Source organism: Pocillopora damicornis, chromosome 8 (assembly GCF_964200805.1).
Source record: "Pocillopora damicornis chromosome 8, jaPocDami1.2, whole genome shotgun sequence".
Lineage (NCBI taxonomy): Eukaryota > Metazoa > Cnidaria > Anthozoa > Scleractinia > Pocilloporidae > Pocillopora > Pocillopora damicornis.
The window spans coordinates 17415926-17536596 of NC_142677.1; the positions used below are offsets into that span (position 1 = coordinate 17415926).

General features: G+C 38.5%; 9 protein-coding genes and 1 long non-coding RNA gene across 19 annotated transcripts; 5 read left to right on the forward strand and 5 right to left on the reverse strand.

The window, feature by feature from the left end:
- Positions 1 to 974: 974 nt before the first annotated feature.
- On the forward strand, positions 975 to 26584 carry LOC113664329 (transient receptor potential cation channel subfamily M member-like 2). 4 transcript variants are annotated; one of them, XM_089213820.1, is made up of 34 exons: positions 975 to 1081; positions 1162 to 1282; positions 3462 to 3550; positions 3994 to 4156; positions 4452 to 4616; positions 5820 to 6020; positions 6443 to 6614; positions 7151 to 7328; positions 10790 to 10931; positions 11548 to 11617; positions 11998 to 12098; positions 12844 to 12978; positions 13476 to 13529; positions 14262 to 14363; positions 15096 to 15355; positions 15871 to 16099; positions 16196 to 16404; positions 16894 to 17038; positions 17335 to 17463; positions 18028 to 18276; positions 18440 to 18620; positions 19106 to 19238; positions 19404 to 19615; positions 19967 to 20099; positions 21176 to 21408; positions 21578 to 21670; positions 22111 to 22280; positions 23105 to 23190; positions 23493 to 23594; positions 24000 to 24086; positions 24312 to 24417; positions 24767 to 24913; positions 25794 to 25907; positions 26102 to 26584. In XM_089213820.1, exons 2-34 carry the CDS (start codon positions 1181 to 1183, stop codon positions 26207 to 26209), a joined length of 4800 nt encoding a protein of 1599 aa, XP_089069946.1. In that variant the 5' UTR covers positions 975 to 1081; positions 1162 to 1180; the 3' UTR covers positions 26210 to 26584. The 4 variants fall into 4 exon arrangements, with proteins under 4 accessions (XP_089069946.1, XP_089069945.1, XP_089069947.1 ...); XM_089213819.1 differs by having other exon boundaries at positions 994 to 1085; XM_089213821.1 differs by having other exon boundaries at positions 1012 to 1106; positions 1204 to 1282.
- Positions 26585 to 27988: 1404 nt separating this feature from the next.
- On the forward strand, positions 27989 to 37812 carry LOC113664330 (uncharacterized). The gene is made up of 9 exons (XM_089213822.1): positions 27989 to 28427; positions 29752 to 29854; positions 31086 to 31266; positions 32435 to 32681; positions 33323 to 33520; positions 33637 to 33864; positions 34789 to 34872; positions 35533 to 35592; positions 36519 to 37812. Exons 1-9 carry the CDS (start codon positions 28209 to 28211, stop codon positions 36645 to 36647), a joined length of 1449 nt encoding a protein of 482 aa, XP_089069948.1. The 5' UTR covers positions 27989 to 28208; the 3' UTR covers positions 36648 to 37812.
- Positions 37813 to 38637: 825 nt separating this feature from the next.
- LOC113664331 (ADP-ribosylation factor-like protein 6) lies at positions 38638 to 43126 on the reverse strand. Its single transcript, XM_089213823.1, has 8 exons — positions 42954 to 43126; positions 42805 to 42866; positions 42161 to 42229; positions 41485 to 41579; positions 41132 to 41205; positions 40363 to 40415; positions 39952 to 40007; positions 38638 to 39431 (listed from the first exon to the last, which is right to left on the reverse strand). The coding sequence occupies exons 1-8, from the start codon at positions 43074 to 43076 to the stop codon at positions 39376 to 39378; spliced, it is 588 nt and encodes a 195-aa protein (XP_089069949.1). The 5' UTR covers positions 43077 to 43126; the 3' UTR covers positions 38638 to 39375.
- A 43-nt stretch (positions 43127 to 43169) lies between these two features.
- On the forward strand, positions 43170 to 51699 carry LOC113664328 (AFG1-like ATPase). Its single transcript, XM_027179923.2, has 14 exons — positions 43170 to 43300; positions 43988 to 44178; positions 44434 to 44494; positions 45274 to 45375; positions 45739 to 45872; positions 46008 to 46107; positions 46314 to 46372; positions 46849 to 46900; positions 47534 to 47564; positions 47760 to 47830; positions 48518 to 48636; positions 49262 to 49402; positions 49487 to 49603; positions 50012 to 51699. Exons 1-14 carry the CDS (start codon positions 43210 to 43212, stop codon positions 50156 to 50158), a joined length of 1416 nt encoding a protein of 471 aa, XP_027035724.2. The 5' UTR covers positions 43170 to 43209; the 3' UTR covers positions 50159 to 51699.
- An 8827-nt stretch (positions 51700 to 60526) lies between these two features.
- LOC113664324 (pyruvate dehydrogenase E1 component subunit alpha, mitochondrial) lies at positions 60527 to 70738 on the reverse strand. The gene is made up of 11 exons (XM_027179920.2): positions 70574 to 70738; positions 70141 to 70209; positions 68997 to 69170; positions 67480 to 67606; positions 67020 to 67111; positions 66225 to 66323; positions 65498 to 65647; positions 65292 to 65363; positions 64859 to 64926; positions 61754 to 61862; positions 60527 to 61333 (listed from the first exon to the last, which is right to left on the reverse strand). The coding sequence occupies exons 1-11, from the start codon at positions 70625 to 70627 to the stop codon at positions 61166 to 61168; spliced, it is 1182 nt and encodes a 393-aa protein (XP_027035721.2). The 5' UTR covers positions 70628 to 70738; the 3' UTR covers positions 60527 to 61165.
- Positions 70739 to 71093: 355 nt separating this feature from the next.
- LOC113664323 (uncharacterized) lies at positions 71094 to 100618 on the forward strand. 2 transcript variants are annotated; one of them, XR_016188932.1, is made up of 18 exons: positions 71094 to 71485; positions 71653 to 71862; positions 74708 to 74841; positions 75354 to 75614; positions 76393 to 77007; positions 78210 to 78403; positions 78710 to 78894; positions 79589 to 79691; positions 80248 to 80424; positions 81043 to 81233; positions 94892 to 95580; positions 96215 to 96384; positions 96540 to 96611; positions 96937 to 97112; positions 97452 to 97548; positions 98011 to 98706; positions 98948 to 99129; positions 99773 to 100618. XR_016188932.1 is itself a non-coding variant. In XM_027179919.2 (18 exons), the coding sequence occupies exons 1-18, from the start codon at positions 71370 to 71372 to the stop codon at positions 100110 to 100112; spliced, it is 4086 nt and encodes a 1361-aa protein (XP_027035720.2). In that variant the 5' UTR covers positions 71094 to 71369; the 3' UTR covers positions 100113 to 100618. The 2 variants fall into 2 exon arrangements, 1 of the variants encoding a protein (XP_027035720.2); XM_027179919.2 differs by having other exon boundaries at positions 98011 to 98184.
- LOC149041661 (uncharacterized) lies at positions 88465 to 91292 on the reverse strand. Its single transcript, XR_016188933.1, has 3 exons — positions 91141 to 91292; positions 90547 to 90650; positions 88465 to 90212 (listed from the first exon to the last, which is right to left on the reverse strand). It is a non-coding gene; the product is annotated as an uncharacterized LOC149041661 (long non-coding RNA).
- Positions 100619 to 103315: 2697 nt separating the features above from the next.
- On the reverse strand, positions 103316 to 106091 carry LOC113664326 (transmembrane protein 121B). Of its 4 annotated transcripts, XM_089213824.1 has the most exons (4): positions 105699 to 106071; positions 105419 to 105618; positions 105007 to 105078; positions 103316 to 104895 (listed from the first exon to the last, which is right to left on the reverse strand). In XM_089213824.1, the coding sequence occupies exon 4, from the start codon at positions 104802 to 104804 to the stop codon at positions 103728 to 103730; it is 1077 nt and encodes a 358-aa protein (XP_089069950.1). In that variant the 5' UTR covers positions 104805 to 104895; positions 105007 to 105078; positions 105419 to 105618; positions 105699 to 106071; the 3' UTR covers positions 103316 to 103727. The 4 variants fall into 4 exon arrangements, with proteins under 4 accessions (XP_089069950.1, XP_027035723.2, XP_089069952.1 ...); XM_027179922.2 differs by having other exon boundaries at positions 103316 to 105078; positions 105730 to 106091; XM_089213826.1 differs by lacking the exon at positions 105007 to 105078.
- Positions 106092 to 108344: 2253 nt separating this feature from the next.
- Positions 108345 to 109805, forward strand: LOC113664321 (transmembrane protein 121B). The gene has a single exon (XM_027179917.2). It carries the CDS (start codon positions 108508 to 108510, stop codon positions 109516 to 109518), a length of 1011 nt encoding a protein of 336 aa, XP_027035718.2. The 5' UTR covers positions 108345 to 108507; the 3' UTR covers positions 109519 to 109805.
- Positions 109806 to 109809: 4 nt separating this feature from the next.
- LOC113664322 (uncharacterized) lies at positions 109810 to 120140 on the reverse strand. Of its 3 annotated transcripts, XM_089213828.1 has the most exons (14): positions 119302 to 120140; positions 118419 to 118457; positions 117297 to 117449; positions 116584 to 116790; positions 116227 to 116265; positions 116024 to 116145; positions 115778 to 115903; positions 114582 to 115106; positions 113344 to 113817; positions 112885 to 113104; positions 112292 to 112621; positions 111849 to 112101; positions 111150 to 111301; positions 109810 to 110375 (listed from the first exon to the last, which is right to left on the reverse strand). In XM_089213828.1, the coding sequence occupies exons 1-14, from the start codon at positions 119788 to 119790 to the stop codon at positions 110292 to 110294; spliced, it is 3213 nt and encodes a 1070-aa protein (XP_089069954.1). In that variant the 5' UTR covers positions 119791 to 120140; the 3' UTR covers positions 109810 to 110291. The 3 variants fall into 3 exon arrangements, with proteins under 3 accessions (XP_089069954.1, XP_027035719.2, XP_089069953.1); XM_027179918.2 differs by lacking the exon at positions 109810 to 110375 and having other exon boundaries at positions 110604 to 111301; XM_089213827.1 differs by lacking the exons at positions 109810 to 110375; positions 116584 to 116790 and having other exon boundaries at positions 110604 to 111301; positions 119302 to 120026.
- Between the last annotated feature and the right edge of the window lie 531 nt (positions 120141 to 120671).

Sequence of the window (120671 nt, forward strand, 5' to 3'; positions counted from 1 at the left end):
TGTTTTAAGCTTGCTTTACCATCACTGTTAACCATGTCAAAAGACGAAGTTCGTCTTTTGACATGGTTAACAGTGATGGTAAAGCAAGCTTAAAACAGCAGAAATCGCTAGAAACTACGACGGATACACAGGGCATGAGTAAGTTTTTATTGATTTTACGTGTAAAATATTCAGATTTCGAAATATTTATCGTTATAAATCGACCATATTTCGTTCCCCATACTATGCCTTATAACGTGTTCAAATTTTCAACGGTTCCTCCCGTAACTTAACACCGAGTCACACAACGCGTGACGCGTTCATGAATTCATCGTTGGCTTTTTCTCGAGACGTGAGCTTGGGCCGCCTGTGGCCTGAGTGGCAGTCTTTTGCGTCTCTTTTGATCCACGGGATGAGCGTAAGCGAGTGAAATCACGCAAGAACATACTATAAATAAATCGGTGGCAAAAATAATAATAAAGAGTCAGTCGAAGCGTACTTCTCTATTAATCATGAGCCTTTTCATTTCAACCATGGCCTCCGTTTTCAGCGACTAATATCATCTAGCACATGTCCAGCAGAACTACCTTTTTTTTTTTTTTTGCGTTTTGTAGGCGAACGGAGACTCGCGTTGCCTCGCGTATGCCTCAATTCGATTGAGGAACGCAAAAATAAAATTACCCCTGTTCTGCAGGCTGTCTCGCAAACGGACCAAAAGCCTGGTATCTAAGCTTCTATTGTGATCAGTCCGCAGTGATCCAGAACGTTAGACATCATTTTTGTTTCATAGCCCACATACATTTTGGCTACGGAGAGAAACGAACGAAAGATGAAATCAAAATAGGAAGTATACAAGGAAATGCAGTGAGATTCATCCTTCCTGAGATTTAATGGAGCCAATGCCATTAAGTTAATTAGAGCGACTGAAAGCTATTAGCTTTTGTTCTTAAATCTCCCCCGCTGAATAAAACATGATTTACTTAGCGTGACATCTTGACATGACTGGATTCTGGTCAGAATACAGAATAACGGACTGAAGCGAAAGACTTCCGTTCGTTCCACCAAGACGGACAACTTGTTAAACATTCCACAATTTAACGTCGTAGGTGCGATGTCGTCAATTCATGGTTGGTTAAGAGTTGTTTAGAATTAAGATATTCGATTATTCACGAATACTTTCAGTTGATTATTACCAAGTCAAATGACATCGCTTGGCATGGACAGGGACGCTGGGAGACTCAGGTGTTCAGAAGGTATCTCTGTACAGTATGGACCGAAAGATAAATCAAAACCATCAATGAAGGCAAGTATGACTCAGTTAAACAGGCATTTCATAATCTTACCTTGATTCATCAGCGCTGATTTATAAAATATAATGTGTATTTTCTCAAAGGCTAGTGTTTACATTTCTCTTGAAGCTACAAGTAGAATGAATTATGTGTGTTTGTTCAGCTTTTCGATCGGCCGATGAATTACTTACTTATTTGCAAGTTTAAGTAGCGAAACGGCAAACTTATTTTCAGTCAGCAACGAATCGCAAAATTATCCTATATATTGCGTGGTTAAGAGTTTGAGTTTTATCGTCTGAATATTGATCATTTTAAGGTAATTGCTGTTGTATCTGTTCATCAGTTGTGGTCGCTGAGGTCTCATTGTTAGTACTCAGTTGTTACGGGCCGGAAAATATTTACCCTCTAATGATTTGCCTGGGCAAAGCATAGAGCAAAGACGAAACTCTTTTCGTCCTTCTCCGAGGCTTGTTTTCTTGTAGAGCGCAGCCTTTTTGTAGTTTTAAGCCGATACAGAGCAATTAGCCGCTGAATTAGATTTCAGCTAATGATGCAATGTTCTGCTGCGATAGTGTCGATTGTTTTGCTTAGAAATAACATTATCATGTTACCTTCGACTCGATCTGTCGTTTTGTTTTTTTTTAAATCTGCCATTTCAAAGACGTTTTAATTGTGATTACTTTTCAATTGTCATCTCTACGAGGCACAGTTCACTGATTTCGCGCGAAACTTTGGCAAAGCTTGTGCTTAGTTTTTCGATGCGATGAATCTGCTTTACAGAAATTTTCGCATATGAAACGGAAGAAATGGCGGAAGAACCTGAAGATTTGTCAGCATTAAAATTCCTCCCCAAAACCAGGAAAAAATAAAATCGAATGGCCTCTGATCAATTTGTTGTCTTACATGTTTAGGAAGTTATAATTGTGAATCACTTAAAACGATTACAATATTACACAAAGGAAAAATTATGTCAACAAAATTATTCATTAACTTTCACGTGAGTTTTCATGCGATTGATGGAAAAAAAAACACATAACAACCTTAACAATCTACTCTCCCGATCGATGCCAATTTAATTGGAAAACTCGTATTAGATACGTATCAAGGCACAATTATCTTATGGAGAGCTTTCAGTATTGGAGAGACTTTTTGACTGAAAGGTTTCAAAAGGTTTGTAGGAGTGTTTTCCCAATTTTCATAGATTTGGTAATTTTTTTAAGTTCACTAGGTTATTTTGACCTAAAAATTACTTTCTTCATTTTTAATATCGTAAACACTGTGCTGTGTTGTGATCAATCGTTTTGGTGAGTTCATTTTCACATGAATTGCAATCGTCTGTCTCACGATGTAATCACTGTGGATGTAAATCATAACATTGCGTGATGCATGTTAGGGTCACGAAAATTATGCTATGAAATTTAAGCATTGTACAGGTGATCGTCACCCTGAAAACAAGGTATTATGCCGAAATTATACTCAAAACTTCTCTTGACGCTCAATTTGATAATTCAGACTAATAGCTTTTAAAAGCCCTTCAACCTTCCTCCTTCGTTTCTATCATCAAGGGAATTTTTAAGAAGTTTTAGTCATTATGCCTGCATTACGCTCGATGCTCTGGCTACAGCATTATGCACAAAATTATGCCGGCATAATTCATCTCATCCTCGTGCGAGTCTTTTTTATGCGATGTAAAGGTACGCGTCGCTTTAATCAACCTTTCTGCTCTAATGTTAATGGTTGGAATTCCACAACTGCAATTGGTGCATTTCCACGAGATGTTCCCTCCGCGGTACTCTTTCGCGCGGCCCTCCAGCTAGTGAGTCTTGGCGATCTTCGGCATCCATGCTTGTGTGATTTCTTGTCTACTGTCCCTGTTGATGTTGTTATGGCGAAGTCGAATATCTCTGTCATGCTCTTTAACCTGCACAGGTCTACCAGTCTCGCCGGTGTAAACTTTAATACTTTACATGGGAATCCTGTAAACCACGCCATCTTGTTTTGCCTTGTCAAATGACCTGCAGTTTATAAATTTGTTTTGTTTTCGGGCGTTTAAGTTTCATCTCAAAAGATGATCTCAGATGCATCTCACATTTTAGACACGTATCTTCTGCATCTTATTTCCAGTGGTAAATAGTTTCTTAAAACAATTCATAATGATTTAACTTTAACTCTCTTTTTTTCAACTTGTAACAGCCTCCACATAGAAAAGACTCCTGGATTTACAGAACATTTAAGAAAAGATCTTGCGTTCAATTTATTCCCTCGGGGAAGGAGACAAGACGGTAAGTAACACAACAGCATAATAGCGGAACTCGCAGAGCGTAGCCCCATAATTATACAAAATGGTAATAACCCATCAAGCCGAAAAAAAATTGGATGTACGACCGTACGACCGTACAAGGTGCTACTTTTAACATGCGTGGTCAACTGTACCGCGGGCACGCCAACGCCACGGCTTTGTTCAGTAGTCCAGTGGTCAGTGCACTGGGATCCGAGTCGGACGACCCGGGTTCTAGTCCTGGCCGGGGCAAGGCGTTGTGCGCGGGGAAAAAAATGCGAGCCTTTGGGCTTGGCTAAATCTATACATTACGTCAGTGCAGTATATACCGTAAGAAAGCCTTTGAGTGGTTGCAACATAGTTTCATAACAGTTTCTAAACCGATCCTTCAAAGGAGTTGTGCGCCATCAGCCGCGAGTATCGTTACATAAATTTTCGTCTCTATAGTTGCTGCTGCGGTCGTCTGGACAAAGATCATCAAGGTGGGGCTACCCACGGGATTCCAGGCGGTGATGTGAAGTGGAGTGTGACAAGCCATACAGAAGAACAACCAACGAACGCTTATGGTGAAGTGGAATTCACAGGAGCTGGGTTAGCAAGCAGAGCTAAGGTCAGTGTTTAATCAAGCAATAGAGCACAGGTTTTATGATGTGATAAGGCCACGCGGGATATTTGGAGAACTCAGAAAAAATTGGCATTCACGAACCGTTGTGTACTTAATAGCCAGATACAGCACAGGTTTGGAAAGCACATTGACCACTCAGCTGAAGCAAGCTCTGTACAACTATGTTATCAAGGAAGGTATTCCGTAAACCCCTAAGCTCACAAAGTGCGCTTTTCAACAGGATAAAATACAACCATCCGTAAAATATTTATCTTCAAATTTTCTTGATTTCTTTTGATAGTTTATTCGTATCGCTCATGACACTGATCCAGAGAAGATTCTTTGCCTCTTGAGAGAAGAATGGAGACTAGATTTGCCCAAACTACTCATCTCTGTCACCGGCGGAGCTAAGAACTTTGTTCTACATCCCAAGTTAAAGTACGTGTTACGGCAAGGATTGCTGAAGGTATTTTTTTGGGAGTAAAGTGTTATTCTTTGTTTCCAAATGTGACGAGCGTTCTGCCAACCCCTCGGATAAGCAATGTTAAAAGCAATCTTTGTGTGTCACATATGAACCAAGCATAGGGGCTCGGAACTTTTGCTTTTTCCTACCTTCGTGAGCTACTAACCAGCGAGGAGAGGGGGAGGGTGGGGATAGGGGCTCAGAACTGTTGCTTTTTCCTACCTTCGTGAGCTACTAACCAGCGAGGAGAGGGGGAGGGTGGGGCTAAGGACTCGGAACTTTTGCTTTTTCCTAACTTCGTGAGCCACCAATTCGCGAGGAGAGGGGAGGGGTGGGGCTAGGGACTCAGGACTTTTGCTTTTACCTACCTTCGTGAGCTTCCAATTCGCGAGGAGAGGGGAAGGGTGGGGCTAGGGCCTCAGAACTTTGCTTTCTCCTACGTTCGTGAGAGATGAATAAAGCCTTTCATTCTTCATAAAATTATTTTGACGAGGAGTTCAAACCTCATCATCTTAATTTAATTTATTTTACTTGTAATAATAAAGCGAGAAAAGTAGGATGACCGGGCCCTTGAGCATTAGAAAGCTTGGGAGAGGAGCAACGCCATGTTGTTGTTGTTGTTTTTTTTTTTGGGGGGGGGGAAGGTGGGAGAGAGCTCGATTTGAACGTTTTCTTTCTATTGTAATATCTTATTTTGATCAAAATGGCCTTTGGGGGGGAGGTGGGAGAGAGCTCCATTTGAACGTTTTCTTTCTATTGTAATATCTTATTTTGATGAAAATGGCCTGAGGGGGGGGAGGTGGGAGAGAGCTCGATTTGAGCGTTTTCTTTCTATTGTAATATCTTATTTTGATCAAAATGGCCTTTGGGGGGGAGGTGGGAGAGAGCTCCATTTGAACGTTTTCTTTCTATTGTAATATCTTATTTTGATCAAAATGGCCTGGGGGGGAGGTGGGAGAGAGCTCGATTTGAGCGTTTTCTTTCTATTATGATATCTTATTTTGATCAAAATGGCCTTTGTATACTGACGGTTTAGTCCTCTCATAGTCGACAAACTGAATTTTAATACCTGTTTCAAATCATTTTGCTACTTTTCTTTACATACTCTACTACTGAGTTTTCTGTCTTATTAGTTTTTTTCAGCAACTTTAGTGGTTGCTTATATTACGGACAAATCATTTGACAGTTGCTAATAATGTTCCACAGGCAGCCCAGACCACAGGTGCATGGATCATCACAGGTGGAACAAACACTGGCGTGATGCGTCACGTTGGGGAAGCAGTAAAAGGTCACACAGTCATGTCACGTGGGGCACTGCTGTCGAAAGACAAAGCATCTCAGCTTCATCTTATAGGTATCGCTACCTGGGGGATTGTGGATCACAGAGAGGATTTGATCAACAGCCAGGTAGGACTCTTCTTCTTGGCCTAAACCAAATAGCTCTCACTTTTTACTGAAACTCCTATCAGAGAAAGGAAGAGCAGCTTTGGAGTTTTTTCCAGTTTCTGTACAATACATCGTTTGTTTCTGCACTCCCTCCCCCCCCATCTCCCCCTCCTAAGTTTTGCTGATCTTTGTGACCAGGAGCCCATCTTCTGCTTGTAGTCATCGCTACTCAACGGTTGGCAGTGGCATAATGAAATTAAGTGTCTAAAGATTCTCGTCAAGGAACAATATTAAATGACCCGACCAGGTTTGGAGCCCATCCTGGGATATCGCAGGTTAACCACTGCTCAGTTTTCTCTCCTCAAAAGGTAAAAACTTAAAATCCACGAGAAGCTAATGCATGCGCACTGACCACAATAGAGCGGTGTTCTTTTTGCTCACAGGGAGTTGTCACGTATCACATGACTCCTAGCCTACTGTCAGAGGGAGCGTGTCTCGATAACAACCATTCGCACTTCATCCTGGTGGACGATGGGACGGTGGGAAAGTATGGAGGAGAAATCCCTTTCCGGGCAAGTCTTCAGAATTGTATAACAACAAAAAAAATTGCAAAAAGTGAGTTTGTTTTTGAAATGTTACCTAGCTGCCATTGTCCTGTATTAGTTTCTCACGTGACATAGTATATACAGGAGAGAGTCACTGATGTGTTATAATCGTATGCCCAAGTACTCCAAGGGAGAAAAAGAACTAGTCGCAGTTTACGTATCAGTAGTTCTCAATCCATGTTTAAAATCTTCTCCAGCCTTAACACCATCGTTTATCCCTGGTTTAATTTTGTTTGTTTCGTTTTTTCTATCGTACCAAACTGAGATTGTTTAGTTTCCATCAAATTCTTTGTAGTTTTGTAAGGCTCAAAAATTAACTCTAAATATCACGAAAGACGGATTAAATTCAGGTACAAATGATCTGTGGTAAAACTTCCAACCTTTGCACCGTAGGCCACTGGTTAAATTCTGCGAGGAACTCTTACTCATGTTTTTTCCTTCTCTCGCGCTCTTATGCTTTATCGAGGGAGCTAGAAATGTGTCATATTCTGGCATTAGTTTTGTCTGGGACATGGCTAATACCACTGCTTTTTTTAATGTTTTCAGGTAAATCTCACGGAATCTCGGTGGTTCTTCTCGTTCTCGAGGGAGGACCAAACACAATCCAAACAGTGTTGGAATCTGTCACGAGCAACCCAGCCGTGCCCGTCGTCATTGCCGAGGGCAGCGGACGAGCTGCTGACATCTTAGCGCATGCTCATGGGATTGTCACTTCGAATGACGGGTGCGTGTTAGAGTTCGATTAGTTTACTTTCGTATAGGAAATGTATAGAGTTAAAGTGGTTTGAGAGAAGCAGGTAATTTAGTGTTAACAACTGGGTTGAAAACGTAAATTAGCCACCGTAAAGAGTAAAAAAGCTGACGTTTCGAGCGTTAGCCCTTCGTCAGAGCGATTAGAGGAATTGTGGGTTGTGTGTGGATTTATATGTAGAAGGTGGAGCTACGCCATTGGTGGGAATATTGTGACGAGAAAACAGGAATAGATTAGTTGAATGAAAAGCGCTCGTTGATTCCGTGGGGATTAAGGGTGCCGATTTGAAATATAAATTTTTGTTCTAGTGTTTTACGGCTTTCCGAACTGCCTAGATGTAAGGAAAGGCCGCAAACTGCCATATGCTGTTTAGAATGATAAGGAAGATTCAGGATGCCAATTCTAAACTTTTTAAACATTTGCACCAAATTAAGGCCCAAAAACTCGACCAACTTATCGGCCCTCAAGTCACTAACGACTCATCGCCTGAAAACCTCAAAACTGTAGTTACCATTCCAGAAAATTTACTACTTTCCGATTCAGAAAAATCAGTTCTCAGCAAAGGCTTAAATTTTGTTCCCATATCACAAAAAACCGACGAATTTTCAGTTAAGCAAGACGTTGAAAAATTCCTTCGCCGCGTTCAGTTGAAAGCCTTTTTTCATGACAAAGAGGATGATTCTAACACCTCTAACAAAGATACTTTCGAAACACTCCAGATTCGAAAGTCTAAATGGACTCCCCCAGAGGGCCAGTTCTCATCTTTAGATTTTTTCCTCAAAAAATGTCGCCACGATATCAACAAACTTAAATTCAATCGTCACACCAAATTTTCCAATCTTTCTTCGGAAGAGTGGTCGGCACTAAAAGGTCTAAAAAAACGCAAAGACATTGTCATTAAGGCGGCCGACAAAGGCGGTGCAGTTGTTGTTTGGCGGGCCGACCTCTATCAAAAAGAAGCTTTGCGGCAACTTTCTGACACCTCCTTTTATGCTAAAGTCGACAAAGATCTCACTTTAATTAACCAAAACATTGTCAAAAATACGATTAACGATCTCATAGCTAAACAAGAATTGCCGGCCACTGTTAAAAATCTCATCATTACTACTCCTAGAACTTCGTGTATTTACTTTTTACCTAAAATCCACAAATCTAACAACCCAGGTCGACCCATCGTTTCTGCCTGCAGTTGTCCCACTGAACTTATTTCCAGCTATTTAGACAAAATTATGGCACCTATCGTCAAAACTCTACCGTCTTACATTAAGGACAGCCTACACGCACTTGAAATTTTTCGTGACTTTAGTTTCCTCGACCAAAACAAACTTATTTTCACCATGGATATAACATCTCTTTACACTGTCATTCCCAATGACGAAGGTCTCCGGGCCCTCAAACATTTTTTCGATCAACGCATTGTTAAGGAACCTAGCTCTGAAACACTACTCCGTCTGGCCGAACTAGTGCTCACACTCAATTGCTTTTCATTCGGTGGTAACTACTACAAACAAACTAATGGCGTGGCCATGGGTACTATAATGGGACCCAGCTACGCCAATCTTTTTGTTGGTTTTATCGAACATCAATTTTTTAGCCAATACCACGGCCCAAAACCTCAACTCTACGGCCGCTACATTGACGATTGCATCGGCGCTACCTCCTCTACTAAAGAGGAGCTCACTCAATTTATAACCGCCGTCAATTCCTTTCATCCGGCTCTTAAATATACCTGGGAAATTTCCGACAATTCTTTGGCTTTCCTAGACATCAAAATTTCAATTGAAGGCAACGGCTTATGTACTAGTGTTTACTACAAACCTACAGATTCACATAGTTACTTGTTGTATCCATCCTCACATCCATCACACGTCAAGAACTCCATACCTTTTTCACAGTTTCTCAGACTTCGTCGTTTATGTAGTGACGACTCTGATTTTTCCGAAAAATCAGAGGCAATGTGCCAGTTTTTCGATAAACGCGGCTATCCTGTTTCTGTCGTTCAAGCGGGCTACCACCGTGCCCAACAAATCGATCGACAGGCAGCACTACAAACGGCCGAGAAGGAGAACACGGATCGCATTCCATTTACTCTTACATTTTACCCTCACAACCACGCAGTTAAATCTATCATTCTTAAAAATTTTAAATTACTCCAAAACGATTCAGAGACTGGCACTATCTTTTCGCAACCCCCACTTATTTCATTCAAACGTGACAAAAACATAGGCAACTTTTTAGTCAGGAGTTCATTTCATACCAATGACCAATCTGGAACTTTTAAATGCGCTCGCTCACGATGCAAAACTTGTCCTTTCATTCATAACGTAGAGAAAATATCGGGACCCAAAAGATCCATTAAGATCATTGATCACTTTACGTGTACCTCCGCCAATGTTATTTACTGCATAACTTGCACTTATTGCAATAAGTTATACATCGGCGAGACAGGAAGACGACTGGGTGACCGATTCCGAGAACACCTTCGCGATGTGGAAATAAATGACAAGGACGCATCCAAGCCAGTCGCTGGACACTTTAATCTTCCTTATCATTCTAAACAGCATATGGCAGTTTGCGGCCTTTCCTTACATCTAGGCAGTTCGGAAAGCCGTAAAACACTAGAACAAAAATTTATATTTCAAATCGGCACCCTTAATCCCCACGGAATCAACGAGCGCTTTTCATTCAACTAATCTATTCCTGTTTTCTCGTCACAATATTCCCACCAATGGCGTAGCTCCACCTTCTACATATAAATCCACACACAACCCACAATTCCTCTAATCGCTCTGACGAAGGGCTAACGCTCGAAACGTCAGCTTTTTTACTCTTTACGGTGGCTAATTTACGTTTTCAACCCAGTTGTTAACACTAAATTACCTGCTTTACTCTCCCACCGACGCAGCACCACAGTTTCTTTAGAAACTTACCCCTTTATTCATTATGGTTTGAGAGAAGTTGCGGATGAGGAGTGTAGGTACGGGGGGTTTGGACCCCCCTATCAATCAGACCAAAATTTTGGACACCCCATCAAAATTTCCTAGATCCATCCTTGAAGTGGTGATACCAGCCAGAAATTTAGCAATATTTTTTAGTATTTTTTCAGACTACTGAAGCATTTTGTTGATTTGTTATATGAAACTACAGAAAACTCCATAATTATCTCGCTGAATCACGATCTTAACACATGTAATAGTTCTAAATGGAGTGTTGTTTGTCAGAGAGCACGACGACATATTTGAAGAGTTTTATAACGAGTCCTGCTTGTGGCTGAGGAGGGCCTGGTAGCTCGATCTGATATTCCCTTTCGAACAAAGCTAAAATTAACAAACCCAAAATATGAGAAAACACCCTTTATATCTTAAGGTGGACTCAAATGGTGAAATACCACCATTTCTGAGGAAAAAAAACTTATCATCCCTTATTCTCGACAGAACTGATATGGAGGACATGTCTGAAGTGGTTGAACATCAACAACTTCGTATGAAGATCCAGAAAGCCTTCCCAGAGTGCAACGAGGAGAAGTGCACTGCTCTTTATCATGACGTGCTCAAATGCGTGGGAAATAAGAGATATGTAAGTCATAAAGAGTGACAGAGACAAAGCCTTTCGATCTGGGCTTGGTCATTCAAAAGACAGTTTAGCTGCCCTAGGGTTAAAGCTAGTTTTCAATCGTAGTTTTGTAGCTTTGCAAACAGTTTTCAAAAAATATGTGTATTAGGTAAAAGACCCACAAAAATTTTCGCTGTAACTTTCGCGGCTATTGCTTTAAGAAAATGCATGACAATGTTGAGAAATGAATCCTGGATCCTAACTAGCGTGGCGCCTTTCAAACAACTAGAACCAGGAGTCATATGTACTAGCCGCAAGACTACCGCGTCGTCTAGGAAGAGTAGCGTAAAGGGGGTAAGTTTCTAAAGAAACTGTGGTGCTGCGCCGTTGGGAGAGTCTAATAAGATAATTTGGTATTATCAACCGAGCTGATAATATTAGCTTAACGTAAGGGCTGGAACGATTGAAATTTAACGGCAATCAAAGACACCTCAAATCCACATTTTATTGGTTCTGCAGATCTATAGGGGTTCCTTAACCTTAGGGATATCACAAGGGAATACAATATTTAGAATATGTGAATCTTTAAAAAATGCACGTGATCGAAACTCGGTATCTCTATTCCTTTCATTTGTTGCAGATTACAATATTTCGCATGGACGAGGATGGGATTGACATTGACATAGCCATACTTAAGGCTTTACTCAAAGGTTTGTTCAGAGGGAGACCAGGTATCTTAGTTATAAAAATGACATAGGAAGGATGGGAATTGGAGTGAGACCTTCTTGAAGAATCCATTCCCTTTACTTGTCATATTGAAATTTGTGAACAAGGTAAACTAACGTCACTGCGCATTTGCAGAGGCTGGTTCGGCTTTCGGTTGGTGCTTTCAAGCTGTTTGAAACACAAGCAACATTCTTGGTAAAACTTGAAATATAATGAAGTATAGATAATCATCTAAGCTTCGAAAACTCCACTCTAATTCCTTTTAGATATTGCTTTGACCGTTTCGAGTTTTTTTGTAAATTCTGCCTGACATGGCCCGTTTACTTGTGTACTTGAAGGCTATATTAACGTAGTGCATTTGCAGCTCAACATGCGTCTGCCGCTGACCAGTTGAGTTTGGCCTTAATATGGAACCGGGCCGATATCGCCAGTACTGAGATCTTCAAAGAAGACCAAAAATGGAAGGTATGACTGTTAATAAAGATAACAAAGATATCTTGAGCACTCGTTCTTATCGGTGTAAAATCTATTATTTATGATACCCTTAAACCTACAGAAAATTCAAACGCTTAGTGTGACTTCAAAAGAAGGGACATCGAGCCTACAGCGAGTGATTAACAAACTTCTTTCGTGTTCTCTCTGCAATTCCGTGGGTTAGGATACCGATAAATGTAAAAAAATTGCGGTGTACATCGCAGTAATTGGCAGAGGGGGATAGAGGGCAGTTTTCGTCTGATTCGCCTTACCAAAGAGTTTGATTTTCACTCTTTTCTTATCCCATTACAAATAAGCGAAAAAAAAGAAAAGCATAAGGTGCGAGATACCATTCAATAAAGTATTATGTGCGAAACGAGATTGAAAAATTGAATTGTTGACCGATAGAGTCTCGATCTAGTTCAATGATTCACTTATGCCGGACTATAAATGACAAAACAGACCATTTGTATCCTGCAAACAAATGAACTTCAGTCTATGAAGAAGAATTTTTTCGGCACTTAAATAGCACTAAACATTTTACATTTTGTAATGTCATACCTAGATAAGAGGTGGGACACCCCTCCATATTATCACACTGCGTTCCCGTGCAAAAAAGATGCTCTCTCATCCCCCGAATGGAGGGCATCCTTGACGAGGTTCTGCATCGTTATCCTCAACATTTTTTTTAAACTTTTCTTACACACTGCTAGAGCGAACTTTCCACTATTTCTAGATGAAATCTTTGGAGGATGCAATGATGGATGCCTTAGTCAACAACCGTGTCGAGTTTGTCAAACTTCTCTTGGAGAATGGCGTCAGTATGAGCAGATTCTTGACAACAACTCGGTTGGAGGAGTTATACAAGGCGGTAACTAGCAAACAAGTTTAACACAGAGGGCTTTGAGATGCGATTTGCTGGGGAAGGGGTGGGGGGACTGGGTGCCATTTAGCAATTCCCTTTGCCAAGAAAAACTGATAACCTATGATAAAAACAACTTGGCATACTGTGGAGAATCTCCTCCTCTCCTCACCGACGACCTTTCCAACTTTTTTTTCATCATGCTAGTTTCAGATCTTTCTGTCAACTGACTTCTGTGCTCAAGTCCTCTGATGAAAAGCCTTTTCAGAAATTTCTCTCTCTGATCGTCACTGATTACTAAGACCTGAACTGAGCCTAGGATTTTGTTTTGAACGTTTTTTATTGGCGACGCCTGCCACACTCGTGCTGGCTTAAAACCATCCAAGTACTGAGTGCGCACTCTATACCGCACTTTAACAGGTGCTGCAAAGAAGGATTGTCGACAAAGCATATTTACGCAAAAAGGCCTGTTATTTCTGTACATTCTTTGCTTAATTATTTTCCAGAGATGGAGGTCGTCATCCAATGCTGTGTTGAGACAACTGATCGGGAATGGAAAGGTGAGGAAAGGTTAGGAAAGGTTCTGTAAACTGCAGCAAATGTGTTGTCTTTTCGGCCTCGACTAATTTTTTAAAGGAAACCTTTAATTGAAATTTCCATTTTAACAACAGATTTATGTGTTATAAACCAAAATAATGTTACTTTGACGACTCTCTGCGACGCTCTTTTAGGACCAAAATGTCATCCATGGGCTATAGATCAGAGGTTTGCTTTTGGCATGACTTGGTAACACAGTGGTCAAACGTCTGCGCATATGCAAACGTTGTGACGGGCTTTCAGGGTGTCAAAACCAGGTTGTATTATAAACATCCACACAAGCGAGTAAGTCGCGGTGTAAGTCGCGTGCAAAATTTTAGTGAAGTTAAAAAAAATGGAAAATCATCAAAAAACCCGTAATTGGATAAGCTTTCTGCTCTGGAAGTGTCGAGAGTTCCATATCCCTACAAATTAACCTTTTCAGATTTACAGTGCTTTTCTGCATATTTGGTTTGACAGCAGTTGATTCTTATGTATCCTTAGAAATTTTGCGCGTGTAATCGGCGGGGCTGGCCAAAATAAATCCCTTTGCGCATGCCTTACGTCTGACCACTGTGTTTTATTTGGTATACGAGTTCTATTCAGCAGTTCTTTGAAATAGGCAAAACATGGCTGGGATCAAAGACTAAAAATTTGACAGAATAAACAGCTTTTTTTGTAAAATTAAACTTTTCGTTTTAACCTATACTCCTTAGATCGACACTGGTCATTTTGACTTGTCCGATGTTGACAATGTTATTCGGCGACTATTAGGAATAGCTTACAAAGGACACAGAGAGAAGAACGCTATAACAAAGGTATTTGTCCACTTCGATTCTATGAGCCATGTTCTTTCTGAAAGCGATACACTTTCATGCTAAAAGTAACTGGGTAAAATGTAGTTATGGAATACTAAAACTTTTACTCACATATTTAAAAGGAAGTAACGAGAGATTAGGGGTGGTTTCTCGATCGAAAGTAATCTGGGATCGCTCTGCTTTTGGTTTATTACGGTTTTTGATGGGTCTTACCAGGAAACTAACGTTAACCTCTGCACCATTCGGAATCAAAGGTAAAACCGATAGTCACTTGGTCACCCGCGTATACCCGTGTTTCGGGCTGTATGCGTTTTTTCACGTTGAGTCGTCCTGGTGATATTTTCCTTCGCTCTGATTGGCCACCGTGATAACTTGGATTGACTTTGCAATACTCAGCGAAAGCCGCTCTCTGCAAGTATTCGTTCTACGAAAATATTTACTAGTGATTGTTGCTCTGAATCATGCAATAGAGCTACTTTGAAACTTAAGGAGAGAATGTTTGTAGTCTGGTGTTTTATTGTGGGAATGTGGAAAATGTATCATTCTCTTTGGAAAGGAAACAAAAGTGGTTATATATTAGTGTTAAAGGGGAAAGGATTTTTATCTTGGGTCAGAGCGTGTTTGAAAACTACTTATTGAGCACCTACCCTTCTTCGGGTATTTTCGTCCGAAGTCTCGCTTGTTTGTTCTTACTTCGTATGTTTCAATTCAAACGCTTTATTGCCTTCAAAGGGTCTTGACATTTCTAACCAGATGATGTTTGTCAGAGGACACACAGACAACATAGCTCACGTGAATTATCCTTATAACGAGCTGCTGTTGTGGTCTGTGCTATGCAATATGCGAAAAATGGCGCTCTTCATGTGGGAGTGTGGTGATGAGCATCTGGCGCGGGCGCTGGTGGCGGGAAAAATGTTCAACGGCATGGCCAAGGTTACTGAACGTGATGACGCATACGCTGACATCACTGATGCACTTAATGCGCATGTGGAGTAAGTCTGTCCGCTGATTGGTTTGTAATGATACTATAGTGTAATTTACAATGTTTCCACGAGCGCGCGTTGGATATGAGACGATGAATGGCCAACGAAGCCCGTAGTGCCGAGTTGGCCACAATATCCAACGAGCGCCAATTAGAAACGCCCCAAAATATGGATCAATCTTCCCAACTTTATTTTTTAAGAACAAACGTAATTTTACAATGCACAAAAAACACTTCCTTTTTAACTCGTCTTCATGCGTGCGCATGTTATAATGGCTCATACCCCATGATTCCTAAGCCAACAAAATCTTGAATTAAATTATCCAATTATCCTTTTTTATTAAATAATGTAGAGTATCATGCCTCACACAGGAAATGATATTTTCAGAGGAAAGGACAGGCGTGGCTGTACCACTCCTTTTTGGGAGGGGTACAGCCTTTCTCCATAAGGACTATTAAGAAAAATGTTGCCCTCCTATGTATATTAATGTCGAAGAGTTTATTCCTATCAATTTATGCTTTCAGAGAATTCAAACGACTGGCACTGGGTTTGTTAGATAAATGTTTTCAAGAAAATGAAGAGCTTACCCAACAGCTCCTGACATATCACCTAGAGAACTGGGGTGGACAAACATGTCTTTCACTTGCTGTCGCCATCGAACACGAAGAATTTCTAGCACACAGTAGTTGCCAGGCTCTTCTCACTGATATATGGACAGGAGCCATGAAGAATACGCACAGGTCTTCTATCAAGGTAGGGAACTTTGGCTATGCCCGTGAAAGTTATCTATAAAAACAGCGCATTGCAGGTTGGTACGATGTCCTCATCCCTGTTCTTTTGTGCCGTCAGACAATGCTTGGAATCCTCATACCTCCGACGATATTTTTGCTGGAGTTCAAAACAAAACAGGAGCTATCGTCTATGCCCGTTACAATGGAAGAACATGAACAAGAGTTAGCTGAGGAGGGCGAATGTGATGAGGTTCAAGACGATGAAGAAAACCTAAGCTACAGAAGAAGCCGAGCAATAACGGACGATGGGAGGGCACTAGAAATGAGGTAATGCCAACTAAGCACCTCTTTTCTTCTGAGTTTGAAACTCCACACCGGCCGTTTTCGACTTTTACTCCTGATCGTAACATTTAAAGTTAAAGGACGCGCTACAGATATATCTTAACCCACTCATGGCCAGAGAGCATGCGTTGGGCCCAGGTTCTTATGAAAGTTGCTATTTATCACAGATTTTTCTTTTACTGTTTCCTAATGGCTTCATTGTTGCTCTGCGTGATATTTTTTCCGCGATCAGTCTTTCGTAAATATCACCTTTGTGTCTTAAAGCCTGAAAAACGGTTTTTCGTTCGAAGAGTAAGATTGGATCGTTGTGATAGTCGCCGCAGACGCCTACTGATAACCAAAATGCAGATTGGTGCATAATCTTATAATGACTTGATTTCGTAAAAAGCAATGAACGCCTATATTAAAAAATAGGTGTTTTTGTTTCACTGTTGCGATGAATAATGGATAAAACGTTTTTTCTTAAACTCCTAGTGTGCTCTCTTCGAAGTCACGTGAGTTGCTCTGGGTATCCACGTACCATAAGTGTAGACAAGAGACTCGTGTGGTGAAACTGCGATGGGCGAGGAAGATCTTAGAGTTCTACAAAGCACCTGTTACTAAGTTTTGGTCTAACGCGGTAAGCTGCATCGTGGAGTGGTGATGGCTATAAATAAAAATTAGGAAACAGAAGGGACAAGCATGCATTTCAAGAGGTTTCGCTACTTCGCAAGTTCGCCCGCTACCAGTTCGCCTCCACCTCGACGAGTTTGCCTACTCAAATAGAATCAATCAGTTGGCACGTAGATCGATTTAACGATTCTTTTCAGAAAAATGACTTTTAATTTTACTTACTTTTACTACGTATACTTGCCTGTAGTCTGATTTTTCTGACAGTGAGTTTCGTTCTCTGTACTTTCTTTTCTTTTTTTGCAGTTCGCTTATATGGCGTTCTTGATGCTGTTTAGTTTTGTTATCCTCGTAAAAGCTGACAAAATTCCTTCCATCAGTGAAATGGTGCTTATCATTTTTGTTTGTACACTATGTACGGAAGAAATCAGACAGGTAATTCAAAAACAAGTTGATAAACAAAGATCTAAATATACTAAATATAAATATATATATATATGATGACCTGAAGTTGATTCTATAGAATTGCACGTTTTCTCAGTGCTGATCCTTTACGTGGTTAGACAGCAAAATAACTACCTTAAATGTAATCGTGAAGGGTTTGATTTTCTCGTATAAAATGCCCATATATCTTTATTGATGTGAATAATAAGTGAAACTAAGGTACAAGATGCAATCGATAACAACAATAGAATATAAACAGTTTATATGCTCATGGTGACAACAAACGGTGAATTCCAGACTGCGGTAAATGTGCCACTTCTTCCATTAACACTGTACTATTTTTAAGCAAACGGCTGAGAGGAAAAGGCAAACTTGGATGGTGTTATCTTGATATAACACTTATTTCTCTTAATTTTATAGCAACTACATGGGGAAATAACTAATCTGATCTTTGGAGATAAAGGGTATATATATTGAGTATTTCATGGTGCTTAATGAAGAAAGTGGAAACATCTGAGAAACTTTTTAAGCCTATACTTTCTTCATTTTTGTCAGATACTTCATTCTGAGCCACCAACATTTGGAAGCAAATTAAAAGACTGGGCGTCCAGCAAATGGAATCTCCTTGATGGTTTTGCAGTCGTTTCGTTTTTCATTGGACTTGGGCTCAGGCTTCACCCAACCACACGCAGTGCTGGTCACGTGGTATACTGCCTCGATGTGATGCTATGGATTATTCGCCTATTGGACATATTTTCTGTCAGCAAACACCTCGGACCTTATGTGGTCATGATTGGGAGAATGGTAATACCAAAATATTATTCATAGGTCTTTGTTCAACTTTCCCATTCATTTCGGACGAGAAGGGGATAGCAAATTCTCTCCAAGAGAGAATAATTCGCTTTACCCTGCGCGCAATAAAAGCCTTGCATTAATCATTCATCATATTTATCCTTCCTATTTATAGACCGTGGATATGCTGTACTTCCTCTTGATCATGGTGATATTCCTCCTGGCTTATGGAGTCGCCCAACAAGCCATCTTGTACCCAAACGAGACAGCTTCCTGGTCCATGGTGTCTAGAGTGTTCTTCAGACCTTACTTCCAGGTTTATGGGGAGTTGTTTTTTGTGGATGCACCAGATACGAGTAAGAAGATCTGTCTTTAAAAAGAACGATAATAACCGAGTATTGTAGAGCCGTCAGTTATCCGCACCATACTAATTGGTCAGGACGCTTGATCTTAATTGCTACATTTAAAACCTCCTTCTATTGTTAATGGTTAATTCATAATGAAATGTATTTCTTCAAACGATCGAGTTTTTCTCAATAAAAAAATCTCAAATTTATCTCCCTGAGGAGATTTCCCTACTTATTCTCATCTGTAATAAAAATTTTTGTCTTTTTGGTTAACACTCGCCGCTCAAAAAGCTGAAATGTTTATAACAAAAAGTAACAGCATCCTAGTGTGGCAAGCAATTGATGTATCAAATATTGCAAGAGTTAGACAAGTGTCAAGTTCATTTAATGAGGATGATAGATCGCGGAAACAAGATTTTTGAGAAAGGATGTTAAAGATGAGAGTCACAGTCATAATTAAGCTAATTATTACTTTATTTAAAATTTCGTTCTAGTAAGCCCGGCAGAGACTGTATTTGGCACTCCAAGAAAAGATAAACATGGCGACACGATCGTGGTATTTATCATGGCGTTTTATCTTCTGGTTGCCAATATTCTCCTTCTGAATCTTCTCATCGCCATTTTCAAGTATGTGTTGTGGACTCGTTTTCGTAGACATTAATTGTAAACTAAATATGTTTATTTTGCCGCCTAGGGCTAAGACACGTACCATATTGGTATTACATCTTTGTGAGAAGGAAATTGTCTTAAAAATTGTTTCATATATATAAGTTTCTTTCCTGTTCTCGACAGCAACACGTTCTCTAGCGTACAGGCAAACGCAAATCAGATTTGGAAGTTTCAGCGGTATTACTTGGTCATGGAGTATTCGCAGAGACCAGTGTTAGTTCCACCTTTCATCATCTTTAATCACGTGATCCATGCTCTAAGGGGCTTATACCACTGGCTGAAAAACTGTCTGGGACGAGGCAAGAGAAACCAGGAAGAGTCTAGTTACGGACTAAGTATGGCTTCTCTTTGTGAATGAAATAATATTTTAATAAACAAAACAGAGAAAAGTTTAAGAAACCCCTGTGACGATTCGAAGCTCAGCCTGTTCTGATTTCTCACAGCTGAGCTACAGGGATATGCTAGGCCGTGTATTCCATAATGTCCTTTATACTGAAGGGTTAGAAAAAGTCGAAAAGTATCCTGTGCGAAGAATGAGAAAGATGTTTCTCATCCTCCTGTTTTGATCTACCAACAGACCTTCATTTTTATTCTGGTTTTGTTTCAATAAATATTTTCCTATGCTATAACATTTTTGCTAAAATGTTTTTTGTCCAGCCTAACAGAGTTTGTGTTCTCTGTGGCAGAGCTTTTCCTAGAAACCAACGATCTTCAGAAGTTGATGATGTTTGAAGAACGATGTGTGGATAGCTACCTTAGAGAGAAAGATACTTTGCTCCACGCCACTCAGGAGGAGCAAATGAGGGTTATGGGCGACAGGTACATTTTATCACTAGGACTGATAAATAAAAGTAAGTTTCTGATTGTAAGCTTCTTTACTGCAAATAGTAGGACTGACGGATGAAGGGACGGACCGATTGACTGACTGACTGACTGACTGACGGCCAGACTGACTAGCTGATCGGCTGACTGGCTGCTACCTGGCCGACTGTCGTACTGGCGGACTGGTTGATTGACTGATAGACTCTCTGATGACCGGCTGACTGAGTAACAGACTAATTTGATGACTGACTAACTGAATGATTGAATGGCTGGTTAACTCGCTGAATGACTGACTCACTGATTACCAGACTGACTAAGTTACTGACTGACGAATTGATTCGCATTCCTGCCGGCTGGATGGCTTACTGACTGGCTGACTGACTGACAGACTGACCGCTGGTTGACAAACACACTGCCTTACTGAGTTACTGACTGACTGATTGACGAGTTGACTCGCTGTCATCCTGGTTGGATGACTAACTGACCGGCTGACTGACGGACGGACGGACTGACGGACTGACGGACTGACGGACTGACGGACTGACGGACTGACGGACTGACGGACTGACGGACTGACGGACTGACGAACCGACAGAATGACTGACTGGTTGACTGGTTGACTGGTCGACCGACTGAATGACTGGTTAACTGACTGACTGTTTGACTCGCTGAATGGCTGAGTGACTGTCTCACTGCCCGCTTGTTTGACTAAGTTACTGCCTGACTGATTTACAACCTGACTCGTTGTCCTACTAGTTGGCTGGCTGACTGACTGACAGACTGGCTAACTGACCGATTAACTGACTAACTGACCGACAGACTGACAGACTGACTGAATGACTGACTAGTTGATTGGTTGACTGACCGGTCGACATGACTGACGGACTGATTGTTTGACTGAACGAATGACGGACTGACTGACTAACTTGACTGGTGGGTTAATTTATTGACTGACTGTCCGATCGGAGACTGCAACCATACTAGCTGTCCGATTTAGCCGTTGTGTAAGCTACAGACAATACAATGTGTCATGAAACACATTTCCCATACAAGGATCTGTCATCAAATTTCAGAATGGAGGCTATCTCGAGTCAACTTCAAGATATGTACAAAGATTCCATTTGTCAGTTTCACAGCGGGAAAAAGTCTGCCGACTCCCTAAGTAAACGCCTTAACAAACTGGAAAAAGGGATGAACAGAATTTTAGAGATACTGGCACCAGAACCAGGGGCATATACAAACGACGAGAATAATCGTAATGCGCGGTCCGGGCGAACTGTATCGTTGTCAGCAGTCGAAATTGCAGGTAAAATGTATTCTGGTCACATGGACAATTTGTCGTAAATAAACAACCTAGTTCCCGAGGCCCCTCTCCTTCCCTATTTGAAGAGAATATAGTGAAGTTAGATAGATGAAGAGGCTCGTAGGGTGACTTTACTTTATACCGTACATTGACCCCATGGGATTTATTACAGGTGTAGGTGGACACAAGCCTCTTTCACAAAGGTTCTCTTATGACGGACCACGCACGAATAGCAAGATTGAGCCGTCCTCCCCTCTGATGAAAGGTAGGTTTCTCTCGGTTATTATAACTTCCCGATTGTGTTGAAAATTTGGTGGGAATGTTGGTGGGTTCTCAATCAGACAGCCCTACATATGTACCTACTCTTAACGCTCAGCCTTAAACAGCTATACGCGTTGGATACATGCAGCAAAAATCCGTTATGAGTTCGCATGCTCCCCATAAAAGGCATATCCAAAAGAATAAAAGTCTAGAAGTTGCGATGTATTTGCTCCTCGTGGTCCATTCTTATCCACCCAAAAATTGGTTCGATCTGAGAAAAATCAACAAAGACGTGTATTTACGAACACAGCTACTTGTTTAAGGACTTGTGGTATTCATAAATGAAATTGTTTTGAACTCTACAATCCCCTGCTTTTTCGCCTCATTGTTACTTGTCAACACGATGAGAACTTAGAATGTTCATCTGAAATTCGATTCAAACAGAGGGATTTAAATTTACTCGACGACGTCTCTCAACTGCTGCCGCACGTGCAAAGAAAGCTCTTAAACATGAAGCACACGAGAAAGTGACGCACGTGCATTCGAGACATTCGCCATATCCAAAGAGTAACCAACAGCGATATCCTGTGCCGGACTTTCTCGTCGACTGGCAGGTATGTAATTGGCTATGTGATAATTAATTAAGGTAATCAGTTCCTTACCAAGGATAAACCGTGCCTGTACTTGCAAGACATTGTGAGGGTTTTTCTCAGAGTTGTGCGATAAATGTTTGGTACCTGAGCAATCGGAAATATTGTTACTGTATGGTAGTAAAGTTTATTTCGGAGTAGGTGTCAGACTGAAAAATAATTTTCAGTGGGAAAAACCGTCAAAAAAGAAAAACCTATGTGATTTGTTCCCATCAAGGATCGATCTAATAATGCGAAGCAAAAAAGCTATTGTTCAAACAAGAGTTTTGTGAGAAGACGAGCGCGGAAATTCGTGCCATTTTTGATAATTAACGCTGTTAAAAATGGGCCTTTAAGCACTGAAGCGATTTTCCCACGGAAGAAATTTTTTTGAAATATTTCGAAAAAATGAGGTCGTTTCAATTACGTTTACACGTAGACAGATTCATGATTAAGTTTGAAAGAAATCGATTTTATGAACCGAATTGAACTGGACCGCTTTTGGAGAGACCGTGCCTTCACTGTGCAAAATTAAAAGCTACAGAAGAAGAGAGAGATTAGGCTAAAAGATGTGAGATATAACAAGAGGACTTTGGTAGTGTAATACAGCGCTGCATAAAAACTATCAGATTGCCAGAAATTCATTTTCCTTGGGTTTGTAAATCACAGTTTGTGGTTCTGTTTGCTGAGTGTCCAAATACAACTTTGGGTTTCTTGAAGAAGAAAGAGGGCGTAGGAAAGAAGAAGATAACAATAATGAAAGTAAAATTAAAATGCAACTTCTTTTTTTTTTTTTTTTTTGCTTGTAGGAGTCGTTCCCAGGCTACGATCCGCCGTTATATACCGCACAGGAAGTGGAAGCCATGCCAGCCTGGGCCGATCCCGACATACCAGAGTGAGTAAAAAAATCTAGCAGGGGCCACAAGAAAATACAAGAAATTTACCCAGAATTCACGACTCCTCTCTCGTAACTCTTTCCAGCAAGCTTGCGCGGACAAAAAAACAACCAGTGAGGCCTAGCATCTTTGAATTTTCCATCTCAAGCTGCTTCACTCTTAAATGCCCTCAGAGCAACAAAGAAATAACCACGTGCGATTTACGCTGCGATCTGTCTAGTCAATCTAGTTGCTTTTGCGCTCGTTTTCATTTTTATTTACCTGTCCTGGATAATGCTTAATTATTTGTTTGTATTTTTAGCCCAAATGACGCGACAACAGCTATCTTGTTTAACTTTGAGGACCAAGGAATCAACAGAAGAAGTCACACAGGACTGATTGACGTGGTCAATCGATTGCCAAGGTGTCTTTCTTAGGCACTTTTGTTTGTTTTTTTTTTTGTTTTTATGTTTTAGAATTAAAACGAATCCGATGATTGCAGACCATCAAATGGCGTAGTTTGCGTGCAGACTCTCGTGATCAGCGATTCAGCACGAGCGTTTCTTCGCTACGGGAAAGAATGAGGCCTGCAAGGGCTGAGAGATCTTCAAGGGGTCTGGCATTGAGCCAGATCCACGGAAAACCTTTTCCCGACTCGCCTCGGAGAAACGCGCGCCTTGCAGCTCTAGTAATGAGGTCCTGCCCGCAAACTACAGATAAGGACAATAGCTCTACTTTCAGATGCGCGTACACCTTACAGACTGGTTTCATAAATGATGAATATTCAGTGTTATTTTTCCTTACTTTTAAGTTATATTTTGTTGAATAGAAATCCGATGGGGAGGACAGGCATCGCAGGACGTGGCTTGTTTGGTCGCTGGGGACCTAACCATGCAGTTTATGTTGTTGTTACAAGGTGGGCCATGTTAAACCTCTGCCGTTCTGCACCAACGTTTTCCGCTTATTTAGCCTTGTTGCGCGTCGTTCTGCCCGCGCTATTGACGGAGTAAATTACTGACGGAACGATTTCTGTTTGAAACAATCATTGCCATTTCCAAAAGACAGGTAAATTTCCAAGTGCTGCACTAAGTTTAGATTAAATTCTAAGTTTCGTTATTCCTCTACCTTCTCCCATTTTCAGATGGAAGATCGGCGAAGATGGTCAAGTCCTACGAAAGCAAGAGAAAAATGTTCTGGAATTCGTGGCAAATAAAAACCTAGACAGCTTGGAATGGGAAATACCCGGGGTATGATATTCTGAAACTTACAATAACACATACGCGCAATGTATATTTTGGAGTCAAAAGTAATCCTCCATTGCATTCATACTTAATTTCTACATATTCCTATTGGTCACCAAAACCAAGCCTCTTTCTCAACCAATCAAATAAAAAATTAAAACCAATAGCGATCTGGTCAACAGGGTTTTCCCGCGCTTTACATGCTGTCTACATTTGTTTACTTCGTCTACTCATTGGCCCCCTGTTATGGTATTTCTCGAATAGTGGGCAGCTTTTCTTTCTCCTTCTTCGCCTCTCCCGCTTTTTTTCAATTCCTACATCATTTTAATCGTATTGGATTGCCTAACATTTTCAGGAACTGTTGGAAGCTGGCGACTCAGCGTTGTGCACTTTGAAAAAGATTTTTACCAACAAAATTCTTGCGAGTGTCAAGTCTGATATTAAAGAGGGAAAGGAAAACTTGGACAAATGTATAGATACGATAGTCAAAAATGCTGCCGAGGTATGCTTCATTGTGCGACGGTCTTTAAGGGGTATTAACTTTAGCTTCCTTAATATAATGTATCATCAAATTTGCAATAGAAAAACAAAGGTAGCTGCTAGTTTTCAATAATTGATCTTAAGTCGTTTTCTCACAGTTGACAAAGTACCCTGACACCTTTCAAGTTCTGGAAATGTGTTGACATCAAGACGGGGCAAATAAATGTGTCAAACATTTTAATGAGGATGACGAAAACCAACTGTGTTTAATCCTTTAACTCCTAAGAGTGACTGGCTTCTAATTTCTCCATACAGTATCACCCTTAAATCAAATATATATATGTCATGAGAATAAAGGAAATGATCGCAAATTCAAGAAACGTCTGATTGTCTATCAAATTCTCCCCATCAGTACCATAGGAAATGTAACAAGAAAAGTGTGGAGAATATGAGTATCAATGTAAGGTTGTGAAACGTTAATCTAAAAAGAACGTGAAACATGAATGCAGTACACCTCAGCAAGAGGGCATCATGTGCTGTCTTGACTTCAATTTAAGTGTTATTGACTTTTGCAATGAAAAAAGATGATACTAATATTGTAAATAAAACCCATAATCCATCAGAGTGATTGCCTTACGCTTCTGTCCCCATTTCGTTCCTTGCCAGGGTATGGAAAGACAATTTAACGATTGAAATATCAATTGAGGAGTTTGATTATCGAAGATCTTGCGAAATACGTTTTTCTTTGGGTGCCTTGACTCGCCTCATCTGGTGCACAAAAATAAATGGGTCGGCTTTGATGTGACTAATATTACCACCCTTAACTTCAGTTTTCTAACAGCACATGGAATATCTTTTGTCATATCACTTATTATCACTTTGGTCAACCCGTGAAATTGTAGGTCTACAGAGGATACGTCGATGACGTCAAAAATACAGATAACGCTTGGTTGGAAACAACGGCAATGCATTTGCATGACAACAAGAGGGAAATGCTGGGTGACATCGAATTTGAGGTATATGCAAATGATACAAGACTGATCGAACAGGCCCTTCAGTCTTTTTCGAATAGGTTTCATTCTACCGCTTGGCCTTAAAGTAAGAAGAGACGACTTATCGATTCTTACAATTTATTATTTAAAAGAGAGAGTCAAAGATTCACGATAACAACTCTAATTTTGTTCTTGTAATATTTGCACTCATCCTTTAGGTTGAATCCAGTATATGCTGGCAAGAGGTCAGCAGTCACACTAACATTCACGACAGTCATGTGCATGTTTTGAGCAGAGTGGCCGCGTTGGGAATGGCAAATTTTTAAACATTGGAACTGGTTGTCTGGTTGAGGATTTCAAAGGATGATATATTTTATCAGGAAAGTGTAGCCGTAGATTGTAGGGAACCATCCATGGCCATCGAACCATAGCTAGCTTTGGCCATTTTTTCAGTGCTGAGGGAAAATGGAGACCATTTGATGATTGTAGACGAAGATAAATACCAAACAGAAGAGTTCGAGTGACCTGTATAGAAAACTAAGTTATACTACTCCATGATAGGATCTTAATTTTTCTGTTACTATTCTTTATATCATCGCCAGTGACTATGACAAAGTAGAAGAATTTATTAGTATCATTGAAAAAATAAAAAGAGTTTAGCTTGAGACTCTAACCTCAAAGCATACTCGGCCTACATCTCCTTGAATCTTAATTTTTATTTTTTAGTTGACGCCTAATCTTATGCCCTGATTCTGAGCACATTAGTGTAGCCGGCAGTCACTGGGAGCCTGGGTAAAGAGCACTTTGTTGTCGACGAAATCTGCTTAGAATTTCATGTCCAAAAATTTAATTTTTTCAATAGGCTGTGGGTACACATGCCTGAATAGAGTTTTCATTATTTCAACAAGACGTTTTTGAATGTATCATAGGAGAAACAGAATAATTTTTGAAATTAATCAGATTTTTTTTGGAAGCCCTTGTTTGTCCAAGCACTTGAAGGAAGTCAACAGAAGAAATATTGCCAACATGTTATACTTTTTTTCATATTTTCCTTCCCTCTAGCCGGTTACGATCTCTCCTACCAAGTGAAAATGAGGAGACAGACTTAGGGCAATCAGGGCATTAGCGGGGTTGTTTCGATTCCTCTAAAGTTATCTTGAGGAGGGAACAAAATTCTCTTCAGCTATATTTTTGCATCATAAATTCTTGCCCAAAAATGCCAGTTCCCTTCTTTGTCAACGGCGTTTTCTTTTACACTTCTGTGCTGTCCGTCATTACGCGAATTCTAATCAAATACCCATTCTAGTTTCGCTGTCATGAGAACGCCTCGGGAAAAAGACTTCCGTTTGAAAGACAATCTATCCAAAGCCTGGATCAGGATCCCCTCCTTTGTCTACCCACATTTTCTCTTGCATTCACCCGTACAATTTTGTCGTCATCGCCTAATTCCGTGGGCAGCTCAGCTCAATTGTAATTAGCGGCTAACTCTCGTAGCAGGCCAGTGACAGCCCAGGGGAAGTCTATAAGTTATCTTCCATCGCACTTATGATCGGTACAGAAGTAATCTAGGATTGCAAAGGATTTGCTGCACTGCTGTAACCTTACTCGGTGATTCCTTAAGGAGGGGGACATTGGGATTTTCGGTTTCGCAGTTTTGGCTATTTTTTAGGTCGGTCTTTTTTTTGTTTTGGTGTTAATTGCGGATTTTCCGTTTTTCAAGATTTGGTTTTCGGTTCTCGTAAAAAACATCAGTGGGTTTTGGGATTTGGTATCCGATGTAGTTTTCGTTTTTTCTTATGTGGGTTCCGGTTTCTCCTCCATGGGCAATTATGCGTCCGCTGATCTCGAACTGTATCGGATTGATTAGGGTTTTGATAACTGGGATGTGAAAAATTATCGGTTTTGACGGTTTTGCAAACGGTTTTTGGTTTTGCTCGAAGTTTTTTTGCTGTTTTGGATGATTTTTTCTACGGTGGTTTGTGGTTTAATTCAAATAGACCCCAATGCCCTCCTCGTTAAGGAGGGCATTGGGGTCAACAAACTAAAACCTGTAAACAAATCGCGACTTGGCTAATTGTTTCTACTCTACTCATTGACTCCTTCAGATATCCTCTTGAGCTGTGAAGTTTTCACGTCTTTCGTTGCCAAGTGCCCTGCAGAAATTCATGATCGTGTTCTTGTACCCAGGCTCCTAGGATATATACCGTATATCAAGCCCCCAACCCACCCCTGCTTTCCTGTCACGTTCGTGTGTCAATCCAGCTGGATCGTTAGATTTGCATTCTTGACAAGGTACTCATTGAGCTTATTTCTCCAAAACCAACCATGAAAGGACGAGTCATTATTTTCTCCATCACCGGCTGTCCGTTCTGTATGAGAGCAAAGGACAAAATGCAGAAACTTGGCATCGAATACATGGACATCAATTTGGATACCTACCCAGAGCGACGAGCAGAGGCGAAGGAAAGAACCGGAAAGAACACTGTGCCGCAAATATTTTTCAACAACATGCATGTCGGTGGATTCGACGACTTTGATAAATTGGTAAGAACAAACATATTTTCCTTCATTGTTTTTGTAAGATTTCAAGATCGCCTTATCCAACATGTGTAGGCTTCCAAGCATGTCAACCCGGAAAAAAGAAAAGTTAAAGCTTTACTTCTCAGTTAATTATTATTTTAGCAACTGTTCCCTCATGTTACCTTTGGGTAGCCTTCAATTTTAATTTAACAATCACATTAAAAAATTCAAGTCTTTTCAGAGCAATATTACTGACTGTCAACCATTGTTAAACAAAATTTACATGCGAGTAACTAGTCAAAATAAACATGAGATAGAACACACTACAACAGTCTCTATTATTGCATATTGCTTGTCTGTAGTGCGACACATTGTTGTTGGTAAAATATTCATTTTACTTTTACGCATATCTTAAGAAAATAGCCCAATATCTTCCCTTTTATGATGTCTTCCGTTACATCAACGCAAATATGTTGACTACAGCTCTACGTGTTGTTTGTCATGTCATGGTGACACTGCATAGATATTATCATCTCTGTAAATAACAAAATGTATATATGGACAATAATTAACGCATGGAAACATCACAATAAAAACAGAGAGTGACTCTAAAAACATAACTGAACATGGACAGCTGTGAATTTCATTGTTTTCACTGTTTGTTTAGTTTTAACACCAGGATCTGAGTTAAACTGCTCTTTCTAACACTCCAAAAATTCAGATGATTTGATTAACCCTATACATCCTTACATCAGTATGCGTATTCTCCATACTGTTCTACATACATTTCCAAAGTTGTTGACTAGGTGAATTTATTTAACAATCCAGAGCTTCTTTAGTTGGTGATGATTTCCTTCTATCTTGTGACCTTAATGTGTGATTCAGGGATCAGATCCTGTAAGGAGAAAGTAGGGAATTAAAGGCTAAACAATTGTATTCCCACTGCTGCAATCATAAAGTTCTATGCAGTTATGAAAACTTCCATTGTTTACAGTTAATACAATCAACATTTTAGAGCTGAACAAGGATCAAAAGAATGGAACTAATGGTGTAGTAAATTTTAGTAAATATGACAATAAAAATGATACCGTCTAATCAACTTCATCACCTGACTGCACATCATCTGAAACCTTTCATCCCTTGATCCTTTAACCTGACATGACAGTTCCTAGTTTTATCATAAGTCTTGGCCAGGGTATCCATACATAAACATTGGGCTATGAATTTCAATCTGCATACTTTATTCATCTTTTATGGGCAAGTGATGTTTTGTTAGATGAAGATTCTATTTGTAACTTTTAATTTTTTTTTCTTGATTTTGATTCATTATTGATAATGACTTTCTCAGACTGAGGCTGAGCTTCAAGAGTTGATTAATGAAGTAGAAGAGAATCCTGCTCCAGCAGATGCTCCTCAACCACCAGCCCCCAAGTCAGATGCAGCCAGTAGTGGTAAATCTCACCTTTATGTTTGTTAGATGAAAAAGATTCTTGAAGGGAAAGGGGGGTTAATGAGTACTTCCTTTAACCCTTTAATAAGACAAGAGTGACCAAGGTAGATTTCTTCTTACAATACCAATACAATATCAAGCAGGAAAGTGATGAGAATGAAGAAACATATCAGTTAAGGGAGTTGATCCAATTCCAAATTTTCCAAACCAACATCATGATTATCAATCATTTGATAGACAGTATGGAGAATTACAACTGAGATCTTGGGAATTGAAAGGGTTCATCAAGATGCTAAAAAATATGGACCATTTTTTCTAGATAGGAGTTAACCTTTTAACTCCCAAGATCTCATTAGCAATTCTCCTTACTGTCTGCCACACAGTTCTTGTGATGTTAGTTTGAAGAATTTGGTATAGGATCAACTAATAATCCCCTGATTAATATTAGTCTTTAATTCTCATTACTCGTCTGCTTGATATTGCATCGATATTGTAAGGAGAAATTGTGTCTTGGTCACTCATGGGAGTTAAAGGGTCAAAGGGATATCAGCTTTTTGATCAATTGGTATGCAGTAGAACTGATGTCAACAATTGATAATGACAGTTTGGAATGCTAAGTTATGTACTGAATATCAAGCCTTTGCAAAAGTGTACCATGAGAGATACAAAGCAGTTTCATTTGATCATTGTTGTTCAAGTTGAACCCCTGTTGAGAGCCAAATAGAGAGAAAATTAAATGAAATCATTCCAATACTCAACAAAAGAGAGCAAATCTTCCCTTAATATTTTTTTCACTGGTTGTATTTGCAAGGTGAAATTCAAATAATCATCCTCATTAGAAACCGAGAAAGGTGTCCTTGGTTGCAGTCATGGTATGGTGAGAATAATGATGTTTCAGTGAAAGGAAGCTTGTAGGGAAGGAGATGGTCTTAAGGCAACGATTCACTTTAAATAAAAGTGTTAATGTTGGACTAGATAACTAGCAATCCCTTTTTTTTCCAAGTGCTGATTTTTAGGACTCACGTGACAAACTGTGCTGAAAAGGAAGGATTTCTCTTAGTCTAAGGTTGAACTGTCCAGTAGAGCTTCTCTTTTCAACATTTTACCAAAGGAGTACACCCTCAACCATTTTGTCTTCAATATACTCTTATTGGATAACATCTCTTATTGGATAACATTATGTGATATGAAATCAATATATTAACTTTAATTTGTGTGTTTGCTATTTGCAGCAACCACAAGGGAAGCAATTGATTTCACTTGTGAGCTGGATGAATATGCTCAGCTTGTCCAAGAATTTAAAGAAAGTGGTCTTATAAAGGATCGCCGCAAGGGTCTCATTCACAATTACAAAAACTCCTTTGTTGGCAAGGAAGCTGTGGACTGGCTTGTGAAGACAAAGAAAATAGGCAAGTAGTATAATTATAATCATTGTGTGTTACTTGACAGAAAACTCAATGCAGTAGGAGACACAGTCACAGTAGGGATCATGCTGGAGTAAGGGGCTATTGGGCTAAAGCTCTGGCAAAGGTCATTCTGTTGTGTTCTTGGACAGGACACTTAACCCTTTTACCCCTAAGAGTGACTAACATCTAATTTTTTTACGCACCATATCCCCCCTGAATCACAAATTGAGGTCAAGAGAGTAGAGGAAATTATCACCAACTTAAGAAGCTCTTGATTGTTAGACAAGTTCTACATGTCCATAGGAAATGTATAGAGAACAGTATAGATAACAGTGTAGATAATACTTTATGCATGCTGTTGTTGGGGTGTGGAGGATTACCTGTCAAAGGGTCTCTACCTAGGAGTAGAAATGGGTACCTGTGATCTGTTAGAGAAACTTGACAAATTGCTGGGGAGTAGCTGCAATCAAAGGATTAGCATCCCTAGTGAGAGGAAAAGCAGTACTCCTAATTGCACTATGTTATGGAGACTTGAGCAAGCTGCAGACATGATAATGGCCACTGAACTTGTTTGTGATTTTTGAAAAGATCCTTGGTTGTTGAGTGCATGTGATTTCTGAAAAGACTTTTGATGTGCTAATTGGGTGTTTAGAGCTTGTAATACACAGAAATAGTCAAAAAATATACTTATATATACTGATCTAAGCACATGAAAGCTAGCTGTCCTTGAATAACTTTTCCCGAATTTTTGGTTTAGATTATACAGGCTTCTATTTTTATCAATGAAATGTTTAATTTTTGCAGGAAATGATATTATTTTTGCATTTTATGATTAACACTTTTACGAAGCTTACATAATTGCAATAAGTTTGAATGCACTCAACATTTTAACATCCTGATGTTAAGGGTGGAGCAAAATCCTTGATTGTCCAAAGTGACAGAAGTGTTCATTATTGTACAATTCATTTTTTTTAATACACGCGCAACAGAATGTTAGTGATAGTACCTCTCAAGGGTAAAAATGATATCAAACGCACTAAAAAATAAACATTCTGGTACTTCATCAAAGAAGTTTCTTGTTCACTTTTAGGTGAAAGTCCATGCACTTCTAATTTCCAGATAAATACTGTTGATTAGATCTTGCGTTATCTTTGAACATTTCCTTTTTCAGGAAGAGAGAAAGCTGTAGAGATGTGTCGTGAGCTTGTTGAGCGCAACTTTGGACATGGTGTCGAAAAAGGAAAGCACACGGAGTTTAAGGACGATAACAGCATTTATCGCCTCCTTGAAGATGATGAATCGACCGCACTGAACTCTGGGATGAGTTCTGTTTGTGAGCCACGCCCAGCTCCTGAGGTCGCTGAAGAACTACGGCGCTTGATTCTTACCTTGTATAGCAAGTATTTGTCCAAGGATGGAAAGGTAACTTAGAAATAAATGTCACCATTAAAGGGCTCATTTAACTCATTTGCGCCCACTAAGTGTAAACGCGTACTTCATTGAGTAGAGAATAACTGTGAGAATTTATCCTCTGTACCGACTCTTGAATCTGCCACGAAGACAAGTGGCCAAATTTCTGTGTTTACTCTAAAACTGTGCAAAGCTCTCATATTCACAGCAAAGAGACAAACAGACAAGCAGACAGACAATTGAATAAAGGGGGTAGGTTTCCAAAGAAACTGTGGTGCTGTGTCGGCTTTGTTTTGATCAACTGAGTTGTCAACGTAAATTGGCCTCGGTAAAGAGTTTCTAAAGCTGATATTTCGAGCGTTAGTCTTTAGTCAGAGCGAATAGAAAGGATAGACAGACAGAAAGACAACGGAAAGACTGACAGACAGGCAGACATACAGAAAGACAGACGGGCGGACAGACAGACAGACTGATACAAACCGCGAATGTAGAGTTAAAGCGTCTAATTATAATACGTGAAGATGGAGGTTCTTAGAACCCGCCTAACCTCTTTGAGGTTGATTTCGCTCTGCGTTGGCATTACTCTGATAATCATTCAGTACAGACCGAACATTTACTATACAATTACAAAAAATTTTTCTAATGTTAAACAGGGAGTGGATTATGAGTCTATGGAAAAGAGCACAGAATTCAAGGGTTATGTTAAGCATACAGCTGAACTTCAACGTGTTAAATTGGATGGAATGTCTAGAGAGGAAACTCTTGCTTTCTTCATTAATGTATACAACGCTTTGGTGATTCACGCCAACGTAGTCAGAGGACCACCCGTCAACCTGTGGCAGAGATATAAGGTATTAAATGGAATAGTTTTTTTTTTTTGCCTTTAAGCCAAAAGAATTTCGGTAGCAGAACCTTTACATTAGCTAAGCAAGCTCCCTTTAAAATCAAATGATAAATTTTATTGCAGTTTTTCAACACCGTAAACTACATCATTGGTGGTCACGCGTTTGGCCTGAACCAGATTGAGAATGGCATCCTTCGTTCAAATCGCAAAGCTATTGGTGCCGTGACCAAGCCTTTCTCGAAGAGTGACCCTCGACTGAGAGTTGCGTTACCTGCTCCAGAGCCGAAGGTTCATTTTGCTCTGGTGTGTGGAGCCAAAAGTTGTCCACCGATAAAGACATATACCGCGGCGGTAAGGTTCAACTTCATTTTGACATGGTCTTATCTCTCATGTAAGCCTTTGACCTATAAGAGTGACTAACATCTATTTCTCCTCACAATATCACTCACGAATCACACATTAAGATCCCGATAATGAAGGAAATGATCACCAACAAAACAGTTTCTTGATTGTTAAAGAAGTTCTCCTTGTCAGCACCTTACGAAACATAGCAAGTCTTGAGTGTTGCGATGCAGTGGTCACGTAATCTGAGTTCTTAGACCATGGACTCTAATTGAAATATTGTTTTAAAAAAGCAGTTTTTCCTTAAAGTGTTTGTAGTAGATTTTGATATTTTTCCCTGGCTTTGTATTACAGACATGATAGCGACCTTTCTATTTGAACAGTGGACGTAGTTACTGTTGGCCCACTCATAACCAACGTGCAATAATGGAATTATTGTCAAATATAGGAATTTTCAATTGATTGTCGAAAGTAATCCGAGATTGCATTGGTTTCGCTTTACTTCTTTCTGTGATTAATAATGGTAATAGGACTGAGTGGAGTCCAATTCTGTCTGTAATCATGCGAGCGATAAACAAAATCAGACGACCGCAAAGCAGGAGTCCGATTTGTCAATCAATTTACAGACAGAATTGGACGACACGAAGTCCTGTTACCAATTAATCATAACCGTTACAATTTTCGTAAAAAACAAATACATCTAGGACAAAAATCTCCTGTAGAGAAAAAGGTTAAAGAACAAAATTCCTCCATATCGGAAATTCTCCATTTTTTTTCAGCATGAGTGGTTGTTGCTATGGTTATTTTGCTCCACCCTTAACGACACTCAATCGAAAGAACGTTTATTCAGACATCACTGGAAAATTTTATTATCAAAGGCACCTAGTTCTTCTTCGAAAATGTTGTTGAATTAAGTGTATTTTAATTTTGCAGGGAATAGACGAGGAGTTATCCCTCGCAGCTGAGTCTTTCCTAGAAGGAGAGGATGGCTGCGTTCTTAACATGCCGAAAAGAGAGGTAAGACTCAATATGAGCTCACTTGTGTTTATCTTGAGCTGGATTCTCATCCACTGGAGACCACTCGGTGACAAAGTTTATTTATCCGAAAACGGCGGGTTCAAGCCACGGAATAGGAGAAATTGGTGTGAAAATTCGTGAGTTGTGTCCAAATGTTTTATTCTAACAACTAAAAGGAGAAAACCGGCTCTCGTGTCAAAATAGATAATATCGAAAGGTATCGATCGTTCGCCATGTTTTGATTCTACAATTTGTCAAGTAAGTGTCGGCTTAAAACAGTCGCACTTTTATCACTTGAATTTTTCCTCGCCCCAGTTTACTCTCTTTTCCCTTAAGTTCTCATCAGGTGCATTTGCTATCCTTCTTTGTTCTGACTGGCCGTTTTGATTACTTTGGTTTGGTTTTTCGACACTTAAGGAAATGCGCTCTTGGAATCTACTTATAAAGACATTTTTTTTTTAACGAAACAAATCCCAAGTTTTATGGTTCTTATAACGTGTTTTTACTTTTATAAATTGCTTTGCTCAATGCTCTAAACTTTGTTTGAGAAGGATTTCAATGTGAGCAAATGTAATCTCGAAAGAAGCATCTGAAACAGAAAGATGTGTCGCGATCTTGAGTTGAAATTGACTTCAATACGATACATTATTTCATCTTTAGATTTGCCTAAGCAAGATTTTTCAGTGGTACAGGGTAGATTTTGGCTCCAACAACGAAGAGGTAAATATTATTAGAATTATGCCAATCACATTCAAAAATGGAGAAGGGTAAGACTGATGAACTCTTTGAACCTTTCAACTGAACGAGTAACACTGAACAAACGGAAAAAAAAGTAGTGGAATTAACACGCGAACAAACGAAAGCTCGCACGAACGAACGAAAGCTCGTATGAACGAACGAAAGCTCGTACGAACGAATGAAAGCTCGTACGAATGAACGAAAGCTCGTACGAACGAACGAAAGCTCGTACGAACGGACGAAAGCTCGTATGAACGAACGAAAGCTCGTACGAATGAACGAAAGCTCGTACGAACGAAGAAAGCTCGTACGAACGAACGAATACATCAACGAATGGACGAACGAACAAACAAGCAGGGAAAGGAACAAACTTTGGAATGAAAAAACGAACGAACAAGCAATAAATGAACGAACGAGCGAAATGACGGACGAACGTATATGATTAACGAACGGACGATTGAACGAACGAATGAACGACTGGAAGTACGAACGAAAAAACGAACGACCGAACTAATGAACGGAGGAACGATAGAACGCACGAAAGAATGAGAAAATAAACGAACGACCGAACTTATGAACGGAGGAATGATAGAGCGTACGAAAGAACGAGAAAACGAACGAACGACCGAACTTATGAACGGAGGAACGATAGAGCGTACGAATGACTAACTAAGGCACGAACGAATTAACGACCAACCGAGCGAACGACGAACAGCGAAAGAACGAACGAATGAAAGAACAAGCGAAAGAAGGAACAAGTGAATGAGCAAACCAAAGAGTGCCTACTTGAAACGTTTTATTTCACGCCAATATCCCTAGCCTTGATAAAAAGTGATTGTCCTAACAACAGTTCCCCTTGTCCTTGGGTGTATCTTATACTGTTTTGTTTCCGTCTGACTTTTTTTTAGCTGGTTCAGTTTGTTCTGGCACACATGGGACAGGGTCAGAAGAAGGATCAGCTGCAGGAATTACTGATTAGTGGCAACTTTAAAGTCTCTTTCATGAGATATAACTGGGATTTGAATTCCAAACACTAAAACCTAAAGTACCAACCCGCTAACGTGTTAATTATAGGAATTAAACTGTAGTACGAAAGAATCAGTTCAGGTGCACCCCCTTCAATTATCTTACAATATCTTCTCTCAACCCATTTCATTCCACGTCTCTTCTGTCTTTGGAGATCCCAGGAGGATTTAGAAATAGCCAATGGTGTGTAGTGAATCTTACACACATGAATACATCGCGTTATCTATTATTTTTTTTCCAAAATAATCAAGTAACACATACAGTACATGGAAAATCATATTGGATGACCACACACCTTGAGTCTAAAAATAACTTAACCAGGAATGGGGTTGTTATGTGGATATCAGTCTCTTAGCTTATTTTCTCTTGACTGCAAATCAGCAATTTATGGTTAGTTAATTAGAATATCTACGTTCCTGACAATGGTAGCTTGTATGTTGACCTTTAATGATAAGTTAATCCAAAGCATCCCCTCCAACAGTAAATTACAATTTTAAAGTTCTGTAGTTGCAAGCAGGTTTGTTGAGGTTAGAAATAGGTTTACCTATGTAATTGTTATTGGTATTTAATTCTAAAATATTCAAGTTGTAGATTTTTGTAATGATCAAGGTGCATCCTGTAACAGGGATTTATGTAAACACAATAGTATGCTATTTAAATGTACAAGTCTTATAATGGATAATGGGTAATTGGCTTTCCATGTCAGAGGCACAAATTTTGTCCCCTGTCCTAAGGGGAATTTACAGCTGGAGTACTGTTTTTCTGAAAGTTTTGGTTAGGCTACCAACATGAACAAGGTGGGTCCTTTTAAGTTCCATGACTTTTTTTAGTTTTTTGGGATCTAGATAATAAATTTACTACTTTTTTTATTGTATTTAACACAACACAAGCTGTGGTTCTTATTTATTTATACTTTCAGTTGACAAATTAAACAATGAAAAAATGGTATTTAGTCAATGGTGTTTCACTTTAAAAAAAAATTCTGTGCAACAAGTTCCTGTTCAGAAAATAAGCATTGGAATTCTTCCATCCACGAGGGGAGGAACAAAGAGAAATTGAGCTTGTCTTAAAAGTTATTTCTCTGACATCTCAGGGGAGATAGATCTTGGGTATGCTATTTGTGTTGTGAGAATTCTAATAAAAGTATGAAGTACACACTTTATTACTGAAAATGTATTTAGGAGTTGTTGTAAAGTTTTTCTCAAGTAGCTTCTACCTCACTTCAATGAAAGTTGTGATAATTTTTTTATGATGTATTTTTACACATCATTTCAAGTTCCATCATTGATTAAAATAGACATTCCTTATAATGCATCTTTTGGTAAGTAAACTTGCATTCTGAGTTTGAGTAGAAAGTTAAAAGCAGTATAACATCTCATCTGATGATGTGGAATCCTTGAAAGCACTAAGAGCACACCAATTTTGTAGAAAAGCTGTTAATGAGATTTGTTATATCGTTTTGAAACCTTATCATGAACCAACTATGGAGAGTAAATCTTTAAATTTTTGTAACCAGTACCAGAAGTGTGAGGGTATACCTGTGATGAGGGAAGTTGCTTATGCAAAGAATATGACTTAAGTTTTCAAAAAGGTGTATTGCTTCAAAAGAGGGCCGAGAGCAAGTGTGGAACTTTCTTTTAATAAACATTTTCCACAAGATTGAGCCTCTTTTCAACTGAGTGTTTTAAAACAATAACTCATGAGAGTAGTCTTAACAGCTGACTCCATTAATTCACTCACATATTAAGTGGATAAGAAAAACAAAAAGGTCTAATTTTTTTTGTTAAAAAGTGTCTAGTTTTGACTCTGCTTATCAATCAAGAGCTGTCATATTTTCAACATAGGACTGCATCAAGGTTAAGTTGCAAAGATACTGATTGGCTGGGAGATAGAGTTACTAATGACCTACTGACATTCTATGCAGGATTATAACATTATAATTAAATGTACAATTTAGAGTGGGTACTTTGGACTATTGCTGGTAGTTTGATCAAGGACCAGTTTTACAAAAAGGAATTTATTTTAATGGAATGTACATTTACAGTCACTGGAAAATTCTACACAGTTTATGCATCTTAAGTTGAAAAATTCAGGTAAAACTTTTCATTCCCCAAGTGCAGTTCAGTACCTTTTTAGCAACTGATTTTAGTGACCCATAACATTCCCCATATTTAGTGAACCTTTTTTCCTTCTCGATTTAATGCCTTGGTGCTTGTTCATTCTGAGAAACGATCAGTTACACAGCTAACATTTAAAAGCTAGGAAAACCCTACAATAATGTTCCATGACTGCTTTAAAAATAATATCTATCATACTATGGGTATGTCCAACAGTGATTGCCAGCAACCATATGTGGAAGCCATTTTTTACAGGTCCTCAGATTGTAATGCTTTAATGCAATCACTTGTTATGACTATTCACGACTTAAGTTAACATGTTTTTTGCATTCACTGACAATTGCTATTGATAACCACTACCAGTAACAGTATGTACATACATAAAGCGATGAGAGCAGCTCTTCTGTTTCAGCCACTGAGAACCAAGTGAAAATACATTAAGCATAATGGCTACATAACAATATAACAGGAGCTCTTCAAAGGACTACATATCCGTACCGAAAATGATAGGATCAACCATATGTATTTGTGCACTAACATATACAGTTAGTACAAGTAACTTAACTTCCTTTTTCCTAATTTGTAGAAGGTCTTGAAATCCTAGTGCTTAGATAGTGCAAGGTTAACGACCTTTGCGTTTCCCGCTTTGATCTGAAAAGTTTCCTGAGCGAATCTGATCTGTAAAACAAAATGAAGCAGAAATCCACATGTTCACCAATGGCTAGTTCTTCATATTAGTTAGTTCTTCAAATAAGCCAAGTATCACCCTTCAAATCACAAGCAGTCTCTGGGATCACATAGATTTACTCCTGACAGTAACTCAACTTCAATTGTATGATTTTTTTCAGTTAGGGTTGAGTTGTTTCATGGAGGCATGATTAATCATTTGATCCAGTTTAATTTGCAAAAGCAAAGTTTACTTTTAAAATACACAGATATTCTTGGGTTTGGGAGGCTCATCGGCCTGGCAGTTTGAGTGCTCAACTTTGAATTGAGACACTTGTGTAAGAGTCTCAGCCAGGTCACTGTGTTATGGTGGAGACTCTTTCTTTCCCTTGACAGTCCCCCTCCCTCCGCTTTGAAAAAACTACCAAGAGTTTAGAGTTCTACTGGAGGGGAAGGGGGGGGGAGGGGTGTTATAATGCCCCCAATAGCACACACACCAAGGGTTTAAAAATAGCAGTAGTGTTGAAGTTACCTTCAAGCCACTCAACTCCATCAGAGAGTCCTTCTCCAGTGAGAGCATTACTTGCACTATGAATTCAACCAAAAAATACCATTGACAAATTAATGAAGAAACCAATGACACAAATTGTACTGCAGCCATCTTAAGTTTGTATGATTAAATCAATAGTTTGATTATTGTTTTTTCCTTTGTTTCAAATGATAAATTTATAATGAATCTTCTCACAGGGAATTACAGATCAAACAAAATTTAAAACTTGAGAGCATTCTGGTCTGAAATTCATTAAAAACTACTGACAACATGTAATTGATAAATTTTAAGCCCCACCTCCCCTCCCTCTTAAAAAGCACCTTGCCAATTAAAATTAGCCCGTGGGTAAAAGAAAAACAGCTCCTTAAGAAATCAGTTAAATTAGCTGCTCACCATATATGCCAGGGCTTATTCCTTATAGAATCTAGGCCCATTGCTTGTGAACACTGAAAAGTAAATTTAACATTCAACTCACTCTTAATTTCCCAAAAAGAAAGATGTAAATAGTCTTAATTGTACGCTGACCTGTCATTACATGACAGTGTAGGTTACTGAGTGAATTCTACTAGAAATAATGATATCTCTGATGGCTTTACTTAATTACAACTGTCGCAGAACAACTAATTCTTGTTGATCAGCAACTTGTTAATACATTCAGTTATCTTATCATGGTATTGTATCAATAACTGCCCAACAAGATGGAGTTAAGCAGCAATTGGAATCTAACTATGACTACATTACAGTCCCTGATAATTTGCATCCAGTGGTATGATTCCTTCCGTATGTTCCTGGTTATAAATTTGGCACATATCCAGATGGAGGGTTGTTAAGGGCACAGATTGTGTTCTTTATGCAAACTGCAGTCACTCAACCCTTAACACCCCAACATCAGTATGCATAATCTCCATACTGTTCTCTATACATTTCTTAAGATGCTGACAAGGAGAATTTGTTTAACAGTCAAGAGCTTATTTAGTTGGTGATCATCTCCTTTATTCTCATGACCTTAGTGTGTGATTCAGGGCTGATATCAAAAGGAGAAATTAGATATTAGTCACTCCAAGGGGTCAAAGGATTAAGTTAAAAAGACTGCGAATTATTTCAGTGTTACCTGTCATGTACATTCATAAAACATCTCTACTAAAATTATTTAGCATCATACCTGCACTGGTGAGAGACCATTACAATCCATTTTATTGGCAAAAAATAAAATAGGTACTCTTCTTGAAGCAATTTCTGGAAATAAACAACTATATTACTTGAATATTTTGATACACAATCATAATAATCCAACCATAAGTTATATTTTAGAATAGATTGCTACAATTAGTTTTATTTGAAAATTGAAGATTCTATCTGGGCAAATTTTTGCAAATGTATAAACATTAAAGATTCATTAAGGATGCTCATTCGACCACCTAATCTTACACTAAACTTTAATTTGAGAAATAAAATTACATTCCATTACATGCATATTTTAGCAGATGTTTAATAAATGTTCAGTATCAGTCTCACCTGGGTGTTGTAATAAAATATTTAACTCCTCTTTGGCTACCACAATTCTTAGCTGATCACTGCTGTCCAGCACAAATATTACTGCTTGTGCAGTTCTGAAATTTAACAAAATATAATGCTGAAGTTAGGAAGGCAAATAAGGGATATAAGTAAGATCTCATCTCCCTTTCTTTTCAGCTCTCACTGTATGAGATGTAAAATGGCTCACTTCCAAATTTCAAATTCATGATATGTAAACAAGTTAGGACAACACTTGCACACTTTGAGGAATGAAACAAACTTAACCCTTTAACTCATAATATCTGATTGTTAATTCTCCCCTCTAGCAGCAACACATTTCCTCGTAAATTGGTTATGAAAACTGGGTGTTCAATCAATATAATGCCTTGTACCTGATAAGTTTGAGTATTCTCACTACCTCTCTGCTGGATATCATATGGATACTTTATGGAGAAGTTACATGTTAATCACTTCTGTGTGAAGCTTACAAGCCTTTGGGTCTTATTTTCTTTACCAATTGATGTAAATCATGGTAATATTATATGTATTCTAACCTATACTAGGGTCTCTTATATATTTCTGAATTTAAAAATATTTAAATCAGGCCATTTTTTACATGGTTATAAGCAGACAAAACTTACTATCAAGAAAAAAAAATTGGCTATCATACACATACTTGTAATAGTGTTCCCATAGAGTCCTGTATCTTCCTTGACCAGACATATCAAAAACTGTAAAGGTGAGGCTGTAAAACAGGCACAACCAAACAAAACAAAAGCAATTTACAATGTATGAATGATTTTAGATTTTGATACACGGAGAGAATTAATCTGTGTCACTAACCAACAAAGTAAAATAAGAAAACTCTGGTTTCTCAGAAAAATGAAAGTAGCTCGTCAGATTTTTTTCGTTGACTACCACAGGCATTAAAAAGGTACACAGAGGTATTCAAATGTGTGAAATCAGCAAGTTCCTGGAAAAAAGTTGATAAAAAAAAGATTTGACATGTTCCACACAGGAAAACCTTGCATATTTCATACTGTAATTCTAGCGTGCAGTATCAGATGAACTTGTTCCACATATAGAATTTATTTGAGTTCAGTATTTTAAGCCTCGACCGATAACACGATTTGATTGAACGGGGTGCGAAAATTCCAGCTGTAGTTAAGGAAGCAGACACGTATAAATTAAAGTTGTGTTAAGAAATTGATTTTGCCTGTCGTCCGGTACCGGTGGCAGTATCCTAAGGCGTGCGAACCTCGCACTTACTAAATGAAGGCTACTAATTGTAGTTAAGAAAAGCGAATTTTATAGACTAACCTTTGTGACATAAACTTTTCCACTGTAAATCCTACAGTTGGAACAATGTCTTGCGCCTGAGACTGAAATAAGAGAAACAATTAGGGAAGTCCTTCGATCGATCAATTAACGTAACTTGTGATTCATTTAATGATCCAAGATCTCTTTACCGCAGCGGGTTTCAGTTTGTTGATTATCGTTGTTTTTCCACTGTTATCAAGACCGATGCAAAGGACATTAATTTCCTTCTTTCTGATGCCCATCCAGATCGCAAGCCTGTCGAATAATGCCATAATTAATTACAACAGCGCCTTTCGCTATACCCAACATTTGTTTTAGAAACAAGTTCTTAGTAACCACGCAGCTTAGTTCAGTTGTCAGCTATCGTATGGTACTGGGAACTACTTTATTTACGTCATACGAGAAATGGCTGCCTCGAGATGTGGTTCTTCAAGAGATTTCCTTCGAATTTCAATCAGGATTCGCCGCCATTCCTCCGCTTTGAGTGGAACAGCAAGTAAGTGTATTTTTATTTGCATTTATGTGTGAGCATCTGATGGAACGAACAAGATCTGGATTAAATCTTGCGCTTGGTAATTTGATTTTCATATCAAATGCTGTTAGAATATTTTTACAAATTCAATTTCTTTGCCTTAGCAGGCCTCTCACAACAAATACGAAAAGTTCAAGGGTCAGTCGAGTTTATTAAAATAAAATTGAAATTCACACGCAGAGAGTGACTAGCATCTAATTTCTCCTCACATTATACCACTGAGTGAAGCACTCTTTATTCATAAGAATAAAGGGAACAATCACAGAATAAAAAATCTCATGATTGTTAAACAAATTCTCTTGTCAGTACTAAGGAGAATGTATGGAGAACAGTATGGAGAATATACATACTGATATAAGGATGTCAAGGATTAAAAAGAAATCCTAGAGTTCTTGGACAAACTCAGGTATATGGCATCTTTGTAACACTGACTAATATGTTCCTTGTGATCAAGAGTCGTGTGCAATTGTTTGTTTTGTGGCCTCTCAGGATATCTTCTTGTGGAGCAGACACCTTTTTGGGCACTCACTTACTTGTAGGGAAAAGCTCAACTTAGTTACATTTCAGTACCATGTTAAAGTGGCCAAATTATTTACAAGGTTTTTTTCAATACCTGCAACGCATATCTGTAATGTTATTTATTATTTTCAGATGACTTTCTTGGTGTACCAAACCCAAATGTTAATAACCAAGAGGCAGGCCCTTTGAAAAAATATGATGAAACAGTCAGAAGTGGAAAGTTAAAGCTTGATAGACATCAGAGGCAAATTGTTGAGCATCTACAAAGATTGTACAATGATGTAGTTAGTTATAAGCCCACTAGTGGTGGATTTTTTAGTAAGGTATGTTATTTCAAATTGAATGAAATGATTGCATTTTAATCTTCTCCATTCTCACAAACTTTTTATGACATTCCATATCAAAGTTTTAGTGCATACCTTTTTAATAAAATGAAGTCCAAGGTATTTACTGGGAAGGACAGCTTGTTTTTTTCAAATTATAGAGCATTGATATTTTAAATTTCTTATTATCCTTAATTTAAATGTTTTCTGTTTTGAGCTTAGTTAGGCAATTGAGACTCTTACTTTATTTGACAGGTTTTTGGGCTGCAGAGTAATAAAGAAACTCCTGTGGGTCTTTATCTTCATGGCAGTGTAGGTAAGAAGTGGTCACTAAATACCTGATTAAGCTGGGGCTGGACAGCGCTTGGTTTTATGATATAGTTTAAAACAAATCTGTTATAATTACTATAATTAGATTAAAGTTACTGTTTGTATATTTTTGTATCTTTTCAACCATAGTGCAACTTTTATTTGACTATCAAAAGCAATTGAGGATTGCTTTGGGTTAGGGTTATTTTTTCAGTTTTGTACACATTGAGATTGGTTTTGAAAAGTCTAACCCTTTTCTCTACTGATAACATGCAATACTAAAACCAGTTTTGATGTTTCACTTGTGCATTCCCAAGCTAGAGGTCATGAAGACATACATTATGGTTGACATGACATAAAGCTCTCAAAAGCTCCTGATGACATTTGTCTTTAATGGTTTTTATTCATTACTTTTGATTGGTTTGACCCTTTAACTCCCAAGATCTGATTGTTAATTCTCCCCTCCAGCTGCTACACATTTCCCTGTAAATTAGTTATGAGAACTTGATGTTGGATCAAGATAGCAGTTATGAGAACTTGATGCTAGATCAAGATAACGGCTTCTACCTGATAACTTTGATATTCTCATTACTTGTTTGCTGAATAATGTATAGTTATAATAGGGAGAATTTTCATGTTAATCACTTCTGGGAGTTAAAGGGTTAATGTACTTTTTAGTTTAGTAGGTGCTCTCTGTCCAATAATTGGAAGTTGTTGTTTTGGGAGATTTTTCTAGTATATCTTACACTTATCATGACTCTTTTAAAACAATGTAATTTTTTCAAGGCTGTGGCAAGACAATGTTAATGGATTTATTTTATGATGAAGTTCCTGTTGAAAAGAAACAAAGAGTTCATTTTCACTCATTCATGTTGGATGTCCACTCAAGTATGTATTTATCTTTGCCCTGTGTTAGTAATTATAGACAGCATGTTTCAATCAAGCCTCTATTACCCACCCTCTTTTTACAGCTTTTGCCATCTTCTTCAAATGTTATTGAAGCCCTTGCTTATGTTCATTATATTGATGACTGTACAGATTGTTTCTTACAGATATGTAAAATTTCCTTTTTCGGCTCTTACTTGGTGTAGAAGACACAGTATATGTCACACTATTGTTTTCATTGTTTTCTTATTTCTGGTTATGATGAAATTCCATGGTGATGTACTCTGTGTCCTCTACACCAACTAAGAGCTGTGTTTTGCAGACTGACCATTTGATACATGTCCATACTTTGTCTGCACTATGTAGGTATTCACAAATTAAAAGCTAGTCTTCCTCCAAGAGACCCCAAGTCCATACGAGCACAGCCCTATGATCCTATCCCACCTGTTGCTGAGCAGATCAGTTTGAAGTGGTGGCTTTTGTGTTTTGATGAATTTCAGGTGACACTTCTTATTTTATAGCTATGTTTATTGATACCTTTCTTTCTTGCACAGGCTATTTTAACCCTTTAACTCCCATGAGTTAGAGATCATGTATTTTTGACAAATTTAAACAAACTTTCTTCTTGTTCACAGGTGACAGACATTGCAGATGCAATGATTTTAAAAAGACTATTCACAGCTCTGTTTGAACAAGGAGTTGTTGTGATTGCAACATCCAATAGACATCCAGATGGTATGCACCAGAATGTACTTATGCTATCAGTCAGTGTTTCAGAAAGATAAATGTGTTTCTTTTAAACTTATTTTCTTTAAAATTAAAAAAAAAAACAAATTGCCAGTAGATGTGAACCTATAGCCTTTTGCAAACTAGCACATAGTCAAGGGAAATGATGTCAGTGATGAATATTCACTTCTCTCCTTTTCACTCTCATTGGTTAGACTTGTACAAAAATGGCCTTCAAAGAAGCAACTTCATTCCTTTTATACCTATTCTCAAGGTGAGGAACTGGTCATCTGAACATTTGAATCTATTGCAGCTATATTAAAAGGACTGGAATCTTCAAGCTTTGCCTTTAGATTTGAAATAACTGGTTTACTGAGGCTGTAGATGATTTCCTAGATATAATTGTGGATTTGGAAAATTTTCCTATGATGATAATGTTGTTATTGAAGGAAATCTTGAACAAATCTTTTTGGAATTTCATCTTTCCTTCCTATCCTTAAAGACCCTCTGCTGCCCCCCCCCCCCCCTTCCCTATATAGCCCATGGCAATTTTGAATACAGAGTAGTCTCCAGGCCTCCTTTGTTTGACATCAGGATTCATGCACTTTTAAGTTAAACAATCTTTGTGTCAATCAGATTTTAAAGAGATTTACATAGATAATTCTGTGAGTGTGTATGCATTTCTTTTTGTTCAATAAAAGGAAAGTTGACCCTTAAATGACTTTTTCCCTTTTTTTTTCTTTGCTATAGAAAAATTGCAAAGTTCTTTGTCTTGACTCTGGTATAGATTATCGCAGAACAGGTATGTGTGCTTTAACACTCTCTTTGAGTGTTTTTTTTTTTTTATAAAAATTCCTGTTTACATGCCTCCAAGGTAAGTTAATATTCTATAATACTTTAATGTTGAAGAGGTTAACAGGACTCTTACTGGAACAATAGATGTTATACACTTAATGTATGTTCCCAAGGGAAACAGTTAGTTTTGTTTTCCAGAGAGTCCTGATGTTTCCCTAGACAAAGTCTAGGGAAACATCAGGACTTGAGGGAAAACAAAACTAAATAGTTTCCCTTGGACCACACATTTAGTTCTTTGTTGCATATTTAGACTTTCCCTTAAACGATCATAAGGTAAAAACATGCTATAAATAATTGTAATCGGTGTGCAGGCAACAACTACACAATTGTATCCCAGTAGGGATACAATTGAATTTGATCAGGGGCATGTGACCAAGAATCAACCAATCTCAGTGCTCGTTTTGTTGAGTGAAAGTCTAGGTATATAGCAAAATAATTTGTATCAAATACAGATTACTTTGATTACTGGTGGTGATGTGGAAAGTGCGCGCTATAACATTTTTGCTCAGTCACGGTGGTGGGCTGAGGTCTATGGACTACTTGGTTTTAACAGTCTTTTTTCATCCTTTTTTATGTTCAGACATGTCCTTTATTGGAAAGGTATTTTTCAGGTTGGTAGATAACTTTTGCTACTTATTAACTGCATCAGGTTTCTCCAAATTTGTCCTTCCAGTCCTTTGGTCATCAAGGACTGGAATGTTTTTTTTTTTCTTTAGGAAGTAAGGTCGGTGGGTTGTTTGATATCGACGTAATGATTTATTTTTAGTGATTAACTTTTTATTTTTTTATTAATTCACTTTCGCTAGTTCTCTTGGAAAAGAGACAACCAATGAACTGGACTGGATATTCGCTAATTTAGCTCAGCAACAGAGAAACGGTAAGTTACCTTGACACATGGAACCCCTCTGATTCATAGAGTTATGCGCAAGAAAATTATTGTAGACATGTTAAGACGGCTAAGTTTTGTTCGCTAAATGTGATTAGTCAGTGGCGTGTGCTAGGTTCTCGTTTAACGGTGATGGTCTAGGAAGGAAGCATAGCGGAGGACCGCTTAGTATTTCAAATATCTCCGCGCTATTTCACTCTCTTGCCTTTCTGTAAAGTCTTCATTTACTTGATTAGCTGCTCTTTATGTCAGTAAGTAGGCACTAGTACGTTGAAGGATGCTAATAGTAAGCCTGAACGTATGTTTTACGGGATAAACTTTTGCATTTGCTTCCCTTGATAAGCGCGCTTTTCGATTGAGTGTCGTGAAACCAAGACCAAAGTAATAACAACGGCCAATTAGAGGAGAGGAAAATATCTTAAGAACCAATGAAAGCTCCAAATAAAAACGACCAAGCTGCCTAAAGCGCGGGAACACGTGGGCGACTGAGTCAAGATTGGCTTTAGTTTTGCTTTTGATTGGTTGAGAGAGGGGCGCAAGTTCTCTGGACCAATCACAGAGCGAAGTAAAGCAAAACCAATGTGATCCCGGATAACTTTCGACATTCAATTGGAAATTGCTTTGTAATTATGTTTTACTTCCACTCTCTAACACAAAGTATGCGTTGTTCCGATATAGAAAATGCTGAATGCAGCCCTGGTCCTACAACAATTCAAGTGCTTGGTACAAGGAAGTTGAACGCCCCACGCACTTGTGGAAGAGTCGCAGACTTTACATTTGAGGAACTTTGTGCGCAGGTATTGAAAATAAAACGTATTTTGAAGGGGAAATCCTTTGCTCTTAATGGTTCTTGCTGTGATATGAGGTTTTACCGCTAAAGATAGCTTACCTTTTGTTCAAGACGTCGGAAAAAATTTTACGTTTAAAGAGCGACGTAAGTGTATTTGGTTGCTTTTTTTAGACCGTTAAAAATTTTCATCATCCGAATCAGAAAAAAATACGACTGATATTTAAAATTAGGTGGACAACTTCCTATGTTTCTTAATTCCAAGCCTACCAAAGGAAACTAGGCCAAAAGGAAAGGAGACGGTTTGAATCGATTTTAATGTGCATCGAACTATTTGACACCTAAGAAGTGACAAGCATCTTATTTCTCCTTACAATATCACCCCTGAATAAAACATGAAGGTCACGAGAATAAAGGAAATGATCATCAACTCAAGAAGCTCTTGATTGTTAAACGAATTCTCCTTGTCAGCACTTTAGGAAATAGAGAGAACAGTATGGAGAAATTGTATACTGATGTTAGAGTGTAAAGGGTTAATGCTATTTCATTCGATGTATTGTGTCCAGTTTCGATCAGTAGTGCATGGGTGGATTTTAAGATGACATTTAACTGTTTTTTCTTTTGTTTTGTTGTAGCCTTTGGGAGCTGCGGATTATTTAGCCCTGTGTGAACACTTTGACATTATTATTTTGCGCAACATTCCCAAAATGACAGTTTCTCAAAAAACTGAGGCAAGGAGGTTTATCACGCTCATTGATGCTCTTTATGATAACAGGGTAAGAAAAGAAAAACAAATCTTCCGGAAACCGAAAAATGAACTTCCCCTTTTGACGTTAAGTTTTTTTCTTTTTCCCCTCCAGGTTCGTCTTATATGCTCAGCGGCTACCCCAATCGGTCAGCTCTTTAACGCAACTCCACTGACCACAAATGACGACGAGTTTAAACGAAAGCTGATGGACGACCTCGACTTATCAGCTGTAAGGTTTTTGTTTGTTTTTCTGTATGCCGTGTAAACTGCCGTGGAGATTTCATTTTTAAGTAATGGGCTGTGCGTTACTCTATGCAAAGGAGTCGCTCGTTAAGGTTCCACATTATTTATATTTGTATTTAGTTGAACTAATTATGATGAATTTATAAAGCTTTTTACAACACTTTGCGGAGGACTTTGTTTAGGCTGCATTGGGCAGATTACAATTGCGATTAGACTGGTGTAAAATTAGGAAGAGACGTGGTCAACCACATTTAAGGATTATTTTTACGTTTTGAAACACTTCTCTGCATCACACTGAACTTGCTTTCGTCGAAATTGTACGTCTGCAAGACATGGATGAAGATCACACTAACTGTTCGTGTATGTAAGTGTTTCCTGCCGTTGTATTTTGCAGTCCGACGCAAACTCAAGCGCCATCTTTACGGCCGAGGAAGAAATCTTTGCGTTTGAACGCACCATTTCCAGACTCACTGAGATGCAGACCGAGCAGTACTGGAACTGGCAAGGTTTTCGTAAATCGTGGGACGTGTTTAGTAGTTGACATCACGGATTTTCTTAGCTTAATGTAGCCACGTCACGGTTTTTCTTTCCGTTTTAATCTATCCCATCGTTGATCATCTTTGTTTATTAATGGTTGAATATTACCTTAAATTGTTTCCCTACCCTAATGAATCAGAATATCGTGACCTACCCCCTTTGATGTTCCAGTCCTTGCCTCTATTACCTCGAGTCACGCAACGGTCTTGTTTTCTCCAGCTTGCTGTGTGACATGACCGAACAATGCCTTTCAAGGAGACTGAGAATAATGCTTTAACATTCGGACTTAGCAGTGTAAATTACTTACCTCGTGCGCTCTAAGGGAGCATATAGACCTATCTCATTTATTACTCAATAAGAGGTGTTATTCTTATATTGAAATAATTTTTTTTACAATCCGTTAAATGTGGCAAGTTCCAAGTTACCCTTCAACATGGCCACGGCGTTGACTTCGCGGGAAAATGCCTTTTTGCATTTGTAAATACAGATAAATTATTAATCAAGACACGGGTAACGATGGTAATGGGAGTGTTTGTAAACAAAAAATGTTCCGTGCAATAGGTTTCAGGTTTTTAAGAATTAGAACTCGTATTTATAATTATAATTTATAAGTTATCAATAGCTGCGTTTTGCTGTAACGCGCAGGCTAGCTATTTTTATATCAAAATATTTCAGAGTTCTTGCACATCATTTTGCCTCTAAAATCAGTTTCCCTATGAAAATGGAAAAGGAGGATTTTTATTCGTGGCATTGGTGAAAAAATTGCTTAACCAGTTGGTGAAACTCATCAAGTGAGGCATGGGGCTTTTATCGTCACCCATGTTCTCATGCAACATTTTGAATCAGTATATTCAAGTCTTCGGCCGTGAAATTGAGTGAGTTTCACAGAAGGTTTTTTTTTACTTAATTTAGCGATCAATATATGATTCGCCAAAAACGTTGTTGTATTCATTGTTAAGGAACAATTTAATGGGTTATTTGGAAATGAAAAAAGAAAAGCAGATCGCAGAAAGTTCAAATAACCGCGATAACGTTTCCGAGATTGGAGATGGATTCGGCATGAGCTGCTGTGGATCTGTTCAGTGAAAGACCCGTTAAATTGGAGGTTTCCAATACATACAGGTTTCCAATTCACTTTTAGCGCCATTTTATCATGAATTCTTATTTAACCATTTTTAATTGGCAGAATTAAAACTATGAATTTTCAGCCCTGAGTTTTGAAATTTTTGAAGAGGGCACAATTATTTTCTTACTTTAAAGTCATGTTAATATCTATTTATCTTGTGATGTAAGAAGGGGGAAAATTATCTCGTATCCAGATCTTGCCATGTAACTATAACGACAATCGCCTGGTCATGGAAGGTCTGGGTATGAGACTTGGGAAAAGAGAGCGTTTGTTACTTCTCCATGTAAGGTTTCACTCAATCTTTTATCAACCTAGGGAAAAGCTTCCCTTCTATCGGAAATATCTTGTAGTGGTGTTCTTGTTGAATGACATAACTAGCGCAGAATTAGGAAAATAAAAAATAGTATTTATTATCTTTACATGGGCTTTCTAATATTACCTAACTATCGACAGAGTTCAAATGTCAAACATTTCCCTCAACCGAAGCGCGATTACAGGGCTCCTGTCACAGAAGTAAGAACGTTCAGCAACCCACTCTGACAACCTTTTTCAGAAAGTTAGAGACCGAAGCGATTTGTTTTCGCTTGGATCCAAACTGAGTTTTTCCTGGAAAGATTGAAAATGTGTCTTATGAATGGAGTGTACTTTGAAAGATCCATGATCAAGCGTTAGACAGAGGAGGCCTGTCCTGTTACGGAACAAAAACCTTTCTTTTCCTTTCCTACGCCGTGGTGAGCTCAGGCTGGGGTGACCTCACCGTCCACGATAAGTAAGTCCAGATCCCTTGAGCCGAGATGTAGAAGGCAGTAGCAGCTGACTTTTCTTGGTCGATCACAGAAGCAATCTCGGTTTACTAAGTTATTCGGACTTTCAATTGAAAATTATCTCGAGCAGCCTGCGTTCCATTTCTCCCGATAAATTCAGTTCACTCCGGGTTTTACCATCATGACCTGTAAATTTTAGCCGACAGATATCTTCTCAGGATCGAATGATATTTAGACGAGGAGAAAAGTGATGCTAATGATGGTAATAATTTTCAAATGTAGCTGTTTTGGCTGAAAAACATGCTCGTATTTTCACGATAGAATATTTCTATCCATTGCAGCGGAAGTTGTGTGGTTGATATCACCTGGAACTCTACTCGGAACTCTTGAAATTGGTGTAATTCCTTGAAGACTCTCCAACCTGAAAATTAACGCTCGCTTGTAGTATTTTGAGGATTTTTTTTTAATGAAAACAGCGTTAATCCCTTGACACCGTGCTCTTGTTGTGCATAAGAAAACCTTTTCTATTCGTTTTAGAACTCTCGGCTCCCTAACACAATCATGAAGTTTTTAGCCCGTCTTTCTTCCTATACTCATTTAACGTTCTTCCGCACTTTTACTGTGTAGTGTCTGAAGTAAGCGGATCTTAATTTCTACGGATTTCTCGGAGTGTCCTCGAGCCTCCGAGAAAAGGTCCTCCCAGACAAAAATACCGCAAACTTAAGATGCTGTAACTAAAACTAAGCTTTGCGTGCGGATCAATTGTCGATTTGTTATCATCTTCGGACGAATTACTCGTAATCCCAAATGAGAATCATCGATCGAGTAAATTTCTTCATTTTCTTGAAAAACTACGAAAATTGACCAGTGTTTCTTTCCTTGTTACTCTCCTACGCCTTGAACAGAAAATCACAAAAAAGTTAGTTGCTAGCAGAATTCTAGGTCATCTTGAATACATAGCGTTTGTTTCGTTATTGCTGCAGAGAAGCTTCAACATAGCGTCGCAAAAAAATAGTTCCTCGCGGGAATTTTGAACATTTCTGTCGAATCGAAAAAAAACTTGCTCTGTGGAACTCGAAAATCCATCAAATAAAACTCGCAAAATCTCTGTACTGAGTGGTATTAATTTTAAGCTGAGAATGTTGAAGAAATATTCACTGGTTGGGAAAGCACTTACTCAATATTCAAATAAACCCTTTTGCTCATCATGTCTCTGATCTCATTAGTTTATTCCATATTTTTCTCTGTTATTATTGTGGATATTGTATTGTAATCATCTAATTACTTTTCTATCGGTACTATCCTTTGTTTTGTGGACACACTTTATCACTTAAGCTAATTAATATTCTTAATTGTGTTGGCGTTTTATTTTTGTTTTTTCATAAACGCAAGATTTCTGCGTTTACACAGGCTACGATAATTCCAGAAATCCGAGAAATGTAAAGCAATGCAAAATTTTATTTCTGCCGATTAGCTTGCGAAAAAGACTACGTGCGGTAAGACATTTGTGCGCTGTTTAGAGGAATCTTTTTTTTTCAACTGATTCTCACAAGACAGATCAATTCTGCCAATTTGTGATGTCAAAGGCTTGCAAAGCGCAGAGGTCATCGCATTTAATTGAACTGAGGTTCTTTTTCTGATTAGGTTTGCCAGTGAACTTCCATATATTGCTGTTTCATTGTTAAAAATTTCACAAAACCAATATTAACTTTTATCCTTGGCCGATACCGGAGTGCACTATTCGTTCTAAGAAACTGTGAATCTGAATCGAGTCCGGTCAAACCGTTGGCCGGGATATTACATGTGTGTTTTGTTGTCGTTTCGCTCCTACTAGAAAAAGTATGTGATCTCAGAGATACGTGTTTTTCTGGAATTAGGCTCCCCCAAAAATAGATAGTTTACTTTCCTGATAGTAATCGAAGTGAATGCTTAAAATAGATCTTAAGATTGCCAAATATGAAAAACCTGATATTATTTTGTGAGCCAAACATCATTTTACCTCTAATAAATTCCCTTGAATTTACCTCAGATATTAGCAGAAAATTTGATGAAATCTTTACTAAACCGATAAAATGGGATGAAAACCATTCTTAAATTCACCTTAACTTCTGATGGACTTATGCCTTGCAAAATGAATCTTTGTTAGATATTTGATTTCTGTTTTTTTTGGCGACAAAACAACAGTTCGTGTCATTTCCGAAGCAGCGTGTGGTTTCACTTCATATCTGACGCGAATGCGAAAGCCAAGGTAGGTAATGACGTGACAAATTCCTAAGATGATGATGTCGTCACTAACATGTTATCTTATTGTTATACTGGGTGTACAGTTCTTTGAACGATCTAGAAAGAATTAATTTAATTATGTAAAAAAGCGAACACGAAATGTAAAGGATTCGGTGAAACAATGACATGTTTCTAACATTTGCATATCCTGCAAATGAAAATGTCATATTTAACTACTACTAGTATCAGTGTGTACATGTGCTTCATCATTTCCATTGGGTTCCAATTTTAAATGATCACAGTTTGCGTTTTGATCTTTCGTTTAAGTTTTTTTTTTCATCTGATATAAATGAAGGTTCAGAATTTAATTTATCCTGTGAAAATTAGAAATTGATAACAGGGAGTAAGGCGCGCAGATGTTCGTTTGAGAAAAAGAGCACGATAGTTCCCGAACATATAGGGACGTGTTAATTATTTTGCGTGGAATTAGGATGTTTTCGAAGCCAAAAATAGAGCAGATATTTCGATTAACCTGTATACCGTCAATAATAAAATTTGCGGTTTCTAAGTTCATTTGAGGACCGCGACAAATACAACCCATTTCACATGATAACACCTACTGTGAAATGTTTTTGTTTTTAACTGTTATGTCAAATGTCGTATTGCACCGCGCGTAGGTATTCTGTGATGTCTTGGTCTTTGCATATTTTGTATTTTATTTTTTCCTCCCTTGAGATATATTTAACTACACTTTCGCCAAGACACAAAATTTGGAATCGGAATCTGTCTTCCTTCACCCAAAAAGAAGAGAAAAAAATTGGGAGTGAAATTTACGTGTGGAAAAAAAACAAGTCGCAGATAAAATATTGAAAAGATTATTTCACGGAAAAGAGAGAGTTGTGGGCATGAAAACTGACCATTAAAAGGTAGTGCTTTGGTTCTTGATGAATTCAGTTTCGCATCGTATCTGTGTTTTCTTTCCTATCCATTTGATTAGAGCCATTTAATTGCCGAGCAAATTGCTTGACGCGACAAAGACGATTATATTTGCTTTCGAACCAAAATTTTGACGTGATTGCTTGAATGTCGTGTCGATCGACGGACTAAAACATGACGAAAATCCACAAACATGCCTCCCGACATGGATTTGCTGATGATGGAAACCCTTCACTCAAGCTGTATTTGCTTTCGTGTTTACCATTCACGTTATCAGTGAAATGGCTCCTCGAAAGCTTTCGGATTACGCCGAATGTTATGACGAACTCCGACAAAACAACGACCATAAGCTCGTTATGACATCTTATTAAAATTTTTAGATATAACTATTAAAATGTAAGGATGTGACGGTACTGATCAAACAACACGCCATCGGAACGTTCACCAATCGACTCAAGGTTTCTGTCGGTGTTTGTGCGTCTACGTCGACGTCACTCGGACCACTTACGTCACGACTTCGGGTGAGGTCGTCAAATGCTCGTGAATTTTCGTAAGTCCGCAGACAACTTCTGTTATGAATTCTAATTTGTATTATTCATGTTTATCATTATAAATAGAACTTCCACAATTCCAGTCATCAGTAGTAGCGAGTCTCTTTAGGGAAAAGTCTCCTCGACAAGCGGTCTTTAGATACATGTTATATTCTGTTGAACGGAGCGAGTTGAGTTGCTCGCCAGCAAATATTGGCCGAATATACACCTCAACGGCAATTTACGTTCGCGTGTAAAATTGAGAATGAAGAACTGATGCTTTGCTCATCTAAGAGTGAAGGGCAGATCCCGAATGCATTGAGGGAGAGCGAGATGACGGGGGAATTGAACAGCACAGCAAATGCGGGAAATATGAAGAGGAAAAACATGTCGTTTTTGACTCCAGAGATCTTGATCACCTACGAACGCGAGGGACAGCAGGCCAAAACGTACGAAGAGAGATATAAGGAAGCGGCCTTGGGAGTTTTTGGGACTAAAAGGTCCTTAACACATTTAACTGTGCCGACCACACTACTGCAAACAGACAAGCAGGCAGTTATAAGGCAATACCATTCAGACCCGTGCATAGCAAGCCTTGGAATTCTACAATGATAATGGAGAAACTTAAAAAAATTGTTGATTGTGATGACGACTGATCAAAGGCAAACATTTCAAGGCCGCTCTTTATATGTTAATTGCACGTCCTTCCGCGAGCTTTAACACCACAGAACAAATCACATGTGGTATATTTACCATTGGATGCTAAGAAAAAATTAGAAACGTTTTTCTTGGCAATAACTAGTTTTAAGCGCTTGAACTCGTCAGTTTGCCTAATTCAATGGTGGCCATATGCTTTCAGAACTGTCATGCTAAAGAAGGCTTCCAGCCCACGCAGCCGTAATATAAACTGCAGTTTCAGACTGCTATTACATGCAATAAGTGTTACTCTACTTTAAATTATTTACCGACAATTGATTATGCTTTGGCTAGATTGAAAAACCTAGTTTACTTTTTAGTCATACAGTTTCCAAGCAAAATAAATGAAATGAAAAATGGAGCAAACATTCAAGATAAACATTTTTTTGTTTTCACAATTTTTTTTTTTACGTATGCTCTTTTTAAGGTACGGTTTTGTATTCTGTTGGGTTTGGCTTCGGTCTTTCTTTCGGGCAGAGTAGAATTTGCAATTTTAATTTTTTTTATTAAGAACAGAATTTTTTTTATTTTATTTAATGCCAATAAGAATTTTTAACCTTTAAACCTTTTAAAACTAATCGCTGACCGACTCACTTTGTCATTGTGCCAACGTTCCGAAACATATCAATATTTACAACCATTTCAAAGCAAAATTTAGGGAACATTTACGGTACGTAATATGAAATAATTCGAAAGCAAATACATCCCTTCGAAACAAAACACGTGTAAAAGGGCTTCCAGTATTTTTTTCTTGTATTTCTTTCATTCTCCTTTTTTTCCATATTGTAAGGCCCGCGTTGTCCTTTGATTGAAGGAAAATCTTACAAATGCACAAAGAAGTAAATAAGAAAGATAAACTTGCAAAAAAAAGAGAAAAATTAATTGGAAAATCTTTCGATCAGTTTCTTATCTTTTTTAGTTTACTTTAATGTGATTTTAGGATGGAAACTCAATTTTATCGTTTGCAGATTATCTTTGCTAATCCCTGTGGATACGCTAGGTATCTCGATCGATCTTTCCGACCTTTTTTTCATGAAGTTTCGATACAGTTTATTATCTCGAATAAACACTATAATTTCTCAGTCCGATCGGAATGCTTACACGCATGACTAATAGTATTCTCTAAATTACATGTGTGTTTGCAGGCCTGACACGAAAGGAAATCATTTTGTCCACACATGCATCAATAGTTTAGGAAACCAGGATAACTTGACAAGCTCTTCTGATCGCTTATTTTACAAACCAAAAGGAACGAAACTGAGGAATATTTGTCACGAAATATCTAATTGGTACAATGATTGTTTTTGGGCCTTAGAGTGCTCCTCAACCAGAAAATATCTAGCGTTATTGCACACGAATGAGCCACTCACACATGCTCGGAAATCCATGATAAGCATTGATAGTTTTTGATCCGATCACTGATGGCAATCTGAAAATTGTGGGGGAGGAGATACGATGGAACGAAATCGCCACAGGCGTCCTTAATACTCTTCGGGGCTCAAAATACTGATATATAAATTAGCCAAGATTAAATCGCAGATATTTATCGACCACGAACCATCTGTCCTATTTTCGTGGAGTGGGTATCATGCATTGTGAGGTACACTCAGCTGACAGCTCTATTTTTAGCTGGCCTAATCGCGTGAGTTTTGCCTTGACTTTTAGCGAACATTCAGGACTGAAACACTTTTCCTTTAACAATTTTACCGATCGTGCAGCTGTTCAAATTACTACAACGAACGAGAACCCTTAGTAGTGGTGGTAAGCTCCATCGTTAGACTAAATTTTGCGGCATATACTGCTTTTCTTCAATCCGCAGGAGAAAAACAATTGTGTTGTTGATCTCCTCCGGTTTACGTAAAAACGATATGCAGTATGATTATCTGGTAGTAAGTCCATTTGCATTGATAAAATGGCCAAAATTGGCCAACTTATGACTGTGTTTTTTGAAATAAATCGTTGTAAAGTAAACATTTTTATCAGATGGTAGCGATCTGCGTTTATCTGTTTTGACCTCAGTTTGATTTCGACAAGTAGACGATTTCCTTAAAGTAAAGGACAGAAAGGAAGTTTGCAAGAAGGCAAGAAGGCCCGATTTCCGTTTAAGCCTAGGCCTCCCTCCCCCTAAGCGCGGGCTCATTTTCCGAACAGCGGTTGGTTACCGAACCCGCTGGTTTCAAAGCGACAGTTTAAAAAACGAATGGACAAGCACATTTTCCCAGGTGGTGGAGAGCCACCTTAACATTATTCTGCCAAACCTTTAATCGATTATTCTCTTTAATAATCAGCTCCTTTCAACCCTATAACTCCCAGATCTGATTGTCAATTCTCCCCTCTAGCTGTCAGATATTTCCTTGTGAATAAGTCACAAGAATTTGGTGTTAAATCAAGATGACAACTTCTAACTGATAAGTTCGAGTACTCTCTTTCCCCTTTTGCTGGATAATGTATGGATATTATAGGGAGAAGTTACATGTTAATCACTTCTGGGATTTAAAGGATTAAGTACACGGTAACTTGGGACTATCTCTTAAGAACAAATTTGATCATCAACTAATTTATTTTTGAGCTGTTAGCGCTCAAAATGAAACAAATTGCTGTCTTGACTGAACAAAAGTAGTTGCAACGGCCGATGGAGAAAGATCTTAGTAGGGAGCCAGTGAAAACGATAAGTTAATTCGCGGGAAAGCGCGAGTGATCTATTCAGGAGTGGTTTTTTGTTTTGCCGCTGATTGGTTAACAAAGTGGCGCAAGTTTTCTACACCAGTCACAGCAAAGCAATGCCAAAGTAACCTCGGCTTGCTCTTGACATTCAGTTTAAAATGGATGGCCCAATATCGTTGATGGTGAGGTTCTGTTGTTTAGGAGGGAATCGTTGCATATTTCCCAATGACCGAAAAGGAAACTATGATGGGAAGTGAGAAAGATGTTTTTTCGCCTTGTCACGAGCGTGGGACAAAGAAAAAATTCTGCGGAGTTTCCATGAGGAGTCGAACGTCAGACCTTCGGATTCCAAGCTCCGATGCTTTACCATTGAGCCACAGAGACTCTGGTGAGCAAGTCTCATGACTACTAGGATCAGCAATGTCGATAGCGTCATGTTTTGTACATAGAATAAGAGAGATGGCAAGTTTTAAGCTCGGCAAAGAAATAGAGAAAGATGTTTTTCGTCTTGTCACGAGTGTGGAACAAAGAAAAATCTCTTCTTCTATTTCTTTGCCGACCTTAAAACTTATCATCTTTCTTGTTTTGTTTACAAAATATGATGGAAACTGTTGCCAGTCAGTTTGGAATGGCTCACTTTCGCTAATGCTGTTTAATTGTAAATATCATTTTCAGAGCACGTTTTCCAACTTGAGAAATCAACTCCGTGTACATAGCTTCTTTGGGGTCTTCTTTTACAAAAGTAAAAATGAACGTATTTTGAGATCGATGTCATACCATAGTTTGTTGCACTTTATTTCGGTGCCAAAACATACAGTTTGAAATAATATTTATTCATGAGCTACCCTTAATCAAAGTGTAATTTGAAAGATCAATGCATAGAGGACTCTTTGCATGGCTACTGCTAGTTCTTGTCAATGGTGCTAAGCTTCCTTTCAGTCTTACCCATGTGACCAATCTCACCACTTACCCTCCTCTCCTCCATACTGCTGGGATTCTCTTCCTAAAAGGGTATCAATTTTAGGGGGAGAGGTTCCCCCCTCCTTACCACTGGGATTCTCTACCTAGAAGGGTATCATTTTCAGGGGGAGAGGTATGCGAAAGGAAAGGGAGTTATATAGATTCTTCTGGGCGATAAGTTAAGAAAAAACAAAGTGCGATAGTTAAAAGCATGATAGTGGCGGAGGATTGAAAAATAGAGGGAGGTTTGAGTCGAACCGACTGAAGCCTCTGTCATTTTTCTTGCTCTACCGTTATTATCACGCCGTTTCTACATCTCGCCTCGTTTAACTAAATGAACGCTTGCAACAGGCTAGGAGTTCTCGGGGTGAGATATAGAAATAAGCTAAATGAAAACAGAAGTTTGGTGTGTTTGTCACAACGGGTTAATCAAGATAAAACCTAGCTTCGAGTCACAGATCACTAGAAATAAATAAAACACACGATTCCTTTATTTAATTTCATCCTGATTCAAATCCCGTCAAAAAAACCTTCTTATTCATGATTTTGACAGCCAACTGGTCGTTGAAAGTAAGCTAAAATAAACCTTCTCCTTTTAGTTGACTCCTTTAAAGGACATAGATCGCAGTTTTCTCTTGCACATCAGAATCACTCTTTACACCGTTTGGCACAAAATTTGGTTACCTACATGCATTTTCAGATATTTAAACCACAAAATCATGTAAGTTTTCGTTTCAAATAATGTCTTTCAAGTCCTACCCTTTAATAAAGATTAACAAGCCTGCAACAAGCTTTCCAGTGAAAATTTTTGTTCAGTGTTTTGTTTTAAAGAGTGCCAAAGAATGGCAAAGACAAAATATAACTTCCAGGTCGATATTACAAGTTTATGAGAATGCGATAACACCGCTTATTTTGTACCTTGGTTCAACAGATGCCGAACTCGTTAAGATTTCTCACATTTTTTAGATATGACACTTTCGAGGCTTTCAAACCTCAGGCACACCCACACAGTTGAAGAATAAAATCAAGTACTTTACAAACGATGTTAGATATCAAAATTTCGGATATACGTAGTCTTTAAAGATATTTCAACAACGTTACATTGCTCGTCTTTAATTCGTGGCGTGCCTTGACCAGTTGTCGCATCCACGAATCACATGACCTTCCATGTTATCATCCGCGTACACGTCCAAATAGAGATCATCCAGAGGAGGGTCAGGATCGCTCTCGGCTGCTTTAACAGCTTCTTCGATCAATTGTTTGGCCTCCTGCTCGATACCCTGCCACGGAATCAGCAAACAACTTGAAGATCAGTCATCTTTAACTTAAGGCGACTTTACATATCTTTGTGGCAGCCTCTTTAAAAAGGTGCTGTCAACTTTAACTTTAGATCCTTTACGCAGCGCTCATTTCCTCGTTAGGTTTGTGTTTGTTTCGCGCGGATCAATGTCAGTATCTAGGCAACTGCGCACTTACCTCTCCCCTAACCCAACATTAACCCTAACTTGCGATCAGTTGACTGTTGCTGGGTTGGGGGAGGAGGGGGGTAGGTGCCAGATACTGACTTTGATCCGTTTGGTTGTCAATGTGCCTGCTAACAATCCGTAAGGAGCTTTCCTGATGAGACTATGTTTCCAATTGGGTTTGCCATACTTACTGTTTTAACCTGGACAAAATACGCGTTATTGTTCAACAAGTACCTTAATTTCATCGGTGTCTGCCAGCCCTGAGTCCAGAAGTTTTTCTCTCAAACTTAGGATTGGATCACGCGTCTTACGTACGGCCTGTACTTCATCACGTGACCGGTAGCTGCCAGAAAGTAGAAATAAATAAGCAAGTAGGTTATTCGTTACTCTGAGTACCTCACTGGTGAGAATCACACACTCCATCACCCTTAGAGCTTCTACTTTAACCCTTTAACTCTCATGAGTGACCAAAACAGAATTTCTCCTTACAAGAACAATACAACATCAAGCAAATAATGCTTGCGATGTGATGAAAATGCGATGTTCATTATCGAGACTGGTATCATCGTAAAGCACGTAAATCGAACTCAGAAAAGCACTGGAACACTTACAGGAAACTGAGGAACAAAGTAAACCGCTTAGTAAAATCTGCTAAGTCGAAATATTACTGCGAAATGATCGAGGAAGCCAGAGGAGATCACGGCAAAATGTGGAAAGCTGTAAACGAAGCATGCAATCGTAATTCATCCTCAGAAAAGGTTCAGTGCATCATTTCCGATGGCATTCAGCACACCACTTCCAAATCCATTGCTGTTGCTTTGAATAGCTCCTTTGCATCCATAGGCAAGCGCCTAGCTGACAAAATAACGACTACCTGGTCGAATTGCAACTTGGTTTTAGAACAACCGTTGTCTCAGTTCCAGTTAACTGAACTAGAGGAATCGTTTGTGCTTCAGCAGCTTACCGCTTTGAAGACAAATAAAGCAATTGGTTTGGACAAAATTAGTGCTAGACTACTCAAGAGCTCTGCTAATACAATCACTCCCTCCATCACTAAGCTGTTGAATCGATCGATTCTTACTGGTAAATTTCCTAAATTGTGGAAATGCTCAAAAATTACAGCCTTGTTTAAATCAGGCGACCGGTCAAATGCATCGAACTATCGACCTATCTCTATTTTACCGACACTCAGTAAAATTCTCGAGAAAGCCGTGCATTCCCAGCTGTACCAGCACTTGGTTATTAACAACCTTCTCACAAGGAAACAGTTTGGATTCAGGAAGGGGCTCTCTACTGAATCTGCTTTGACATCATTTGCTGATGAAGTCTAATTGAACATGGAACAAGGTAAACTGTGTGGGGCCGTGTTTTTGGATTTAACCAAGGCTTTCGACACTGTGGACCATCGGATTTTGTTACGCAAGCTCTCCAAAATTGGTTTATGTGAGAACTCGCTTCAGTGGTTCCGCTCTTACATTACTGACAGGAAACAGCGTACATGTTGTGGGAATGAGTTGTCTGATGAATTGCCAGTTACCCATGGGGTCCCTCAGGGAAGTATTCTGGGTCCTCTGCTATTTGTCATCTACATTAACGATTTGCCAAGCGTTCTAGATGCCTGTCAAGCATCACTTTATGCAGATGACACGGTGATCTACTGCTATGGGTCTTCCTCTCAGGAGCTGACTGAAAAGCTCAACCAAGACCTCCTGGCTGTGGCGAAATGGCTGAATGAACATAAGTTAACACTGAATCTGGACAAAACCAAATGCATGCTTATAGGCAGTAACAAGAAGTTACAGAGGAAAATAGCTCTAACTGTTTCAATCTTTGATCATTGTATAAACAATGTTACTTGTTTTAAATATCTTGGAATCTTAATATCGTCTGATTTTTCGTGGACAAATCATGTCGAATACATGGCAGGGAAAGTTAATCAAAGGCTTGGCCTACTTATACCCCATTCACACCAGCAAAACATGTTTTGTTAAACTGGTTTTCATTGAATGAAAATTATAAACAGAGAACTGAAAAACTTGATTTTCCATTGGATTCAAGTACTAGCTAACTTGTATTTCCAATGTGCTACATTCAAGTCAAAAATATTCGGTTAAATAGTTTCTATGAAGAAAAAAAAAATTAAACTGTGTTTAACAAAACAACTTTTAAACATGTTTAAGCTTTGGTGTGAATGGGGCATTAGACGCATTAAGCATTTGTTACCGTTTAAGGCGCGCATCCTTTTTTATAAAAGCCTTGTTATGCCCTTATTCGAGTATGCTGATTTAGTTTGGGGAGACAAACATAATGTAACTTTAATGTCTAGTTTGCAAGTGCTTCAAAATAAGGCGGCTAAAATAATATTAGATCGACCACTGTATTCCTCTGCGTCTGATGCGTTAACTACACTGAAGTGGTTAACACTAGAAAAAAGGCGCTTCCAGCGCCGATGCGTACATGTATATAAATGTCTTAATGGTCTCACGCATCACGAACTAACATTAGTCACTCAGCAAGAACAGCATAGTTACAACACAAGAAATAAAGCAAACCTCAAAATTCCATCCGTTAAAAGAAACTGGGGCAAACAAAGAACTGGCTATCATGCTGTAAGTGATTTTAACTCGCTGGACAAAACTATACGAGCCTCTGATAATGTAAATATTTTGAAGCGTCAGATTTTTAATTAATTGATTTAAGTTTTGTATTACACATAAGATACATTAGTTTTTAGTAGCATCTTTTAGCATTTTTATTCATTGTAAATTTTTAATTTTTAATTTTCGAGGTCCTTTTTGTAAACCACTTTTTAGTGAAAAAGTTTCCTCATTAAAGATTGTCATTATTATTATTATTAAGCAGAAAAGTGACGAGAATAGAGAAAACAATTAAATTAATAAGGGCCGGAATTACTAAATGATCCAATACACAATTTTCTGAACTGATATCACACGAATTGTATGGCAGACGAAAAAATAGATTATGAATAAGATCTTGGAAGTGAAAGGGTTAATAACTGCTCATCAAGATTAAATCTAGCGAGAGGATTGATTCAACGCTCAGGTTCAGAGTTGTGTAGTTGGGATTGTCTAGCACTATACACATAACACCCTGTGAGATCTAAGAGTCTTGCCTGACTACATTACACCAAAACACCAAAAACCCACCCAGATCTTAAACAAGACCATCTCGATAAGGAGGCCAGTTATGGTAACCAAAAAGCCACTGCAAATACTTTGCTCTGAAGAGAGGTTTATGCTCCAATAATCAGCGTTACACAATTCAGGACCAAGGCTGTCTACTTTTATCATTACTACAGTTCACAATCATCACATTTACCTTGTGCCAGGATCACTCATGCTGTGCCCATAATAACGATATGTAGTTAGCTCCAAAACAATTGGACCCTAGAGGAAAAAGAACGTTTACTTGAATTTTGACAACGTTATACTCACTAACTGTGAGCATCTCTTTGCACATGTGTCGCTAACATAATAAATTTCTCATTCAGGAAATCACCATTATGCCAAAGGGCTACTGTAATTGCTACTTCACAATTCCCTTCATATCTTTTGCTCCTCACTTCCATGCATGTTTCACAATTAAAACATATGTAGCTGTCATGTCAACTAAGTGCCTGTCACAAAGCAGACAGGACTACCCAAGCAAAGGAAAAAACAACCCATTGTTCAGAGCAGGCAGATTTCCTGGCTGTACCAAGTTACACTGTTAGCTCTCTGGTGATCAAAGCACTACTTTCATAATGCACTACCTTTCCTGATCGTGCATAATCTGCAGCAAATTTTGTGACCTCTCTCACTGTTAGAACATCCATACCATCAACCTGTAAGGTGAAAAAAATAAATCATTGCTATTGCTGCAAAAGGTAGGTCCTTCAACAAAGAAAACATTATCATTGTCTACAAATCCACCACACAAAATTTTACTGCTGTTAAATTTCAGTTTAGTGTAACATACTTTAATTCCAGGAATGAAGTCTCCCCTTGTGTGGTATTCAGTGGTAGCAGCTGCTCTTTCAACTGATGTACCCATGCCATATCCATTATTCTCACACACAAAGATGCATGGCAGATTCCAGAGTTTAGCCATGTTATAGGTTTCAAACACCTTTGAGGTAAGCAAATGAATCAGGTACTTATCCATAATAGTGCCTAGTAGTTCTTAAACCTCTCTTGGAATCAAGAAGGAACACATTTCTTTTCTTTTGTTATAGAAATCCACTGGCTCGAGCTGCTCATACTGCACTTAATATGCAAAAGTTTTTATTTGCCAAGAGAAAATATACCCTAATAGAGACATTTTAAAATCAGTTTATCATACCATAGAAACGGACAATAAAAATAAGTGAGGAAAATAACATGTACCATAATTACAATATGAAAATAAAGAGCTTTTGGCAAGCAGATTCAAGCCTTGAAAAAAGTTATCAATTTCAAGGACAACCAAACTCTCCAATTACGTTTTGGAATTTATTTAATGCTACAGTCTGGCTGGCTGAAAGTTATGAAAAAAAAGCCTTCAACTGCCATCATTCCTGCTAGGGGTCAGCAAAGTACACTGCATTCTATAATTATATTATCTAATCTTGTAAATTCATCATAGTTCTTAGGATGGACATTTGCACCAATTGGACATGTGCACTGATCCTTCAAGAGTCTAGTAAGAACTAGTGTTATGTTCTCACCTGGCCTTGATTTGCAGCACCATCACCATATAGTGTAACACATATTTGCCCATTTCCTCTGTACTGGTGAGCTAAGGCAATTCCTGCACCCAGTGGAACCTAAAGTAACAAAACCATATTACATGCAGTTTTATTGAGTGACACAAAACCAAACCCAATAAACAATCAGAGCACAGGAAAATACCACAAGGAACCCATGAGTGTGGGAAACTTGAGTGACCACATTGTCAAGACCTGTCATTGGTTTCAGTTTGAATCTAAATGGTTGAGAAAGTGGGTTGAGTTTTCTGAACTATTAACTGAGGGAAGAAAAGCAAAACCAAAGCAATCCCAGATTACTTTTTATTAATAAGTTGAAATTGTGCTAAATGGTAAACCTATTAAGCAATACTATTCCTGCACAAGCTTAACAATTTGCTTGACATTTTGAAGCTTATCTATAAATAATGCTGCATCACTTTGCTCAACCTCTGGATGGGTGTGAAACTTATTAAAAAATCCAAATACATACAATTTAGCAGAAGTGTTTTTATGTTCAAATGATACTATACAGTGATGTGACTAAAACTTGTCTAACCCAAGAACCCCTATGGGTGACTAGTTTCTCCTTACAATATCATCCCTAAATTACTCATTAAGGTCACAAAAGTAATAGGATGAGATAAGCAACTAAAGAACCTCTTGAATGTTGGACAAATTCTTCTTGACAGCACCTTAGGAAATGTATAGAGAACAGAATGGAGAATATGCATACCAATGTTAAGGTGTAAAGTTTAACATCATGCATGTACAAACCTGTGCACCAACAATTCCATTTCCACCATAATACTCATAACCATACATGTGCATAGAGCCTCCTTTCCCCTTAGAACAACCTGTCTTACGACCTTAAGAGATAAAATTGTGTTAAATAAATAGAAACCATACCTGAATTCAAGGATTCATAATCAAAAATAATTTCATAGTTATTGTAAACTCATCCTTCACTTCTTCTAGGATGGACCTGCAATGCAGGTATCTTATGAAGAACTGCATTAGATATAATGCAAATATGTATGCTTTAAGATATTCATTGCCCAAAGAGTTGTTGTAAATCAAGAGGAACAACTCTGAACTAGATAGCAACCAATCGCAATTGTTGATCCTCTAGGTGCTAACTCAACAGCTTGGCATACGGCCGTCTTTTCATCTTGACATTAGCAGAAAATTTTTTCAGGCATTACACAAAAAAGTGATGACCAATTGTATATATTACCAGCTAATTCACAGAGTATTTCTTTCACTGATATTCCTTTCAAGTAAGTCCAACCGTGACAACGATAAGCAGTGATCAGACTGTCATTCTTGTCCATAGCAGCATCCATTCCAATGCAGCATGCTTCCTAAGAGGAATGAGCAATAAGGCATCACAAGAAAAATATTGAAAAAACTTATCCACAGAATTTTATATCAGTTGAAAGGGCTAATGGCAACTGAATAAAATTATTTGTAAGCTCCTGAATGCATGGAGGTTGGTCATTCTAAGGTACTTTTTTGGTACTTAATTTCGTATTTTTCCTGATTGTGAAAAAATTGCCAAATTTAAGACCTCCAAATAGAAATTCTTGCTGAATTTAGACACACACAATTTAATACCCATATAGAAATTAAAACTGGAGAAAAAATTATTAACATTTAAAACCAACAACACATACAGAACATGTCTTGACAAACAATTAAATTATTGACTGGTTTTATTGGTAAGTTTCATTTTGTACCTTATGTTGTGAAATAAAGTTAATTTTAACCCTTTAACTCCCAAGAGTGATTAACATGTAACTTCTCCCTGTAATATCTAAACATTATCTGGCAAACAGGTCATGAGAATACTCAAACTTATCAAGTAGAAGTTGTTATCTTGATCTAACACCAAATTCTTTTAACTTATTTACAAGGAAATATGTGGCAGCCAGAGGGGAGAATTGACAATCAGATCTTGGGAGTTAAAGGGTTAATGTTTTGCTTGTTTCAGTTTCTCTGGAAAATTTATAAACTCAGACATTTTGAAAATTAAATGAGGTTGAGAGCACTTGATTTGCAAAATTTAATTGCCTTTTTTCATATTTGCTTATTGAAATTGCGGAAATAAAACCTCTGCAAAATACTGTTGCACCAAAATTGCAAATTAAGTACCTGTGAATTTAAGGACTAATAAGGTAGCCAATCTAAACTCCTCACTAGGGAATTAACCCTTTAACCACTAAGAGGGACCAGCATATAATTTCTCTTTCAATATCACCCATGAAATCAAACATTAAGGGCTTAAGAATAATAAAAATGATCAACTACTACAGAAACTCTTGATTAATAAGCAAATTCTCCTTGGTAGCACCTTGGGAAATGTAACAAAAGTATGGAGAATATGCTTACTGATATTGAGATAAACTTCAAGCAGTCCCTCCTTTTTAACAAAGTCCATTGCATGAGTCTAAGGAGCTCCTGCAGCAATTGACATCACTCCAAGGGCTCCCTGCTACCAGCTAACATTAAGTTTTTTTGCACTGCATTTTGTTTTCCTCACACAGCACACTTTTCTGAAAAGGAGGGACTGCTTGAAGCCTAATTTTAGGGTTTAAAGAGTTCATAAATGATATTACAATGAGAAATTTTTTTGTCTGAACCCAAATGATACTGGTTAGTTTTTAAAAATCCTATCCTACTAGCTATCACTCCAATGGTTGTTGCAGTCTGAGGTAATGATACCCTTTGATTAGAGATCTTTGATGAACTCACCTGCCCTGAGTACAAATGACAGAAACCTCTGATGATTTTTGACTTATACAAAGTACTAGCAGCTGTCTCCATTCTTCGAATGATCTGCATCTCTTTGTAATAGTGTAAACCATCTTCTCTGGTCAGTACAGCTTTTTTGGGAGGACCACTATCTAAAAGATGGAGTGGAGAGTCCTGAAAAGAAAGAATTTGGGAGATATTAGGTAAAGATGGGTTACCAGCTTTTATTGAACAAGAGATGTTTATAGTTTATATAGTTTTCTTTATTTAACTTTTAAATCATTATTTTATATATTGATATATCTGCATGTTATTCATTTACTTATTTTATTTACTTATTTTTTGTTTCTATTTTTATGGTTGGTTGGTTATCTTAACAATTTTACTGACCTAATATAAGTTAATGTATATGTATTAAATGAAGTATTTTCACACAGGTTAACAACTTATTCACAGAAGCACCAATGATGCCCTAATTTAACCTTTTAACCCCCCAACTCCCAGAGGTGATTCAAATGTAACCCCTCCCTATGATATCCATGCAAATATTATCTGACAAACAGGTACTGCGAATACTCCAACTTATCAGGAAGGAGTTACTGTCTTGATCTAACACTATTGTACTAACTTACAAGGAAATACATAACAGCTAGAGAGGAGAATTAACGATCAGACCTCAGGAGTGAAAGGGTTAGGTAATTGTAGAAATCAAACACAATCAGATACATTTACCAAATAGATTCCATGTCTGTTCAAAACAGAGTAACATGGAGTCTAATGCTTTTACATAATGAAAGAGCAAAAAGGTTGTTAAGGTGATGCCGTCTATACATCTTTCCTCTGATAGATCATGAGTAATGACCAATCAAAATACTTGTAGAATTCAGCTTAATAGGGAAGTTGTGTATGTTAGCTCGACTACTAGTATTAATAAATATTCTGTATGTACGTAGGTACATGTATGTTAGTTTAACTTCACAACCTTTTATAGGTAAATGTATGTTTGTGTTTGTAAAACATGCTTGAAATATGTGCGATTATTTGATCGATCTGTCAATTGATTACCTGTCTAGAGAAACTTTAAGTATACTGTAATATTTCCTTACCAGTACAACAGTGAACCGAATTGGCGGAAGATACTTACTGATAGCTCAAATTCGGCTTCATTCACTTGACTTGCTAATCCTCTTGAGCCAGTAAGCCACCCTACAAACTGAAATCCATAAATCAACAAAGTAAAAATAACTTCATTTTTTATTAGGTTCGCCTGACTTCCCTCATGTGATCTGTCGTAGAACCATAAGGGAACGAACGAGCCAGTTTCTACGCTCACAATCAACCCTTGATTATTCAAACTCTTGAAACACTTCTGTAAATTTTCATAAATGGACGAAAAGGTAGAACGCCTTTGAATAGGCACAATTTTAGAACAAGGCATTAACTGTTGGAATCAAAACCAATCCTAGCAAGAATAATGTCTACTCTACTGTCAGTGTAGGAGAGCAGCTTGCAGGTCACACTTTTTTCAGATCATATGCAAGAAAGAGTTCTTGGAAAGCATTCAAAGCATCGCATACCGGTTTCTTTAGGGAATTTACGGCTCTTAATGATGAAAATCCTCTCCCAAGCATGATAAGGCAAGCTTTTTTCGAGTAAACGTAAAGCAAAATCTCCAGCCCTTATAGGAAACCAACACCAGTCGTTATTTTCAGTCCCAGACTGTCCGTGGCTTATGAGTGACCAGGGAGGGGAGGGTACTCTATAATAAAGCTTCATGGACAAATTTCTCACGTATAACTCTGATCAGAATTTTCTTCTGGAAATTTATTACACAAAATCCACCATTTTAATTTGAACACATGATGTAAGGCTTAATAAAAACTGGCTAAAAATAAATTGGGAAAAAAAGAACTCTCTTTCGATGAATAATTTTTCTCCTGTGTTACTGACAAAATATGTTTTTTTACGTTAATCAATCATAGAAACGATCATGTTACGAGATTCCGAATAAATTAAGGACAACGAAATTTTCCCTTCCCACCTATCCCCTCCAATTATTTGGATGGTTGCATAAATTATGCAAATAGCACACTTCATATCTGATGAAGGTTCAAACAATAGATTCGTAAACCACTACGCTGGCGGTTGGTGGCTATTTTAAAATTTTTTACACTTCCTCCCTTCAATTTGTACGCATCGTTGCTTGCAATATGTAAATTAAGCAAGAAAGAAGGCTTTCCATCTGCATACGCAAAAATTTAGGTGTTGCTCTTTTGCCAGACTGATGAATCAAAGATCAAACACATTAATATTTGCGAGCGTTCAAAATTTTGGTGCTCCATTTGTGCAGTTTATGCTGCCTAATTAATAATTATGTCGGACGATATTTATATCGACGTAAACTACCTTACTGAATCAGAAAGGGATGCCATTCTTCAAGTACTTGCCAAGGACGAGGAACTTCGAAAACAAGAAAAACGTCGTATAAGGTAAACTTTAGTAAAATCAATGTTTGGTTTACATCTCACAGGCTGCACACTTTCATCCTTGTCTAATATTTTCATTTATACACGCAATATCACTCGTGAGTTATTCATTGTAATGCTGTAAGATTATTTTTTGTTGTTGATATGGCACCAACCGTTACTTCTTGTAGTGTGTTAAAGAATGAACTCGATGAAATAAAGAAGAAGGGAGCGAGTAAAGAGGAACTCGAATCATCTCGTGTTTGTGCAAGATGTCGAGCACCGCTTGGTTTTATTTTGAACAGTGGAGCCCTATGTCCAAAATGCGAAAGCCGAGTTTGTAAAGAATGTCGAAAAATGACTACTACTACGTGGCTTTGTATTTTGTGTGCAAAGATCAGGTGATGTATTGAATAGTGACAATAATAGGCAACAAGGAATTAGGGGTCTTCCACTATACATTGTTAAACACTTAAAATTTCTCAGAAATGATGCTTATTCGCGATTAAGGTATATCAACAGACGTAAGTTCAAATCATTTTTAAATAATACCGAAAGACGCTCCACCAGAAAATGTGTCGGTGATATTGGTCCCGTGTAACCACAGGCGGCCCAAGCTCCAGCTGTGAGATGATCATCTTGCGCAATAACAGTCATGACAGAATTATAAGAGTTTGTATGGGCATATTTACGACCGCTCTAAGGAATAAAAAATACGTCAAATTCTCAAAAAAAAAAGACCTCACCTTACTTCCACAGTGTGTCGCTTGTTATCTGACCGCTTACTTTGATGAAAAGAGCCCATTTAAGCGAGTTGTTTATTTCGAGGTTTTCAACGTACATAAGAAAAGCCCAAGGCTGAACACTCCATTTCCGAACGCCTGATCCGAGAAGCGAAAAATCCAAGCTCAAAATGATCGGGCGCCCACAAATCCAACGCAGAATCCAAGCACATATACTGTAGTTTCATTAGAATTCACTAAAAACTCAATCTTCCCCGTGCAACCGACACTAAGTCGCAGTTTGCTTCAAAAATTTCCAGTTTAGAGGTTTCTAACAGCCCGCGGCCACATCAACCTTGACACACGACCGTTGAAAACCAGCTCGGTAACCCTACCTCCTTTTTGAACTGAGCCTCGCCGGGGACCATACCGTCAGTTATCGTCTATAAATTGTTTTAGAACCACGGGTCCCCTCAGTAGAAATCGATCAAGAGGCTATTGTTTCGATCGGCCAATCGGCCAATGATTATTTTCGGAGTCAGAGGAAAACCTTGGAAGGATTTGTTCCAGTATTCAATTTAGCTCTATCTGGACATACTTAGTTTAATGTTGCTAACAAGACAACTGTTATTTCGTTTCGTCCGCACGGATATCCAGCAACAATATTTACCACGATTTCCATTTCAGATACGAGTTCGAATTGATTACGTCCCTGCTGCAACCGTGGAATAGACTATTTTTTACCGAGGACATTTTTTCTTTTTGAAATTGAAAGGAAATTATCGAGATTTACGAGATCAGCTGTGCGGTTTGCAACTATGCCTGTAAATTATTTTGAATTTGTAAACATTTCCGGAGGCGAATTCGATTGGCCGATCGAAACAATAGCCTCTTGATCGATTTCTACTGAGGGGACCCGTGGTTCTAAAACAATTTATAGACGATAACTGACGGTATGGTCCCCGGCAAAGCTCAGTTTGAAAAGGAGGTAGGGTTACCGAGCTGGTTTTCAACGGTCGTGTGTCAAGGTTGATGTGGCCGCGGGCTGTTAGAAACCTCTAAACTGGAAATTTTTGAAGCAAACTGCGACTTAGTGTCGGTTGCACGGGGAAGATTGAGTTTTTAGTGAATTGGAATGAAACTACAGTATATGTGCTTGGATTCTGCGTTGGATTTGTGGGCGCCCGGTCATTTTGAGCTTGGATTTTTCGCTTCTCGGAACAGGCGTTCGGAAATGGAGTGTTCAGCCTTGGGCTTTTCTTATGAACGTTGAAAACCTCGAAATGGACAACTCGCTAAAATGCGTTCTTTTCATCAAAGTAAGCGGCCATATAACAAGCGATACGCTGTGAAAGTAAGGTGAGGTATTTTTTTAGAGAATTTGACGTATTATTTTATACCTTAGAGCGGTCGTAAATATTCCCATACAAACTCTTATAATTCCGCCATGACTGTTATTGCGCAAGATGATCATCTCACAACTGGAGCTTGGGCCGCCTGTGGTGTAACTAATGTTAATAAGTCAAGCACAATCGGTATAGTCAGCGAGTATCTATACCCAGCGGGTCGCCGTCAATAAATCAACTTTCCTTGTTATCTCAAGGGAATATTTAATTTGCCACTAAAAGCTAAATTAGTTTGTAAATATGGCTGTCACCACAAAATTAAGAACAAGATAAAGTTCATCACATCAATGAGAAAAAAGAGATCACCGCGGATAAATTCGTGATGGTGTTTTACTTATTATTTTTCTGTATTATGACGTCCAACGGAAAATTATTTGTTGAATTCCGCATTCCAGCCTGTTGCTTTGAGACATAACTTCTATTTAAGGATTGTTTTTCACCTTTGTCGTGTGTTAATTACATTTCAATTAAATTGCTATTGCATGATTTAAGTCCAAGGCAAAATCAAGCCAGCATTTATGTATGGTATCTATGGTGACTCTTACGCTGATTTGAATGTTTGTTTATCCTGAAATGTGATAATAATAACTTCTTGTTGAAAAAGAAAAAAAACTATTAACTCTGAATTTGTTGTAATTAGGAGTTCTTTTAAGGGGTTTGCACTGTCTGATATCTTCTATCTCAGGAGGATATTGTCGATTAATTAAATCTCTCAGTAAGTAGGTTTGCTATGATTGGTCAATTTAGCAGGCTGTATTTCACTATAAGGTCTGCTAAATTGAAAGGTTTATTTGAATTGAAATCCTCCCCTTCTATTTAAACCAAGTGATATAATAAAATTTTACTAAACACATTTCCCAGTATGTACTGTGAGTTACTGAACTTCAGTTTTTCTTCTGGCCCATGCTCTTCCTACTTGGGCAATAAATCCAAGCGCAAAAAATAAAAAAAGAACGTATAGTCTGTAACATACAGTGTGGATCTCAACCTTGGTTTGTGTGAGGTATTTATTTTAATAATTAACTCACTTGTGCCTTGTGGTGGAATGAATAAAACAGCTCAGTAAATTACTTTCTCTTATTTACTCTATTTTGGCAAATTTCTGTTTGATATTTTAGGGAAGTAAGGGCTGAATCTGGTGCATGGTTTTTTGAGCAAGAGAAGAGAAAAGGGGATAGGCCACGGCTTTTTGGCTCAGCATTGGTGCGTGCATCCTTTAGGAGGGCAAAACCTCAACCCCAGTCACTCAGTGGTAATTACTATACATTTCCATTGTTTGATTCATAAGATTTAAAGACAATTATAAAATCTTGTTCCCAGAATTGTCATTCCTTGCACAGCACTCTCACAGAGGGAGACTCTGACACAATACAAGTTACTGCTGTATCTTAAGGGTTGATGACAAATGGTATCAGTTTTCTGGAAATAAGAATTCAATGTGCTTGGGGGAAAATGCTTACAACAAATGATATTCATACTTTGAACAAAAGTTTTACTTTTTGCATTGTAAAATAGAAACCAGAAAAATCTGGTTTTGGTTTTGTCTTTTACCAGTGTCTCCCATGCCTATTCCTCAATTGCTGGGTAACTGTTAAAGATGCAATTTTTTAAAGTCAGAGTGATTATCTTATGATTATTGAACAGTACAGAAAACATCTTTCATTAGATGTGTCAACTAGTGAACAATTGTTTTCCTGTTCATTTTTTAACATGATTGTGTAATATTGAAGATATTCAATTTTTCTTGTATGTTGTTTATGTCAGAGGACCCAGGCTCTCCTCCTGTGATCTCATTGAACCTTAATAATCATGGTAAGCTTCATAGACCTGTCCCAGTACACATGTCACGTTTGCCAGAAAAAGATTTGGAAGAAGAGGAAGAAAGGAAGAAATTGGCAGAGGTAAATCAAAACTACAGGCAATATGTGAAGGCTAACAGAGTTCAATGGAAACCAGAGGAGGATCAAAATGATACAGATGAACAAGAAAATTTGTCATCATCATCTCAGAGTTCTACACCAAGAGGTAAGAAAAAGTATTACACTCTTGTCAAGGTTACTGAGCCTGCAAATGGTATCATTTAAATTTAATTTTGTTTATATTAAATAATTATAAATTCTCTATATAGCAAAGATTAATTCCACTCAATTGTCAGTGAGTGCTTTTTTGAACTTAAAAGAATAATTAGTAAATAATACAATCAGACCTTAATTCATTCTTCATTGTTGTTAGTGATTACATAAAGCTGTGGAACTTGTGAATCTCATTGCTGCACTTCTACTTGGTGGTGTGTTTTTCCTTTATTCAATTCCCACCTTTTATGCTGCTGCATCTTCAAAAACTGTGGGTACTGTAAACTACATGGTTGAGTAGCAGATGTTGATCTCACCAGGTGACAGCTCACCAATGTCAGTACTGTGTGTGGAAGGTGTACGCAGTGTGGTGCCAGTGCTCTGTGGAGTTTCAGAATCAGAATTTGGAAAGCAGACTGCATGTATCTGGGCCAATTTTCAGTCCATAGCCATTGTTTTTATCATGTCCAAGTCTGCATTCACATGCCTTTCATTCCCCTAAGGAAATCTATTAAAATAATTCTCTGTTGATGTGGCAAGGTGCTTTATGAGACTGAATGAAAATCTGTCACAAGCACCTTTGACCCATTATCTTCTTGCATATACTACATTTTAAAATCTCTGTCACTGGATAGTATATCATTCAATATGCACCGCACGTCATCAGTCACTGACTCTTTAAGTAATGATGGAAAGCAGTCATCCATCTTAATGAAAGATTTTAATTACAGGCTCACCAGTCAATATACTGGAGAATGGTGTTGTTGAAGTTGCTAATCAAGAAGAGACAGTCTTTGACAATATGAAAATGCAAGATGACAGTACTACCAGAGAGAATGAAGAAGAAGAAGATGAGTTGCAAGAACACTATGAGCCAGAAATGACTGGAAGTGATGTAAAGGAAGATGACCTCAGTTATAATGGATACCATGTGCAAAAACCTCAGGACTATGAAGAAAAAGTGAATGATTGGAACATCAATGGGGGTGAAGAGAGTCCTGCCCTTGATAGTGAACAGTCCAAAGATGATGCTGTTGTTGAGATTAAAACATCATGGCATGAGGTAGCACATGAGTGGGGTGGAATAGACCAGCCAGTATCAGACACCTATCTGCAGAACAAGTTCCTCAGTGTGAGATCAGCTTCACCTGATTCAGAGACCACTAGTGAATTTTTTACTCCCCTTGCCACTCCTCTACAATCAGGACCTGGGACACCTGCTCTCTCAGATTATGGTGCAAGTGAAGGGATGGGTTCAGGTTCCACATCTGATGTGTTTGAGGATGCTGGAGATGTCACACCGATGCAAGGAGCCAGAACTCCTGTGTTAGAACTCGATGAGGATGGTAAGCAACTTCTGATGAGTAAATAATTTTACTGTCAGTGCATTCAATGGAACATGAACAATTTATACCGAGGGCTGATTGTATTCACATGCTGTGACTTACAATACCTTTTGGTGCCAAGCTGAAAGTACTGATAGCTATTTTAAGACACTAAGCAGCAGAAGTGTTAAATATGAGACCCACAGTAACATGCTGGGCTGCACCAATGATGATCTCTACTAGCATTTCATCCCTTAGGAAAAGACTGAAATACTACTTTGTAAAGTCATGCATTTTTAAGTTTTTTATGATTTTTCCTGCCTTTGGTAGACCTACTTATCTGGTCAACTTGTGTAAAATGGTTGTTACCATGAATCAATTATGAGGCCAATGCTACTGTTGCATTTTAGAAAACATTTCCTGTTATTTTTCAAGATCTGTGTTAATATGGTTATAGCGCCTTGTATGCTACCTGTTTAGCTGATTGTTTCATTGATGGACTCACTGATTGAATTATAAACTGAATGAGTGATTGTTTCTATGTAAGACAGGTTAAATGGTTCACTGATAGGTGAATTATTAAATCCTACTATTTCAATTTTAGATTTTTAAGGTAGTGATTAATTTTTTATGTAGTAATTTGTGAGTCCCTATTAGATACCTGGCTACCTTTTCACCCCTGTCCTTCATATCTGGCTGACTTACTGACTGATAGAACTGACTGGCTGACTATGTGATGGCCAGCTGCCTGACAGATTGACTTTCTGACAGGCTGACTTATTACCTGCTTGACTGACTGACCAGCTGACTTGCTGACTGACCGGGTGGCTGACTTACTGACCAACGTGCTGACTGCTGGCCGATTTACTGGCTGACTGACTCGCTGACTGACAGGCTGACTTACTGACTGACTGACTGGCTGACTGACAGGCCAACTTGCTGACAGACTGGCTGACTGACAGGCCGACTTAATAATTGACTGGCTGACTGACAGGTCAATTTACTGACTGACTGGCCAACTTACTGACAGACTGGCAGACTGGCTGACTGGCAGGCCAACAGACTGGCCAACTTACTGACTGACAGGCCAACTGACTGGCTGACTGACTGGCCAACTTACTGACTGGCTGGCTGACTGACTTAATCACTAACTTATTCCCAATTTCTTATGTTTCATCTATTCTCTGGTCGATATAAGGACGTTTTTTGTTTTTTTAATGCAGACAACCCTGGGGATGTGACTGTTATCAACCCTGAGATCACATGCACAGATCCTGATGACGTTGTAGAGCCAGAAGAGTGTTACAGGACACCCACACAGGAGGATGACATTGATCAAGCTTTTGCAAGTTATGAACGAGAACACCCTGGTGGACAAACGAAAACACTGCAAGAGCAGCTTAACATTCTTGCTATGGTTAGTGAAACTACATGGATACTTGTATCTTAATCCTTTCACTCCGAAGATCTCAGCAGTAATTCTCCTTACTGTCTGCTGTATAATTTTTATGATGCTAGTGTGGAGAATTTGGTATATTGTCAACTGATAACCCCTTAGTGATATTCTTTTTTTCATTCTCATCACTTGTCTGCTTGATATTATATTGATTTTGTAATCACGTGTTTTTCACTGTCAAAAAAAGTTTCCAGAGTGTTACCTAGCTTTTACCGTAGCAGATGATCTCATGTTCACATGAGAATACTAATTCTCTCTACCTTACAGGGCAGTCGAGAGAGTATAGTAAGTTACTACAGCGATGCAGGCGAGGGTCGGTTTGGCAACGTAACAGTCACAGGTGAGGTGCTGTTCGGATTGAAGTACAACAAACACAAACAGCAGCTGGAAATTCAGATTCACAGAGCTAAAGATATCGCAGCAGCAGACCCAAAGAGGGGACGGTCAGATCCGTAAGTAAATATGAAATGAAGCTTTTTTTTTTTTTTTTCGGAGCCCATTCAGAATTCCATAGTCGTTAAAGTTTGAACTGTGTCTAAAACTGATACAAAAATGTTTCACATTTCGTTTTTTTAAGTACATTAGGACCTCGCTAATTAGAACAAGATCCGATTTCCCTCAACTCCATTTTCTCAGTCATTTACTATCAGTTAACGTGAATCCCCGCTAACTCGATCCATTTTTTTGTTTTCCTTGGGAGTTCGAGTTAGATAGGTTCTACTGTTTATGTTAAAGGACAATACTTTTTTCCATAAGCGGCTGTCGATGATGTGATAGGCGGCTTTGCCCGAAAAGGGTCTGTAAGGCAAAACCCAAACAAGAGAGCCTGTGCGCAGGCTAGTCAGTCAGCGGTAAGAGGTCTTACAGGCGGCGGTAGACAGGAAACCCCTTGTATATTCATCAAGGTTTAGCCTCGAAATGTTACCGAATTTTTCCTAACTTCCAACTGGTTCTTTACGCGGACTAATATAAATTTAAATCCAAAGATCTTTCATCTAGACAAGGACTAAGGCAAAGAGCAGAGATCAACCTTGTGTCTTGAGCCTATATTACTCACTGCTGTCTCGTAACCAAGGATTTGGCCGCTTACTTTTTTGATTTATTTTTCTCCTTTGAAGTTTCAAAATAAGTTTCATCTGTCCATAGGTATGCTAAAGTGTACCTTTTACCTGATAAAACTAAGGGAGGCAAAAAGAAGACCAAGACAAGAAAAAATACATTGAATCCAGATTTCGACGAAATTTTAACGGTAAATATGTGAGAAGTTTTTGCTGGTCCTATTCAGGTATCCAACTTAAAAAGCGATAGATTAATATAAACCCAGAAGTAACAAAGATAAGGAGATTCACACAAGCAGGTTATGTGCACAATCGAATAACTTGAAAATACCATATATATGGGCGTGAGAGACTTTTTGTAGCACCTATGTAACGTCATTGGCGACGACCACTTGGATTAGACGGAAAAATAACGTAATGGTACATTTTCCGATTTATTAACCCTTTCATAACCCTTTCACCGCCGATATTGGTTCTCTTTACTGTCTGACGTACAATTTTTATGATGTTAGTTGGGAGAATTTGGTATTGGATCAAACCTTATCCCCCAATTGATAGTTTTGTTTATTCTCACCACTCGTCTGCTTGATATTGTAAGGAGAAATTCTGTCGTGGTCACTCCTTGGAGTCAAAGGGTTAATGTTAACAAAGCAAGCTAACAAGGCCCTTTTTTTAAATCTGTATTGTTTAGAACTCTATGCAATGTTTAGCTTAATCTATTTTTGATTTTTATTCCCTTCATGATAGTTTAAGATTGGATTTGAGGAGATGTTGACACGTACCCTGTGGCTTGCATTGTGGAATCACGACACGTTTGGACATAATGATTTCCTGGGGGAAGTGATGTTGCCTCTTGATACTTATCAGGACTCAGGCTTCAGCTGGGATGATCCGTCACCCAACTGGTATCCATTACGAGAGAGAGTAAGTTCATCTAAACAATGGACTCGCTTTATCTCTCTCGGTTTCCTGGCTCAATAACCCACTCGGCTAGTTGGGAGAACGAGATAAAAGTTTATGAATCAATGGCAGCCCATCGATCTTAAAGTTTTTTGTCCAGTTGAGAAATGTCTTTTTTTTTTCTGTCTGTGGCCTTAACGATAAGAAAAACTATTTGTTTCTGATCAGTCTGAGTGCACGTACTGTCCCAGTAACGTTATTTTCCTGTCATACTATTCACGGGGGAGAAGTGGTGATCATAAGCGTTAATAAACAAAGATGTCAAACGAATGACTTATTCCGTAATTGTAATAGAAACTTGTTGAAAATTCAACGGGTGGGAATTTGACGAGGAGTCTTATTCAGAGTGGGTGAATAAAAATTCATCCCGCGACTTGGCGTGGAGTAGAATACAAGACTTCAGATTGCAAGTGCAGTCCCTTGACAGTAGGCCACACGGCTCTTATGTTAGAGGGAGTGGCACTGTTTCACAGTGTCTACAACTGTTAAATCAGCCAAAAAGTGTTGGAGGATGACCTTGCGGTAGACATATCGTACAGGTATGTGACTTTGCTGCTTTTGTTTTTTTTTCCTGAACCATAGCGACCAGAACCGTCCCTAATGTCGTACTGTGGAGATCTGACGGTGTCACTGATGTTTGAACGACCGGAGGAGTCGTCTAAAGACAAAAAGAAAAAGAAGAAATCCGGCGGTAAATTACATATCAAGTTGAAGGAAGCACGGAACTTACCTGCCAAGGATGCCAATGGCTTCTCGGACCCCTTTTGTAAAAGGTACTTTTATGTTAAATATAACAACGAACATGTACATATCTTGAAACTAGCTTGCGTCAGGTTCTCGATCAGTGGAGAAGTTTGATAAAGGAGGTTAGCCAAAGAATCGGCAGCCGTTCCGGGAAAGTAAAAGACAAATCAACCTGTAAGCATTATTTTTAACACGTAATTTTTGGATTGTCGCCCTCTGGTGTATTCTCTGATTGGTAGATTTTGACATTTTACACCACCAGCTCATATTCATTCACGCGCACGCTTCATGCTGCCGAGTCGAAATGTGACAAGCACGTGCCCATTCAGGCATTTCTATCTCTGCCTCTTTTCCAGCCCTGCGCTTATCTCCACTCCCCCGCTCTGTCGATTTTCTCCACAGAACCGTGTGACTTACACATACATTTTTTTAAGTCGAGAACGGAGACTTAATATTATTGTTGTTGTTGTTTTAATCCAGGCGCCTAGCGTCAATTTGTCGTTAGTGGCGACGAGATTTTAATACTAAGACAAAATGCTCTACGTGAAGGGGTCCTTGTAAAGATCTTTATAACCTCATGTTACATCGCCCGCCCTCCATACAGAACAACTACTGATTCCCCCCCCTCCCCCCCCCCCCACCTGCTTAGGTTAGTGCTGAATAATGCTTCCTCAAACCTGAAATTTTTGCCCCTAAGTTACACTTTGACCTACTAACTTGGTCCCTGCTTTCAGTAAACTGGAAAAAGTAAGGTAGTTTCAAGAGTGTTGAAAAGCAGACTCCTCTTGCGTTAAGCACTTAAACGTTTTAAGCAATCAAGACTTACGATCATGTTCTTTCTTCTTACGACTTGCATACTTTGTGTCGATGTTGTTAAGAAAATTAAGATTCTCTTCACTTTCGGTTACTACTGACGGATCTGGGTAAAACTCTCTCTGGTGGATAGCGCAACACGTTTCGTCAACACTTATCTACTGGGTCGCGATTTATCTGTTGTGGGGCGTTATCTGCCCTTTGAAGAACTGGGTCCCGATTTTTAACTCGAACGGTAAGGCCTAAGGTCGCTTATAATTCGCATGTCGCTTGAAAAAGAGGAGAGCCTTGTCATAGACTTATTATGCAGGGGTTGATGCCCGATGTGAGTCGCAGATTAACAGACTTACCGTTGATCTAAAGTTGATAGCTTGACTCCACGATTGACAGTGATTATGTCGTGACACGAACGGTTAATTTTTTTTTTATCCATCGCGATCACGATGAAAGAACACATCCGCACATCTTTATGTATGTGATCTGTCTCGCGGGACCTGATATGCCTTCTCTCTGCGTTTTGTAAGAGTATTGTCCATCTAAGTACCTTTGTGGCTGCGACATTGAATTAAAGGAGTCAAGTCATTATATACTGTGACCTTTTATACTTTGCGTGGTATTACCTAAAACGTGAAGAAACTAAGTGAAGATCAATTTTTACTCAAGCTCTTTTGAAAAATTTTCTTTTGAGGTATTTTTTTTTGGGTGTGTTTTGCTTCCATCGTATTGCATGATAAAAATCGTATTGTGCCACTCTATTAGCCAGATGATGGTCAGTGCTAAGAGAGTAGTGTATATTTCCCAGCAAAACAGATTAGGCTACTGATTACTGTCAGACTAATTTAGAATTGCCATCTGCGCAGTGTAATTAATTCAACTTGGCAAAAGAGTTCGTCTCGTTTACATTTACATGTAGCTAGATTGAGAATTTTTGAAAGTCTTTTGTGGCAATAACATTGATTGGATTTCTGGGAATTCTTTGTCTCCCAGTTGAGCGTTTGCATCTGTACTCTGTAAAACTAGCAAATATACTTGGCTTTTAACGGACGGGTATTTTCGTTTAGTTCACTGCAGTTGGTTTTCGGTTGCTTTGATTTTACCTGCCTTTCCTGATGTGCGTTGAGTTACATTTTTGTTTTGTTTTGTTTTGATGAAATTAGACCTTTACGTATTCCTTCGCCAAAACTTTTGCTCGGTTTTTGTTTAGTTCAAGACCAAAAAATTCTGAATGAATAATTCTTGAAGATTAGAATTCGATCCAAAAGTTTTGATAACTATCAGAGTGGCGTCATTGACATTAAAGGGCCAGAAATGCATGAATACTTTCATAACTTGAATTAAGATTGTTGATTTTTTTTCCGCTCTTTTCCTATCGGGTGGAGTGTCTAAATAATAACATTGTGTCGAATATTCCCGGTTTTATTCACCATTCTTGTTTTCTCTTAGCATATACCTTAAATTTTCACTTTCCTCTTTTAAACATTGCCGGCATCGTCAAACCAGTCTCTACTAATATTTCGGTTGCCCTTGGATACCAAAAATGTTTTACTCTGTGGACTGAATGCGTCTATATTGTGGAGACTATGTCTTAAAAATTAAACATACCCAGCTTATTCTGTCTGCTAACTGTAAATATTAAAAAATTTGTGAACATCACAAATCGCTTCCGCTAATTTCCGCTACTGTGGTTCATTTGCATTGCTAAAACATCTGTGTATACAAGTTGTCGTTTATAAAAGCGAATTACTCAGACAAACAACAATCACTATAGTGTGTTCTTATTTTGGTTTACGTTCAATTCTATAAGCACTTTTCAAGGGGGAAACTGCCATTATTGTCACACATTTCGCAAAAGAGATTGAGTGGACGAGCTGTAAGTCGTTTCTTCGTTCATTTTTTTTTTAATTGTCTTAGACTGTGGCTCTTTCTTATCCCCTTCATTTGTATTTGCGACAATCTATCGCTCTTGCTCTATCAAATTTACGTTTAACTTCGTTTCGTCTTTTTGTCGTCGAACTTTATTTGTTAAATTGTCTTGAATTCTGCTGTAGCTTATGTTGACTGTCCAAAGTGTATCGAAAATATTTCAATATTTTCACCGAATTTTTGGTTTATTTTTTGGATCTTTCTGACAGGTTGGCCAGCAAAGCGTCAAACAATGCAATTTTGTTTTCTTAGTTTCTGTTTTAGTCCGGAAGAATGGTCTTGTCATACTTCCGTCGTAAATTGGTTGTTAAAAGTAGAGATAAAGCGGCTTTTCAGATCTGCGTCATATATGTTCGATCGACCTCACGCTATTGTATGATGCAGGATTCCGACAAAAAAGCGTAACAGGACAACTTCGGTAACATGCTGCCTGATAAACTTGCATATTTTACTTTTTTCCTCCTTTTTTAATTTGATGTAACGAACAGAAAACGTTAGTTTTAAAGTATTGCTTGAACGTTGACTGTAACTGCTGGCCAAGGCTGTCTTGCATGTTTGTGTTTTTACTGTTACTTTATTGTTGTTCGAAATACCTCAATGCTATTGTTAGAATCATTTGCCTACAGATGTGCTTTTTAATACACCTCCTTGTGTTATTTCGCATTTTACCTAAAGTTTTCTCAAGAGTATTTTCCTTCCTTTTTTTGTGTCCTTTTTGAAGCCAAAAAAAAAGCCTTTCGCAAAGATTTTTTGAAAAGTGCTTGCTCGATATGAACGAGGTCAATGCTTGAAAAAATTTATTCATCGAATCGCAGCATCAATTATTCATAACTCGTGAGATAAACCATGTTTCAACACCTGGTTTCCGTTTCTTAGTTTTTCTATTGGTACAATAGTTTATAATAGTATTACAGATCAAGCACTTTGTCACATTGAACCCTAACTGTATGTGGCAATATTTCATTCGTTGCTGTGTGTTTCTTTTCCAAATTCAAATTGCTTTAAGCGATCAGTGACTCTTTGCTGTAGCTTTCTTGTGTCCACGAATCAGTGCTTTCACCGTAGAAAAGTTGGTGATTTGAACTTCATATCATAAAAATGTGTAGTGTTTTGTGGTGTACGATAAATATCCTGACATGGTTGGTTCAACAACCGTTGAATATGATTTTGATATCAAAATTTTGCCATCGACCAGGAGTGAAGAAAAAACCTGTGAATATTTAGTATAGATGCCGCAAGTTGTCATGAAAGACTTCAGAAAGTGTGGAATAACAGCACGAATGCGATAAAAGATGTACCTTGGTGAATTATTACTAGTATTAGTATATATCACACTGGTGAATAGTGCTTTTCGCGCGCGCTGATTGGCTGGCTCAGAAGTGAATAGCAAGTGCTATTTAAAAAATTTGGACCACCAATATTCACCTTTACTTTTGTGAATAATTCATCATTATTATCACTTTTACCGCCAGTATTACTCTTATTTTACCGATTACCACTGCTTTTATTATCACTATTCATATTTTTAAGGATTTAGCTGCTTGTGGTTGCAAAAAGCCAAATTCTTACTTAAACGAAAAATCAGTATCAAACCCTGTATCAAACCTACAGGAGCTTCTTTTGTTGTATTGACTTTTTGTAACATTCTTAACTCCGTAGCACTGTTTATGATGGTACTTTTAGCATTTACTTGAGTGTCAACTATATTCATGAGGTCATGATAATCATGTATTTAACTTACCCTCTTCACTGATGTTATGCCAAAAGGAACTCGTGTGCTACTAGAATGAGGGCAGTCCTTCTTTGTTGGCTTAGTCCGTCGCGTGAGGCGTAAGTAAATGAGAAGTAAATTAAATTTTTCTGCGCGATTGAATAAGTTTGCCAAGAAGGACTGCAATTAGTCTAGTGTGCAACTCTACCGCCACACCTCTACATCCTTAATCTCTTGCTACACCCCTTATCTACTTTCACCAGTTTCAGTTAAGTTTATTTCTCACCGCCCGACGCAACGCAATAACTTATAAATCTGTTACATCGTAAAGAATAGGTTTCCGTAACGAAGACTTACTGACAATACGTGGTTTGGAATGTTATACTTTTTTGTGAGTGACGGATTGTCATCAATGTTTAAGTTGCTTCACGTAAGCTTAACTTGCACATTGCCATCAGTTACCTCTTACCAGACCAAAGCAAAAAGACCAAACACAAAACTCAGGTGGTCAAAAAGAACCTCAACCCTGTGTGGAACCACGCCTTCTGTTATGAAAACTTGACGATTGACGAGCTGAGGAACCGTGTCCTAGAGCTGACCGTGTGGGACTACGACCGAGGTTCCAGTAATGATTTTCTCGGAGGTTTGAGATTGGGCCTTGGGAGTAAAATAGAGTCGTGGGACGACTCGCAAGGAATGGAACGAGAGGCGTGGCAGATGATGCTCGAACGACCCAATAGTTGGCACGAATACACCCTGAACCTGCGATCAAGCATGGATAGTCAAGTAGATTAAGCACGCATGCGCTCGATACTCGGAATTAAAGTTAAAAAGAAATAAGACTTCCAAAACATATATATGGACCAAATAATACAAAAAAAACAAAAACTTCCTGCACACACTGTTCTCGCGAACGTAAAGTATTTCATGATGCGAAACAGGGTTTCTTTTAGCGCATCGATGGAAATTTAAACACAAAACTTCGGCCATGGAAACGAATGGCGTGGCCAATATTATTGAATTCGTAATATTTCTGGCACGTAATGTAACGGAATATTATTTAACATTTTGAAAAGGCCTTAAATTTTGGCAGGTTGGTATTTTCATAAAAGTTTTGCCGCAAATGGAATATATTTTTGTAAAACATTGTTGGACTTACATTTAAAGACGTTGTTGTTGTTGTTGTTGTATATATTTTTAGCGAGTTTTCGTCGAACGAACGGGTTTCAATGTAAGTGTGCTCTGAATTTTTTTGACGTATCTCGTGGCACATTATTTTCATATAAAGGAGCCTTTTTCAACGTCAACTTAACATTTTTCGTTCGAGGTCAGTTATGAATGTTTTCTATCGAGAACACGTTAGAGGTACGTTATGCGAACAACTTCAGTTCTCTCAGCGTATCACAATCCCTCCTGTTACGAACTCGTACACAAGTCAAGCCTTCTCGTTTTTTTTCGGGAGTTACTTCACGAAAACGGGCGTTGATGCGCGAAAAAATGTTTCGCGTATCAACCTGAGATTGTTCAACTCGCGTTGTGACAAGTTCATGACCAAGTTGTTGCTCGCATAACTTATCTTCTAGAGCTTGCTGTTTTGACTCGGTGCTATTTTGAACTAACTTCATTCTATATTTTTGGTATTAAAATCCATGTAATCTTATTTGATAGTTGTGTTTTCTTTCCTGTTTCCTCAGTTCTTTTCATCATGGTAGCCAGAACAATTTCTCAGCTCGTATGGCTGTGCAGAGGAAATGTTATGTTCTTCTTGAAAGCCGAAATCAAAATAGTAAAGGCTTCTCTTCTACTCTGAAACAAGATTGCCCATAAGGGTATTCCACCATAAGAAAGGTCCTTTCCTTTTCTTAAGGTGATCCTTTATGGATCAACATCAGTATCTGGGCAACTGCCCAACTGCCCAACTGCCCACCTACCCCTCCCCTAACTCAACAACAGTCAATTGACAACAACTTAAGGTTAATGTTGGGTTAGGGGAGGGGTAGGTAGGTAGTTGCCCAGGTACTGATATTGATCCGGATTTATTTCATCAAGTGTCAATTACAGAATTTGTTACTAATTCGATGATATTCCTTAAAACCTAGAAGTATTTTATCTCCATCTTGTAAGGCTGTGAGCGACCTACTTATTTAATTATTTCTTTTCAGCGCTCATGTTTGCTCCTTCCTAATTAACACAGTGAGTGAAGTCTGATCAATAGTTTCTGTAAACCTTTAAACAGCTAACGTTAATGGTCAATGTAACAGTTCAAGATCCCATCTAAAATCAACATTTTCAAAGAGAAAAACCCTCGATTACTAATTCAATGCTATAGCAATATAAGCTTAAAACTTTGTGTTAGATTTAAAATCAGGTATTGGTTAGGTCGCACCTGTTAGTAATAATGATATTTGATCCTCAGAGCCATCGTCAATTTAACAGCTATCTATCCTGAAATGAAGTAGGTTTCAAAATAAATCCAGGTTAGTAGTTAATCTTGAATGCATTGTTAACTTTATAAACATATTTCCAGATATGAATTGGACATGATATTGGTTTTACTGAACAATCGCCAGTACTTAAATGATAATATTAACTGGCCGTGACTTATCCCACGTGTGTTAGTTTCCCACAAAGCCCCAACCAATGTCGTTCATGTAACTTATAAAAATGATATTGACCATTTAAGTTGACCATGAATGTCAACAGCTTACCAATGCAGCGTTAATTCTAGGGGGGAAAAGAAGAACTTCTCCTTAAATTGCAGCAAACTTAAAGCTATAAACATGCCCCTTTATAAATCCCCTTAAAACACGAAAATTAGCATTTATTTACGTTATAAATGACATGTATGGAATACAATAATTCATCCATATAACCCAATGACGATATTTCTCTTTACCAAATTTAAGGAGAGTACTTCTACATTATTTCATGTACCTTCATAACATTAACAAACGAAAAAACTAAAACTAAAATATGAAATACAGTGTTCATTTGCGCTATAAAGACTTGAATAAAATTCAATAATTCGACATCTTGAACCCTGCAATATTCCCATAACATATAACTACTTTCTTGTACCAAACTGTAGAGAGAGTATGTCGTCTCACTGGTAAGTTATTTATAGTGGTAATAAGACCGAGTGGAGTCCAATTTGGTCTGTAATTATACAAGTGATTGACAAAATCGGACGAGCGCGAAGCGGGATCACGAGTGTGATTACAGACAGAATTGGACGACAAGAAGTCCTGTCATTAATTAATCATAACCATTTCAATTTCCGAAAAAACAACCTAAAACAAATATCTCCAGTGGAGACAATGTCTTTTGTTTAAAATTCCCCAGTTTTTCTTTAGATAGGTGGTTGTTGCAATGGTTACTGTGATCATTTCTGTTATTGGTGGGTTAACTAAGTGGACTTAGTATGATTGGTGGCTTCAACTGTCCGATTACAGGTGTCCGATTACAGCCAACTGTCCGATTACATTGTCCCAGTGCAACTGTACCGAATGATAAGGGATGCACCAATAATAATTGAGGAATTGGTAATTATAATTAGCAGGGTAATCAATTTAGCAAAGTAATACTATATAATATTTGCGAACAAAAACCTTAAAGTAAAAGTATAGAAAAAATGTCTTTTCAATGGTGCAAATCAGAGACTTTCATGGCAAAAATACGGAAATGCTGAAGGTGATAATAGAAATGTAATAATAATGATATGATGATACTAGTAATAACGATAATCATAATAACAGTCTTGATGCTGATGATGATAAATCTATGATACGTAAATACAGTTATCCCTAAACTTTTAAAATTCGGTGAGCACTATATGCGTGACTGTTGAGTTTCGATTTGACCACTTCAAATGGTTTACGCCTCGTTTTCCAAAATTTTTCACTTCTTATCCGACAAAAAAAATTTACAGTAAATGTAAGCGGTCCTCGACTATTGTTTGTTTCATGGTAAATGTATCTGAAGAAACAAAACCCCCGCTGAATGAGCGATAGTACTCAGTCCAACGGTGTGTTGGTGGATCTCAGATATCATCTGCAACAAATTTTTTTTAAGGATAATTCCACTAGAAATGGTTCGAAATCAATATCGGGTTCTTTCGAGGAGTTTACCAAAAAATGGAATGGAATAATCTCGAGATATCTGAAAATCAGCTTTTGAGGGTTAAAGGGTAAAGTTTCCGAAAAGAGCATTACTTTTCATCAAGAGAAAATTATTTCCTCTTGTTTTAACCCAATCGACTTGCAGTTGGGATATTTTTCTCAATAAAGACCTCCCTTCTTACTCAGGTACTTGATATGATTGACAACATCAGGGGCAAATTGTCGAAAGAGATGTATTGCTTTTTACGATAAACCAGCTCTGTCAAGGGGGTATTGAAGCTTTGCCAAAGGGTTTTTGTGCAAAATCCGTCGGTAGCGGTGTCCTATGCGTGTTCAGAATACTTTAAATGCTTTATATATCAGAGCTTAGGCCACCGCAGAGCATCTCGTATCCAGGGTCTTCACTTCTCATTAAACCGGTAAGAAAGATCCATCAGGGCTGACTGCGATAAAAAAAAAAACCTGAATACATAATGGTCTCAGAAGAAGCTTTTAAAGAGTTCGGTAGTAGACATTTTGGTTATTGAGTCAATAGTTTAAAAGCGTCGTAGACGAACGACGCCAGCAGGCTTTTTAACTGTTTGTTTGGCTTCGTTGAGACAGTTATTCTCTTCCTGCATTTCGTTTCCCCTTCTTTACCGGCTTAAGGGTAAGATTTTGTGTTTTGATCATGACTCCTCGTCAAGATAAAAAACATAGAGAAGAAAGTACATCTTTTAAAGACAAAAAAATTGTCAACCTTCATTTATGATGATGGACACCTTTCTATAAACACACCTTTGCGGAGACACGATTTAACATAGGTGTTTTGTTGACACGTACTTTTCCACTGGCAAGACGTTACCTCTGGAAGGGTAAACAGAAGTTCCTTCAATTTACTGCTAAAAAGAAAGAATTTTCTAATCAAACTTTATTATAACATGACAGGATTTTGTTCCTTGTTAATTACTCAAGAAATGGTCGATCTTTTGTCTTCTCGAAATTTCCTTGTCAAGTTCCATTTCGCACTGGACCCTGATATGCTGCTGGTTCAATTAGCAATCATATGAGATAATACTAAGGTCATTTAAACCTCATGAATAGTCAAAATAGATATTAATTATGTGGTCGCTCACTTTTCTGAACAGAAGGTAAAGTTCTGTTATCAAAAATGTTGGTCTGATAGCGGCATTGCGCTCTAAACAATATACGTATGGTTTAAAGTTGGTGATGTTTTTTCAAAAGTCACGGCTCAACACCAGTTAGTCCAACATCAGTTTCTTTACGGCTAAGAAAGAAATTAATTAATTTTGGTGTCAATAATTTCACGTCTGTCGTGAACAACTTCGTGTTGAATATTCCCTCGTATTTCCAATTAATAATACGACTTACGCCTTTTCTCTAAATGACTAAAACTCCTATCCTTGTGGAGTTTCATGAGTTCTATAGGCCCTTAATCCCTGTGATACCTTTGAAGTTACTTGCTCGTATGGTCGTGATCTCGAATTGCGATTTATCTCCTACTAAACGTTGTCTCGGTTTTCAAGTTTAATTTTTTTAACAACTTACCGGCATAATGTATTCATGCGTCCTTAAATAATTAACATAACAATTAAAAGTGGCTTATTAATGAGGTGAAAGATCCGGCAAAATACAAAGTTTATGATGAACAGCCATTGCCGAGAGCTCAGTCATGAAGTCAATTATAATTTGACTATACACACGATTAACAGCGACCCATACGAAAATTCTTCTAGCGTTGAAAAGCTTCGAACTGTTGACGGTTATTCAAATGTTATAGAACACCAATATCTATCACTTTTTTTCGCGTTGGAGCTTCTAAAATTGATTTAAATCAACCATTTTAAAGAGGATCTCATTTTATTTTTATTTTTCACATTGACACTCACAAACGATCGATTTTCACTTTTTTCAAGCTGATATCCTCTTGAGACCTACTGATCCCCGCCAAGTTTCGAGGAAGCGTGCAAAATAATTGGTTTCTAGACAACGCAAGTCCTCGTCAGAAATTGCAGGCATATTCAAATTTGATTGGTACGGTGAGACATTCAAATTTTGACGTTTGTTTTTTTTGTTCCGTGCATACTTGTTTATTTATGAGACGGCCGGTCGCTATATGCGAGAATTACGCTGACTCGTTTGCTATTCATTGAGCAGCTCATTTTCCTTCTCTTACTCCCGTTTTGCACAGTTTGTTTGGCAGTTTTGATCAAATCTGTTTCACCAGTTGAAAGTGGAAGCCTGTTTGAAGCTGGTGGCCGGAAATATACTTCAATATGGACCACTTCACTCGCCTGCTACCGTGAGTTGCATTTTGTAATTGTAGACGCGCATTCGTTCGAAATCAATATCCCTTCCTGTGCAGAGCGTTTCTTTTCTAAAATTTTCCGAATGAACCTCCGACGACAAAAACTTCTGTTTTCTGAATTCGCAATTTTCCGGAGCTAGTTTTCCAGTCGTTTTTTCGTCCAATCGACATTTTAGCGCGAGTTTAATTCCCGGCGTGAACAATTCATTTCAATTTCTTCAGGCGTGAGAGAGTTAAAGTTTCCGTTCTGACTTCATACATCTGCTTAGAAGAAACTATCACCGTAATTAAACTTTTGAACTGTAAAAGATGAATGCTTTCATATCGTCGGTGCAGCATTCGTCATCATAATTCGCCAAAAAGAGTTTCATAACAAACGCCAACAAACCACAGGAGTGGAGATTCACCAAATACTACTTGTTACTGTAATTTCGATGTCGTATCTGATACTAGTAATAGAGTATTCACGATGAGAAAGGACCAGAAACATTTTTCTTACGTTATTTTAGAATTCCTACCCTTGTATTACACACTAAATAAAAATGCCTTCTTTTTCCGACTATCTGATTCGAATCAAAACCAATTACGAAAGCTCCAGTGTCTATATGTAGATTTAGAATATATTATCTTGCGTGCGATTCGAGGCCGTCAACAAGTTAAATGCCCATAGGAAGTCTCCAGCCTTCTTCAACGGTGAAAATCTATTTTGAAAAACTTTAACGAGATGTTTAAGTGTAATTGCAAACCGCCAATTGCCATAATAAGATGGTTTTAACGGCTAGCTCAATAAAATACAGTAAAAGCGTTTCAACACTCTACTTGGAGGAAATTAGTAGACCTATTAAATTGCGGTGATAATACATTTTTTTTTACTGAAGTAAAAGGTAATTAGTTTTCATAATTCGTTTTGAAACAGTTTCTGGAAACAAGCGAAAAACGATTGAAATTCATGGCTCACCAAAGCCTAGACAAAATGTTTGGATCCTTTGGCCCAGGTTGACCGAAAGTAGGATAACGTTATCCACTGGATAAGTCTCTATCCAGTCAATAGCACATTGTTTAGATTGCACTCGCCCGCTGGATTGTGATTTATCCGTTGGATAGCGCGATACTCCCATTGAACAACTGGGCTCCGTATGATAAACATTTCAACAGAGTTACAGTCAAGATATTTTACCAATTCATTGTGAAACGACAGCAACAACTCGTAGGTAATTCCAATTTATTCCTTGTAAAAACCTGATTAAATATTTGCTAGGCGTTCTCAAACTCTTCCGAGAAAATGTGTAAAGTCTTGATTGCGAAATAAATTTTTTCAGCAATTGAACTTGCTTTAACGATACGTGGTGTACATTTTCCATTCTGAGAATTAAATTGTGTGCGTTTGAAACATCTCATTCAGAAAAAATTGCCTTGAAATGGTTAGCTTTTTTTCAGTTCTATTCAATTGGGAGCCATTCATTGGGCAATCTAACTACAGTTCTCCGTCCAAAACATTAAATGTGATCACAAAACAAGAGTGTCGCCAAATTATAAGTAAACCGAGAAAAAAGCCTAAACCTGCATCGATCACGAGATCAGTACTTAAATATTCTTTAAAAAAAAATTAAGTATCAAATGTAGAAATTAAAGAATAACAGGCTATGGCCTAAAGAGGAATATAATACGTTTGTGGAACTAATTTTTTAATGTAGAATTTAATAGTTTTTAAGTTGTTGTTTTCTGTAAACGTTAAATAGTCAATAACTTATCAAATAGGACATGCACAAAACTTTTTGGTTTGATTTTCTCGTTTTCTAACGATCCTCTCGTTTTGTGGAACAGTTCGCTGTCCATAGGTATGCGAAATCGATTGGTGATCACGAAAATATCAATTTATGACGAAACCGACGATCGCGCCAGATAAGGCAAAGGACGCACTTTTGAAATATTGTGTCATCTTCTAATTGATGTCCCAATAAAGCGCAGATAAGGAATGTTCTAATATATTCATGTTTGCTACACTGTTTTTTGTTGTTTTGTTTGTTTGTTTCTTCGTTTGTTCGGCTTTTTTTTTTCCAATGTAACAAACAAATATCTTAACTTGCCCAATTTATTGATGATCTGATGAACTTGGCACATAAATGAGATGAACTTATTTGACTTAAGTGATTACAAATGCTTGAGTGTCTTTCAGGAATATTCCAACATGTTTTCAATCATTGATAGGATCCTTTAAAGAGTTTTTAAGAGCAAATTTTTGAAAAATGTAGCTTGGATACTAAATTAAATATCAAATCTCCACGATGAAACCTTTTTCTCTAGTCGTATTCATTCTCTAGCAAAAGTTTGAGGAGTTTCTCGAGTTAAGCCGCCATTTTCGAGTGGCACGCAAAATTTGTTTCCATGGAAGATTAGCATGGCAATGCAAGTTGAAACCCGACCACCATAACTGGAAGAGGAAACCAGAAAGAACCACAGGATAATTTGATTAAAACTTGTAAAATTTAAGGGGGACATGACAGGACGGAAAAACGCGTGGACTGTAAGTACCTCCCGTTGTCCCATACAAAGCCTTAGAAAACTTTTCTAAGGCTTTGTATGGAACAACGGGAGGTACTTACAGTGCATGCATTATCCGTCCTGTCATGGCGCACAGATCGACTCCAAGTTATCTATGCTTTGGTAAAAATGTCCTTGGCTCTTAATTCTGCTCCCTTTACTTTTTATAAATGAAAATTAGAATTAAATATAGGTCAAAACTCGGCTACAGAAAGAGTGTATTACGGTGGCTTCAACTGCAGCTTTTTTTTTTCTACGTGTTTTAATTCAAAGGAGCTTCCCGAAATTATTTGACAACGATAAAAGTGAAACAAAGTCAGGGGCGAATCCAGAGACTGACCAGACCGACAATAAGACCCAGACTCCCGCGGAACAAGAGCCTTTGGTGCAGTCACAAGAAAATCTTGCTTTTGAAGAAGACGAAAAACACTTGGAACCGAAAGATACCTCAGCTGACTCAGCCTCTTCTACATTAGAAACCACGGTGGAACCAATGGAGAGCGAAAAATCATCTGACACGAAAGAGCTGGAGAAAGTAGCAGACGACTCCGGGATTTCTGTTGATCACGTGAATGGAAACGACGTCATTTCAACAAAGAAAGAGACAAAGGAAGATGAACATGATCAGGGTCATAAAGTGAAGCCTGTTCTTGAATCCATAAGTGCATTCGCCATGCAATTCATGGAAGCCAGCGCACCCGAAATCAAAGTGGATAAGCCCCAGACACTGTTCTCGGTTGCAACAGAAGATGCTGAGGATGCTCCACCAGGGAAACCTCCCCAGTCGCCTAGGAGACACACGGAACATAACATTAAAAATAGGCTACTCGATAAGAATTCGTTATTACCAGAGGCAGCTCTGACCAAGAGGCGACATAGTGATTTTGCCGTTTCGGCTCCTCGGCCCGTTAATGATGAGCTGGCTACACAAGACTTAAAGAAGCGCGGTTCAGTTGGAGCAGGTATTACTTAATTATATATATAGCGGAGCTCCTGCCTGCAGAGAATGCAAATGGAGCCCGACACTTAAGAAAAATATAGCAACCCATATCCATACGTCCCTTTGTTATCGGTTCAGTTCTTCAATTATTATTACTATTTTATTTTATGACTATTGTACTAAATAGATACACCCTTTGTTTCAGTTTGTTTGAACCATTTTGTTATAGTGTACCCGATTAGTAAGCTTCTTGTGGCTAGCTAGAAGACTTAGACTCTTAAATAAAGTCGTTAATTGATTGATTGATTAGGCTATATTTCTGTACTCTCTCGCGCTTAACTTTAGGACTTATTACAAGGGATCTTTCGGGAAATATTACGATGAAGGTGATGCTTATCTTTCAGTCACCAGAGGAAGCTCAAAAAGCTAAATCAAGTGTTTCCTTGAGAATCGAGAGGATAAACATAACAATTGAAGTTTTTAACCCATAGGAAGCAGTAGTACTTTGAAACGAGCAAGATTGATAAGAATAAAAAATGACCAAATTGGAAGGCCATAGGTAAATTTCTGAGATGTGCCAATCATTCCATGATGCAGTTCCTTAATTACAGGAAAAGTCAAAAACCATCGGCTTAGTTGTTGTTTTTCTTTTTAAGGACAAACTACCGCAAGGAAAGGTTCTCATCCAGACGTTATCAGAGCTGGTCGGGGACCCCAATGGTCACCAAGTCTCGAAAGGAAACGTCTTGATGAGGCAAAGAAGGGGAAAAAGAAGGACGAAAGAAGGAAGACTTTAGCAGAATTAGCTTTAGAAGCTGGTTACACAGTAAGAACGATGTGAATTAAGCATTGTTACGATGATTTTGATGCCCTATTAAATTATCAATGGCCAATGAGCCCGAATGGGATGTTCTTCTCATCTCATTCCTCGACAACCTGATCTTGTTTCCCGTATTGACTATCATAAAAAAATTTTCACAGCCCAACATTGAGACAGAAACGCCTGTATATCAGCCTGGATCGTTGCAGGTCATCAAAGCAGATCCATCTAAGGTAACTTTGAATTTTTTGACAGATTTACCAAATCGAAATAGAAACCTTTTGACAAACTTTTTATCTTTCACTGAAACTTCACTCTCGCTTGGTCTTTCGCTTAAAGTTTTTTTTCATTCATCATGCCATTTAGAACATAAAACTCGAAACACCTCAAATATCAAGCACGTACACATCCAGGCTATATGCTAGGCCTGACCCCTTGATGGAGGAAGCACATGGGACCGAACAAATACCGCTTGTTTTTATGATGTGCATTTTCTAAATCAAACATCTCTGCCGCAGAATAATAATAATATTTTCACCTTGTCTAACGTTCGCTCAGGGAAGTTCAGAAAGCTTATTGAGTGAGCCTGGTGAAGAACATTTTAGCAGTGTGCCCGTGACTGGGGAAGTGTTTGTGAGCCTGCGATATGAGATGCCGTCCAAAAGGTTTGAAGTACATGTCCTCAGCGCTAACAATCTGTCTTCTGCTGATGCAAAAAGATCTTCCTCTGATCCGTGAGTATGGCTCCTCGCTTTGAAAGAAGTCTTAAACATCAGCAGTATGTTATAAGTTATGAAAATGTATTTTCGATAAAATGAAACCAGACTTGGGACAACAAACTCTCTTGAGTTTCCACTGAAGGTTCTGATCATGCACAACAAGTTAAAATTTCACTTTTAAAGAGATGTGGGGATGAATAAGGCCTACCACTTGAACGAGATTCCTTTTTGACAAGTAACTATTATGAAGTTATCATTAGTGCTATTAGTCACAAATCTCTCACCCTTAAAATCAAAATTGCATGTGTTCTTACTTCTGACCCGACATTTCTAAAGAGCTGTCTCTATTTTCAGTTATGTGAAGACATACCTCCTTCCGGACAGACGGAGCAAACGCAAGACAAAAACGAAAAAAGATACCTTAAATCCACACTTTGATGAAATTTTAGAGGTAAATTGATTGAGCACAATACTTGAGTATTCCCAGGCTTTTCCTTATTATGTTACTGGCAACAATTTTAGGATTCTAAAATTTTATCCTCTTATTAATCATTATCAACATTAGTCATTATCGTCACAATTATTAATACATAGTCATTATTTGGGTTAGAACCCATGTCACCAAAGATACATTCATCGGCATCGCAACAGGCAGCGTGCATGCCAGAAAAAAACTGGGTGTGACACACGAAGTCGAACTCTGTGAAGAAACAAACTTGAAAAAAAAAAGAGAAAAAAGCGAAGTCGCAAAAGAAAACTTACGTTTTGTCTTCTTTTCCAGTGGAGTTTACCGGGGTGACCCTCAAATTTATTAATTCCATTCCTTTTCACTGGCTCGTTTCCAAAACATCCAACTAAATTAAATCTAATCTTATCTAATTTCTATGCTCAAGCTTTTTATTTTTCTCTGCAGTATTTCATGGGATATGACGAGCTACTTACACGAACATTACATCTGAGTGTGTGGCATAAAATGATTGGACGAAACTGTTTCCTGGGTGAAATTAAGATTCCAATGAACAATTTTGTTGAAGCGGGAAATTCCCTCGAACAACCAGTAGCTAAATGGTTTAATCTGACCGAGAAGGTAAGAGTTTATTTCTCAAGTCCAGTCAAAAGAGAACCTCTCCATTCCTTGCAACATCAATTTGAGCCTGCTGTCTCTCTCAGTCGTGAACTGCACGTGCCAATATGGGTAATGATATAGTTACTGACCGTTGCTAATAATTCTCGTTGTCTCGACGCTTTAACAATTATTCACCTTAGTGGAGGTAAATATCCACCACTTTCATCGTCACTGAGGTGAATAATTCATTTAATACATTTAATATATACCACACTGATGCAAAAAAAATAGTTTATTTCTTTCAATACCGAAAAATGTTCGGAATTAAACTCTTGACGCGCGATTTTGTCTCAGCTGCTCTGAGGTGAATAGTGCTCTATTCACTTCTGAACTAGCCAATCAGCGCGCGTGAATAGTTTTATTCACTTGTGTGGTAAATACTAATGAAAATTATTTGATAAATTTTCCATCCTTCGAGCAAAGCGCTTCGAAACATGCCCTAACAACGGCAAGCAACTATCAGAAAACGAACGCGCAAAGACTGTAAGTTACATCACTTATTTCAGTGATAGATGGAAGTATGTTTAACACAGGCTTGCGAAGTGACTACATTACGTCCAGGAGTAAGGGAAGCTTAACTATGCGAATAGTCACGATCGATTACGAGACTTGCATGTATGTGGTGTAGGGAGATATCTCGCAGAGATGAAGACTGAGGAAAGATTAAACGATGATAAGCCGTACAACCGCTTGAAAAGATGGGAGTTTCTTTTTTCTTTAATAGACAGATGAGATGGATGGTCTGCCTTCAATTCCATGCGAATTAGTTTTGTCTTTGAAGTACGTTACGGCTGATAAAGTAAAAAAGAAAGGAAGAACTAAGGGTGAATTACATGTACATCTGTTGGAGGCCAGGAATCTACCAGGAATGGATGCTAATGGGATGTCAGACCCCTACTGTAAATGGTAAGAGGACAAAAGAAAGAATTTGTTCTGAATTCGAATGTAGTGTCTCTCACAGGAAGTATGCGCATGCCTTCTCCTGTTGGTTATGAGACTTAAAATCTGCATCAAATATAACGACTACAATGACTCCACTTTCTCTTTATATTTAAGTACGTTGTACCCAGGGCACTGCACTGCTCCTTGCTTCCCCTCTTCAGCACCTCACTTCCACGTAATGCGGAGAAAGATTTCGATTGAAGTAGATTTTCGAATATAGCGGGCCGTACAGTAACATACGGCTCGCTTATTGGTCAATCACAGCGCACTTACTAACTGAGAGATAAAATAATGAACTTCAGATAAGTGGTCTGGGTTCGAGCCCCGACTTAGTCATTTTATTGCGTTCTTGGGAAACATGTTTTTCTCTCGAAGTACCGCTGTCCATCCAGGGTTACAAATGGATGCAACAAATTGGCAGGGAAACTTGTTGATAACCTTTTTCTGAGCCAGAGGAGTTCTGGAATGGACTAATGTCATGTCCGTCCAGGAGTTCATGCTATAGCATAAATTCTGGTAATAACGGGGAATTGTACTCATAAAAATGCAACTTTTTTAAACTCTTGAATTGTCATGATATTCGCTTGCAATTTTCTTTTCGCCACAGTCTTTTATTACCAGACAAGAAAGGTAAAACTAAGCACAAGACGCCAGTGATAAAACGGACCCTGAACCCCACCTTTGATCACAAGTTTTCTTACGACGAGCTGTCTCCCGACGATTTGAAGGGGAGAGTGTTGGAAATCACTATCTACGACTTCGATCTCGCTTCCAGCGACGAGTTCCTCGGCGGCGTGCGGTTAGGCCTGGGCACCAGCTCTAACGAATGGGATGATTCAAACGAAGACGAAAGCCAAATATGGCATACGATGCTTAATCGGTCTAATGTCTGGATTCAGGTTGTTGTTCCCTTGAGGTCGACCATGGCTTACACGAAAAATATGTGAAACTATAACGAGGGGAACAGAATGTGAAATCCAAACACTAAAGCTTAGATGAATCACAAAGCACGCTGAATTATTCTAAACGAAAATGCTGACAGTAACTTTGCAATTCACTCAAAAACGAAAATGCGGTGATATATCCTAAGGTCTTAATTGAAATGTATATAGGACCATGGAAATGAAATTATATCATAGTCACTTTTCATCTCCAATAAAAACCAAGTTCATTTTGATAGTATTAAAATGAAAGAGAATATATCTTACGAATAAAACCGCATGTAGAATATGAAACGATTTCCTTCCACATACTATAATCAAGTCAGATGATTTCATGATGCAAGCTACCAGAATTTGATTAGGGAACGATAATAGTTTGAGAACTATTTGTGATCACTACTAATGATGAAAATGCGTGGGGGCTTTGGAGGAATATTTGTAAAAGGTGGATAGTTGTACTAGTTCGATTTATGATTGCATACTAAAAATAAAAAAAAAAATCGACTTAAAAACTTTATTTTCAGGTATCTTTCGATCATGGAGGATTTTCCTCCATAACCTTAAGGTGATATGACGAAAGAGAAACATCCATTATGTCGCACTCACAACGACGAAGAAACAGTCCAATTCAAACACCACACTATTCCAAGTGTTACATATGAAATATCGTTCATTTTACCTGCGTAAAAATGAAATAACATATGACTTTGCCTTCACATAGCAGCAGCCAAGGTAATTGGGGCAAAAAAAGTCTCAGCCTCAGTTCCGCGCGTCTTTTCCTACTATTTCAAGCCAGCATAAAACTCAAAAGAAAACGCTTTTTAGCAGTCTCTCGTTCATGGGAACTTGCTTTATACTAATTCGAAAGCACTCCTTTGATAAACTATTTGGATGTCTTAACTATGACAAACACAAACGATGTCGTCACTGCAATCGGTTACCCCGCAAACTCTTTTAAGTTATACCACTGTATAGTTTTGAAGGTGGATGCCGTGATAATTTGCGAATATTCGACAGGTTTCATACGTTTTCCATTTAAGACTTCTATTATGCGAAACCATGCGTCAAAAAGGGATGGTTTATTCAGGGTGTCAATCGAAGATCTTCTGCAAGGGTTATTGGCCAGTGAGTGAGTGATTTCAAAGGTATCAGCACATGTGTAATGTAATCGTTGTCAACGCTTTTGAGAGACTCGGTCTTATGTCACTCCTTGACCCAGGTCACCCTTCGGTGAAAAAACTACTCAACTTTGCTGTTTGCTCAGAGAGATTTGTGAGTTGCATTTTATTTCTTGACTATTTTCCTAATAAATCGTCAAATACAATTCTTGCACAAGTCGTCTCTCAGTTTTCTAGATTGGTAATTCTTGCACAGTCATTCTCTTGCTCTCCTTCACCCAAGGAGAGAAAAGAAAACACGATCGCGTTATTATTGAGCTGTAAAAAATCGTGATTTCTGTAGGGGAGCGTTTAGTTGGAAGCAGAGGTTTTGGTGACTACGTTATTGTATAACGTATTTTTCAGTGCATGATTAAGATGGCTAAGGATTTTTTTAAAGTAACGATGTTGCAAAAGAAACGAATTAAAAACTGCATGCTTAGATATCGACTTTTAGCTTTTCTCTCTTACAAGCTGCCCTTCTAAAATAGGCTTCTTCATCGCATCACAACTCGTTGAGCCAAAATGCAAAAACACTGGTAAAGATAGTTGCACTGCAGTGTACCATGTTAGTTGTACATGTGATCCGGTTAAGACGGGTTTATACTCCAGCTGCAGTATTTTCACTGACAGGACGTTGTAAATGCGGTCAGGTTCTTCCCCCTGATGAACTTACCTCATCTCTGACACTTTAGCCGTTACAATAAAAATCTCATAAGTCTGTACTCGAGCCCAGTAGCCCACTAAGCCGGAGCTTATACCAGTTTCCATAGTATGATGCGACAAAGGAGTATCACTGCTCCCCCACCTGGATGAGATTCCAGTATATCGCAAGGTAAACCCCCCGCATTTCATAAGGCTTCTCTGACAATTTGGCGGTACCCCTGGATGCTCTTGGGTGGAGAGAGGCATGGGGAGAGTAAAGTGTTTTTCCCAAGAACACCACACATATCCCGGCTAGGTCTCCACCCCGGAGTCCAGCGCACTAACCATCAGGTAGCAGCATCTCCAACAAGACAAATTAAAGAGGCTCAAAATAGTTTGTTTTCTTTTTAACCCTTTACACCCTATCATCAGCATTCATATTCTCCATACTGTTCTCTGTACATTTACTAAGGTGCTGACCAGGAGAATTTGTCTAACAATCAAGATTTTCTCTAGTTTGTGATCATTTCCTTTTTTCTCATGACATTTATGAGTGATTCAGGGGTGATATTGTAAGGAGAAATTAGATGCTGGTCTCTCTCAGGGGTTAAAGGGTTAAAACACCAATCATTCGATGATTTGTACTTTACTCTTTCACGTGTTCTTTTGAAAATGGTATCATAAGGATGTCCAGGTATTTTTTAATATGTTGTAATTGTTTCCATTGCATTTAAAGTTACTATATCAACGCCACTCTTTTGAACCACCCTTGACCTGTATATTCTTGTATATACCTGTAACTCGAAAACGAGCACTGTGAGCTCAATTTTTTTGCTATTGAATTGCAATCAGCAGATCAATAATCCGTTTCTACCAAGTTCTTTCAAAAAAAAAATTTGTAGTACCGTTCAGAGCCACCTTAAATTACCTAAAAATTTAAGTTAATGAAATGAACACATTTCAGAAATGACGTCCAGCTATCTTGAGCAAGCCAATTAATTGACAAGCAAAACTAGTCAGCAGATGTTTCAACGCAGTGATGTTATCACCCGAATTTAAATTTTGTTCAGCCTGCAATCGAAAATTTGCCTATAGAAAGACAACGTGTTCATCCTCTATAAACTATCTCCTCAGCATTTGGTCACTCTAAAGCGACTCCACAGCGTTTGAATTGACGTGAATTGACTCTTCGTAGCCAGTCTTCATAGTTTGGTTTGATAAAAAACATTGTTAATTTTCGCAACCTTGATAATAAATCCAGCTCAACCTTCTTTCATATTTAAATCATGGAAACTGCAGAGTGTATACTTTCAATTTTGATTTCTTGGACTCCAAGGAAAAATTGCCTTCAATTGTCTCTTAATTGTGAGGAAAGAAGACGAGACCGAAGCATGAAATCTCAGGCGATAAGTTTTTGACCTTGTTTAATATTCAGTTGCAAATGAAACTGCGGATGTCTCGAGGATATTGAAAATTTTTCTTTCTTAAAAAAGTTTTCTTTCCTCTCGTCATTTCTGCTTCATCATTTTTATCGAATTTACAATGCGTTGCTTAAATTGAAAGTAAAATATTAAAATGTCGAGAGATTTCCTTAAGTCAATATTGCCCTAAGTAAATTATGAATATTCTTATTCTACAGGATAGTTTTGACCTCTCTTTTACTTTAAACATAGTGGTATAGACTCTTACATTTTAAAAACAAGCTAACGTAACTCAGTATTTGAGCAGCAACGTTTTAATGTTTATATGGATTCGTTTTTCGCTTGTCCCTCCTTGGATTCTCAAACAGTTTCTATTTAATAATATTTTAACAGACGCCTCAAACATATGTTTTGATCGGCGAAAAGTTCTCAGCGACTTGAACATTGTGTACTGTTTTATCAAGATTACAGCGACTAGTTTTAGGATAATGACCGTCCAGCTCCAAATTTACCATGTCATTTCCTATTTCACTTAGCTTGGTCTTTTTTGAATAATTCCCATTAACTGTGTAACACATCTTTAGATGTGACTTGAAAAAGGCTTTGGCGAAAGTCCTTGAGCATTGCTTGCACTTTCTCGGTCTTTGTTCGCCAAAGAACTCCATAATTTCAATAACTCCCATTACAATCGCCAGAGCATTTTTGGCCAACAGCACCGATACATCAAAGTGATACCCATGCCATAATATCAGCCTTAAAACCAAAAAAGGAACATTGACAAAAAACATAAAACTGCATACATAGATGAATTTGAAGGATATCGGAGACGTTTCTCCACTTTCGTGAAACTTATTGAACTTCAACTCAAATAAGGCAAAGGTTGGAAGGAAAATATTCATGCAAGAAAAAGCAAGGATGGAATTTCTTAATTCGATTGAGATCTTTTCCTTATCGAAAAGATACTCCAACATTTCCATGCTGTCAAAGAGATCAAGAGTTACAGCTGCCGTCATCTTCTCCAGGTAGTATCTTCGTCGCGAATGTGATTTAGCATCGTGATGCGCGTAAATAAGAAATAGAAATAACATCGGTGTTAGGCACAAGTTCATTTTTAGCATGTTGGGTCCAAAGACCATTTTCTCGTCTAGTAACGAGGCTTTGAGTTCAAACAGAATAGCTACCTTTGGCACTAAATGAAGCGAATAGATTATCCAAGAGAGATAAGCCAACTTTATTTCATCTTTATTTTCTTCGCAGGGCAACTGAGGCAGTTTTCGGCTGTTCCTTTGTGATATTTTCATTGTTAAAATCCAGGTGGATAAAACTATAGCATCTGCTACAATCCAAGCAAACCACCATGAAGATTCTTCTTTGACGATCAAATAATAGTCGAGGAGTACCCCTTGAAGAACAAGCAAGATGACAGCAAAAATTCGAGAAAATGCTTGGCGATAAATCTTTGTTCTACACGCCATGAGTCAAAGGAAATAGTCTTCAGTATATGACTTAAATCCTGCCGGCCGACAAATGTATCTGAGTCGTTAAGCACCAACAGCGTTCTCATGCCTGTAAGATGGAATTAACGAATTGTAAACATGTTGGTGCCAAAGTCACTAACTTCATTTCAGAGAAAAAGAAACAAGAGTAATTTGAAATTAGTAAACGTCACTGACTTGCCTTTTAATTATATTCTTCTCACAGCTGATGTAGCCCTAACATGTTTTCAATGGAAGGTTTACGGATGATTCGCTGGCGAAAGTAAATTTTGAACCAGTTAAAGTTTGATCATCTGTGTACCGCTTCCAGAGAATGATTGTTAAACTTTATTAAATCTTCTCTAATTTCCCCAGTCTTGAGAGTGCTTATTCATTTATCAGTAACTATACGGAATTCGAAATTTTAACCTTGAAAGGTAATTACTGCTTTCGATCATTTCTACATTTTTTTTACATTTTATAACCACTTTCATACTTTAGCAAATAGAAGTTTGACTGGATAAAAACTGACTCAAAATGGATTTTGGATTCTCGACTACGGCATTGCCTTCAATGCCAAGGAATATATGAAGTGAATTCTACGAAATGCAAACCTTTATTAGCAGTGTGTCAGTGTAGTTTTTCCTTCAAGCAGACTAAATGTCTCTAGAATTAACAGGACAAAAGGTTGTTAATTAATTTTGATTTGCATTTCATTTTAATCGCGGTATAAGTCGGAAAACTCACCTCAAGACCAGCCAAAGCATTACTGAGTGAAATGCATGTACACCTCTCTTCTTACATCTGGAAAACGCTGGAAAAAAAATCTGCATTCAAGATCAAAGACATAAAAATCATTACTTATTAATTATGTGCGAGTGAATTCGAACTAACCTCCCCGCATTTGACTGTGAATTTCTCTAACCTTCCAGTGATCTTTTCTGTATCCTGCTGTTTGGACGACGACTCAATCAAATGTTTTTGAATAATTCCCTTTGTTATGAAAATGTTACAGTTTTCAGCAACTCATGCATTTGTGAATAGCGAAGCAGATCTCCCAAGCCGTTTAACCCGAGGGGAAAAAAAATTGTTCCCGCGCCAAGAAAGTCTCTCGGCAAGTCTCGTGAGCGGATGCAAAAGCTTTTGCCCCGACAGAAATAAGGCTGGCCTCTTTGGAGCATTTTTTCACAATTCTGGCACTTAACCTCGATAGCACAAATGGATGCTGTGTACAGTTCCGGAAAGTAGCTGTTAGATTATGTTGCTTACAGTTCCGTTGGCCTGCTCTCATGAACAATACGCCCACACACAATCGCAAGATTATCAATTATTGCATTTTAAGGGGTACATCAATAATTTAAAATAGTATCTTTAATTCAAAATCTGAAAACGAAAATGATAAGAAAGAACAACCCCCGTCATGCTCTTGATATTCATTTCAACTTTCACTCAGTCACTTGGCGTTGTAATCATATCCTTCACTATTTTCATTAAGGCTCCGACTTAAACTTCCGTTTGACTTTTAGCTTAATTCCTCAGGAAGCCGAGACATAAATATTAAATGATTAAAAGCGTTCTGGCCCTCGCCGGAAATACTCACTAATGCATCAGTAAACTACGCCCTAGTGAGAGGGTCTCAACTGGGTGATGGCTTTTACGGCTAACGGTTAACATCTTGAAAAGATAGACGGGCCGCAGCCAGGATAAAATATCTTGTAAAATTTAAAAAACGATCTCTGGCTAAAACTTTTAAAAAATATACGAGCTTTCGGCTGTTTGCGCTACAGCCTTCAACGGGTAAAATGATAAAAAGGTAAGAAATACTAGGTGTGAAGTACAAAGTAAAAAATTAAAAATGCTGATAACTAAGAATGTTTGTTAAAAAGAATGTTGTATTGTCCGGGCAAAGGACAGGAATTGTTGTCCGCATTGGGAGTTAACTTGGAATGCCACGCTTCTAGTGTTTTTCTTGTTCTAAAACTGCCTTTGTCAATAATGGATGCATTATCAAAGTCTATTGCGTGACTATTGGCCCAGACGTGATTGGAAATTCTTGAGCCTTTTGCCGCGGTTTTCACATTTCTGAGGTGTTCTTTCTTTCTTGTGTTGAAGGCCCTGCCAGTCTCACCAATATAACACCACGAACAGTCACCACAAGGAATTTTATAAACAACATTTGTTTGCGATTCCAACGATGGTCGAAATTTTGGAGCCGGGAACTGTTGTTGGAGGGTGATGAGTGGTTTGTTCACCACTGTGATGTCGTGTTTTTTGAGGACACGAGTCAGAGGTTCTGTTACGCCTTTAATGTATGGAAGAGAGGCGAACGACTTGCGTGATTCGGACGCCTCGACCATCTTGAAAAATGTGCCAACAAGTTCCTCCGGGGACAACACTGTTGAGCGTCGGGTTTTTTTGGCCTGGATGTTTTTAATGAAATTCGATGGATAACCATTAGATTCAAGTGCTGAATAAACTCGATTTAGTTCTCGTTCTTTTCCTTCGGAGGAGTTGGGTAGCTTTAGGGCTCTGTGTAGAAGAGTTGCTGCTGTGCTGGCCTTGTGTTTATTATCATGGTGAGAATTGTAGTCTAGATATCTGTCCGTGTGCGTAGGCTTTCTGTAAACATCGACAGCGATGGTGCCATTTCTACGGGTGACCAAAGTGTCACTCCTTTCTCGACACTTTCTCCTTTCTCGACACTTTGGTCACCCGTAGAAATGGCACCATCGCTGTCGATGTTTACAGAAAGCCTACGCACAAGAAGATAAGAAGAGGACAAAACTGAAATGAGGAGATTCGCAGTTAAAAGATGTTACCGTATTTCGTGCTGTTGTTTGGATATTTAACAATTGGTTCGCATTACAGGATGATCTTCTTAAAAGGGATATTAAATAGAAAGTGACTGAGTTGGGATCGCGAAAATAACATTTTCCCAAAAGTGACCAAAATGGGTCTTAAACGGAATAAGTTTCTTTTTCTTTCCATCATTTTTTTACGAGAACTGTTTTCTTTAAGAACTTAAGGCTGATTAACCAAAATTTTACGAACATACGAAGAACCGTGATACCCAGGCCGAGAGTCAGTTAAGAACGTCTTTATTTTGCTCATTTTTTATGTGAGAAATGTAAACAATGGTGGTCTCACAGGACAATTAATTCCACTACTACAAGGGACATTTTGTAAATTTAACAATGCGGTTTTCTTATTGCGTGATACACTGGAGAACAATCGAGTTCGTAGTCGAAACTTAGTCAGTACTAATAAAACTTCTAGAAAAAAATTTAAAAACGTTTTCAGGTTCAAATCGCAAAAAAAAGATAAGAACATGTAGCCTCAGCCGCAAATTTAGACTTTCTTACAAATAGAGAGGGTGTGCACAGCTTAATTTGTCTACGGCGTTTTATTCCTCGAGATTTTAAGTGACAGAACTAATTGAACCAACGATACAGAAATCATTACAAAATGTCAACAAATGCTGACAGGTATTTTGCATAAATAATCAAAAATTCGGTTAGTGATTAATAGATTATACTTTTTGAAACGATACAATGAAACAAAGAACTAATGTGGACGAACAACTGCGAACCAATTGGGAATCCGTGATGGACTGGTTGAAAGACTGCTTTCATTTTTCTGCCCCACTGCTCATTGGTTAATTATTCATGAAACGCAACAACGTGGTCATATGAGCGCTTAAGTCATGGCACGGAAAACAGGGATTTATCGCCGAGCGCTTGCTAGGATCCTTGCCGTCACCTTGCTGGTTCTTCAAGGTATAATCCTCGACTACTATTTAGTCGTCGAAGCGAATTCATGGTGGTTTGCGTGGATTGTTACAGACGTTATCGTCATAATCTCTTGGATTTTAACACTGTGGCTATCGCATCGAAAATCTCAGAGTGCCACAACAGGCACGAAAGATGCGATTAAATTTGCGTATCAAGCCTGGATTATCTATGCAGTACACCTAGTGCCCCAATTAGCCACTCTCTTCAAGCTCAAATCGTCTTTATTCACGGATGAGGAACTTTTCTTTGGAACAAACACATTAAAAATGAATTTGTGCCTGACACCTATGTTATTTCTGTTTCTCATCTACGCGCATCACGATGCCAAATCACACACGCGACGAAAATATTACTTGGAGAAAATGACGGCAGCTGTAACGCTTGATCTGTTCGACAGCGTGGAAATGTTGGAGTACCTTTTCGAGGAGGAAACAATCTCGATCTCACTGGAAAATTCTATCCTAGCTTTTTCTTGCATGAATGTTTTTCTTCCAACCTTTGCCTTATTTGAGCTGAAATTCAACAAGTTTCATGACAGTGGAGAAACTTCTCCGATCTCGTTTAAATTTATCTATATTTTCACTTTTATGTTTTTCGTTAATGTTCCTTTTTTGGTTTTAAGGCTGATATTATGGCATGCGTACAACTTAGATATATCGGTGCTGTTGGCCAAAAATGCTCTGGCGATTGTGATGGGAGTTATTGAAATAATGGAGTTCTTTGGAGAGCAGAGACCGAGAAAGTGCAAACATTGTTCAAGGACTTTTGCTAAAGACTTTTTCAAGCCTCACATGAAACTTTGTTCGCCTGCTGTAAATATGGAAATGATTCCCTTTGATAAGACAAGCAAGCTGGACGACTCTAAAGAAATTGCTTTAAATGCGTGTGACATTTCGCCTAATTCAACAGAAACATACGTCTAATTCATATCCCAAACAAAGCTTTGTAAAACTATTATTGATCAAGAATTACGATTGAATATGAAATGACGTATGTCAAAACATGGTTTGCACATTGTCATTCAACCCGCTTACAATTTGCTACGTAGTCTGAAAGGCTCTTCCACAGTGTTTAGTATTGTTTTCATTGTTGTTTTGTTCCGTTTCGGAAGGTGTTGAAAGTGCTCGTGTCACGCTGTTAACGGATGATTTTTGACAAAGTATTAGGAAACCACAATAGAATTATTAAAAAGCGGATTGTTTTGATTGACTACTGTGCTGTGGAAGAACTTTATTTATCTCAGCACAAGCCTGTCGAGCCATTAGTCCAACCCCCCGTCCACTTCTGGGATTTATTGGTAGGGGGTAACTTTGACAAACTACGTTAAGTTACGTTTTTCAAAGGAAGAGCGATAAAATTTCCCACGGATTCGACGAGAAAACACTTTTTTAGTCCGTCCATTTCGCTTGCTCGATCTAAGATGTTTCTGTCTTCTGTAGGGACCTCAATGGGAAACCATTTTCTGAGACAGTCAACTTGACTAAATGATGCCGGCACGAGGTACCATTTCGAAAAATTAAAAGCTACTATCAGTAGGGGAAGTCGTTTTGAATCATTGGAGGAGCCTCGATAGCAAAAATTCCCGGCCACGTATCGAAACCTTGAAGATTACCCCACTCCCTCTCATCTCCCTGATAAATTTTCAATATAGCCTGTAACTTCCGTCCCACTTATACTAGCGAGATAAGCGATGCGATCACGGGTTGCAGGTTGAGCTATTCGGGATTAGGCCGGGTGCGGAGTTAGCTGTCTCATGGTAGTCTTCAGCGCACCAGTCCGCCTAGAAGAATACAAATTAATTAAAACGTTAATGAGGGTTCTATGGCAGTTTTCTTCGAACACTGATACACCCTCAAATCTGGATAGGAAAAAGTCGATATTACTGTAAGCGTAATATACATTAGTGCCGTGGGTGCTGAAGGCTTTTCTTGTGTGGCACAAAATTCGTCGGATTCAGAGCTCGAGAAAATCTTCCCTTCCCTAGGATTATTACAATAGAAGCACCATAAAAGGTGAAAAAATGTAAACTTTATATCGATCAAATCAGTTTTTCTCAAGAGATTCTCACAATCTCTTATTTTGGATTATCTACTTAAACTGAACATAGCGTAGAGAGCCAACAAGGGCGTCTAAAGCTTGAGATGAAAACCATCTACAGACTTTACAACTGACGATGATGCCTCGATAATTGGATGACGGCGACGTGTTAAAAACTTGTACACCTTTTCAATGATTTGGACGAAAAGTAGCTTAAAAGAAATTCACGGGATGAAGCGGAACGAATTTCAAACGGCGAAGTGTTTCTTAAAATAGTTAACCCTTTAACTCCTAGATCAAATTTGTAATTCTCCTCATGGTCAACCCTACAATTCTTACAACGTTAGTTCAGAGAATTTAGTATTGGATCAACTAATTATCCACAAATTGATATTTGTCTTTATTCTCATCACTTATCTGGTTGATATTGTATTAATATTGTAGGGAAAAATTCTTTCTTGGTCACTCATGGGAGTTAAAGGGTTAACGTATTCTTTAGGTCCAGTTAATATCGCACGTTAAATTTCCGAAGAACTTTTAACACTTGGTCTTGAGACTTCCATTTCTGTCCAACTTCTTCCCAAATGTCAGTACAACCAGCTGATTTCTGACGCCTTTTGATTCTGCCATTGGCCATCCTTGATTTCTTTCTGGCAATAACACGTACTCCTATTGTGTGTTTCAAAAAACAGAAAAAACTCAGGTCAGTGAGGATGGACGAGGAAATGATGATGTGAATGAGTAATCAGTGATTGAAACAAATTCTACCCGGGCAGATCTATTAGGTATCTCTTGCTGGTATGCCGGCTGTTTGTAGATGGAAATGAGAGGAGAGAGTTGTTCTTTTATCGAGGGTGGGAGACCGTATATGTAGAACCCGGATGAAACCCTTAGGGTAAGGACGAGACCAGGTCTGGGAATCGGAGGCAAGCAACAGCGATAAGAGGTAAGCGTTTTCACATCATCGCTTATGCCTGCTCGCTCTCTGTGCCGGCTCTTTTTGATGCAAAAGCGCGATAATAACGCATTTGTGAAGAAGACTACTTTGTATTCAAAGTGACGCGAATGGTCGAATGGAGAAAAAAAATCAGGGCCTCTTTCCCCTCTAAACTCCTCGCTGGTAAAGAATCCTTCCCCTGTCAAGCCCTTAAACTTAGCATTAGTCGAAAGTAACCTTAAATTAAACAATTACACGGAATTGATATTTCAAGCTTACCTCTTCTGAGAGTGAACATGGCGAGGGCTGCTTCATCTTTCACTATTCCCTGCTTGTATTGATGTAAAGCCATTATCAAGTTCATTCCTCCGTGAGCTAAAAACAACTGTTTTAAGGAAGCATCGTTGCCTACTAGGATTCTGATAACCACTATTCCTAGCGCCTGAATAGCTTCGTCATCTTCGTTACCCCGGATGTACTCAATTACTTCAGCAAAGCACCCAAGCTTGGCTAATTTTAGACGCGTGTCAGTCTGAAGTAAACGAAAAGAATCGAAAATAGAATAGCAATAAAATAATAACTTTCACTTAATTATCTTCTATCTTTAGGTGTTAGCCCCCCAAATCTAAGAGAAGTCAATTTAGGAGAACCGAAACCAGCCATGATGGAAAACCATCGAGGACTTTAAACAGAACTTTACCTTTCGATTGATGCCATCTTACCTCTCCATTGACAACAGCTTCTCTCAAAACCATGAGCGTCGTCCTTCCTAGAGTAGACGGTACTGGAGGCGCTAAGGAATCTAGTAAATACCCCCCACAGTGCTGAATCACATGTCGAACACATGTCATTCCCAAATACTTGGATTTGTTCATGCTTTTACAAACAGGATCTGCTGAACTCGAAGACCGCTGACTAAGGGTGCTGCTTCGCGATGTTAAAGATGAAGGCGCTCTCGTGGTCCACGCTTCTTTCGGTGTAGGATGACCAGGAGATCTTGAGGATGCGTACTTGCTGTGTTGGAGAAATCTTATAGTTTTCAACACATTAACCTGGTCAACGGGGAAAAAAAAGCAAGTCACAAGGCAAAAGAAAATATAGAGATCCTCTATCAAAAAAAACGCGGTTTCTAATGGTTACCTCCGAAATTTAAATGCTTTGTGTACTTGAGGGACCGGAAAACGCTCTTTGCAGTCCATCAATCAAAGAAAGCGATGCTTTTTATTGTAGAGCTTGTAATAAACGCAACAGAACTAATAACTCGAATGTCCGATAACCTTTTATTCATCAAAATTCATCGAACTACCAGTTGTACCTGAATCTCGTAAATTCCACACATTATCCACGGTGCCAAACAAGAAATAACCTTGGCATCAAGAAGACTTTGCTTGACGTAGTGCGTTGTCTCGCGCGAGTCTTGGGTACTAGTCACCTGAGTAGAAGTACTGGGTCGTTCATGAAGTGAAGAGGATTGTAAGCTTTTTGATGACGTGACGGACGTAACACTTGTTTGAGATAGCGTGCGCGATAAAGATCTGATAATACAACCAAAAACATCTTAAATGAGCTAAACGTAAGGAACATTCTGAAGCCTGGGAGTTTCAAAGTTCGTGACTAATAATAACAGTACTTCTATCTCAAAGTTCGCCGGGGTCTCTTTGAACGAGGATGTCCTGAAGTCACGGTGAACTGAGACTATCTTGATTTTTTTTACGATTCTAAATCGAAAATTGTTTTATTTCTACGACCTCAGGTGAAGGACATATATGCAAACCTTGAGCTTCCTCTTCGGATCATTCTACGACCTTCTGCTCCTTTGGTGATCTTCATAACGTTTTTTACCAGAATTGCAGACTTTTGGAAAGAGATGTGTCTCTTCGTCGTTTTGGCTCGTGAATCATCCAACATTTTCACGTCTTCTACAGACGGGTCAAATTCGGGTGCTGTGGTTTTAGCAAACAAGCATAGCAAATTCACTGCTTCTTTAACAAAATCAATCTCATTCTGTTCAAATCTAAAATCTGGATAACTTTTGCAGGGTTCTCTTCTTTTACTTGTACTCTCAAATATTAGCTCTGTCCGTGCGTGCTTCAACGTTCTCGTGATTTCTTTTGGGGGAAGTGTTGAAGGGTCGATGTCATGGAAAGATGGAGGGTTCACTTTGAATAATCTGTCGCTGAGGAATTCAAGGTCGCGGATAAATTTTAGACCGCCATTTTGGATCATGTGTGCCACAAGATTTAACCGTCTGTGAAAAAAATGAAGGATTTCTTAAAATGGTATCAAACTATTTAAAAAATTATCACAGGGGACTAAATGCGATACGAAAAATTTGCTGATCATTTTCTAGGTTGATAAGGATTAAATGTCGAACTGCGGACTAACCGACTGACTCCTAGACTGATTTGGATAGCTAACTGCCTAAATGACTGAATGACTGGGTAATTTGGTATTACTGATCAACTGAGTTGATAACGTAGTTTAGCCACCGTAAAGAGTTTCAAAGCTGATATTTCAAGCGTTAGCTCTTCGCTGTGAGGAAGGGCCAACGCTCCAAACGTCAGCTTTGAAACTCTTTTCGGTGGCCAAAGTACCAAATTACCCGGTCATACTCTCCCACCGGCGCAGCACCACATGCAGTTACTTAAGAAACTTCGTCGCTTTATTCATTTGACTGACTGACTGTTCGACGGACGATCAGTATTACCGACCAATCAACGAACTCAAGGAGTTACACAATCCTTTGCCACCTTGTTGCTTAACAACTATATATAGGTTAACTCCGGTGATAATTTAAACCGTAGGGGGCGAGTTTTGAAAACGCTAACTACTCGAGCGTTTCTCTTTGTCAGAGCAAACACCCAAAAGCCCGAACTACAGATGTGAATCAAAAAATGTTAAAAAGAGGGCGATTATCATTGAAATTGATAATGATTATGACGACAGAGACAATTACAATAATAGTGATTATAATGATGACCAAACGGTACTACTTGTACGAGTGATACGTACCTTTCTTCAACTGATTCACGCCCGCTTCGGTCATCCACTTCCTCGCTGATCAAAATTACATTTGACATAATCATCAAGCAGTTAGTAAGCACTTGTAAACTTCTCAGATATTTCTCTTTACCAGTAAAGGTATTTATCTTTCTCAGCCTTACTGATCCAAGATTATTAGAATTACTTGTCTTTGATATAAATTGTCTCTCGGAGCCGTTCCTCCAAAGCGCATCGTTTTCAAATACAAGCATTAGAAGAGACGTTAACTCTGAGATAGTTCTTTTGGTTTTGGAGCCAGAATCTCTGTCGGCGGAGATAAGATGATTTGAAGTCCCTGGTAAATGAGACCACGACTGCCTCTGTAAGTTGTCTTCACTTGATGAAAATATCCCAGAGCTGTCTGAATGCTGACTTAGTTCATCTTGCGAAGCAACTTTTCCAACAGTGACCTGGCTCAAAGCAGAGAATGCTGATGCCCTGTCCGGATTTTTAGAAATGTTTCTGAGTGCTATACTAGCCTGTTCCCTGACGCGTCTGTTGAGAAGATAAAATATGATTTTTAGCTGCTGTTTTTTAGCTGCTGTTCGTGTGTGTACGTTCGGCTTGCGCTTATGGCAGGTACGCTGGACACGGGGTTGAACTCTCGCTGGTTCCATACCCAGAGAAGTTTTGATTAAAGTGGGGGCCTCTTGACTCGTGTGTAGACACTTTGATAACCTAAAATTAGCCTCGGAAGTGCAGGAAATATGCTTTTGTATACTTCGTTAGAGCATCGTAATACAGAACCAAAGTTCTTTCTCAAGTTAATCAGGAAACACGAATACTAGCAACACAGCGAGCTGACAATCGAGGACAAGTTAAACAAATCGTAGGCTTACTAAACTGGAACCCTGAACGAGTATGCACAGCTGTAAATGTTTGTTTTTGCGCGTAACACAACAAACATGACAGGACGGATAATGCATGCACTGTAAGTACCTCCCGTTGTTCCATACAAAGCCTTAGAAAAGTTTTCTAAGGCTTTGTATGGAACAACGGGAGGTACTTACAGTCCACGCGTTTTTCCGTCCTGTCATGAAAGGCATGCACAATTTCAGTCAGCTGCCGTGATGAAACGAAACATCTCGATCATGGTTCTAGGGCCACCGTGACATATTGCGAACTTTTCCAACTTTTCAGTTCTTTTCAATACTTGTCTCGCTTACCTACACTGAGAACAGGTAACGGCCCACAGTAGATGTTCGACAACATTGTGAGGGGCGATTACTGTTAGTCCTTGTTTGTAAAATGCCAAAATCCCTAAAAAACGTGCAGCCTTCTGCTGTTGACGACTAAAAGAGGAAAAAAGGTTGGAGAGATGAAATAAGTTCTCATTTCACCTGCAAATCTATACATCTATGATATGAACAAAACGTGTTCTTTAATGAAAGAATCAGAGAAGTAAGTCTCACCAAGGACTGAACTGCAACAGGTTCGTGACACCTATGATGACGTCATCATACTTAGAGAGAAACGTCTCGACCGTAGAGGAATCATGGGAAATCAAATTTGTCAGCACTTCAGTAACCAGGCCCTGTAGAAGACAGCAAATGCATCGCACTGAGGAAAAAAATTGTTGATAGACATTTTGGTATTTACAAAACGTTAATTTTACCTGCAGTTCAGGATTCTCAACGCACATTCGTCGTGGATTCTAGGCAAGAAAAAACAAAAAAACAAAGACTTACTGAAAGCGCTACAAAACCTAACCTTATTTTTAATGTGTAGGCTGCATATCACTTAGGTCATTTAGTGTTCTTCCGAGGCTGGATAATGCGCTTTCCCGGATAACCCACCATGCAGTTTACCTGTGTCTGCAAAAAAAACATTACACAATGCACAGCAGATGGTAAGTCAAACGGTGACAGTTCTATCCATAAAAAATGGAGCCATTTTTATAATATAAAAAGTGTCAAAAATTATCTGCGATATTCTATTGCCCTTTGAAAATAAAAATCGAACAGTTGTCCACCTTGCTCGGTGATAGCTGCGTAACACCTGCAAGTCCATACGCAATGAGGAGCTGTGCCATTTTGGGATGAGCAGCGAGATTCTTGATTGCTGTTAGGACCGTGTATTGCAAAGGATCGTGCGAGGAAAGCAGTCCAAACAGTGCTTCTGTTCCTGATTTGGTCATCACATCCAGCCAGAGTTCAGCGTGTTCCGTCTTCTCCACCACCTGTAGCAAAGCAAGATCGTACTTTTTTATATTTTTATGCTTGTATGTCTGTGTCTAAACTTGTGTGGTGTTTCCCCGAAAGCTCGGAAGTTTCAAGTTTGTCATCTGAGGTTGGTTACTCGAGGACATCCACTCGACATCCACTCGTCATCAAGTGTGTGGCTTTTTCAAGTTTCGAAAGTTGTCTTTTTCGCAATGAGGCATCATGTTCAAAGCTTGTTAGTTTTAAAAATCTTACAATACACTCGCCTAGTATCATCAGGAGATTGCTTCGTGCGGCGCGGAACTAACAACTGAGGGGTCCACAAACCGTGAGTACAGCTTCCCGGCTAACCATTCGCGCTTCGCTTTGACATTCGAGCCTGGTTCTCATGTGATCGTTTTAAAGCATTCACTGGTCGAAAATGGAGTGAACGTACACGGGTGTCTCACAATAGCATTAATTTGTTTCATGGTGACAAATGATAGCCATATGTAATAACATTAACAAGAGACGTGTGACAAACCTTATTCAGGCAAGACACCGCTTCCTTCTTTATGCCGTCGTCTGCACTCAATAGCAGTAGGTCTACTAAGTCCTCAAGCAGGCCTTTCTCCAAGAACTTTTTGACATTCAAGGTACTAGTGCACAGTTGACTTATCATTGAGAGGACGCTTTCCTGAAACAATAATTAAATAGCCTTTAAATAAAACTTGAGCTAAACTTGTACTGTAAACAATCTAGCCCGCGTCCGAGGTGGCCCATCAGGTCACATTTTTTCATTTTATTTCCTGGTGTTCATAACAATCCCGCGATTTTGAGTAATGTTATCGCTCTTTAATCACGACAATGCAGATCCATTACAGCCTGTAATAGACCAACATTGAGCAATTTTACCCACAGACTTTTCCCTTTACAGATTTCCTCGGCAGATAACTGATACCCATGTTAACTTCCAGGGAGTATTTTCTTCAGTTCATTACCTTCATTCTCATCGCTTATCTGTCGGACCGTGCATTAAAATGACTACAAGAAGAGAAGTAACTGGTTTAACTGAAGAATTTTAAACGAGAGAGCACTGAGAGAGAACGGAGATTACTTGGATGCCATAGCAGATACGGGCAAAATTAAATTCCTTCCATTTATTTCATAAACCAAAGACAAATAATGAAATTGCCAACATAGAAGAAAACCGTAACATGTGCCTCGGTTGAAGTATTTCAAAACTTAATTAATTGGGGGATGTTAATTATCATAAGCAATTAGTGGACACCTAGTTTGTGAACAAAGAACGTGACGTAAAAATGTTATCAGCCATAATACTCCTTGGTATAATTCCTTGATCCTTTTAATTTTCGTCAAGCCGACACAATGAGGTTCGGCATGAGCAATATAGGACCCACAAAGGCCTCAGGGTGAGTAAAGTATGTTATTAGCTTTAAAACAAAGCAAAAAACTTTTAACCTTAAATAATGGCTAGTTAATTTTTTTTCTCGCAAACGTTAACATGTAGCTACTCATTACGTGATGAGCAACTATCTCACTATAAAATGTAATGTTAAATCTATGTTCCGTGTTAACAGTCGGACCTTGTTAACGTAGTATTTGTCGATAAATTTGATTCAATCGTAAGAACTGGTATACTCACCTTAAGTCTAGAGTCATCCGTATTAAGCAATTTCAGGACCTAAGTGGGTAAAATAATTCGTTTTATTAGCTTATTATTGACCAAAAACAATTATGCATTCGGAAAACAATGCCCTCCCGCGAGGGTCTTAAACGTAATCGTAAATGTAAAATAGAAATTATCTATTATACACATTTTTTGGCTTTGATATCCTTCGAGAATAAGCTGAGTCAGGCAAACTGCTTTAATTAAGGTGCACTCAGAAACCATCTTTCCTTCTTTGATCAAAATTACGGGAACTGAGAACCACAGTCCTACTCAAACAAGGCCTACCAATATCTTTTGGGTTTGTGTACAGTCCAGGCAATCCCATATGTTACAGCGTCAATCATGCCTTGTTTCAAAACATATTGAATACTGTTGTTATGTCATTTGAGAAGGAAATGCATGCAGTGTGACAGTTCAGCTAGAAGCCCTTGTAAGGCATTCTACCTGTCAGAGTATTTCCTGTGGGCAGATATCACAAAACACACGCCTATATTTCAAAGTCCATGGAGCCTTCCCTTATCTCTTCTTCATAACAATGATATGAAGATATAGCTGCTTGTTTTCCCACGACCTTTTTCCGTGATTGGTAAAAGTGACATTGTACAACGAAAATAAAACGCACTTACAAGAACGAAAAATAGAACTCTTACTGATTCTATAAATTTTTGAACGAATGGCGCTCTGTGTGTGAAACATCTGATGGTCTGTGAAAGTATTTGACTACCGTTAATGCGTCATAGCCAACAGATTATGAAGTGGCACAATTATTTAGTCCAATTGACACATTATCAGACAAACGTCTCAGAGAGCGCAAACGGATTAACACTGCTTCGATATGAGTAAAGTCGGAACATACCTGCACCATTTCGTCATCTGTTAAAATTTTACTCCCTTGAAATCCTTTTACGATGTTCCTGAAAGCCTTTGGAGATTCCTTCTTAGGACCTTTGCAGTATTTAAAAAATGTAATCATCAGTTCATGAAATCCGATTTCCCCTACGTCGCCTTCTTGGTCTCTCGAAGCCTTTTCATGGCCATTCTGTTCTTCCTCGCATTTACACAGGTAATTCCTTTCAGGGACTTCCACTTCTCTCTTAGGCAACACAACTTTAATAGTGACGATATTTTCCTTTGGCGGCTTAACAGATGAGAGAATTTGCTGCTTATCAGCAGAAGATCCAATTTTCGACTGTACAACCTGCGACTGCTTCCTTTCAATGTTCCACTTTCGCGTTTCAACCTTAAGTCTAGGAATTCGTCCTCGAATCTCGGCCCAGTCGGACGGACTTGAACATTTTGTGCCGACAACTTCCAAATGTTTGAAGTTCCATGGTGAAAGAGCCATCTTGAATCGAAGAAAGGCACAAGTTCATGGCAACTACATCGCTGATAAGTCAAACAATGCAGTGTGTATCTTTCCGCTGTGATCGAATTCCTTGTAGCAGATTGCATGACCAATAACTAATTATGTTCGTCATTTCCTCTTAATCTTTAGCAAGAGAGTGTCACTCTATAACTACATGTAAGGCAAACACGGTACTTTAAATATCAACAAACTTGCAAATAAAGGTCAAATCACTGTTCAATAGCGCGTTAGGTTCATTGCGGAGTTCATTTGAATCACAATAGACAAAATCGTTCGCGCAAATAATTAGGCGTGAGATAAGTGAAAGCTGAAATAGGACGTGACGTGGGGGAACCTAGTAAGGGTTTATTGGTTAAGTACGAAAACTTCAAACTCACGCTCGTCGACCAACTTGCCACCCCTGGAGGAAAAATATTAGCTGTTGTTCATATAACAGAGGGGAGAGTATTGGAAACGAGTTGCCTCGAACTTACACAGGAGTAACATAGGACATTTTACGAAAGTATTCGATATAGTTAGTCGTCTTTCGCGTGCGAGAGAGTCCCGCTCTACGAAATATTCTGACTCTTCAACAGAGGTGGTGTAAGTAGCGCTACTTCCGGCCGCTTTCAGGATCCGATCGTCAACAATGAATTCAGCCATGTGAAGAAAGTACGTTGTATGTAGTTTTAACTTTGGTCTATATTATCACTAACATTATCGCTTTCTATATAAATCTCTTTACTTTTTTATTCGGCTGGTATAAGGTTTTAATTCCTAATTCATGATCCGTCCTGCTCCAGAGGATGGCATTAAAGTCTAGAGAAAATAGCATGCTAGGCCAGGAGGTCATTAGTGCTCCTGGTTGAGCGAAATCCATG

Bases quoted from the DNA above. Each gene is read 5' to 3' on its own strand.
- LOC113664329 (XM_089213820.1), top strand. From the start codon at position 1,181: ATGACATCGCTTGGCATGGACAGGGACGCTGGGAGACTCAGGTGTTCA. The intron at 15,356-15,870 runs GTAAGTCTGTCC...TTATGCTTTCAG, and splicing joins GCACTTAATGCGCATGTGGA to AGAATTCAAACGACTGGCAC. The intron at 16,100-16,195 runs GTAGGGAACTTT...TTGTGCCGTCAG, and splicing joins CGCACAGGTCTTCTATCAAG to ACAATGCTTGGAATCCTCAT.
- LOC113664330 (XM_089213822.1), top strand. From the start codon at position 28,209: ATGAAAGGACGAGTCATTATTTTCTCCATCACCGGCTGTCCGTTCTGT. The intron at 31,267-32,434 runs GTAGTATAATTA...TTTTTCAGGAAG, and splicing joins AAGACAAAGAAAATAGGCAA to AGAGAAAGCTGTAGAGATGT. The intron at 34,873-35,532 runs GTAAGACTCAAT...TTTCATCTTTAG, and splicing joins TTAACATGCCGAAAAGAGAG to ATTTGCCTAAGCAAGATTTT.
- LOC113664331 (XM_089213823.1), bottom strand. From the start codon at position 43,076: ATGGCATTATTCGACAGGCTTGCGATCTGGATGGGCATCAGAAAGAAG. The intron at 41,580-42,160 runs GTATGTGTATGA...GTTAAATTTCAG, and splicing joins CTATGGGAACACTATTACAA to AACTGCACAAGCAGTAATAT. The intron at 40,008-40,362 runs GTGAGCAGCTAA...TTGAATTCATAG, and splicing joins AATAAGCCCTGGCATATATG to TGCAAGTAATGCTCTCACTG.
- LOC113664328 (XM_027179923.2), top strand. From the start codon at position 43,210: ATGGCTGCCTCGAGATGTGGTTCTTCAAGAGATTTCCTTCGAATTTCA. The intron at 46,373-46,848 runs GTGAGGAACTGG...TCTTTGCTATAG, and splicing joins CTTTTATACCTATTCTCAAG to AAAAATTGCAAAGTTCTTTG. The intron at 48,637-49,261 runs GTATTGAAAATA...GTTTTGTTGTAG, and splicing joins TTGAGGAACTTTGTGCGCAG to CCTTTGGGAGCTGCGGATTA.
- LOC113664324 (XM_027179920.2), bottom strand. From the start codon at position 70,627: ATGCTTGGGAGAGGATTTTCATCATTAAGAGCCGTAAATTCCCTAAAG. The intron at 67,112-67,479 runs GTAATATATACA...TTATCTCTTAAG, and splicing joins AATACTCTGTGAATTAGCTG to GTCGTAAGACAGGTTGTTCT. The intron at 65,364-65,497 runs GTATGTTACACT...TTCACCTTACAG, and splicing joins ACTTCATTCCTGGAATTAAA to GTTGATGGTATGGATGTTCT.
- LOC113664323 (XM_027179919.2), top strand. From the start codon at position 71,370: ATGTCGGACGATATTTATATCGACGTAAACTACCTTACTGAATCAGAA. The intron at 78,895-79,588 runs GTAAGTAAATAT...ATCTGTCCATAG, and splicing joins AAGAGGGGACGGTCAGATCC to GTATGCTAAAGTGTACCTTT. The intron at 81,234-94,891 runs GTACTTTTATGT...TTTAATTCAAAG, and splicing joins TCGGACCCCTTTTGTAAAAG to GAGCTTCCCGAAATTATTTG.
- LOC113664326 (XM_027179922.2), bottom strand. From the start codon at position 104,804: ATGGCGTGTAGAACAAAGATTTATCGCCAAGCATTTTCTCGAATTTTT.
- LOC113664321 (XM_027179917.2), top strand. From the start codon at position 108,508: ATGGCACGGAAAACAGGGATTTATCGCCGAGCGCTTGCTAGGATCCTT.
- LOC113664322 (XM_089213828.1), bottom strand. From the start codon at position 119,790: ATGGCTCTTTCACCATGGAACTTCAAACATTTGGAAGTTGTCGGCACA. The intron at 116,266-116,583 runs GTGGACAACTGT...TTTCTTGCCTAG, and splicing joins CGCAGCTATCACCGAGCAAG to AATCCACGACGAATGTGCGT. The intron at 112,622-112,884 runs GTACAACTGGTA...CCCGTTGACCAG, and splicing joins GTGGAATTTACGAGATTCAG to GTTAATGTGTTGAAAACTAT.